The 126085-nt window shown below is 57.5% G+C and overlaps 1 protein-coding gene, 1 long non-coding RNA gene and 1 pseudogene across 2 annotated transcripts; 2 read left to right on the top strand and 1 right to left on the bottom strand.

Moving 5' to 3' along the window:
- Positions 1–11361: 11361 nt before the first annotated feature.
- LOC112135148 (large ribosomal subunit protein uL18-like) lies at positions 11362–13126 on the top strand (annotated as a pseudogene).
- A 9627-nt stretch (positions 13127–22753) lies between these two features.
- On the bottom strand, positions 22754–84030 carry ADGRA1 (adhesion G protein-coupled receptor A1). Its single transcript, XM_054523092.1, is given in 19 exon segments — positions 22754–25181; positions 26067–26165; positions 52841–52986; positions 56715–56838; positions 59241–59368; positions 60560–60687; positions 63077–63286; positions 63289–63340; positions 67929–68089; positions 69024–69036; positions 72355–72579; positions 74537–74648; positions 74723–74879; positions 75428–75694; positions 76742–76841; positions 80933–81303; positions 82027–82167; position 82577; positions 82921–84030. Coding segments are annotated over 19 exon segments (3840 nt in total). The 5' UTR covers positions 83143–84030; the 3' UTR covers positions 22754–23998.
- Positions 70685–72971, top strand: LOC129048404 (uncharacterized). Its single transcript, XR_008510738.1, has 3 exons — positions 70685–70890; positions 71725–71839; positions 71991–72971. It is a non-coding gene; the product is annotated as an uncharacterized LOC129048404 (long non-coding RNA).
- Positions 84031–126085: the final 42055 nt, after the last annotated feature.

Raw genomic sequence — 126085 nt, 5'->3', positions numbered from 1 at the left:
GTGTGTATGTGTGTGTATTTATGTGTGTGTGTGTATGTGTGTGTATGTGTGTCTGTGTGTGTGTATTTATGTGTGTGTGTATTTGTGTATTTGTGTATTTGTGTGTGTATGTGTGTGTATGTGTGTATTTGTGTGTGTATTTGTGTGTGTGTATGTGTGTGTATGTGTGTGTATTTATGTGTGTGTGTGTGTGTGTATTTGTGTATTTGTGTATTTGTGTGTGTGCATTTTTCCTCAGTGTCTCTGAGATTCAACCATGCTGTCATGGGTAGTAATTTATTGATTATTGTTACTGAATTGTATTAAATTACATCAATACCCCACAGTGGAGGTTCTCTTTCCCCACTGGTGGGCACTCGGGTGGCTTCTAGATTTGGGGCCTTAGGAACGAAGCTACGGGGGCATCTTTTCTTCACGTGCCTGTGTTTCTGTTGGGCCTATCTTTAGAGTGGAGTTGCCGGGTCTTACGTTATGCATGTATGAAGTTCCTGTTTTCCCTGCACTGGCGATGGCCGGGCACGGGCTGGGTGTTGGGAAGGTGCCCTTCACTCTCCGTTTTGCCAGCCTTGCTTCTGCTGGGTCGAGTGTGCCCAGGTGTGAGTCTGTTTCTAGACTCTATCCTTTCCCATCGGTCTTTCTGTCAGTTCTGCAACAGCCGCAGAAGTCTCCACACAGAGCCCACCCTTGCCTCTTCCCCCACCTCCTTCTTCTTCAAGAAGGTCCTGACTGCCCGTGGTCCTCTGCATTTTCGGACCCACCTGGAAGCAGCATGTCATGTGCCCTGCAGTATGGCTGGGGTCGCACTGACCCTGCACAGCTTCCTCACCTGTGAACATGCATCTCCTTCCACATGTTCAGATTATCGTCCTGTTCTCCCAGTGATATTTTGTAGTTTTCTGTGAAAAGGCCGTATGCATCTTGTATCATGTTTAGCATGAATATCTGATATTTTGTGGTGCTACTATAGATTCTATCTTTGCAAAACACGTATTTTCTGTTTAGTGCTGGCCTATAAAGTTGGTTTTTGTATAATGACCTTGTATCTGGCAACTTTGCTAAACCTGCTTATTAATTCTGATCTTCGCATTGCTTTGGATTTTCTATGTAAGCAACCATATCATCTGAGAATAATGTCAGGCTGACTTCTTCATTACTAATCCTTCTCATGTTTCTTTCTTCCTCCTCCTCACTGTCCCTGCCAGGGCCTCCTGAACAACAGGGAAAAGCAGGTGTAGCGATCATCCACTCTGCTGAGTTCCCAGTGGGAGGGAAGGCCAGCTTTCCATTTCACCATTAAGTGTAATTTTGCTTCAGGTGTTTGTAACTCCCTTTAGCAGATTAATTAAGTCTCCTTCTTTTGCTAATTTGCCAAGTGTTCTATTAAATCACAAATAGGCGCTGAATTTTATCAAATGTGTTTTCTGCATCTACTAAGATGATTATGTGACTTTCATATTCTGATAATGTGTTAGATTACATGGGTAAATGTTTGATGTTGAACTAATTTTGCATTCCTTCCATCTATCTGATTGTGATATAGGGTCTTTACTCAATATGCTGGATTTGGTTGACTAATATTTTGTGTAAGAACTTTTGCATTTATTTTCATCGGCCAGTGATGTGTCTTTCTTATAATGTCCCTGTTAGCTGTAAGTATCAAGGTTATGCTTCTTCCTGAAATAATTGGGATGTGTTCTTCTTTTTATGTTCTCTGAAAGACTTCGAGTTCTAGTAAAACTACTGTTATTTTTTCCTTAAATGTCTGGTGGAATTCTCTGGTGAGGCCATCACTGGATCTAAAGGCATTTGTTTTTAAATACGAAGGTTTCAAATTATGAATTCAATTATTTAATACTTATACAACTATTAAGATGCTTTCAGGCCAGGCACAGTGGCTCACACCTATAATCTCAGCATTTTGGGAGGCTGAGGCAGGAGGATCATTTGAGGCTAGGAGTTCAAGACCAGCCTGGCCAACATAGTGAGACCCCATCTCTAAAAAAAAATCTTTCACATTTCCTAGGAATTTCTCTCTTTTCCAAGTTATTGGCATCAACTTGCAGGTATTATCTATTTGCTCTTTACCTTTTAATGTCTGTAGGGTCTGAAGGAATAGCCCCCCAATTCCTGACATTTGTTACTTGTGCCTTCTTTCTTTTTTCTGGATTGGATTTGCCAGGACTATATTGATTTTATGAACCCTTTTAAAGGATATATATTTTTAATTTTGTTAATTTCTGTTCTTATTTTTTCTTTCTTTCTTTTTTTTTTTTTTTTTTTTTTTGCAGACTGAGTCTCGCTCTGTTGCCTAGGCTGGAGTGCAGTGGCGTGATCTCGGCTCACTGCAACCTCTGCCTCCCAGGTTCAAGCGATTCTCCTGCCTCAGTCTCCCGAGTAGCTGGGACTACAGGTGCACACCGCCACGCCCGGTTAATTTTTTTGTATTTTTAGTAAAGACAGGGTTTTACCGTGTTGCCAGGCTGGTTTTGAACTCCTGAGCTCAGGCTATCTGCCTGCCTTGGCCTCCCAAAGTGCTAGGATTATAGATGTGAGCCACCATGCCTGGACTCTGTTCTTATCTTTATGATTTCATTCCTCTAGTTTTGGTTAATTTGTTATTATTTTTCTAAATTCTTGAGATGATTGTATAACTCACTGATTTTCACCCTTTTCTTTTCTTTCTTTTTTTTTTGAGACAGAGACTCAACTCACTCTGTCACTTAGGCTGGAGTGCAGTGGCGTATCTTGGCTCACTGCAGCCTCCGCCTCCCGAATTCAAGTGATCCTTCCACCTCAGCCTCCCGAGTAGCTGGGGTTACAGGCATGTGCCGCCATGCCTGGCTAATTTTTGTATTTTTAGTAGAAACCAGGTTTCGCCATATTGCCCAGGCTGATCTTGAACTCCTGACCTCGTGATCCACCTGCCTCAGCCTCCCAAAGTGCTGGGATGACAGGCGTGAGCCACTGCGCCCGGCCTAAATCTACCATTTGTTAAGTGTTTTCTGTTCTCCACTTGTTCTCTGCTCCCTTTTCTTTCTGACTTATTTTGTATTGGTTATTATTGTATTGTTTCATTTCTATTCTATATTAGTTGGAAGTTTGTAGACCTGCTGGAATCCATGGCTTGTGTTTTTAATCAGTTTGGGAAAGTTTTCACCATTCTGTCATTAGATGCTGTTTCAGTGTTTCCTCCTGTTCTCTTTCTCTTGGCCCCCGGCTTGTCCCAGCATTCGTGGACTCCGGTGACGCACGCGTGATAGATCCGCCTAGCCTGTCCCCGCATTCGTGGACTCCAGGGACGCACGCGTGATAGATCCGCCTAGCCTGTCCCCGCATTCGTGGACTCCAGGGACGCACGCGTGATAGATCCGCCCAGCTCGTCCCGGCATTCGTGGACTCCGGTGACGCACGCATGATAGATCCGCCTAGCCTGTCCCCGCATTCGTGGACTCCAGGGACGCACGCGTGATAGATCCGCCTAGCCTGTCCCCGCATTCGTGGACTCCAGGGACGCACGCGTGATAGATCTGCCTAGCCTGTCCCCGCATTCGTGGACTCCAGGGACGCACGCGTGATAGATCTGCCTAGCTTGTCCCTGCATTCGTGGACTCCAGTGATGCACGCGTGATAGATCCACCCATTTTGTGTCTGAATGCATGGACTCCAGGGACGCACGTGTGCTAGATCCGCCCAGCTCGTCCCCGCATTCGTGGACTCCAGGGACACACGTGTGATGGATCTGCGTGCACTACACTGTGTGTCTTTTGCCCTCTATTCTGTAGTTTATCTTTTAGCTTTATTCTGGATGTTTTCAGACGGTCCATCTTCCAGTTCACAAACTCTCTTTATGTCTAATCTACCATTAAACCCATTCGTTGTATTTTTTCCATTATTTCTTTTTCAGGCCTTTTATTTATTTTAAAATTTTAATGGTTTCTGATTCTCTGCCAAAATTCTCAACCTTAGTTTCTATGTCTGTCAACTCTCAAACATCAAAAGGATCAGAATCCAGTTTAAAAGAGTATATTCAAGCTCGAAGCTGAAAATAGCCATCCGGATAACACAGACTCCAAAGAAATGGGGTCAGTGCTCTGAAGCTGAAAAGTTAAGGTCTCCTTTATATATGCAGAAAACAGAGAAATTTAAAAGGGTTACAACATTTTTCATACAAGGCTGGCTTGTGAGTGATAGCAATTTGATTAGTTATACTTTGTTTTCTGTTTTCCATTTCAAAGAACATATTTAGCATTCAGCCTTACACTGTGTGGTAGTCATGAGGTCTTGTGTCAGTCCGGGAAGAAAGGGGAGTTAATCTCTAATGAAGATCAGCAGGGAAGAGGGAGGGTCTTCCCGACGCCTTAAGTTTTCTACATTTTACAAAACAATGTCGGTCAAGGAAAGGCTGATCTGCATTCAGGGAACAAAGGTTGCAGCTGCCTGTCCTCTGAGTCAGGTCCCGTCATCGATTCCTTAAGGCTCAAAATCGTGCGAAGTTCCAGGGACTTTGGTTTTGAGTGACTGATTTCTGTGTGTTATTAGCATGGTGGGTAAGCGCAGGTCACCTTCACAAGCCTGTCTGAGAACTCCGTGAGCTGCGGCCCCACGTGTCTCTTCTGTTGTCTGCTGTTTCTTACCTCCCTGAGCTGCGGCCCCATGCATCTCTCCTATTATGTCTACCTCATTAAATGTCTACCCCATTAAAAAGTAGACAAAGGACATGAACAGAAACTTCTCAAAAGAAGACATACATGCAGCCATGTGTGTTTCTTACCTCCCTGAGCTGCGGCCCCACACGCCTCCTGTTTCTCGCTGACTTTTATGGGTGTGATCTTTTCTCTTTGAGTGCCTGGTTATTTTAAATTGTGTGCTGGCTACTGTGTTTGCAAAAGTATTCTTGGAAATTACTTGAGGCCTAGGGTTACTTTATCTTCCTCCAGAGAGAGTTTTAGTTTGCTCCTTTGGCACTATTTTTTTTTTTTTTTTTTTTTTTTTTTGAGACGGCGTCTTGCTCTGTTGCCCAGGCTGGGGTGCAGTGGCGCAATCTCAGCTCACTGCAACCTCCGCCTCCCAGGTTCAAGTGATTCTCTTGCCTCAGCCTCCTGGGTAGCTGGGATTACAGGTGTGCGCCACCACACCCAGCTAATGCCCCTTGCCCCAGGAATTTGTCCCTCTTTTCTTTATTTGTGGTATTTTATGAAACACACTTGGTTTTGTTGGGGTGTGTGGGATGGGGATCCATGACCCCAGGAAGGTTCTGAGTGATGGGAGTGTCTTCTGTTATTCATGAGGAGCCCTGTGATAACTTTAGGGTTATGGCAATGAGGTGGACAGGTGGGGTCCCTGGAGAGGCCCCAGGATGGGGGTCCTCAGAGAGACCAGCAATGATAGGATCCAGGTGGGAACTTTCTGCTTCGCCCACTGCCCTCTGGGGGAGGGGTCTGGAGACCACACTCCAGAAAACCCCGAGCAACAAGATCCGATGAGCTTCGGGGTTTGAACCTGGGAGATTCCAGGAGGGAGGCATGGCCGGAGAGGAGGCTCTGGGTTCCGGGGGCGCCTCGGCCGCCACCCTTCATTGGGCTGCATTGAGCCTGGGAGGTTCCAGGAGGGAGGCACGGCCAGAGAGGAGGCTCTGGGCTCTGAGGGCGCCTCGGCCGCCACTCTTCATCGGGCTGCACATCTCTGTGGACCCAAAGGAGGAAGTTGAGGCACAAAACACAACTTTAGAGTTCACTTCAGCAGAGCTGGGAGCAGCCAGCCGGGACACCCTTCCTGGTTGCCTTGGCTGTGAGCTCCATTCAGCCTTTGTTGTAAGCAGGTTTTTATTTATTTATTTTTTAACTCTTATTTTAGGTTTGGGGTAACATGTGAAGGTTTATTACACAGGTAAACATGTGTCATGGGGGTTGGTGGTGCAGGTTATTTCATCACCCAGGTACTGAGCCCCAACGGTTACCTTTTCTGCCCCTCTCCCTCCTCCCACCTCCACTCAAGGAGACCCCAGTGTCTGTGGTTCCCTTCTTTGTGTTCATAAGTTCTCATCATTTTGCTCCCACTTATAAGTGAGAACATGCAGTATCTGGTGTTTTGTTCCTGTGTTAGTTTGCTAAGAATAATAGCCTCCAGCTCCACCCATTTTCCCTCAAAAGACATGATCTCCTTGTCACGGCTGCACAGTATTCCATGGTACGTATGTATCACATTTTCTTTATCCACTCTGCCATTGATGGGCATTTAGGTTGATTCCATGTCTTTGCTATTGTGAACAGTGCCGCGATGAACATTCGTGTGATTGTCTTGATGGCAGAATGATTTCTATTCCTCTGGATCTATACCCAGTAATGGGATGGCTGGTCAGATGGTAGTTCTGCTTTTAGCTCGTTAAGGAATCTCCATACTGCTTTCTGCAATGGTTGAACTAATTTACACTCCCACCAACAGTGTATAAGTGTTTCCTTTTCTCCGCAACTTCACCAGCATCTGTTATTTTTTGACGTTTTAATTACAGCCATTCTGACTAGTGTGAGATGGTATCTCACCGTGGTTTTTACTTGCATTTCTCTAACGGTCAGTGGTATTGGGCTTTTTTTCATACGCTTGTTGGCTGCATGTGTGTCTTCTTTTGAGAAGTTTCTGTTCATGTCCTTTGTCTACTTTTTAATGGGGTTGTTTTTCTCTCGTAAATTTGTTTCAGTTCCTTGTAGATGCTGGGTATTAGACCTTTGTCAGATGCATAGTTTGCAAATATTGTATCCCATTCTGTAGGTTGTCTGTTCACTCTGTTGATAGTCCCTTTTGCTGTGCAGAAGCCTTCAGTTTAATTAGGTCCCACTTGTCAAGTTTTGCTTTTGTTGTGATTACTTTTGGTGTCTTTGTCATGAAATCGTTGCCTGTTCCTATGTCCAGGATGGTATTACCTAGGTTGTCTTCCAGGGTTTTTATAGTTTTGGGTTTTACATTTAAGTCTTTAATCCATCTTGAGTTGAATTTTTGTATATGGTATAAGAAAGGGTTCCAGGTTCAGTCTTCTGCAAATGGCTAGCCGGCTATCCCAGCACCATTTATTGATATGGAGTCTTTTTTCCATTGTTTGTTTTTGTCAGCTTTGTTGAAGATCAGATGGTTGTAGATGTGTGGTCTTATGTCTGAGATCTCTATGCTGTTCTGTTGGTCTATGTGCCTGTTTTTGTACCAGTACCATGCTGTTTTGGTTACTGTAGATTTGCAGTATCATTTGAAGTTGGACAATATGATGCTTCCAGCTTTGTTCTTTTTGCTCATGATTGCCTTGGCTATTTGGGCTCTTTTTTGGTTCCATATGAATTTTAAAATAGTTTTTTTTCTAGTTCTGTGAAGAATGTCATTGGTAGTTTGATAGGAATAGCATTGAATATGTAAGTTGCTCTGGGGAATATGGCCGTTTTGACGATATTGATTCTTCCTATCCACAAATATGGGATGTTTTTCCATTTGTTTGTATCTTCTCTGATTTCTTTGAGCAGTGTTTTATAATTCTCATTGTAGAGATCTTTCACCTCCCCGGTTAGCTCTATTCCTAGATGTTTTATTCTTTTTGTGGCAATTGTGAATGGGATTGCCTTTCTGATTTGGCTCTTGATTTGGCTGTTGTTGGTGTATAGAAATGCTAGTGATTTTTGTACATTTATTTTGTATACTGCAACTTTGCTGAAGTTGTTTATCAGCTGGAGGAACTTTGGGGCCAACTATGAGGTTTTCTAGATATAGAATCATGTTGTCTGCAAACAGAGATTGTTTGACTTCTTCTCTTCTCTTCCTATTTGGGTACCCTGTATTTCTTTCTCTTGCCTGATTGCTTTGGCTAGGACTTCCAATACTAAGTTATAGAAGTGGTGAGAGAGGGCATCCTTATCTTGTGCCGGTTTTCAAGGGGAATGCTTCCAGCTTTTGCCCATTCAGCATGATGTTGGCAGTGGGTTTGTCATAGCATGGCTGTTATTATTTTGGGGTATGTTCCTTCAATACCGAGTTTATTGAGCGTTTTTAACATGAAGAGGTATTGGATTTTATGGAAACCCTTTTCTGCATCTAGTGAGAAAATCATGTGGTTTTTGTCTTTTGTCCTGTTTATGTGACAAATCACACTTATTGATTTGTATATGTTGAACCAACCTTGCATCCCAGAGATGAAGTTTTCTTTTTTTATTGTATCTCTGCCAGATTTTGGTGTTGAGATGATGCTGGCCTCATAGAATGAGCTGGGGAGGAATTCCTCCTCCTCAATTGTTTGGAATAGTTTCTGTAGGAATTGTACAGGCTCTTCTTTGCACATCTGGTAGAATTCAGCTGTGAATCCATCGGGTCCTGAAGTTTTTTTGGTTGGTAGGCCATTTATTACTGATTCAATTTAAGAGCTCATTATTTGTCTGTTCAGGGAATCAATTTCTTCTTGATTCAGTCCTGGGAGGGTGTATGGGTACAGGAATTTATTCATCTCTTCTAGCTTTTCTAGTTTGTGTGTGTAGAGGTGTTCATAGTAGTTTCTGATGGCTGCTTTTATTTGTGTGGGTCAGTGCTAACATTCCCTTTATCATCTGTAATTAGGTTTATTTGGATCTTCTCTCTTTTCTTCTTTATTAGTCTAGCTAGTGGCCTATTTTATTATTTTTTAAAAAACAACTCCTGGATTTATTGATCCTTTGAATGGTTTTATGTGTCTCAATTTCCTTCAGTTCAGCTCGATTTTTGTTATTTCTCATCTAGCTTTGGGGTTGATTTGTTCTTGCTTCTCTAATTCTTTCAGTTGTGAATTTAGGTTGTTAATTGGAGATCTTTCTGACTTTTTAATATGGGCATTTAGTGCTATGAATTTCCCTCTTAACACTGCCTTAGCTGTGTCCCAGAGATTCTGGTGTGTTGTATCTTTGTTCTCCTTATTTTCAAATAACTTCTTGATTTCTGCCTTAATTTTACCCAAAAGTCATTCAGGGGCATGTTGTTTAATTTCCACGTAATTGCATAGTTTTGAGTGATTTTCATAGTCTTGACTTTTATTTTTATTGTGCTGTGGTTTGAGAGTATGTTTTGTGTGATTTTGGTTCTTTTATGTTTATTGAGAATTGGTTTATGTCCAATTATGTGATTTTTGAGTATGTGCCACGTGGCAATGAGAAGAATGTATATTCTGTTGTTTTGGGTGGAGAGTTCTATAAATAGGTCTATTAGATCCATTTAGTCCAATCTTGAGTTTAGGTCCTGAATATCCTTGTTAATTTTCTGCCTCAATGACCTGTCTAACATTGCCAGTGGAGTGTTGAAGTCTCCCGCTAGTATTGTGTGGGAGCCTATGTCTCCTCGTAGGTCTCTAAGAACTTGTTTTATGAATCTGGGAGCTCCTGTGTTGGGTGCATACATATTTAGGAGTTAGGTCTTCTTGTTAAATTGAACTTTCTACCATATAATGCCTTTTTTTGTCTTTTTTGATCTTTGTTAGTTTGAAATGTTTTGTCTGAAGTTTGGATTCCTACCCCTGCTTTTTTGCTTTCCATTTGCTTGGTAGATTTTCCTCCGTCCCTTTATTTTGAGCCTATGAGTATCATTACGTGTGAGATGGGTCTCTTGAAGACAGCATAGTACTACTGGGTCTTGCTTTTGTATCCAGCTTGCCACTCTGTGCCTTTTAAGTGGGGCATTTAGCCCATTTGCATTCAAGGTCAGTGTTGATCTGTGTGGATTTGATCCTGTCCCTGTGCTGTTAGCTGCTTATTATGCTGGCATGTTTGTGTGGTTGCTTCATGGTGTCACTAGTCTGTGTATTTAAGTGCATTTTTGTATTAGCTGGTCTTTCGTTTCTGTATTTAGTGCTCCTTTCAAGATCTCTTTTAGGCAGGCCTGGTGGTGATGAATTCCCTCAGCATTTCCTTATCTGAAAAGGATCTTATTTCTCCTTTACTTAGGAAGATTAGTTTGGCTGAATATCGAATTCTTGGTTGAAGCTTTTTTTCTTTAGGAATGTTGAATATAGGTCCCCAATCTCTTCTTGCTTGTAGGGTTTCAGCTGAGAGGTCTGCTGTTAGGCTGATGGGGTTCCCTTTGTAGGTGACCTGCCCTTTCTCTCTAGCTGCCTTTAACATTCTTTCTTTCATATTGACCTTGGAAAATCTGACGATTATGTCAGACATTTTGGGGATGATCTTTTTGTGTAGAATCTTGCAGGGGTTCTCCGTAGTTTCTGAATTTGACTGTTGGCCTCTCTAGCAAGGTTGGGGAAGTTTTCATGAACAAGACCCTGAGATATGTTTTCCAAGTTGTTTGCTTTCTCCCCTTCCCTTGCAGGATGCTAGTGATTCATAGGTTTGGCCTCTTTACATAATTCCATACTTCTTGAAGTTTTTTTCATTCTTTTTTCTTTATTTTTGTCTGTCTTATTTCAGAGAACCAGTCTTCAAGTTCTGAGATTCTTACCTCAGTTTGGTTGATTCTGCAGTTAATATTTGTGGTTGCATTGTGAAATTCTTTTTTTAAGAATTTTTTTTGAGAAGGATTCTCACTCTGTCACCCAGGCTGGAGTGCAGTGTCATGATCTCGGCTCACTGCAACCTTAACCTCCTGGGTTCAAGCAATTCTCCTGCCTCAGCCTCCAGAGTAGCTGGGATTACAGCTACTTGCCACCATGCCCAGCTAAGTTTTGTATTTTTAGTAGATACGGGGTTTCACCATGTTGGCCAGCCTGCTCTCGAACTCCTGACCTCAGGTGATCCACCCGTTTCGGCCTCCCAAAGTGCTGGGATTACAAGCGTGAGCCACTGCGCCCGGCCTGAAATTCTTGTATTGTGTTTACTCAGCCATGCTGGGATTACAGGTGTGAGCCACCGCATCTGACCCGAAATTCTTGTATTGTGTGACTCGGCTCTGCTGGGATTACAGGTGTGAGCCACCATGCCTGGCCTGAAATTCTTGTATTGTGTGACTCAGCTCTGCTGGGATTACAGGCGTGAGCCACTGCGCCCAGCTGAAATTCTTGTATTGTGTGACTCAGCTCTGTCAGATCCATGAGGTTGTTTTTCATGCCAGCTATTTCGTCCTTCAGCTCCTGTATCACTTTATTGTGATTCTTATTTTTCTTGAGTTGGGTTTTGCTGTCCTCCTGAGTCTCGACGACCTTTGCTCCTAGCTGTATTCTGAATTCTATTTCTGTCACTCCAGGCAGTTCATCAGCCTGGTTAAGAACTCTTCTTGGAGAGCTGGTGTGGCTGTTTGGAGGACACACAGCACTCTGGCCAGTTGAGTTACTGGACTTCTTGCATTGGTTCTTACAAGCAGATTTTTAAAAGCGAAAAAGGGGACAAGGGGCCGGTCTCTGTAGAGCCGCAGATGCAGGTCTCTGTTCCGCAGGATGGGGTTTGTTAAAGTTATGACGAATAAGGCCTACTTTAAGAGATACCAAGTGAAATTTAGAAGACGACGAGAGGGTAAAACTGATTACTATGCTCGGAAACACTTGGTGATTCAGGATAAAAATAAATACAACACACCCAAATACAGGATGATAGTTCGTGTAACAAACAGAGATATCATTTGTCAGATCACTTATGCCCGGATAGAGGGGGTATGATAGTCTGTGCAGCGTATGCACATGAACTGCCAAAATACGGTGTGAAGGTTGGCCTGATAAATTATGCCGCAGCGTATTGTCCTGGCTGCTGCTGGCCCACAGGCTTCTCAATAGGTCTAGCCTGGACAAGATCTAAGAGGGCGAAGTGGAGGTGACTGGTGATGAATACAATGTGGAAAGCATTGATGGTCGGCCAGGTGCCTTTACCTGCTATATGGATGCAGGCCTTGCCAAAACTACTACTGGCAATAAAGTTTTTGGTGCCCTGAATGGAGCTGTGGATGGAGGCTGGTCTATCCCTCACAGTACCAAACAATTCCCTGGTTATGATTCTGAAAACAAGGAATTTAATGCAGAAGTACACGGAAGTGCATCATGGGCCAGAATGTTGCAGATGACATGTGCTACTTAATGCAAGAAGATGAAGATGCTTACAAGAAACAGTTCTCTCAATACGTAAAGAACAGCGTAAACTCCAGACATGGTGGGGTGTAGGGACCAGCCCCACAGTGTCGGTGGGTTTGTCTCCCCATGTGCAGAGACGAGAGATTGTAGAAATAAAGACACAAGACAAAGAGATAAAAAAAAGACAGCTGGGCCTGGGGGACCACTACCACCAAGACGCAGAGATCGGTAGTGGCCCCGACTGCCAGGCTGCGCTGTTATTTATTGGATACAAGACAAAGGGGCAGGGTAAGGAGTGTGAGTCATCTCCAGTGATAGGTAAAGTCACGTGAGTCACGTGTCCACCGGACAGGGGGCCCTTCCCTGTTAGGTAGCCGAGGCGGAGAGAGAGAGGACAGCTTACGTCATTATTTCTTCTATGCTCTTTTCAGAAATATCAAAGACTTTAATACTTTCACTAATTTTGCTACTGCTATCTAGAGGGCGGAGCCAGGTGTACAGAGTGGAATGTGAGAGCAGACCAGGAGCATGACCACTGCACTGACGCTACCACTAAACCATGGTCTGCTTGGCAACAGCGTCTTCCCAGATGCTGGTGTTACCGCTAGACCAAGGAGCCCTCTGGTGGCCGTGTCCGGGCATGACAGAAGGCTCACACTCTTGTCTTCTGGTCACTTCTCACTATGTCCCCTCAGCTCCTATCTCTGTACGGCCTGGTTTTTCCTAGGTTATGATTGTAGAGCGAGAATTATTATAATATTGGAATAAAGAATAATTGCTACAAACTAATGATTAGTGATACATATATAATCATATCTATGATCTAGATCTAGTATAACTATTCTTATTTTATATATTTTATTACACTGGAACAGCTCGTGCCCTCGGTCTCTTGCCTCAGCACCTGGATGGCTTGCCACCCACAGTGGGGGAGAGAGATAAGAAAGCTCATGCTGCTCTACAAGAGAATCCAGGCTATGAGAAGAAGCCCAAGAAAGAAGTTCGAAAGAAGAGGCAGAACCGTCCCAAAATGTCCTTTGCTCAGAAGAAAGTTCGGGTAGCTCAAAGAGGGCAAGCTTCCTCGGAGCTCAGGAGCGGCTGAGAGCTCAACCGAACAATTACCTATGAGGATTTTTCAGATCAAGACAATAAACCTACAGACAGGAAAAAAAAAAAAAAAAGGACGAGGAGTGACCCACACCAGCTGTTTGTCAGGAGTCCCCACTGTTCACAGGGCGGCCGTTGACTGGTGATTAGCTGTGCGCTGTTGAACTCTGGGGTCTGAGTGACGGCCTGGCGTGGGGCATGTCAGGTTCATTCATTGCTACTTGGTGTCGGTTGGTCTCTAAGGCAGGGAGGGCTGCCGCTCTTATTCCAGGGCCTCTCTGGGCTGATAACTTAAAGGGACCCACATTCCTCAGATAAAAGCTGCTTTCTCATCTGTATCTTTTATAATATCCTTTAGAATAAACGGGTAAATGTACATAAGCACTTCCCTGAGTTCTGCAAGCAAATTAATCGATCCCTGAGTTCTGCGAGCAAATTAATCGAACCCAAGGACGGGATCATGGGAACCCCACTTTGCAGCCAGTCAGAAGGGAGCATCTGGGTGGGCTGGACCTGTGATCGGGACCTGGGGTGGGACAGCTTCCCCTGTGGGGCCGGGCACCATCGCTGGGTAGATGCTGTAGAGGCTGAACGGAATTATAGGACACCCAGCTGGTGCCCCTGGAGACACACACGTCCGGCCACAGAAGCCTTCTGTGTCGAGTGAGTGCAGAGAAGAAAACGGCTTGTTGTTCCTCTTGCTCTATTCATGGAAGAAGATTTCATAAAGGGCCTTACCAGGTGACGGGGGAGGTGGCCGTCAGGCTGTGAGGCGAAGGGTGACGTGAAGAGGGGGCCGTGTCTGAAGGGCAGGGCCAGGGCGAGACCTTCCTGGCCCTTAGACTGAGCCATTATAAACGACTGTTTATCTTTAAAACAAAATTCCAGAATAAACTCAAACTGAATCGAAACGAGATGTGTCTAGTTCATCGGCCATGCCGTTTGCAAACGCATAAACAGCAAAACCGATCTTATACTGTAGTTTTCTGTAAATAAAATTCAAAAAGCCCATCACCTTTCTGGATGAATGGTCATTTCTTGGAAAATAACGGAACGCTCCTTTTCATTCAATTAAATAGGATATGTTTCTCAGAAAAAGATGAAAAGACCTGAGAAGTAGGTACGTACTTAATGCGCTCATGTTTTCTCTTCTGCCTGTCGGCTGGCGCGCCGATCACAGGCAAGGGGCCGTGCTCAGCACCTGGACGCTCTGGCCCCGCCCCCAGGGCAGCAGCAGAAACCAGGGGCTGCTCGGTGTGTGCCTCTTCGGGTGCAGGTCCTGGCCTGGACGGGGTGTCTGTGGAGGCAGGACTTTCCGGGAGTGGGGTGCACAGTCAGAACAAGGCCACGGGGCTCCAGGACGCTGCGTAGTGCTGTGGGCCCTTGGGGCGAGGGTGGCTGCTCAGTGAGGCTGAGGCCTCGGGGGCGTCAGGTCCCCGGATCCCAGCACCGGTGAGGGTGTCCCGGCCTCTAGGACGCCCTCCAGTCCCACATTTCCTCTGTGCCTCAATGGCTTCTCCAAAAACCAGCTCAGAGCAGGAGGTCTCCTCCTGGCTGATGCCCGGACGCCATCTGCAGAGTAGGGTCAGGGTCCCGGAGCCCACTGATGCCCTGACATGCTTATGAGCAGCTGAAGGGGACCCTTCATAGGGCTCGATGCTCACAGGTCCCAACTCCACCCCTACCCAGTGTGGGGATTTGAGCCCCGTCCTCATCTGAACACTGCAGAGGGGGCCAAAACACACGTGAGAGAACCCGGGAGGCCCCAGGACAGACCCACCCCGGGTCACCGGGCCCCCTGTACATTCCCTTAGAGCCCGGCTGGGTTGCTCCCAGGGCTCAGCCCCTGCGGGTGGCTCCTGGGCCTGGGAGGGGGACAGTACAGGACTGTGCGAGTCCTTGTTGCCCACTGACCACAGGCGCCGTCTCCCGACCTAACTCCCCCTGGGGCCTGGGCCTCACTGGGTGCTCTCGGCCACAGGCCCTTCCCTGGCAGCCTTGCTTTCATACTCACAGGGGAGGCTGCTTGCCTCGCCCCTGCCACACCTCCCACAGGGGCTGCCGTCCTTCCCTGATGCTGTGGCCTGACGGGGTGGGAGGCTGGTGTCCCTGGTGCTCTCCAGGAGCTCCAGCTGTGGACGCTGTGATAGTTCACCCCTCCTTCCAGGAGGGCCGCAGGCTGAGGCTGAGACACACGGTTTCCCTTGAGGCGTTTCCAGCTGTGGCCTGGCCTCCGCTGCCTCCCAGAGGCCCCCGGGGGAGGCACAAATGCCGCTGATGTCAGAGGGCAGCGTCATGGATCTGGCCCCAGAAGTTTCTGCGTGGGGCCTGCCTGCCCTTCTCCCCTGTGACCTGGGGAGGCCCCAGCCTTGCAGGGGAGGGTCACTGCCCCTGCACAGCGCTAAGGCGGGAGGCATGCGGAAGGAGAGGGATGGTGGCTTAGAGACCCGGCGTGTGAGTGGCGTGGAGCCCACCGTGGTTCCAGAGGCCCCTGGGTCAGCACCTCCAGAGCAGGCCTGAGGCCCTGGACACTCAAGAGAGTCACAAGGTTCTTATTTCTGCTTCCCGTGGATGACCGTCCTGCCCGTGAAATCCAGCCAAGCCTGAGGCTGCTCCCAGTACATCCAGGAGGCTGACAAGATGCAGCTGGGCCCTCTCCTCCGGCCCTGCCCTCTGCTCTGAAGGTTGACGCTACTCAGCCAGGCCCAGGCACCTGGCCCCTCCCCAACGTCACCCTGCTTCTTGCTGGGTGTGTGTGAAATCGATTTTAAGCCTTAAGGAGGTGTAAGTGACGCACAGTAAGCTAGAGTGGTTAATGTGCAGCCCCACAGGCTGGGGCCTGTGGCTACACTGTGAGGCCATTGCTAGCGTCATGCAGTGCCATGTCCACCTGTCTGCCATGCCCTTGCAGCCGGCTTGGCCCTCTCTCCCCCGGTTTGCCTGTGGGCCGGGGGTCCTGTGAAGGAGTGTGAGTGGGCATGGGCTCACAGCTCTGGAGGGTCAGAGGTGTCAGGGACGTGCTGGAGCCTCATCTCACTCTGGAGACCAGGCCGGATGGAGAAGTGGGTGCAGGCCAGGGTGGTGGGGCAGGGGCAGGGGCAGGGGCAGGGACAGGGGCAGGTCAGGGCAGGGGCAGGTCAGGGCAGGGGCAGGGGCAGGGGCAGGGCAGGGGCAGGGGCAGGGCAGGGGCAGGGGCAGGGACAGGGCAGGGGCAGGTCAGAGGCAGGGGCAGGGGCAGGGCAGGGGCAGGGCAGGGGCAGGGCAGGGGCAGGGACAGGGGCAGGTCAGGGCAAGGGCAGGTCAGGGCAGGGGCAGGGGCAGGGCAGGGTCAGGGCAGGGGCAGGGCAGGGTCAGGGCAGGGGCAGGGGCAGGGGCAGGGACGGGGCAGGGCAGGGGCAGGGCAGGGGCAGGGACAGGGCAGGGGCAGGGCAGGGACGACCCATTCGGGGCTCCTGAGGTCAGTGTCCAGACTGCGAGTCCAGCCTCAGGGTCCAGCGGGCAATTAGCTGTGCAAGTTCCCTTCCCAGGCGCTGGGACCTGCCCCCAGGGTCACCCTTGGAGAAGGAGGAGAAATTCCCTGCAGCCCTTACTCCCCAGAGTGCCCTGAGGAGAACTGCGGAGCTGAGGCAGCTTGAGGAGGAGGCAGGTGGGCCCCGCAGAAGGCCCAGAGCAGCTCGAGATGCAGGGGCAGCTGCCTGTGGGGCTGTCCCAACCTGGGCGGCCCTTCCTCGCATCCTCGGAAGGCACCGCCTGGAGCTAAGGCCCCGCTGTGGCTTCCCAGCTGCCTGCTGAGGTTCGCTGCCGCCTCTTCCTTCCTCCCCAGTTGACCAATGAGCCCACCTTGGTCAAAAAAGCAAGTCTGGGTGAGAATCCCACCACTGACTGACTATCCTGCTGCCCCCCCACAGAGCCCTGGGGACCAGCTGCCCCCACAGGGACCCAGAGACCAGCCACCCCCACAGGGACCCAGAGACCAGCCCCCTACAGGGACCCAGAGACCAGACCCCCCCATAGGGACTCAGAGACCAGCCCCCTACAGGGACCCAGACACCAGACCCCCACACAGGGACCCAGAGACCAGACCCCCCCAACAGGGACCCAGAGACCAGACCCCCCCTACAGGGACCCGGAGACCAGACCCCCCCAGGGACGCAGAGACCAGCCGTCCCCACAACAGGAACCCAGAGACTTGCCCCCCTCCAACAAAGACCCAGAGACCAGACCCCCCAACAAGGACCCGGAGACCAGACCCCCCCAACAGGGACCCAGAGACCAGACCCCTCGCAACAGGGACCTGGAGACCAGCTCCCCTGCAACAGGGACCCAGAGACCAGACCCCTCCAACAGGGACCTGGAGACTAGACCCCCCCAACAGGGACCCGGAGACCAGACCCCCCCCAGGGACGCAGAGACCAGCCGCCCCCACAACAGGAACCCAGAGACTTGCCCCCGTCCAACAAAGACCCAGAGACCAGACCCCCCAACAGGGACCCGGAGACCAGACCCCCCCCAACAGGGACCCGGAGACCAGCTCCCCACCAACAGGGACCCGGAGACCAGACCCCCCCAACAGGGACCCGGAGACCAGCTCCCCCATGGTACCAGCCCAGGCTGTCTCACACCCAGGGACCCAGTGGCCCCGAATGAAGTCTGCCATGTTTTAACAAGCATCATTGAACCACGTTTCCTTTGACACTGCTCACCGGCAGGTCATCGGCCCCACCCCCACCGAGGCACCGAAGCCACAGGTGCTGCAGTGGAGACAGGAGTCTTTACCCCGGCAGCTCAGCCCATGCCAGCGTCCCGCACTCCCTTGGAGGCACAGACCCCGGAACTCATTTTAAACAGTGTTTACCAGGAGACACAGACCACAGATACACAGCCCACGTGACACAGGACCTAGTACTCAATTCAGACGACTCAGACCACGAGAACTCAGCCTCCCAAACACACAGAAGAACACACAGGCGCAGCTCCAGCGCACTGCATGCAAACGCACCACCACCGCCACCACCTGGGCACACAGAGGGTGAAATTTCAGCCCACACCAGGGGCACCAAGAAAGTAGCCCGGAAAATGTGTCCTCATCCTACAGCAGCACAGACTGCTACTGTCACCTCGAGTATTTTACCCAGCAACACAGCCTCACTATGAATCCAATACGAGCATTAACCCTAACAGGGACGCACTACGTGCCAGAGTCCCTCACTCCATGAAGATGTGGGCCACGAGTACTCTCCGAACCAGGGCAGAGACATCCATAGGTACTGACCCAGGCAATCCACAGGTACTAACCCAGGCAATCCGCAGGTACTGACCCAGGCAATCCGCAGGTACTGACCCAGGCAATCCGCAGGTACTGACCCAGGCAGTCCGCAGGTGCTGACCCAGGCAGTCCGCAGGTGCTGACCCAGGCAGTCCGCAGGTGCTGACCCAGGCTGTCCGCAGGTGCTGACCCAGGCAGTCCGCAGGTGCTGACCCAGGCTATCCATAGGTGCTAACCCAGGCTGTCCCTCACCAGGGTACTCACTCCACTAGGACCTAGACCAAGGGTACCCTCTGAACCATGACAGAGACACGAGCACTAAACCAGACAATCCCACACCAGGGGTACTCACCCCTCTAGGGCTTGGACTTGGAGTAACCTCTGAACCAGGGCGCAGACACGGGTACTCACCCGCTATGTCCCTGGCCGATGTCAGCCCTGCACCACTCTGTGGCTTGTTCAGTGACCCTGTCTGGGAGAGGCTGGGGGCGGCTGGCAGGGAGGGACTTGAGCTCTGGGTGCCTCTGCTGCTGGTTCTGACCTGCAGGCCTCCCTAAAGGGCTATGTTGGGTGTGGTTGGAGTTGTGAGTATGGAGCAAGGAGTCTGCTGCAATTACAGGGGAAGTTGTTGATATTTATGTAGAGAAAAGAAGTAATTAGAATGAGTTTAAGAGTGTCCTCTTAACAGTGGTTTTCCCAGTACCCATGTCCTGGGATGGGAGTGGGAAGGAAAGGCAGGCCCTGGCAGCCCCAGTCATTTCCTGGGACACAGGACAGAGGTGTGAGGTCCAAGTCCGCGCCCACTTGGGCCTGAGCGGCGCTGCTTGTCCTCTGGAAGTCGGCTGCCTGCAGATCTGTGGCCGGGGGGATGCAGCCTGGGGTCCGGGGTCCTGGGTCCTTGCAGGACTGTCTGTGGGCAGCCACGTCTGTGCTCAGGCACTAGCCCTGCAGCCCCCAGGAGGCCTGGACAGCCAGTGTTGGGTGGTGGGAGCTGCCCTGGTGGGCCCCAGCTCACCCAGCAGCCCTTCCTCCAGGCCCAGAGGGGCCAGCATGGCGGGCATGAATGGCTTGTCTTGCTGCTGAGCCCACTTGCAGCCTGACCTGTCTCACTGGGAAACACTGGTGTTCTACCCGTGACCCGAGGGACAGGCCTCTCACATGTGCCAGGCCCTCCTATGCGCCTCCTGCTCCGCCTGCCCTGAACGACCACAGCACTCAGATGCCTGCTCAGACTTGGCCCCAGGGACCCTCCAAACTGGCTTCTCTGTCCTTGTCCCCAGTAGCCTCCCCAGATGCCCACCAGGCCCCGCCTCCACCCCACCGTTGACCTGGCCTCACAGCACTTTGTCTGTCCTCACAGGGTGCTCACCCTTTCCCTCCCCCTACCCCATCCCCTGCCTCCCTGGGCACACGATGCCCCTGCAGACACAGGGCCGGCCTCCATCTGCCCGAGGTACCCCCACCCCACCCACCTCAAAGGCTACAGAACAGTCCTTGGCCTTGAATACGACAGGCAGAATTTCCACCTGAAGGTGCCTGTGCAGTAAAGGCTCTGTGGAAGCCTCTGGGCCCAGGTACAAACCCTGGCAGTGCCGTGGAAGGGAAGTGTGATGCGGTGAGACACAGAGGAGCAGGATCCACGTGAGACACGGAGGAGCAGGATCCACGTAAGACACGAAGGAGCAGGGTCCACGTGAGACACGGAGGAGCAGGATCCACATAAGACACGAAGGAGCAGGGTCCACGTGAGACACAGAGGAGCAGGATCCACGTGAGACATGGAGGAGCAGGATCCACGTAAGACACGAAGGAGCAGGTTCCACGTGAGACACGGAGGAGCAGGTTCCACGTGAGACACAGAGGAGCAGGATCCACATAAGACACGAAGGAGCAGGGTCCACGTGAGACACGGAGGAGCAGGTTCCACGTGAGACACGGAGGAGCAGGGTCCACGGTCCCCGCACAGTGAACACACCCACTGCTCCAGCTCAGGCCAATGCTGATCCCGACAGCGTCCCCCAAGAAATGCAAGCACCAAGGGTCAGGGAGCAAGTGGCAGGACCGGTCAGGCACCATCTGGGCACTGGGTAGGTGTGGAAGTGCCCGTTGCAGCCAGTCTCTGCACATGGGGTGCATTCACCACATCAGTGCAGGGCCCCGAGCTCCTTCCAGGGTCCCCAGACAGGCTTCCTGCAGCTGCTGTCACTGATGGGCAACCCTGCAGCCTAGCGTGTGGCTGCTGAGCTGACCTTCTGCTAAGGCCCTCCCAGGGGCCCAGTGCTCCCATCCGGCCTGCATCCCTCCTCAGTCCCGGTCAGGCAGGTGGAACGTGCGGGCCCCAACCCAGCCCCTTCCCCGCAGAACCTGTGGGGGCTCCTCAGCTGCCCAAAGCCCCTGCAGGGGTGGCTCATTCAGAGACAGAGCAGGCCGACCAGATCTGAGCCCTGTCCGGGGCCTTTGTGGGAGACGCAGCAGACACCACTGTGTGTCTCCCAGGACTGGAGGCCTCCTCAGCTAGGACCACTCCAGAGAAGAACTGTCAGGGTCTAGAGGCACAGGCGGCTTCTGTTTCCTAGTCCTTTAAGCTGACTAAAGTCATCACAGTGTTGCTGTGTGGTAGGTTACACACCCGCACAGAGGCAGGGTGGAGGGGCCGCCTCACGCTGTTCCTCTGAAGAGCATGCATACACATGCACACTTACCCTCAAGCACACGGTGCACACAACTCCCACAGAGGGACCTACACACCACACAGGCACACACTCTCACACACTCACACGTCGACACCCACACAACCCACATGCCACTCACAAACACACAGGCACACAGGCATACTTGCACAGGCCGGCATGCACCCACGCTCCATCACATCCGACACGCAGGCACACGGACTCACAAACACATAGGCACATAGGCATACTTGCACAGGCCGGCATGCACGCACGCTCCATCGCATCTGACATGCAGGCACACAGGCTTACTCACACAGGCCAGCATACACCTACGCTCCATCGCATCCAACATGCAGGCACACAGGCAAGCACACTCACACAGGCCGGCATGCATGCATGCACGCTCCATCGCATCCGACACGCAGGCACACAGGCAAGCCCACTCACACAGGCCGGCATGCATGCATGCTCCATCGCATCCGACACGCAGGCACACAGGCAAGCACACTCACACAGGCCAGCGTGCATGCACGCTCCATCGCATCCAACACGCAGGCACACAGGCAAGCACACTCGCACAGGCCGGCATGCATGCACGCTCCATCGCATCCGACACGCAGGTACACAGGCAAGCACACTCGCACAGGCTGGCATGCATGCATGCTCCATCGCATCCAACATGCAGGCACACAAGCACACTTGCACAGGCTGGCATGCACCCATGCTCTGTCGCATGCGACACACAGATACACAGGCACACACAAGGAAGGAAGTGGCACAAAAGTCAGATGCGGAACGCAGGGTTTGGCTCTGGCTCCATGGTCTGGTGGAAGCTGACTCTGAGCCAGGAGCCCCTCGGGGTGGTTGGGCTGTGGATGTTTATGCTCCAAAACGTTACGTGCAAATGGATATGGCCCAACACTAGTCCCAAGTGGACTCACGAGGCTCAGTCAGTATAGAAACACACAGAGGTTTAATGTTCAATGTTGACTTTCTTTGGTTGAATGGTGGGACACCTCTCTGCTCAGCCAGGGGCACTGAGGGCAGGAAGTTCATGAGGGGCTGGAGGGGCCAGGGAGAGCAGCCTCGCCCCGGGATCCAGGACACAGATGGGGGCCACACACTCAGGTGCCCCTCTACCCCCATCGAGGGCGAGAAAAACACACGGGGATGCTATTAACCAGCCTCACAAAGAACAAACAATGCCAAGACTGTATTTTTTGTGTGGACGGTTCTGCACCTACAGTGTGTACACAGCACAGCGTGGGGATTCGGGTTCACATCAGCTATGGAAGCAGGTGAGAAGATGAGGCTCCTCATACTCAGATACTGAGTGCCAGTCTCCAGAGAGCCCTTCCACCGAGCAGGCGCTGGGAACACTCCCCGACACCCCTCTTCTTGGAGGTGCACATTAGGGAGTCTCTGCTCCTGGTGAGATCTCCCGACCGGATAGCAGAGCGCACCGATGAGTCTGCTGACATTGACGTTTGCAGGGTGAAACAATCTCCAATGAAAACCCGGTGCGTGGGTGGCTGGAAAACACACTACTACGTGTGTGCGCACATGTGCATCGCAGGTGCGAGTGTGTGTTAAGTATGTGTGAACATGTGTTTGTGTGTGTATGTGTGTGATATGCACGTGTTTGTGTGTGTGTATGTGTGTGATATGCACATGTGTTTGGGTGTGTGTGCATGTGTGTGTGATATGCACGTTTGTGTGCGTGTGTGTGCCTGTGTGTATGTGTGTGATATGCACGTTTGTGTGTGTGCGTGTGTATGTGTGATATGCATGTGTTTGTGTGCGTGCGTGTGTATGTGTGATATGCACGTGTTTGTGTGCATGTGTGTGTATGTGTGTGATATGCACGTGTTTGTGTGTGTGTGTGTGTATGTGTGTATGTGTGGGTGCACACGTGTCACAGACGAGGAAGGGGGAGGGAGGGAAAGCTGTGCACAGTTTCACACCCATGACTCTCTGGACTCCCTCCCACCTAGGGACGGGCCACTTGCTTTCACAGAAGGCTTGTTGTCATCCACATCTGTCCTTTGAGTCAGGGCTTGGTGCCCAGATGTTCATGGAGATGAGAAAAAGGGAAAGGGATTTTTTGTCCATGAGGATGTCCCATCTGTCAGCCCCTTTTCTTTTTGGAATAAACCTTGTTGCTAAGTGCCTATACTGCAGTGGAATCCAGTCCCAGTGATGGCTGGTTTTGGAAGTTGAGTCTTCATTAAAGGATGTCTGGGCATTTTCCCAAGGCTTGGACCCCTGAAAGCCCCCCATTGGCCCTCTGAGGCTAACAGCCATCCCCAAAGTGCAGAGCAGCCCCCAGCATCCGTGGTGCTCTCAGCCCTGCAGGGCTGGAGCTATGATAAGGACCGGGCTGACAGGGGACACTGAGTGGGCAGAGGTGTGCAGGGGCCCTGTGAAGCTGCGGCTCAGACACATGACAGCGGAGGGTCCCGAGGGTTCTGCCCAGAGCGAGAATGCTGGAGACAGACCTGCCGCCACCACCCCCGGAGTAGAACGCAAGACACACACATTGAACACTGGGAAAGGTCACGGCAACTCCCTCCTGCGATCTCGGCCCTTCACAGCCACACCAGGGGAAGCCAGGACTCCGTGGGTGGCAGGGCATCTCGGGCAGGGCCATGCTGGGGTCTGAGTGCGTCCTTTGATGGAATCCCCTGCTCTGCCTCTGGGGTGCCCCAGGACTGGAGACCACAGGACAGAAACCGGATGACCGTGTTTGGGGACCAGCACGTGGAACTGGGATAAGGGGAGTGGGCGTGGCCCAGAGCGTTTCCCCGCTGAGGTCTTTCACAAGGAAGGGGGCAGGGGGTGTGAACTGCTTCTGAAAGGTGGAGTCACTTTGGTGCTCCCAGTGACCTCATGTGGCAGATGGGCTCCCCACTCTGCTCTGAAGCTCCTCCAGGAACATCGTGTCCTCTGCCCCGTCTACACAGTAGTTTCGTTTTTCCAGGGTCCCGTTCGGATGTTGCCGGTCCCATCGGTGCCAAACGGCAGGCCTTCTAGCAAGTTACCCTTGGGCAGCCCGTTCTGGCTGGGGCCACCAAAGGGCAGGGACTGTGTCCTCCGCAGCATCTCCAAGTGGCCGGGCCCAAGCGCTGCCTCCCTGCCCTGCTGCATGGGGCAGCTGTAGAGGGCAGGGCTCCCATCGCTGCCCTCTGGCTGGCTGACCATGGGGAAGGGGTCGCCCTGGGCGCAGCAGGCCAGCGTGTGCGTCTCTGCCGGGCCATCCAGAGAGCTGGGGGGGCTGTCTGTGCGTGAGCTGCGGGGACTGCCGTCCAGGCTAGAGGGGATGTGGTAGGCGTACTCGGGCTCCTCTGCCGGGTGCCGGCTAAAGTAGGGCGGCTGAGTTCTGCCCTGAAGGCACCCGTGCAGGTGGGGGTCGTGCCCGAAGGCACCCTCCTCCTGCAGGTGCACGTGCGCCTCGTCCGCCGTCAGTGGCTCGCAGTGCATCTTGGCGCAGCACGGGGTGGCCGGCGACAGGCAACTGGCGTGGCCCTGCGCAGCCTGCAGGTTGGTCATCTTGCAGGGGCCCGGTGGGTGCGCGAAGCCCCGTGGCTGGCCCAGTCCCGGCGAGTGCAGGCAGGCGGCGCGGCCCAGCGCGGCCCCGTTGGCGTCAAGCGCGGGATGGGCGTCCTTGCGGGGCGGGCAGCATGCCCACCAGCACTGCCACACGTCCTCGCGCTTGGCGCAGTGGTGGATGAGCACGAAGAGTCCCAGGGTCACGCAGAAAGCACCATACAGGCAGCTGAAGACCATGTCCAGGAAGTGGCCCTGCGACACCGCCAGCGCCCCGAAGGCCCACGTGGCCGTGAACAGGAACAGTGTGAAGGCGGCTGCGCGCAGCTGTGCCTGGAATGAGTGCTCGTTCTGCAGCACTGAGGCGCCGGGGGCATCGCGTGCGGGTGGGGTGCCTGGCCGGATCCCACGGCCGCCCTCGGGCGTCGCCAGCCGCCGCTGCTCCTCGGGCTGTGTGCGCAGCTCGTACCTGCGCCCCGGGTGGCGCCGCAGCTGCACGTAGGTGCCCAGGAAGTACGCGCAGGTGACCAGAGCGATGATGGCGGCTGGGCCGTAGAAGGCGCCCAGGCTGGGCTCCCAGGCCATCCAGCAGCTGTGGGGAGACGCACGTCAGTGTCAGCGGGGCCAGCACGGCCAGGACTCAGGACTCCTTCTGCAGAGCAAAGGGCCCTGCACCCACCCGGACTAGCGAGTGGCTTTGCACAGCTACGGCTCGGGGGCCTTGGGCGTTTCTAGAGTCGCTGAGAGTGTGGATGGGAACCGGGCCCTATTGGCCCTACCAGCTTGGGAGGTGGGGGAGCCAGGAAAGTGTCCCAGGTGGGGGTGGAGGCGGAGCCGGGCAGGGGGCAGGTGCAGGGTGGGTCTGGGTGGCAGGGGCAGGAAGCACAGAGCTGGGTGGGTGGGGCTGGTGTGGGGTGGGTGGGGCCAGGAAGAGGTGGAGTGGGCTGGGCGGGGCTGAGAAGAGGGCAGAGCTGGATGGATGGGGCCAGGCAGAGGGTGGCGCCGGGTGGGCGTGGCCAGTGTGGGGTGGGCGGGGCCAGGCGGAGGTGGAGCTGGGTGGGCGGGGCCTGGCAGAGGGCAGATGGGCGGGCCATCCTGGGGCCGCGAATCAGGGGTTCCAGCCTGGCTCTGGGCACTGATGGCTGGACGGCCGTTCCTACTCATGGGGTTTCCCTTCTCAGCTGAGCTCTGTGCTGCTGCCGAATCGCTATTTGTCCCCAGGCCCCTCCCATAGAAGGCAAACCAGGCCTGCCTTGTCCAAAGGCAAAGATTAGGTTGGAGTCCCTGGGAGAGGAGGGGGCGCTGCACACTCCTCGGGGCTGCGAGCTGGGAGGGGCGCAGCTCTGGGCGAGCCCCAGGTCCAGGCCCAGGCCTTGCTGCTTCGTCCTGGGCTTCCCCACCACAGGTGCCTGGGAGGGACCTCGGGCAGAGCCCACCCGCTGCTCCCAGCTCTCGGTTCTGGGTGCCCGGTACTCACTACGCCGTGTCCTCGTCCTCTGTCCCATAATTCCTGATGTTCGTGGCAGCCGTGACCCCACAGATGATAAAGGGGACCCCTCCGCTGACGAGGTAAAACCTGCCGGAGAGGAAGGCGTTGACCCCCTTGCAGACGCCGCCTGCATCCTCCGGGGTCAGCGCTGTCCCTCCCCCACTCCGCGGGGCAAGGGAGAGCAGCGGGTGCGGGCGGAGCAGGAGGAGACCAAGAACTCCGAACCCCGACCCCCGACCACTGACCGAGCAGCCAGTGCCGGCCTCGCCTAGCCTCCCGCGGGCCTCTGCGCCTGGAGAGGGCCCTGGCCAGGTGCTGGCACGGGTGGGCCCCGGGAGAGCTCCGTTGGCTGTGGACTTCTCTGCAACTGCAGGTGGGACTACTTCCCCGAGCGGCGTGGGGTCACACAGGGAGCTGTGCGTCCCACCGGGTCCCCAGGTCATGCCCCCTCCCCGCGGGTAGTGCGTGGCCAGTGACCAGCAGTGCCCCGTTTTAAACAGTTTTAAGGCCCCGCTCAGCCTCAGGGGAAGAAGCTCGGAGGGCCGAAGTCTCTGCTCCTTGTCAGACCGAGGAACCCCACCTTGGAGGGGCAGAGTCTCATCCTGACAGGCACGGCCCAAGCCCAGGGCAGGGGCTGACCTTCCCCTCTGCAGGGCCTGGCAACGGTGCTGAGGGTGCCCAGGGGTCCACGCGGGATGCTGCGTGTCCCGGACCGGGTGCACTTGCTCACCGCCTCCAGCCCCCACCCAGACCCATGAGACAACCCCTGGCTGCCAGCCCTACGGAGCATGGGTGACCTAGGGGCCAGCTCAGAGACCATCCCCCATGGGTACTGTCTCCCCAGCTGCTGCGAACACCTGGGTCAGCCACAGACCCCTGCCCCACACGTTCAGTGGGCTCCAAGTTGCAGCGGTGGGAGAAGGTGGCCTGCATCTGGTAGTTCTCTGGGACGCCCTAGGAAACCTGTGCTTCCCAGACTCTATATCCCAAGAAGATATCCTTCAGGAATAAAGATGAAATAAAGACACTTTCTGATAAAAATAAAACTAACAGCATTTGCCATGTATCGACCTGTATTTCAGGACATGTTAGATGAAAGTCTTCAGGGTGGAGGGGGGGACCCTCCTGCAGGCACCGCACCTGTGGAAAATCCTAACCAGACCTGCACGGTGGGCCTTGGGCCGAGGGTCCGTGCTGCAGACTTCAACAGAACAGCAGGGAGCCCCCGGGCTGCTTGGGGGGACTTGGACTGTGCGGAAGGAAGGAGGAACACCAGAAACGCTGAAGGATAAATAGAAAAGATTTGCCTCCCCCTTCTTAATTTCCTCCCTCTTTCAATGACTGTTTAAAGAGAGAACTTTAGCACTGCCTTGTGGAGGGCACTGGGGATGGTGCTCTGCCCAGCATCTGTAGGAGGAAAGGTAGGAGGCAGGAAACGGTCCTATATAGTCACAAGTTTTCTGTAAATAATGTTACATGAAGAGAACAATTTTACTCTACATAGGTTGTGGAAAGGTTGTGGATTTTAATCCATTAGAGCAACCATAAGAGACTAGGTAAAAACTAGGCAGGGCACGGTGGCTCACGCCTGTAATCCCAGCACTTTGGGAGGCTGAGGTGGGCGGATCACGAGGTCAGGAGACCGAGACCATCCTGGCTAACACAGTGAAACCCCATCTTTACTAAAAAATACAAAAAAAATTAGCTAGGCGCGGTGGCGGGAGCCTGTAGTCCCAGCTACTCGGGAGGCTGAGGCAGGAGAATGGCGTGAACCCGGGAGGTGGAGCTTGCAGTGAGCCGAGATCGCGCCACTGCACTCCAGCCTGGGCGACAGAGCGAGACTCCGTCTTAAACAAACAAACAAACAGAAACATTAAAACAAATTTTTAAAAAATATTAAAATAATCCAAAAGAAGGAAGTAAAGGAGAAATGGAAGAATTCCAAAGAGCAAAACAATCACTTGAAGTGGTAAAAACGGAAAACAAAGAGTAAAATGTAGACTAAATCCAACCAGATCAAAATTCCAATTAATTTTAACAAGCTAAAAGCTCCGATCCAAAGGCAGAGGTTGTCAGAATAGATAGTAAGCTCCTGGAACATGGTGACTAGAATAGAAACACTTTGAATATAAGACATAAGTAGGTTGAAAGTAACTGGATGGAAAAAGCCATGCAGTGCCAACTGTGAGATTAAGAGAGCTACAGCGGCTACATGGATGCCTGGCAAAGTGGAGGATAAGACAGTGAGATAGAGGGGCCCAGGGGATGCAGAAGTGTCCAGGACGGACCCACGGCGCACGGTTGCGCTGCAGGACGGACCCACGGCGCACGGTTGCGGTGCAGGACGGACCCACGGCGCACGGTTGCGCTGCAGGACGGACCCACGGCGCACGGTTGCGCTGCAGGACGGACCCACGGCGCACGGTTGCGGTGCAGGACGGACCCACGGCGCACGGTTGCGGTGCAGGACGGACCCACGGCGCACGGTTGCGGTGCAGGACGGACCCACGGCGCACGGTTGCGGTGCAGGACGGACCCACGGCGCACGGTTGCGGTGCAGGACGGACCCACGGCGCACGGTTGCGGTGCAGGACGGACCCACGGCGCACGGTTGCGCTGCAGGACGGACCCACGGCGCACGGTTGCGGTGCAGGACGGACCCACGGCGCACGGTTGCGGTGCAGGACGGACCCACGGCGCACGGTTGCGGTGCAGGACGGACCCACGGCGCACGGTTGCGGTGCAGGACGGACCCACGGCGCACGGTTGCGGTGCAGGACGGACCCACGGCGCACGGTTGCGGTGCAGGACGGACCCACGGCGCACGGTTGCGGTGCAGGACGGACCCACGGCGCACGGTTGCGGTGCAGGACGGACCCACGGCGCACGGTTGCGCTGCAGGACGGACCCACGGCGCATCACCGGCTCCGGGCTCCTTCCCGGTGAGAAGTGCAGGTCGGCCGGCAGAGGGCGCTGGAGGCCGCAGCTTTTCTCGCCGCCGCCGCTGGGCAGTCACCGCCGTGGACGTGCAGGCGTGGGGCCGTGGGGGAGGGGGCTCCGCTGGGTCCAGCATCCACCATCCACCGCCTGACGTGGGCCCCTTGCAACAGCCTCGGCCCACCTGTGTCCGGGGAGTTGTTCCCGCCCGTCTGGCAGCTGGGAACACCCTCTCCTATGGCTCCGAGCCCCAGCCAGGGTAGGGGTCCAGCTTGTCCTCCTCCTCTGGGTGCTGACGAGTCTGTCACTCAAGCGTCATCTTCTGTTAGGTCGAATCCCGTCTAAACCCCAGGCAGACTCTGGGCGTCGGGGAATGCCCACCCCACCCCTCTGTGCCCAGGTGCCCAGCGTCGGGGCAGCGGCTCGCACGCCAGGGCCACTCACTGGGACAACTCCGGGTTACGTGATTTCCAGGGGTCAGGCCAACCACTGCCTTTAGGTGAAGGTTTCTAGAAAGGGAGGGCGGATCTGAATCTTGGTGAAATCCTAACAGCTTCCCCTTGGGAGGTGTGAACCCGACCCAGAGGTGTCCAGAGGAGCAAAGCGGGAGCTGACTCATGGCAGAGCACATTGCTCAGAGCCTGGGGAAGGTGGCCTGGCCAGGGAGGGTGCAGAGCCGGGAAGGGTGCAGAGCTGGGGAGGGTGCAGAGCCGGGGAGGGTGCAGAGCCGGGGAGGGTGCAGAGCCCAAGAGGGTGGCCTGGCCGGGGAGGGTGCAGAGCCTGGGACCAGCCCTGAGTGCACCGCCGCGTGACTCAGGGCAAGGTGAGGGAGGAGCAGCCATCAGTGCCTGGGCAGGTAGATGAGCATCGCACAGGAGAACAAGGGCTCGGTCCTATGTCGGCTGAGTAACACCCCCAGACACCCACGTTCTCTTCCCTGAAACCAGTGAAGGTTTCACCTCACGCGTTAAGAGGGACCTTGCACATGTGGTTAAGTGAGTGATGGTGAAGGGCGGAGACTGCCCTGGGTTGTTTGGCTGTACTGACATTACCAGAGTCCTCTTAAGAGGGAGGGCAGAGATCCCAGTGGAGAGAAGACACAGGGCTGCTGGCTTTCAGGGTGGAGGAGGCCCCAAGCCCAGGAGTGACAGTGGCCGAGGCAGCCCCAGAAGGTGCCGGGGGGAGGGAGGCGGCCCTGCCCACACGTCGACGTCGGCCCAGCAGGGCCCATTTCGGACCTTACGGCCTCTCGACTATTGGATGATCCCCCTGAGTTGCTTTAGGCCACTGAGCTTTCGCCGTGGCCACAGCAGCCACGGGAAGGCGGTGCGGCCCCAGCTGTGCGGTGAACCCCAGCTACACACAGTTACAGGACAGACATGCTGCTGCTCACAGGGGGTGGTGACTGGGGAGCCTTGTGGAGGAGACACGATGTGGATGTGGCGTGAGGACGGGTGCCTTAACGCATCCCTAGAAGCACGAGGCACCCCAGAATCACAGACTTTGGGTTCCAAAGCTGACTCAGCGAAAGGAAAAGTCTCTGCCACTTGGGCTGGTGTGAGGAACAAACACAGGCTCCCGCCCGTCAGTAAGGATGGGCGGCCCAGAAGAGAGCGGAAGAGACCTGCACACGCTTCACCGAGGAGAGGAGAGGACGGCGCAGCCAGCAACGCTCACAGATGGGCGCAGAGGGATGGGTGCTGAGAGACGGGCGCAGAGAGACGGGCGCAGAGGGATGCACGGGGCCCCTGCCAGGGATAGGCTTGTGAAGACTTAGCGGGGTTAGAGCTGAGCCCCGCATGGGTGGGACCAGCCTGCAGACCACCTGAGCCCTCGGAGACCAACGTGCCACAGTCGGCAGGAGGGATAAAGGGATAAAGCCCCGTGGTCTCGCCAGAAGCAGGTCCCGTGCAGCCATGGACATGGGGAGCCCCAGCTACCGACAGTTACAGGACGGGCCTTAAAGAAACACGTGCAGGGAAAGAAATCAGAGAAATCTGCTATGAAACCAGGTGAGACAACAACCCCAGGCACACACAGCTCGAAGCCAGTGCAGCCTCGGGGTGCGTGTGCCTGGGGATGCGTGTGCCTGGCTGGCGAACCGGGAGGAAAGACAAGGAGGCCCCAGGGCCAGGCCAGGGAGGCACGGCCGGGGGTGGGGCTGGCCCCGAGGTTCCCGCTTCTGCCCTGCGGGTGGTAACCACCATTTCCTGGCGGTGCTGGTGCGTCCGGCCAAGACAGCAGGTTCCTGGGCGGTGCTGGTGCGTCCAGCCAAGGCAGCAGGTTCCTGGGCGGTGCTGGTGCGTCCGGCCAAGACAGCAGGTTCCTGGGCGGTGCTGGTGTGCCTGACATCTTCCTAAGTGTTCCACTGCACACTCAAAAATGATTAAATTTAGAAAGTATTTTTAAAAGGAAAGGAAAGAAAAGAAGAAAGAGACAAGAAACAGGCCTGTGGTGTGGGTGGAGCTTCGCAGTGGAGGGGGCACCTGCAGCTGACCCTGCCCAGCCCCTCGCCCATTAGCCCCTCGGCCCCATGCCCAGCCTGAGTGCTGCCGGCTCCGTGATCCCTCCTGGCATACTCGCCCGCTGCTGGTTGGAGCTGATGGTCGGAATCAACGCACGCTGGGACATGGGGAAACGGGGCGAGGACGCAGACTGCAGGTGTGGTCCCACCACGGCTCTGTTCCCGCCATGGCTGATGCTGCACACCTCTCCCCGGGTGCAGTGGCACCGTCACAGCCTGAGCGAAAAGGTCCCGGACCCAGGTGCCACCCAGGGCAGCCCTTCTGAGACCAACACTGTGTCCTTGGGCTCAGGTGAGCAGCACTGCCTCTGCCTCCATGCTGCGCCTCTCCTTATACCACACGCATGCTCACACGTGCACACACGTATGCTTGCATGACACTTCCACGTGTACATGCCCCCCACTCTCACAGACTGGAACACGTATACCACATGCACACTGGCACACACACACTCACACACACTGGCACACACCACACACACACTGGCACACACACTGGCACACACTGGCACACACACACACTGGCACACACACACTCACACACACTGGCACACACACACACTGGCGCACACCACACACACACAGGCACACACTGGCACACACACACTCACACAGGCGCACACACACACACACACACAGGCACACACCACACACACACTGGCGCACACACACACTGGCACACACTGGCACACACACTGGCACACACTGGCACCCACACACACACTGGCACACACACACACTGGCACACACACACACACTGGCACACACCACACACACACAGGCACACACACACTGGCACACACACTCACACACTGGCAGACACCACACACACACACTGGCGCGCACACACACTCACACTGGCGTGCACACACACTCACACACTGGCACACACCACACACACACACACACTGGCACACACACTCACACTCACACACACTGGCACACACCACACACACAGGCACACACACACTCACACACACTGGCACACATATACCACATGCACACTGGCACACACACTCACACACACTGGCACACATATACCACATGCACACTGGCACACACACACACAGGCACACATATACCACATGCACACAGGCACACACACTCACACACACAGGCACACACATTCACACACGCACAGGCACACACATACAGACAGGCATGCACACTCACACAAGCACACTCACACACACACTGGCACACTGGACATGCACACACATGCACACACACACACTGGCACACAGCACACACATGCACACACGCACACCAGCACACTCCTCACGCACATGCACACACATGCACACACGCACCTTGGCACACTCCTCATGCACATGCACACATGCACACTGGCACACTCCACACACATGCACACACGCACACCAGCACACTCCACACGCACAGGCACTCACATGTGCACACATGCATACTGGCACACACCACACACATGCACACACGCACACCGGCACACTCCACACGCACAGGCACTCACATGTGCACACATGCACACTGGCACACACCACACACATGCACACACGCACACCGGCACACTCCACACGCACAGGCACTCACATGTGCACACATGCACACTGGCACACACCACACACATGCACACACACACACTGGCACACTCCACACACACAGGCACTCACACGTGCACAGGTGCACCTGGGCTTTGCAGGTCTTGCGTTTTTCACGGGTGGAGGCTGTGGGAACCCCGGGTCGAGCAAGTCCATCAGTGCCATTTTTCCAACAGCATGTGTTCATTTTATGTCTCCGTGTCATACTTTGGTAATTCTGTAAATATTTCAAACTTTACCACGATTATTATGGGGAGCTGTGATCAGTGATCTTTGGGGTTTCCATGGTAGTTGTCTTGGGCACCACAAACCACGCCCGTATAAGACGGTGAACTTAGTGGGTAAATGTCCCGTGTGATCTGGTGGCTCCACGGGTTGGCTGTTCCCCATCTCCCTCCTATTCCCCGAGCCACAGAAATACTGAAATTAGGCCAATTAATAACCCTACAATGGCCTCTAAGTGTTCAAATGAAAGGAACAGTTGGACGGCTCTTGCTTTATTTATAAAACTAGAAATATTTACACTTAGTGAGGAAGGCATGTCGAAAGCAGAGATAGGCCAAAAGCTCGGCCTCTTGTGACAAACAGCCACATTGTGAATGCAAAGGAGAAATTATTGAAGAAAATTAAAAGTGCTCCTCCAGCAAACGCATGAATGATAAGAAAGTGAAACAGCCTCATGGCCGATGTGGAGAAAGTTTTAATGGTCTGGATGGAAGATCAAACCAGACACAACTTTCCCTCAAGCCAAAGCCTAATCCAGAGCAAGACCCTAACTCTCTAACCCTATGATGGCTGAGAGAGGTCGGCAGAAAAACGCTCCAAGTTAGCAGAAGTTGGTTCATGAAGTTTAAGGACAGAAACCGTCTTCATAACGTAAAAGTGCAGGTGAAGCAGCAAGTGCTGATGGAGAAGCTGCAGCAAGTTCTCCAGAAGATCTGGCCAAGATAGCGACGAGGGAGGTTGCACTAAACAAGAGATTTTTTTTTCTTTTTTTTGAGACGGAGTCTCGCTCTGTCACCCAGGCTGGAGTGTAGTGGCGTGATCTTGGCTCACTGCAAACTCCACCTCCCAGGTTCAAGTGATTCTCCTGCCTCAGCCTCCTGAGTAGCTAGGATTACAGGCGCCTGCCACCACGCTCAGCTAATTTTTTGTATTTTTTGTATGAGACTGGGTTTAGCCGTCTTGGCCAGGCTCATCTTGAACTCCTGACCTCAGGTAATCTGCCCTCCTCGGCCTCCCAAAGTGCTGGGATTACAGGCATGAGCCACTGCGCTTGGCCTAAATAAGAGATTTGCAACGCAGATGAAATAGCCTTCTATTGGAAGAAGATGCCAGCTAGGACTTGCATGGCTAGAGAGAAGTCAATGCCTGGCTTCCAAGCTTCCAAGCACAGGCTGACTCTCTTGCTAGGGGTTAATGCAGCCGGGAAATTTGAGTTGAAGCCAATCCTCATTCACCATTCTGAAAATCCCAGGGCCTTTAAGAATGATGCTCAATCTACTCTGCCTGTGCTCCGTAAGTGGACAACAAAGCCTGGTGACAGCACATCTGTTGACAGCATGGTTTGCTGAATATTTAAAGCACACTGTTGAGACCTACTGCTCAGAAAGATTCTTTTCAAAATATTGCTGCTAGTTGACAATGCTCTTGGCCACCCAAGAATTAGAAGTGGAGCCTGAAGACGGCACTGAATTGCTACAGTCTCATGGTAAAATGTAACCAGGGAGGAGTTGCTTCTTATGGATGAGCAAAAAAGTGGTTTCTTGGGATGCAATCTGCTCCTGGTGAAGATGCCGTGGACATTACTGAAATGACAACAAAGGATTGAGACTATTTCATACACTGAGTTGTATGAACAAGCCATGGCAGAGTTTGAGAGGATGACTCCAGTTTTGAAAGAAGTTCCACTGTGGGTGAAATGCACCAAACAGCACTGCGTGCTACAGAGAACTCTTTTGTGAAAGGAAAAGTCAATCAATGTGGCAAATGTCATTGTTGTCTTATTTTAAGAAATTGCCACAGCCACCCCAGCCTTCAGCCACCACCATCCTGGTCAGCCCCAGCGGCCACCCACATCGAGGTGAGACCCTCCACCCGCAGGAAGATTATGACTTGCTGAAGTCACTAGCATTTTTTTTTTTTTTTTAAGCAATAAAGGACCAGTGGCTGTATGGTCTGCAGAGGCCTCAGGTCATGGTCATGGCCTCCTCTGCCACACCCATCTCAGTTTGCACTTTAGCTGAAGCCCTCACCTGTGCTGTGACTTCAGCTGTGCTCCATGTGGGGTGCTTTGCGGGTGTGCATGCAAGTGTGATGTGAGTGTGTGAGTGCATGTGTGTGTGCAGTGTGCAATGCAAGAGTGTATGTGTGTGGTGAGTGTGAGTGCATGTACGTGCCTGAGTGTGCACGTGTGCAGTGCAAGTGTGTGTGTGTGGTGCGCGTGTGTGTGATGTAAGTGCATGAGTGTATGTGCACATGTGTGCAATGCATGTGTGGTGTGTGAGTGCATGTGTGTGTAAGTGTATGAGTGTGTGAGTGCATGTGTGTGTGATGTGTGTGTGCACACTGAAGAGGTGGTACACGTTCAGGTCCAGACCACTGCAATAAAGGGAGTCACACAAATTTTTTGGTTTCCCAGTGCACATGATATGGTTTGGCTCTGTGTCCCCACCCAAATCTCATCTCAGATTGTAATCCCATAATCCCTAGGTGTTGAGGGCAGGACCTGGTGGGAGGTGACTGGATCAGGGGGCGGCTTCCCTCATGCTGTTCTCATGATATTGAGTGAGTCCTCATGAGACTGAAGGTTTTATAGGAGGCTCTTCCCCCTTCACTCTTCCCTTCTCTCTCCTGCCTCCTTGTGAAGAAGGTGCTGCTTCTCCTTCTCCTTCTGCCATGACTGTAAGTTTCCTGAGGCCTCCCAGCCATGTGGAACTGTGAGTCAATTAAACCTCTTTCCTTTATAAATTACCCACTCTTGGGTATTTCTTTATAGCAGTGTGAAAATGGACTAATACAGCACATAAAAGTTGTATTCGCACTCTACTGTAGTCAACTAAGTGTGTGATAGCGTTATGTCTAAAGAAACAACGTACATACCTTAACTTAAAAATCCTGTGGGCACCATGACCTGAGGCCTCCGTGGACCATACAGCCACTGGTCCTCAAGGGGTTTTGCTCTCTAATGAAAAGGCGGTTTGGGAAACGAGGCAGGAAGAGGCTGGTAGGGCCTCAGTTCCTGAAGACGGTGAGACCAGAGAATCATCTGGAAGCCGGTGCCAGTGCTGACTGGGGGCAGTGGTGTCAGTTTGGGGACACGTCCAGCTCCCCACAGGGCTCACCTGGCTGGCCTGACCAGCTGGCTCATTCCCTCCCAGCCTCCACTGTCAAACACAGCTTTGCCAGTCAACTGGCCACAGCCCCAGTCCCGGACAGGGGGACGACCAGCACGTGGGCAAAGGGGCGGGGCGGGGATGATTGCTGTCTGGCCACTGGCTGGAGCTGGCAACTAGGGTGACAGGGGAGCTGGGCCTGGCAGGGACTCCTCCCAGGATCCCAGAATGAAGTCACCAGATTGCAAGCCGCCTAGCAGCCAGTCTCATGTCTTTAAGTCACTGCTGGCTGCCCTTGTTATTTCAACCACTGAGGCCACGTGTGCAGAACCCAGAAATACATGGGACTCGGCTGAGGTCAGGGACACAGTCAATCCCCTTCTCCAGGCCCATTCCAGATGCTGAGCTGACAACTGGCAGCCTCCTCTTGGCCGTCTACGGCCTGAGCGCCAAGAGTAGGACCAAGGAGCACCAGCCCTGAGCAGGTGCCTGGGCTAGTGAGAGCCTGATCCTGGGGCCTCCTGGCCCAGGCAGTCTCCCGGGCTCTGCCCTGCCCATGTCCACAGTGCACGGGACCTCCCAGGGGGCAGGTCTGGTGTGGCCACACTGAGCACTTGGCCTCTGTGGGGCTCCAGGCTGGATGCACCATCAGTAGGCTGTTCCGTGGGTGTTTGCTGGGCACCCCAGGCACTCACTCAGGCCAGGTTTTCGGCGGGTGCCTGCTCTGTATGCACAGGTCTCGGGTCTCGGGCCCAGGCAGTGGGCAGGGGTGGGCTCCGGGTGCTGCCTCTGTGCCTTGGACTGTGTCCCTCTGTCCACTCACAGGAGGGCGGCCAGCAGTCCTCGCTCTGGACCAGACAGCATGTGGCTCACAGCTCCTGCCGGGCACTGACTCCTCACTCAGGGTGCTCTGACACTGGTGACCAGCTGGCTTATACCTTCCCCTTCCCCCTTCTGACTGTGCCTCCATGAGAGCACCTGGGACCGAGCCCTGGACCCCACTACAGAGAGCGTGACTGACCGAGGCCACCTTCCACAAGCTGCTCCAGTGACTGGATGGGGACAGCGATGGTGAGAAGCATCCCCATAACCCTCTACCCTCCCTGCCCTCTGTCCCGAACTGGGGGTCAGACCTGCACCTGTCTGCTGACACTATCCTGGCGTTCCTCATTCGCCTTGGGTTCCCAGAGGAGCCTCTGCTCGAGGGGCCTGCCCACCCCTTGCCTGACTCGGAACTGACCAGAGCGGAGGGGTCTAATGGGAAGGAGAGGATGGAGGAAAGAAAGAGGCACAGCCAACAGGAAGGAAGCCTGGGGCTCCATCAGCTCCGCCAGGCACACAGGCGGCGTCCCCACCACTGAGGAAGGGGGGCCCTCCTTGGGCTGCCCCATGTTTCTGGTTGAGTGTCTGAGTCTCTTCATCGTGAGAGGCGCTGCCACACTTGGAGGGAGAGGACGCCTGTGGGCGGGTTGGGTGTGCTGGGGGGCAGCTGGTGGGCGGCCTTGGGTGTGGTCTGGGTGGGAGAAGGGTTTGGGCAGGGCCCGGGGACGTCCCCCAGACAGGGACTGAGGGAGCTGGAGTAGCCATGGTGGCCCTGAAGGGACCGTGGGTGGTGGCGGGGGGTGGGGGGTGGCACTGACACAGCCTGGACCATGTAGGAGCTAAGAGCTTTGGGATCCAGGGACTGTGAAGGCGAAGGCACAGGCCCTGCAGATCAGCTCGGCTCCCAGGAGCATTTTCACCACATTTCGTTACTGTGTCTTTCACCCAATCCACACTCGCCCCGTATGGCCTCATGCTGGGCAGCGGCCCAGGGTAGGGGGGCAAAGGGCCTGGGCTCCACAAGGAGTGCCCCTGCAGAGCGGCGTGAGTGGGCCAGGCATGCGTCTAGCCGTGGGCTTGGCCTGGAGCCGATGGAAAGTAGGGAGGAGAGAGGAGGAGTGAGGGGAGGGAGAGGGGAATGGGGAGGGAGAGGGAAATGGGGAGGGAGAGGGGAATGGGGAGGGAGAGGGGAATGGGGAGGGAAAAGAGGGAGGGAGACGGGGAGGGGTGAGGGGGAGGGATAAGGTAGGGAGAGGGTCTTGCTGGGTGGATGCTGGAGCAAAGCGCCAGCTCTCCCCTGGGGCAGGGTCTCTGGAAGGCAGGGAGGGGTTGGGGGCTGTAGTACACCAGGACCTGGCAGTGGTGTCTCAGGGCTGGGTCTGATGTGTGGCCCTGGTGGCTCAGAGGACAAGGGAACGTGGCCCTCTTGAGGACAGTGAGGGTTGGAGGCTTGCAGCTCTTGTGTCAAGGGTCCCAGCAGTGGGTGGTTCAAGGGGCCCGGGAGGGGTGACAACGCCATGAGCCGACCCTCGGCTGTGCTGAGTCCCCACAGTGCCCGCGGGGTCCTGGCCTCCCTCTTAGGGAGGCACCTGTGATTACTCATTTCCCCCCAAGTCTTCAAGGAGGCGGCTGGCTAGCACTGCGCACTGTTCTGCCAAGCATGGGCCAGGCCTGGGGGCTGCCCTTCTTAGGGTAACCCCGATCCACCATGTCCTTTGGGGTCAGGTCTCTAGGCTGAGTCCAGCTGTGGCCTCGTGAGGACCGTTCTTTGGCCAGATCCAGGGCCCGGCTTTCGCAGGTGCAGAGGCCTTATCGGTTTCCCTTTACTCTGGGGTTCCCCTCTCCCTGCGCCTGCCCGTGCCTGCTGCTGACCGCTGGTCAGAGCCTGTGTGCCATTGCCCTGCTGGAGGTGATGTGGATGCCCCCTGCCTGCGCCACCCCCGCCCAGGGGAAGGCCGAGGGGTGAGGAGGGCTCAGGGGCTGGGGGTGGACTCGGGACAGCCCCACTAAGGCAATGGGTGAGGCCCAGGTGCACCACTCAAGTCTGACCACTGGGCCCTTCCGGGACCCTCTTGACGAAGCTCCCCAGGCTCCTAGCCACCTCTCCACTGGAAGCATGTCCCCAGGACAGTGGTGCTGCCCCACCAGCCAGTCGCACTCATGGAGGTTGTGGCCCCCAGGGGCCTTCGATGTGACGAGGTCATTTGTCACAGGAAAGACGGTGGATTCCAGGTGTGGACCCGAGGCTGGCACCGCCCAGGGAATAGAAGGAGCCAAGGAAACTGCAGCCTCAGGGAGCTGCCTGGACGGGCGGTGCAGGGCCGGGCAGCAGATAACTCAGGAGATGGCCCCGGCACCTTCACCGCCCTGGGACATGGGACCCATCTGTGAGATCGTGATCCCTGGCCCACTGAGCATTCTTTGAGTTAACTGTGACTTCTGAATTCCGAGAAATCAGGTTGAGAATTCCTGCTAGGATCCAAGAGCTATTTATGTCCATTTGCCTAAGTATCTCCGGAAAGTCACAGGTGAGCCTTGGAAGTGCATCCTGGGCTCCTCTGCATTCGATAACCTCTGAGGGTGGATGCAGGAGGATGCCGCAGGCGTTGGGAGGAAGGTAGGTTGGCAAGATAGGAGTTAGGTGGAGAAGGACAGGGCCACTGTCCCGGGCACCAGCTGTGTCCTGCAGATGGCACCACGACGCCCAGCTCCAGACATGAGCTGAGGACGCTTCGTGACTGACAAGATGCTTTGAACACCATAGCACCACTGCTCCGGTCTGCTTGCAGTGGGTGCCCACGGATGTGTCTGCAGGATCACTTGTGCTGTGAATAGCGCCTGTGTTCCAGGGTGAGGTCTGTGTCCCAGGACGTCAGGCCACATGTGGCCTCGAGGGGCCATCCCTAGACCCAGGCATCAGTGGTGGTGTGTCCTGCTCTGCCCTTGAAGCTCCAGTGCCCTCTGCTCCTGCTCAGGGGAGCTAAGTGTGCGGGCACTGGGCTTGGTGCTGTTCCCAGGGGTGGAGAAGGGGTTGTACCAGGTGGCCCCTCCTCCTATCCTCAGCCAGCGCTGCTGTCAGCAGACAACAGGACCGGGCGGGAGGTGGAGGTACTCATGGTGTATAGAGTCAGGGGACCGCCAAAGTGTGAGATGCCAGGTCCTGGTGGCTGGGCCAGGGCTCTGGGTAAGTCCCTGTGCCTCTGGGCCCTTGGTTTCTCCATCTGTAAAGCTCAGGGCTAGGCTAGAGGGCCAACGGGAAGGCCCAGGCCCTTCCTGGCCTGACGTCCAAGGGTCCACAGGGACGTGGGGAAGGGAGGGGAGGTTGCTTCACAGATCTCAGAGCTGCTCCCTTCCAGGGTTTTCCCCGCACAAAGCTCCCTCGGCTCCCTCCCACCCACCCCCATCCTTGCCCTCTCCCAGTGAAACCACATTCTTGGAAGTGGCAGGCGCCAGGTCGCTCGCTGGCCTGTGACCTCTGCCCACCCTTAGGCAGCTCATCCTGAGGACTGGCCTCAGGCACACATTCCAGATGGAACAGGAGGGAGTGGACACCTCCTTCTGGCCATTCCCAGGGCCCCAGTGCCCAAGGGCCCCATCCCAGTGGGGTCCAAGCCAGGCCCAGTGCGTGGCCACGGGCAGGTCCCAAGCCCAAGGCAGTCTCCAGAGTTTGCCCTGTGGCCTAGAAAGGGTTCCCGGCTGAAGGAGCCCCAGGAAATCACTCATCCATGGGGTGGGGACAAGCATTCCTCAGCGCCTGGCCAGCACTGGGGAGGCTGTGAGGCAGGTGAAGGTGGGAGCAGGTGTCCTCGGCAAGCCGGGCCGTGACACGGAATCTAAGTGTCGTGGTGCCATTGGACTTCCAAACTGAAACATGGCCCACAGACCGCAAATAGCAGACACAGCCTGCAGACCCCAAATAACCGACACAGCTCACAGACCTCAAATAACCGACACGGCTTACAGACCCCAAATAACCGACACGGCCCGCAGACCCCAAATAACCGACACAGCTTACAGACCTCAAATAACCGACACGGCTTACAGACCTCAAATAACCAACACAGCTTACAGGCCCCAAATAACTGACACAGCTTACAGACCCCAAATAACCGACACAGCTTACAGACCCCAAATAACCGACACAGCCTGCAGACCCCAAATAACCGACACAGCTCACAGACCTCAAATAACCGACACAGCCCACAGACCTCAAATAACCGACACAGCCCACAGACCTCAAATAACCGACACGGCCCGCAGACCTCAAATAACCGACACAGCTTACAGACCCCAAATAACCGACACAGCTTACAGACCCCAAATAACCGACACAGCCTGCAGACCCCAAATAACCGACACAGCTCACAGACCTCAAATAACCGACACGGCCCACAGACCTCAAATAACCGACACGGCCCGCAGACCTCAAATAACCGACACAGCTTACAGACCCCAAATAACCGACACAGCTTACAGACCCCAAATAACCGACACAGCCTGCAGACCCCAAATAACCGACACAGCTTACAGACCCCAAATAACCGACACAGCCTGCAGACCCCAAATAACCGACACAGCTCACAGACCTCAAATAACCAACACAGCCCACAGACCTCAAATAACCGACACGGCCCACAGACCTCAAATAACCGACACAGCTTACAGACCCCAAATAACCGACATGGCCCACAGACCCCAAATAACCAACACAGCTTGGTGCACTTGATCAGAAAGGGCGGCCGGACTGCAAAATTAGGATGTCATTATTTATGGCTAAATGGGGAATCAGCCCCCGAGCACCTATGAAATCACAAAAGGTCTGCTTGTTTCTGGAGTGTCTTCCTTTTGGCTGGCAAAGGGAGCAGAAAATGTGGAAAGTTCTGTCTACTTAGAGGCCCTTCCTCAAAGTGGGCTGGCCAGCAGGATTAGGAGGGAGGTGCTCATGGCAGGCAGGTGGTCTGGAGGGATTAGGAGGGAGGTGCCCAGGGGGGCAGGTGGTCTGGAGGGATTAGGAGGGAGGTGCCCATGGCGGGCAGGTGGTCTGGAGGGATTAGGAGGGAGGTGCTCATGGCAGGCAGGTGGTCTGGAGGGATTAGGAGGGAGGTGCTCATGGCAGGCAGGTGGTCTGGAGGGATTAGGAGGGAGGTGCTCATGGCGGGCAGGTGGTCTGGAGGGATTAGGAGGGAGGTGCCCAGGGGGGCAGGTGGTCTGGAGGGATTAGGAGGGAGGTGCTCATGGCGGGCAGGTGGTCTGGAGGGATTAGGAGGGAGGTGCTCAGGGGGGCAGGTGGTCTGGAGGGATTAGGAGGGAGGTGCCCATGGCAGGCAGGTGGTCTGGAGGGATTAGGAGGGAGGTGCCCAGGGGGGCAGGTGGTCTGGAGGGATTAGGAGGGAGGTGCTCATGGCGGGCAGGTGGTCTGGAGGGATTAGGAGGGAGGTGCTCATGGCGGGCAGGTGGTCTGGAGGGATTAGGAGGGAGGTGCCCAGGGGGGCAGGTGGTCTGGAGGGATTAGGAGGGAGGTGCCCAGGGGGGCAGGTGGTCTGGAGGGATTAGGAGGGAGGTGCCCATGGCAGGCAGGTGGTCTGGAGGGATTAGGAGGGAGGTGCTCATGGCGGGCAGGTGGTCTGGAGGGATTAGGAGGGAGGTGCCCAGGGGGGCAGGTGGTCTGGAGGGATTAGGAGGGAGGTGCTCATGGCGGGCAGGTGGTCTGGAGGGATTAGGAGGGAGGTGCTCATGGCAGGCAGGTGGTCTGGAGGGATTAGGAGGGAGGTGCTCATGGCGGGCAGGTGGTCTGGAGGGATTAGGAGGGAGGTGCTCATGGCGGGCAGGTGGTCTGGAGGGATTAGGAGGGAGGTGCCCATGGCAGGCAGGTGGTCTGGAGGGATTAGGAGGGAGGTGCTCATGGCAGGCAGGTGGTCTGGAGGGATTAGGAGGGAGGTGCTCATGGCAGGCAGGTGGTCTGGAGGGATTAGGAGGGAGGTGCTCATGGCAGGCAGGTGGTCTGGAGGGATTAGGAGGGAGGTGCTCATGGCGGGCAGGTGGTCTGGAGGGATTAGGAGGGAGGTGCCCATGGCAGGCAGGTGGTCTGGAGGGATTAGGAGGGAGGTGCTCATGGCAGGCAGGTGGTCTGGAGGGATTAGGAGGGAGGTGCTCATGGCAGGCAGGTGGTCTGGAGGGATTAGGAGGGAGGTGCCCAGGGGGGCAGGTGGTCTGGAGGGATTAGGAGGGAGGTGCCCAGGGGGGCAGGTGGTCTGGAGGGATTAGGAGGGAGGTGCCCATGGCAGGCAGGTGGTCTGGAGGGATTAGGAGGGAGGTGCTCATGGCGGGCAGGTGGTCTGGAGGGATTAGGAGGGAGGTGCTCATGGCAGGCAGGTGGTCTGGAGGGATTAGGAGGGAGGTGCTCAGGGGGGCAGGTGGTCTGGAGGGATTAGGAGGGAGGTGCTCATGGCGGGCAGGTGGTCTGGAGGGATTAGGAGGGAGGTGCTCATGGCAGGCAGGTGGTCTGGAGGGATTAGGAGGGAGGTGCTCATGGCGGGCAGGTGGTCTGGAGGGATTAGGAGGGAGGCACCCATGGCGGGCAGGTGGTCTGGAGGGATTAGGAGGGAGGTGCTCATGGCGGGCAGGTGGTCTGGAGGGATTAGGAGGGAGGTGCCCATGGCAGGCAGGTGGTCTGGAGGGATTAGGAGGGAGGTGCCCATGGCGGGCAGGTGGTCTGGAGGGATTAGGAGGGAGGTGCCCATGGCGGGCAGGTGGTCTGGAGGGATTAGGAGGGAGGTGCCCATGGCAGGCAGGTGGTCTGGAGGGATTAGGAGGGAGGTGCTCATGGCAGGCAGGTGGTCTGGAGGGATTAGGAGGGAGGTGCTCATGGCGGGCAGGTGGTCTGGAGGGATTAGGAGGGAGGCACCCATGGCGGGCAGGTGGTCTGGAGGGATTAGGAGGGAGGTGCTCATGGCGGGCAGGTGGTCTGGAGGGATTAGGAGGGAGGTGCCCAGGGGGGCAGGTGGTCTGGAGGGATTAGGAGGGAGGTGCCCAGGGGGGCAGGTGGTCTGGAGGGATTAGGAGGGAGGTGCTCATGGCAGGCAGGTGGTCTGGAGGGATTAGGAGGGAGGTGCTCATGGCAGGCAGGTGGTCTAGAGGGATTAGCAGAGGAGGCACCCATGGCGGGCAGGTTGTCTGGTGGGATTAGGAGGGAGCTGCCCCTGGTGGGCAGGTGGCCCAGCCTACCCAGAACCTCCCCAGTTCAGCCACATTTCCACTTAACAGATTCAGAAACAACCCTTCAGTGGGCTGTGCTCACATTGGAGCAGGTGCTTGGGGACCCGGGATCACTGAATTATCCAGTAGCACCTGTGTCCAGGGCCCCATGCAGACATCACTGTGCCGCAAAGGGATTGGGCAGGAAACTAAAGACAAGGAAGGGGAAGAGGCTGAATAGAGGTCAAAACAGAATGCTGGAAAATAAATCTGGATTGTGAGATCTGGGTATAGAGGAAGCAGGCTAATCGTTCAGACATGGGTGTCAGGCCACTGGCTTCTGTTTTGTGTAGAAAGTGTCAGCTCAGGGTGCATAATATTTGCCCTTATTCTTTTTCTTTCAGTATTTCTTTATATTTCTTACCGAATCTCTCTCTCTCAGCCTTTCTTTCTTCTCACTCATATAGTTAGAAATGGCAGATCCTAGAAGCTTCTCTCTGAACGTTCGACCCTGTGCAGCCCTGTGTTGCTCTGCAGAAGGGCCAGCTCCGGGGTGTGGCAGGTGCCTGGGTCAGTGGCTTTCAGCACATTCCCCATGTCACTGCCTGATAAGGCTGCTCTATGTGCAGGCACGCAGGATGTGGCACTACAGCAGCCTGGGCTGTTTGCATGAACCTTATGACTGATGGCAGCACCTGCCTTCCCGCCGGAGTGTGAGGCTCTGTAGCTGTGGCCAGCGGAGCTGGCAGAGCACACAGGAGTGACCCGACCCAGCAAGAATCCGGAGCTTGAGCCTGAGCGGCCTCCTGGGCAGAAGTGCGGGGCACACTTTGCTGCATTTTGCTGCTGGAGGAAGGAGCAGGTTCCATGTGGATCCTCCCCACCTGCTGTCTCCCAGGACAGGAGAACTTTGGAGACGGCACCTGGAGTCTCGGACTCTGCCAGATGTCTTTTCCCTCGTTGGCCCTGTGGTGTATCCTTCTGTGGAGACAAACCACACCCAGGAACGCCGCCGCTGCTGAGTCCTGAGTGTATCTTCCAGCCCCTCCCTGAGTGTATCTTTCTGTGGAGACATACCACACCCAGGAACGCCACTACCGCTGAGTCCTGAGTGTATCTTCCAGCCCCTCCCTGAGTGTATCTTTCTGTGGAGACATACCACACCCAGGAACGCCACTACCGCTGAGTCCCGAGTCCTTCCAGCCCCGCCCTGAGTGTGTCTTTCTGTGGAGACAAACCACACCCAGGAACGCCACCGCCGCTGAGTCCCGAGTCCTTCCAGCCCCGCCCTGAGTGTATCTTTCTGTGGAGACAAACCACACCCAGGAACGCCACCGCCGCTGAGTCCCGAGTCCTTCCAGCCCCGCCCTGAGTGTGTGGAGGCCGTGGGGCCTGACACTGCATGACGGGCAGTGTGCTGCTCACTCATGCGTCAGAACAAAGTATGAAACTGATTGCTTTCCATCGACACATCCAGCCCAGCTGAGCCTGGAGGCCGATTTCACACATATTTACTACATCCCTGCCGTTTGTCTCTTTCTGGTTTCAACATTTAATCAGGAGGGGCTGGATGCCACGCCTGGAGAATATGAAGCAGGAGGGACCTTCCCGTCATTGTCATCGAGGGGAGGAGAGGTCAGGGGACAGTTGCTCTGCAGGAGGAGGTGGTTAAGAGGAAGCTGAGGTGCAGGGAGGAGGCTGAAGTGGAGACGGGAGGTACCCATCCCCCTGGGGGACCGACCCTCAGTGCTCAAAGGGCAGGTGAGGCCAGGAAAGGGCAGACAGGAAGGCTCTAAGCCAGAGCTGAACAGCAATGCGGGGTCTGGGGAGTGGTTGTGGGGGCAAGAAGTCAGGCTTCCAGCTGGGGAGAAGAAGTATCCAGGTGGTGTGGAGGTGGCAGAGCAGGAGGCTGAGAAAGGGACCTGGAGGCCTGCTGGGGTCAGGGCAGTCCACAGAGCAGGAGAGATGAGGTCCAGGGAGCGGGGGCTGGGAGAGGAGGGAGGGACAGGACAGGTGGGGAAGACTCCTGGGCCTGGAGGTGTGGCCTGATCTGGGAAAGGGAGTAGAGAGTTTGGCACAATGTCTAGCACCCAGACACAAATGCTGGGACAGCAGTGCCGCTGCTGAGCTGCAAAGACATTGGGGGGGCAGAGCTGGTTCCATGGAGGATATGAGGGGCGGGGGTGGAGATGGGGCCGAGTGGAGCTGGTTCCCTTGTGGGACTGAGGGAGGGGTGGAGCTGGGGCTGAGTGGAGCTGGGGCCATGGAGGACATGAGGGGAGGGGTGGAGCTGGGGCCACGTGCACACAGTATTGAGCTGTCTTGGGATATCTGAGGGAGGCATCAGGAGGCTGTGGCAAATGTGTGTAGTGGTCAGGACTGGTGTGCAGACTGCAAATGGTGTTTTGGGGACTGGCAACAGAGTCTTGCTACAGAGTATGTTGGTCGAAGGTGAGGGTGCCTGAATCCAAGGAGGCACCACTGTGAGGGCTTGGGTGGCTGAGCCAGTGCCTCTGTGGGCCTGGGGGGTCCTGTGTCCAACACCCCTGTCTCCTCCCTGCCAATCCTCTTCCTTCTTCCCTTCTGGTGTCCCTCCCTGCTTCCTTCTCCATGGAGTCACCCTAGCCCCATTTAGCAGTGCCAAGAGTCCATGGACTCCTCGGTTGAGGCTGCATCTGTCCTTCTCCTAAACTCTCCCCTACAAGGCTGAGGGTGACATCTCTGTTGGCCGAAGGCTCACGCCAGGTTCTGTGTGGTTTCTCACCCACAGGAGGCCCCGAGGCAGAGCTCTGGGGCCAGGGACCAGGGACCAGATTCACACACAACTTACAACCATGCCTGCACTGAAGACACCAGCAGGGCAGCAGGTCCTGCACACTCCCAGGTGTGCTCGGGGAGGTCTGTGTGATGCCCAGTCCAGGCCTAACCTTGAGGCACTCCCTGGTGCCCACACCCACTCCACTCCTCACACGTGAAGAAAGGGAAGAAGGCTGGCCTGGCCAGAGCAGGCCACACAGCAGGATGTGCAGGGTCACCCACTCCCTCACACCCCTCTGCTGTACCCAAATCACAGAAAAGAAATGAAAAAATGTTTTTCATCATTGTAACGAAGATCTCCTCGCAGAAACAAGCCACCCAAAACCACACTGCATTGATCAAGTGGGGACTCCATTCAGCTTGACACTGAAAGTTGCAGCACAATTTTAGACAGGGTGGTTTTTTCCCTGGCTATCTAGAGATCTGTGAGAATTAAACAGCATATTTTTAAACAACCAATGGGCCAGAGAAGAAATCACAAGGAAAAGTAGAAATGACTATGCGGAGATAAATGAAACAAAAAAACCCACGAGACAGCTCAGGGATGCAGGAAAAGCAGCACTCAGAGGAAAATTCATAGCCGTGAACATCCACATAAGAAAAATGAGCTCAAGTCAACCACCTGATTTTATACCATATGAAACCTGAAAAGAGAAGAGCAAGCTAAATCCAATGCTAACAGAAGAAAGGAAGTAATAAAGACCAGAGCGGAGATATAATAATATATATATAATAAAATAGACAACAGAAAAATAAAGACCATCAATGAAACTCAAACTGGCGCTTTAAACAGATCAAGAAAATTGGCAAACCTTTAGCTAGACTGACAAAGAAAAAAAAGAGAGACTCATGTTGTATTGGAAGTTGTAGCCAGCACAATTAGGCAAGAAAAAGAAAGAAAGCCCTCCAGGCTGGAAGGGAAGAAGTAGAATTATCCTTATGTACAGATGGCGTAATAATTATATATACAGGAAATACTAAAGAATTAACAAAACACCAACTAGAGCCAATAAAGGAACTCAGCAAAGCTGCAGGACACAAGGTTGGCGCACAGAAATCAGTTGTGTTTTGTTCACAAGCAAATGAGCAATTCAAAAGGAAAGCTTAGGAAAGAATCCCATTTATAATAACATCAAAAGAATAAAATCCTTGGGAAAAAATTCAACCAAGGAGGTGCAAGATGTGTGCACTGGAGACGGCAAAGCTTTGCTGGAAGAAATTAAAGAGCTAAATAAAAGGAAAGACGTCCTGTGCTCACGAATTGGAAGACGTGGTGCTGTTAAAATGGTGACGCTTCTTAATGTGGCTTCAGATGCAATCGTGACTCCAGTGGCACTCGGAGCTGGCGTGGCCCCAGATAAACACTGCCCAGGAGCCCGTGATGGGTGCTCGGAGCTGGCGTGGCCCCAGATAAACACTGCCCAGGAGCCCGTGATGGGCGCTCGGAGCTGGCGTGGCCCCAGATAAACACTGCCCAGGAGCCCGTGATGGGCGCTCGGAGCTGGCGTGGCCCCAGATAAACACTGCCCAGGAGCCCGTGATGGGCGCTCTGAGCTGGCGTGGCCCCAGATGAACACTGCCCAGGAGCCCGTGATGGGCACTCTGAGCTGCGGGGGTGCGACTGTGCAGAGACATGACCTGCCGCTTTATCTGTGAGTGTCTTTCCCCCAGGAAGCATGCTGCACACTCCGTGTGACATCCATCTGCTCGCCCAGGCCTCACCTCGACAGGATCTGGGATGGGTGTCTGCTGCGGTACCCCCGATGCGGGGAAGCCAGCATCTCATGGCTGGTGCCCTTCCTGGGGGCTTTCCAGTCCCCTGCGCCCTGAGGCCAGGCTGTGCCCGTCCTGTGCACCCTCCTTGGCCCAGTGCCGCTGTGCTGGGGACGCTCACAGGGATCCGTGTGGGTGGATGGAGATGACCAGATCCTGGCACGGCAGGGGCTGAAGAGAGCAGAAGGACCCATCCTGGTGGGGTTGCTGGGCAGGGTCCCAGGCAGGACCGCAGCTTGGGCCTGGAAAAGGGTCTCTAAGGGTTCCCAGGAGCTGGAGCCTGTGTGTGACTCATTCAGTCAGCAGGGGCCTCACCGGCTGCGATGCTGCTGGAATTTGGAGAAAACGCTGTGTGAATGGAGGGGAGTGATGGGCCTGGGACTAAAGCAGGGAAGCTTCAGCCAGCGGGGGCTCCGGCACCCCCCAGATCCAAGGCGCCCCCCTCGGGCTCCAGTCCTGCCGCCCTTGCTCTGGTGTGGGCTCCAGGCCACACACCCATCAGGGTGTGGATCCTTGTCAGGCCACTGCCCCTCCACAGGCCCAGGGCGGTTCTGAGGGCCTGGCTGTGCAGTGCCTCCTAACTGGGGTGGCAGAGGGTGCCCCCAAATCTCTCCACACAGGCCCACATGCATGGGGGGCTCATCCTGGGACCAAGGGGAGATGAAACCAGGTGAATCCCCATTTAGAAAATGGCAGAATCTGGTGCAGAGTCCAGGCTTGGGTTGTCCTAGTAACAAGGGCCACACTCCTGCTTGAGGGGAGAGGTGGACGGCGGCTGTGACCTTGGCCCCTGCAGCTGGAGCGTTCATGCCGCAGAGGCTGTTGGCTTCTCGCTGCTGGGCCTCCCTGGACTGGCCCCTCCGTTCCTTGACCTCACCCTGACCAGAGGGCAGGTTCCTGCCCATGGAGTCCAACCCCTGCAGAGTTGGGGGTCTTGGGGGGTGTCCGCCCCCTCTGCCCACCAGGCTGTCTTGTGGAGAGGGGAGGTCTCACGCCGAGGTGGGGCATCCCCCATGTTCACACAGAAAGGGACTCAGGCATGTGAAATGCTCATGGACACCAGCGCGGCAACATTTTACGTGGCTGTATCTTCCCTGGACTCCGAAGAGCAGGAAGCAGAGCAGAGCTGTGGGCCTTCAGGATGGTGAGGGCTTTCTCAAAACGTCGGCGACTCCAGGAGCGTCCTCTGAGTTCACGCAGCTGCTTCTCGGGGACGGCCGTTTTCTCGTTATTTCTTGTTAAACACTTGCAGAGCTGGGCCGGGGACGGGGGCTTACACACGGCTCCTTCATGCACGGCGGCTGAGACTCGGCCACTGCCCATGTGGGTGGGAACTGGCCACGCTGCCCCGTCCTGGTGGAGGGTCGGGCAGGAAGTGGTGTGGGCATTCTTTTCAGAGGGCAGGATGGGAACGGCCAGAGAGGATGTGGGCAATGTGCTGCCCGGAGAGGCGTCCGCGCCCTTCCCTCCCAGACCACGAGATTCTTGGAACTCAGGAACTAAATTTCTGTTGGTGTTGATAACGTGTGGGCCATGTAGAGTTCTGGGAATGGGGCTGGGGATGCAGGGCCGCTGGGAAGGGCCTCTCTGATGAGGAGGTTTCCTGGTGGAGGAGGGGGAGGTGAGCAGAGGCTCTGGGCCAGGGCCTGGAGGGCAGACTGTGAGCACCTTCGGGGTGTGGGGAGAAAGGCCCCGCTCCAGCCTGCTGATCTCCCTGAGGAGGTGCAGCCCAGTCTCCCAGCACAGTCCCCCAGCAGCCCCAGGCCCAGCCACGGAGAGGGCAGGCCCTCGGCGAAGCCCAAGCTAACACCGCCCACCATTCCCGAGTCTGCACCTGCCTCAGGGGTGCACAGGCTGAGCCCTGGCCAGGCACCCGGGGGGGCGGCTGGGGAGACTGAGTGACCAGGCAGGCCAGGAACCAAGGAACGCGGCTGGAACACGGCACCGTGTGGACACCCCCTGCCACAATGTCAAGACCTTTCTTACACAGGAAGGGGGCCCAGAGGGTAGGGGGTGGAGGATGGGGGTCTCCAGGCAGCCCCAGGAGGAAGCAGTCGCCTCGGCACCGTGGCCGCAAGCAGGGCCTTGCCGTCGCTGGGTCCACTGGTCAGTGCCGAGCCCCGGGCCCGCTGGCCCCCCAGCACCTGGACAGACGCACGGCTCTGTGGCGCGCATTGGCAGACACCGGATGGAAGAGCGCCAGGGTGTTCCACGGCTGCCAGCCTTCAAAACCAGGCAGCTCTTTCATCAATTACAGATGAGGAAATGCATTTTGAGAGTGATTTATACACCCAGGGGACCTGGGGCCTCCCTGGCAGGAGAGGCAAGATAATGAAACCCTACCTCCCCAGCCCCCACCAGCGGCAGAAGCACCACCCAGCCCTGGTTGCTAAGTGGCAACGTGTCTGCGTGGATCTGAAAATCAAACAGTGTCAGAAAATGCTCCGGGTGCAAATGAGCGCTGTTTACTGGAACAACACAGGATGTGGCTGTATCTGCCTTGAAATGAATTCTTCAGATGGTTTTGGACGGGACAGTGCCAGGTAGCCCTTCCGTGGAAGCGGGTGTCCGTGCGCCAGCACCGGGTCACATCCCACACGCAACCGGACGAGTGTCCTCCAAGATCCCCTGGGCCGGCCGGCCGGCCACAGAGCAGCCTCTGGCGGGGGTGCCTCACACAGGGCGCTGCTCTGGGCAAACCAGAAGTGCCCAAGGCAGGCACTCGGGGAGCCTCAGGGAACCCCAGAGGATGGGCCAGTAGGCACCCAAGGCCTCGAGGCCACGCTCCGGGCCTGGCTTTCGCCCACTGAGTGTTTGGGATTCAGTCTCAGTTCAGAAAAGGAAACGCCAATGGCTCTGGAACTCCCTGGCGAGCTCCGGCCCGAGTCACGGCTGTGGCCAGACCCCCATCTAAAGCAGCTGTCCCGGCTCCCTGACCCGGCTTTTTCCTGCTGGTGCAGAGGAGCTTCTGCCACCTCCCAGACGTGGACGCCCGGGTTTCCCTGGCTCTGGCCTGAGGGAGACAGGGAGGGAGGTTTGCGCCATCATGGGCTGTTCCCACCCCACTAGGCAGGACCGTGGTTCCCACCAAGGCAACGGTGCATTCCCAGCCTGAGGACGGATGGGGACCAAGAGCTGGTGCAGGCCGCTGGGGCTGGGGGGAGGGCGAGTGTCCCATCCCAGCAACTGGGCCTCACACAGCAGAGACACTGGGGGACCACACCTGCCTCCTGGCCTGAAGGGCCCAGGCCAGGGCCATCTTGAAATGAGTGCCTGAGTGTGTGAGGTTTTCCACCCAGCAACAGTCAGCTGCCTGATGTTACAGAGACCATGAAGCCGAAGCCAAAACCACTCAGAGCCCGTTTCCCTGGTGTGGCTGCCCTGCGGGGCATAGAGGGTCTCACGCCAGCAACTCTGTAGCACAGGAGGCTTGTCCAGCCCCCAACACACGCCAGCCCCAGACCAGCCCCAGAGCAGCCGGGCTCCAGCTGCAGATGTGGAGGGCAGGGCACCACCTGCCTCAGACTCCACCGGGGACCCTCCACCTTCAGGACCCCCTCTGCCCCACCCCCAGTGACCGGCGCCCCTCCCCTCCAGCACACTACCCCACCCCCAGATCTTTCGCCCGCTCTCCACCCTCCCTGGGAACACTGACCCTCCCCCATGGACCGGATCGTCCTCAGGCCCCTGGTGGCCTGGCGAGGAGGTTTGCCAAGACCCAGAAGGTGCATGCAGTGTCCAGGGCCCAGGTGGCAGGGCCTCGCGCCCACGTGCACTCAGTACCTGAGCAGGGGCTGCCTGGGGTACGGCGGCTGGTCTGCGTCCAGGCACAGAGGGGCCTTCTTGGTCACCTGCTTGTAGATGTTCCTGGCGGTCACTCCTATCCACAGCATGGTGGACAGCGTGGAATAATGCAGCACGATACCCACCTGCGGGGGAGCAGCGGTGAGCCAGGCCCTCGGCAGGCACCCACCCCCCAGAGCCCAGCAGCCTCAGCCCGGGCTTGCGTTTTCAAGAATGAGAGCGGCAGGCGGCCAGAAGCGTCTGTATCCCAGGGCAGACGGCGGCCGCCTCACAGCCGCCCGGAACTCACAGGGAGACGCTGAGCTGCAGAGACCCTTGAACGGCTCAGCTTTGCTCCCCTTCTGCACAGAGACGGGAGCAGGGAGTCTGTGGGGACCCATGGGCCTGTGCGTGCACACCCTGCTGCGTGCACACCCCACTGCGGTCCCTGTGGCCCAGGCACGGATGCTGTGAGCTGCAGACTGACGTCCCCTGAGCTCAGACCTGGACAGGTGTCCAGCAAGGGAGAGGAGGTGAAGTCCTCAGTGGGGTCACGCCAGGATGCTCTTACTGGGGTAGGATGAGCCCCCCACGGGGACGGCATTCATGTCACCCTGCAGGTCGCCGTTCCTCATTGCTATGGAAACTTCCTGCGTTAGCTGATTACGAGGGCCACACTGCTACCTTTGGAGTAATAACCTGACATTTTGAAATGACAGGTAAAATACTGCTATAATTGGAAAGGACATAAATGTTTAAGGAATACAGAGATTCGCCGCATAAAGCTAACGTCGCACCATTATGATGATTTATCAAATCCAGAGCTCAATTTTCACTCATGAGGAGGCTCTGCAGCAATTGATGAGGATACTGTGGCGTGGGCTGGAAAGATCGGAGGGCTGCGTTTGCGGTTTCAGATGAGCTCCCTGTGCGCCGCTGGGGGCAGGAGACACAGCAGGCCCCGGGGGGCTCCACCCTTTCTCCCAGGCTGGCCACTGAGTGTGGGGTCGTGTCCCATCCCAGTGCCTGGTGGAGACAGGGAGGCCTGGAAACCATGGGGCACTGCGTGGAGGAGTGGGGCAGAGGCGGCCCCCACAGCCCAGCCTCGGGTTCTTTCTTTTCAGGAAGCAGCCGTGGGGCTGTCATTGTCACCGCCCAGGGCGCTGGGGAGGATGGCAGAGCTGGCCCTGCCCGTTGTCTGTCTGGGCTAAGCCTCACCCATGCCGTGTGCATTTGGGGACCACAAGAAGGTGTACGTGGCAGAGCTCTGAGTCCTGGACACCGACTTCAGGCTGGACAGATGGAGAGGCTGCAGGGAAGCCACCAGCGTCCCACGGTGCTGCACGGCCGCCCCACCCCGCCGGACCCAGGGCCAGCGCCTGTCTCTGTTGACTGTGTCACTTAGCACGCGAATGGGGCTCACGGCCATCTCTTTGTTGCCATAGCAACTGTCCGTCCTCTCCAGCCATCCAGAGCCTGGGACCAGGTTTCACTCAGTGCTGAGCTGTGGCCCCCGGTGGGCGGGGCAGGCAGGAAGGTGGGTGTGACAAGGGTGGGCAGGCCGGGGGCAGGCGGGAAGGCGGATTGGCCACCACTGGCCCACGTGCAGACAGGTCGGGCTCCAAGTCTAGTTTTTACCAGACCCTCAGGTCTCCTTCCTCCAGCTGCGGTGGCTGAATTCCCCTCCTCACCCGGAGGCAGCGAATGCGGAACCGGCCTGGCCTCAGCGTTAGATCGATGAGAGAGCTTCTGTTCATGTCGCAGAGCACAGGGGAGCAGACAGTTCATCAGGGAGCTCGGAGAACGTCGCCTTGTGGGCTCCCCGAGTGGCTCTGGAGCTGCAGCCACTGCGGCCCCTGCCTCTGCTTCCCGAGCCTGGCGTCACGCGTCCGGCAGGCACCTCCCAACCCCGGCTGCTTCCACGGTTCATTTTCCACACTTGCGTCCTGTCCTGGAACGCAGCTCCACAGTGAGACCATGTGGGTTTGTCTCTGGCAGTGCCCTAGTGCCCACAGCATGGCCTGGCACCTTGTGGGCCCTCAGCACGTTTGCTGAGTGAGCGAGTGAGTGGATCGTGCTCCCTGGGAGATCAGGACAGCGTCTGGAGATAGGATCCAATCTTTTCCGCTCATTTCCTCCTGAGGGCTGTCGCCTTAACAAGATCTCCTCCAAGATTGCAACCCTCTGGAACCTTCCAGACCTGCCAGCCACAGCCCCAACACTCCAGCATCCGCCCTGAGTTGTCACTGCAGGCCTGGGCCCCGGGAGCTCCGTCCAGGCAAGCAGTGGCCGGTGTTCCCGAAGGCGCGGGCAGGGTTTGCTGAAGGCCCTTGGGGGGGCCCCACCCGCGGATCCAGCAGGCTTCATCCCAGTGTGGGGCGTGCTTGGTGGCAAAGTGCAGACGTGACGGTGACAGCCTCTCGCAGGCACTTACGGGCGGGACGTCAATGGCGTTTCCTGGGCACTTGCTGTGGTTGTTTCCAGCTTACCAGAGGAATGATTAAGGAGGCAGGAGGTACGTCCGACCTCAGCCGCCTTCAGGTGCGTGCCAGCAACTCCTCTGTCGGGGCCATGCTGGGCCCAGGCCCAGGCCCAGGCGGGGGGCATGGCCTCCTGGCAGTCTGGCATGATGTGTGGTCACACACAGACACAACGTCTCCTCTGCGTGCCGGACGCCAGGGCCCTGTGTTTGTGTGAGCCCCTGCCCGGCCCGTCCCAGCCTGGCACATGGAAGTGTAGTGCTGGGAAGGAAGGAAGCCCGTGGCCGCAGCAGGCAAGTGTGGGAGCCTGAGGGGAAGTCTGGCAGGTTCTGTGCACTCAGCTCAGATTCTCCCCAGACACCCCTGTGGAGCAAGCCCTGCGTGAGTCTCCACCACTGCTGTCTGCAGGTGCGTGTCAGTGCCAGGTACCATAGGAGGGTCCCAGAAACTACAGGGCGGATCCCTGGCAAGTTGCCCTGCAGGCCATGGCAGCCCCCTGGCTGTGTCCGGGCCTGGAGGTAACTGTACTGGGCTGTGTGGCTGCTGAAGTGGGGCGGCCACTGGGACCGGGCTAGGTGTGTGGGGAGGAGCTGCCCCGGAGCTGTGGCTACAGAGGCTCTGGGCAGGTCCTCTTGTTGGCCATGAGCCACAGCCCAAAGTGGATGAGGACGAGGCTTAGTTTTGATGTAAGGGTGTCTACCATGAGCTCTGCCAGGAACTGAGTGTGATGTACACGTCCCCCCTTTTAAACCAAGGTCAGGCTGGGTCCCCAGATGGGAGGAGCCTTCTGTGTGTCGTTCTTTTCAATGCTCGGTGCTCTCCAGCTCTCCCTGCAGTGGGGGAGGAGGGTTCCCCGAGTGACATTTCTGTTTGGCTTCCAGGGGTGGGGGTGTCCGTGCAGAGGACGAGCTTGCCCTTCTGGTGACTCAGGCAGCAGCATCTGCAGGTTCCTCCCTGGACCAGAGCATGTGCCCCTCCTCGAACTGCCCCCACCACTTTCTCCGGGAGGGGCGAGCTGTGTCCCCCCAGCACTTTCTCCGGGAGGGTGGGCTGTGTCCCCCCCACCACTTTCTCCGGGAGGGGCGGGCTGTGTCCCCCCAACCACTTTCTCCAGGAGGGGTGGGCTGTGTCCCTGCTCCCGGGCAGCGCACACTTTGGGGACGGTAAGTGTCAGGTTAGCGCCGGCCTGGAGGGGGCTGTGCCGTGGAATCAACCCTGGGGTCAAACGTGGAGCACGTGGCTTGCATGGCGTGAAGCCGAGACACCGGCCTGCCGGGGCCCGACCCCCTTCCCAGGAAATAGCTGAGCAAACGCTGGAATATTATTTAGTAAACAAGATGACGCTCACGCACTTCCCCTCTGGTAGGAGCCAACGAGGGTGCCCCGGCACTCACCGCCTGGCACAGGATGGGGTACTTGGTGCGATTGATGCCGCCGGCGAACACGGTGAATGTCAGGGCCGCGTGGAAGCAGAAATTCAGGAGCGTGTGCCGGCCCTTGCGGCTGATGCGGATGGCGCTGTGGGACGGGAAAGGAGGGTTTCACATGAGCGGTGGCTCTGCAAGGGGAGGCGTGGAAGGGAGCCCCCTGGGGCGCAGGCTCTGTCCCTGGGAAGTCCGGGCTGTCCATGGGGTCGGGGCAGCTGTCCGAGGACCCGGCCAGGGTAGAGCAGACGGGTCGTCTGAGTCTGCCCTGAGTGGCGGCCACTGGCAAGTTCTGCCTTACGTCACCCTGGCACACTGAGGCGGGGAGGGGTTTGCAGAAGCTTGAACAACCTCATCACTTGGCGAATGAAGACACTGAGGCCCTGAGACTCCAGGACTTGGCCACACACCGTCTCAGAGATAGAGGCCGCACCGCCTGGGTCCCAGCATGGGGTGCCCCTCTGAGCAGGTGTCTGGCACGTCAGGAAGAGACCGTGATTAGACTGGCTCAGCGTGACCCCGGCTATAGCCTGGGGCGGAGCCGGCCATGCCCGCCTGTGGCTGTGACCACCACGTCCGGGGCCCGACGGGCGGCCACTGTGACTCTGGCCACGGCCTCGCCTCAGCCTCTCCCCGTAATCACAGCTACTCTGGTCTAAACGGATTTTATCCGCCCCCCCGAGTTGGTAGGACGGCACCAACCACCAAGCTGATGATACTTGGAAGCAGGGCCTCTGGGCAGAGCTGTCGTGATGGGATCAGGGACCTGGAGAAAGAGGCCCCGAGAGCACCTCACCCTCCACAGAAAGGGGCACAGTCAGGGACACAGGTGGGGACACAGGCAGGGACACAGGCGGGGACACAGGCAGGGGCACAGGCAGGGACACAGGCGGGGACACAGGCGGGGACACAGGCGGGGACACAGGGGGGGACACAGGCGGGGGCACAGGCGGGGACACGGGGGGGACACAGGCGGGGGCACAGGTGGGGACACGGGGGGGACACAGGCGGGGGCACAGGTGGGGACACGGGGGGGACACAGGCGGGGGCACAGGCGGGGGCACAGGCGGGGACACAGGCAGGGACACGGGGGGGACACAGGCGGGGGCACAGGCGGGGACACGGGGGGGACACAGGCGGGGGCACAGGCAGGGGCACAGGCAGGGACACGGGGGGACACAGGCGGGGACACAGGCGGGGACACAGGCGGGGACACAGGCAGGGGCACAGTCGGGGACACAGGCGGGGACACAGGCGGGGACACAGGTGGGGACACAAGCAGGGACACAGGCGGGGACACAGGCGGGGGCACAGGCGGGGGCACAGGCGGGGACACAGGCAGGGACACGGGGGGACACAGGCGGGGACACAGGCGGGGACACAGGCAGGGGCACAGTCAGGGACACAGGCGGGGGCACAGGCGGGGGCACAGGCGGGGACACAGGCAGGGACACGGGGGGACACAGGCGGGGACACAGGCGGGGACACAGGCAGGGGCACAGTCAGGGACACAGGCGGGGGCACAGGCGGGGACACAGGCGGGGGCACAGGCGGGGACACAGGCGGGGACACAGGCAGGGACACGGGGGGACACAGGCGGGGACACAGGCGGGGACACAGGCAGGGGCACAGTCAGGGACACAGGCGGGGGCACAGGCGGGGGCACAGGCAAGGACACATGCGGGGGCGCAGGCGGGGACACATGCGGGGGCACAGGCAGGGGCACAGGCAGGGACACAGGCAGGGACACAGGCAGTGGGCGCCATCCGTGAGCCTGGAGCTGGCCCTCTGCAGACACTCCAGACACAGCGTCATGGGTGCCTTGATCTGGGACCTCGGCCTCCAGAACTGAGAAGTCAGTTTCCACCGTCGATAAACCATCAAGGCCCCCGTGTTCTGCTGCAGCAGCCCAAACAGACTAAGATGACAGTTTCAGACCCGCCCAAGCCTCTTCCTGTGATCACAGCCTTGTGTGCGCCCGAGTCTCTGATGAGACTGTGGCCCTGGGCGCATCCAAGCTCTGTCTGTGACCGAGGCGCCCTTAGCTTCAGACACACCTGAACCCCCGCCCATGACTGGCTGTGGGTGTGCCCACCCTGACTGCAGCCGGACCCCCTCATGTTCTCGGTGCCTCTCCGAGGCTCTGCAGGCCATAGTGACCGCCCAGGGGAACCTGAGCTTCTCAGCGTGCCTGGACTGACACCGCACCCATTTCTGGAAGAACTTATTTCGCATGAGGACACGGGGGATGCCGTCGAGAAGACCCTGACGGAGGCCTGAGTGGACGGGCGCGGCTTCCCCAAGCTCCATCCACCCTTCGGCTGTGTGATGGGCACCAGGCTGCTGAGTGGGTCTGAGCTGGCTGGCGACCCGAGTTGTACCTTCAAGGACCTTGCTACATGAGGGGGCAGTGACATTGCCCTCCAGTGACTTGCCTTTGAAGGTAAGAGCAGGTTTCTTGGGCACAGGGGGCGCCCTTGCCCGTACCAGGCTCACCTCTGGTGCACGATGTAGGTGACGACGGAGGCCAGGAGGCAGAGCAGCATGACGGCCGTGCACGCGTACACCACGGGGTGCAGGAACTCCCCTGGGTAGCGGGGCAGGGAGAGCACCGTCTTCAGATCCTGAGGATAAAGCAAAGGAGACGTGTGTGACTGGCTGGTGGGTCTGTGTGGGCGGCGCCGTCGCCTGAGTCTACCCTTGGGGCTCGGCCTCCCCTGCAGCCGCTCCAGGCATTTTCGTGTGGGGTCTCAGGGAAGGGGGGCTGCCTGGGGCGGTACAGTCAGGCTGCGTCTGTGGATGCTCAGGGAGTGCACGGGAGGGGCCCCACGTGGCCATGGAGCGCTGTTTGTCCTCGCCCTCCACCGGCTCTCCTGGCCAAAGGCATCCTTGTGTGGCTCTGAGGCCGGCTCCTGGGGCCGTGTTTCGGTCGACTGATGCCTGCCTCCAGCCTCCTCTCTTCCCGCAGCCTGCAGGTGGCTGGGTGGGGTCTGGGTGGGCCTTACAGAGAGGCAGGGAAACCACGGGATGGCCCCAGCTGCACCGGGAGCCCCACACTCATCGAAACCCTGCTTGTCAGCATCTCCCGGGAGGATTCTGTATGAGCTTCTGTGAGAGGTGGAGAAAGAGTGGAGACCGTTTAGCACAAACAGACCTGGACCGGAGGCCGCTAACTCCACCTGCTTCTCTGCCCAAGAAAAGGGTTCAGGGTCAGAGTTCAAAGGGGAATATGTGTTCTCTGTGGCAGAGTAGACTGGGGAAAAATCGCCCCGGCTGGAAAGGTTTGGAGCTGACGGGGCTTCATCTTTTCTTCATCAGGTGAGCGAGGTGAGCTCACCAGGGAAGCACAGAGGGGTGCACAGGCTGGGGAGGGGGCTTCAGGGGCATCCGCCCAGAAACATGCGTGCACAGGCCAGGGAGGGGGCCTCGGGCCACCAGCCCGCACTCAGCTCTGTCTCAGGCTTCCAGCCTCCAGACTGTGGGAAACATGTCTGTGCTTCAGGGCCCCACTGTGTGGGGTTTAGTTATGAACCTCAGGCAGGCGAGCAGGGTGGGTGCCATGTTCCGGTAAGAACCCTGTGGGTGGGTGCCAGCAGGGGTGAGGGCTGCAGCCGCCTGGCCCCTCCCCAGCCCCCTGGTGATCGCTGCACCTGTGCCAGGCTCCGGCCGCTCTGACTACGCCGTGGGTGCTGCCCCGGGCGTTGGGGCAGGAGGAGGCAGCCGGCGGGGCCTCTGGAATGGCACCGGCTGAGTGAGGCGGGAAGTGGAGAGGGACCCTCCTGTGCCTGAAGGGCCGTGGGCGGAAGCAGCGTCACCTGTGTTGGGACACAGGCAGCCAGCGGGCCCGAGAGCTCCTGCTTCCCTCCTGAGGCCACACGTCTTGTCTGTCCAGCCAAGATGAGGCCCTGGCTGGCTAGAGAGTGTCCACCATGGGCAGAGGGCGCTCCGGGGAGCCAAGGGACTGGCTGACAGTCAAAGCCCAAAATAGGGCCCCTGCCCCAGGGTTCGAGCAGCACTGGCCAGGCTGGCACCGGAGGGGCCCTGCATCCCAGGACGAGGAGCCTGGACCTGTGCGAGGGCGAAGGTGCCTGGGAGAGGAGCGGGTGTCGGTGTGGAGCCGCAGAGCTGGAGTGACAGCAGACACTTTGCTTTCCGGGGAGTGTTTAGAATCTGCCCATTTCTTCCTGGACACCAGGACCCCACAAAGAGACAGCGCCCTGTGGTTCAGGCTTGGCTGTGAGGCCCACCCTGGACAGAGGCCCCTGAGGGTTTTCGGGGGGCTCAGGGCCCAGGAGAGCCCCACCCTCACTCTGCCCCTCTGTAAAGAGGTGAGCTGGGCGGGCCTCTGTCCAGATTCTCCTGAGTGCCCCAGAGCCCGAAGCGTCAGTTGCCTCCTGCAACAGTTGTGGGGTGAGTGTCCGGTCCGAGCTCCAGCTGGGGCTCCTGCTTCCCCCAGAGAGCAACCCAGGGACAGCCCAGCCAACTGTGGATGCTCTCGCACGTCCCTCCTTGGTGTTCTGGCTGCTGGAGCGCTTGCCACCAGGAGACGATGCATGGGGGCCCTGGCGTGACTCGGGCGGTGCCGGGCTGGTTGTCCCACGTTTGCTGGTTTAGTAGGCGCCCACTTCCTGCCATGTGCAAACAGCTCCAAAGTCACGGAAAAGCATGTTTTCCCGGCCAAATCCCGACATCAGGTTATCCAGTGAGTTATCTGCTGCTGGGAGGTGGAGAATGCCCCATGTGGGTAGAAGAACTGAAGGTTTAACGGGGCGTGAGCGACGCCCCAGATTCTTGTCCCCAGGATTCTTCCACGAGAGTCAACGGCTTTTCCTCCGTGACATTGACCCAGGGTCCAAAATAAACCTGAACACTCTACACAGTTCCGACGAGCCGCTCTTGCAAACCCAGATCCGTGAGAGAAGCCAAGAGAGTGGGGTCCACTCTGTGTCCAGCCCTCTCCGAGTCTATCGGAGCATTTCCTCGGTGAGTCGCCTGGAACAAAGACTTCGTTCTCATCTGTTGTGTTGAAGAGCCTGGGTGGTCTGCCCCGGGCCCTCACGTGTCCTCCCACGGCCTTCCTGGGCTGCTGTGGCCGCCACGCACCCTCCTGAAGCATCAGACTCCTGCTCAGCTGCAGGGGCGGGGGCGAGGGGCGGTGCTACAGTGGGCGGAGGCGCAGATGGCAGCCAGGAAAGTGCGTGCCCTGATGTCTGGTGCCCGCGAGCCGCGTCCTGTCCCGCTGCCTCCATCCTCAGGGCCAGAAGGAGACTTAGCCTCCCGTCTGTGGCTTTTAGTCACAAACACAAACCCCTTCGTGTTAAGCCCAATCAGAGCTGCTTTTCATGCAAGAGGCAAACGTCTCAGGTCGTGAGCGCAAGGTGCAGGCTGCACTGGGAGGAGGCCGCCCAAGCTCCAGTGACAGCGAGGGCCACGCCGCCTTGTGTGGGGCTTCTCGTCTGAAGGCCAAGCTGTGAGGCTTCACACGGACTGAGGCGGCAAGGGCAGGTGTGGACGCTCGGAGCTGCCGCGTGAGCTGGAGGCCTGGGCCATGGTCCTCACCTGTGCAATGATCCGTGGGTCAACAAGATGTTTTATAAGAAACAGATGTGTGATTTAGTTTGGTTTCTTTTTTTTTTCTTGTCTCCAAATTACAGTTATCAACAGTGCCTTTCTACATTTTCAGAGGTGACATTTAAAATTCAAAGTGGGTCATGCGCAGTGGAGACGTGTGTTGTCTTTTAAAGTTTGCACATGCACGGATTCCTCTTTGCAAGTGTTCCCCAGGCCTGCTGGTCAGATCTGTGGCTGAACAGAGCCTGGCTGACAGGGGTGGGCCGGCAAGTCATAAGCAGAATTCCCGGACCCTTGGCTCGCAATGCAGCCAGGCTCCTGGGGGGTGAAGAACACGGTTCCGAGGACCCAAGGGGGCTGGGAAGGGGCAGATGAAGGTGACCCTGACCTTCTTGGCCCAGATGAAATGGCCGAATGCCAGCTTGGTTCTGTGCCCGCAGGATGGCCCGGGTTGCTCTAGAAGCCGCCCAGAGATGTCTCTGCTTCCCTGGGGAAGGCGGGCATCCATCTCCCATCCGCCGGCCTCGGAGCCAACAGTCCCGCCAGCGTGAGCCCGGCATGCGTGGGACTCATGCTCCGGCTTATTTGTGTCTCCTCTTTCTTGAGTCCTAACTTCCTCCTCTGTTTTCCCTCATTTTAAGTGGAGGTCTCCTCTTTGGTGTGTTCTGCAAATCAAGTGGGTCAGGGTGTTAAAGACAAAAAGGAGGAAAGATGAGAAGAAAGCAGTCAGTCAAGTTATGTGTGAATTTTCTGATCAAAACTTAACCTTTCTGCAGCAGCGAGAGGTGGGAAAGTGACCTCTTCAAACCTGGGGAATGCCAGCTGCCTGAAGGAATCTTCCTCCCTGCGGGTGAGGTGTTCGGGGCCAGGTCTGCAGCTCCGACTGGCTGAGGAACCTTCTTTCCTGCACAGTGAGGTGTCCAGAGCCAGGTCTGCAGCTCCGACTGACTGAGGAACCTTCCTCCCTGCGCGTGAGGTGTCTGGGGCCAGGTCTGCAGCTCCAACTGGCTGAAGAACCTTCTTTCCTGCACGGTGAGGTGTCCGGGGCCAGGTCCACAGCTCCGACTGGCTGAGGAAGGAACACGTATCCTCCCAGGTGCTTCCTTTCCTTCCTCCCTTCCTTCCTTCCTTCCCTCCCTCCTTCCTTCCTTCCTTCCCTCCCTCCTTCCTTCCTTCCTCCCTCCCTCCCTCCCTGCCTCTTTCTCCTTCTTCATTCAGGTGCTTCTTCCTGGTTCTTCCTGTTTCTCTTTCTTGTTTTTTCTGGTTCTCCCTGTTTTACTTCCTGGTTCTGTGCCAATGAACACTGAATTCCTGAGAGCCTGATGTATTCCCTCGTCTGCCTTTTAAATAATAATTGCATCTACTGATCTGTCAACTTTTCATGGATGTGTTCCAGGGGAAAGGCGGAAGGTAGAGGAGAAGAATTTATTCCTCCAGAGCACAGATGACCCGTAGTCGGCATGATGTTTGTAAGGTGTGTCATGATTTTCTTCTTGGAGGAGTAGATGGGCTAGTGAAGTTTTGAAGAGATTTCAAAAAAAAGTGTTAAAATATCATAGATGCTTTCTTTCTAGACTGGTAGTTACTTGTTTAAAGTTCTTAATTTTCGGGAATATGTGAGGTGGGATGACAAGCTCTCCATCTGTGAGATGAAGGAAGTAGACTGTAGCCATTTTTAGTCATTTAGATATTAGACTAAAAAGCAACCAGCTGAAAAGAACTCAGTACAGCTCTGACATGTTCGTAAGCGCGACCGACCATCCTTACGCCCTGTGAGAGGCCCTGCGTCCCGGGCCCCTGCCGCCTTCTGAATGCCCATTCCTGGCAGAGGCCAAGGGGTGAAATTTGAGCAGAGATAAACCCACTGCGTGTGGGCTCACATACTTCCTACCAACTCAGAGCTCCGAGTCTCCCACAACCTGCCTTTGGGCCAGGACCTGATCCTGGTTCTCTTCAGGGCAGACTTCGCACGGGTCCGGCCTTGGGGAGCAGCTGCAGGCTCCTCCTCACTCTCGGCTTCCGAGACTCCCCTTCCTGGGGGCACCGCCAGGAGGCTGGCCTTGACCTTGGGCCCGTCACCCTCAGGCTGGAAGTCTTCACCCTTCGGCTACCCGCCTCATCTCCTTGGAGGTTTCGAAGGCACTCTGTCCTTTCGGAAGCTGGGGAAGGAAGTGTTAGACCTAAGGAGCTCCCTACACACACCAGGTCTCTGGGGTCCCCCAGCCCAAGCTTGTCCTCTCACTCAATCTGGGCATTGAGAACCTTCAGGATGCAGCTAACAGCGCCTCTGATGACCAAGAGTCAGCCCTGAATTGAGAGCTGGAAGGGGCTTGGTCAAGTCCCCTTTGAGAGCCTCTACCCTACTCACAGAAAGCTGGCAGCTCACAGGTGACCACACAGAAACTCAGATGCTCACCGGGCAGCAGTGCCATCGGCACAGGGCCTGAACCCTGAAGGGAGGATGAGCTCATGCTCCCAGCTGCACCTAAATATTGCAATTGTGGAATGAAAGTAGCCACAAAGGGCCAGACAACATCTTCACACCACACCCTGTCCCACAGCAACCACACTGTACCAGCCACACCGCCCATCCCACAGCAACCACACTACACCAGCCCACACCACCACAAACCACACACACTATACCAGCCATATTGCCCATCCCACAGCAACCACACAGCAGCCCACACCACCCTATCCACAAAAACCACACTACACCAGCCACACCACCCAACCCCACAACCACCCTACACCAGCCCACACCACCACAAACCACAAAAACCACCTTACACCAGCCCACACCACCACAAACCACAAAAACCACCTTACACCAGCCCACACCACCACAAACCACAGCAACCACACTACACCAGCCACACTGCCCATCCCACAGCAACCACACACCAGCCCACACCACCCTATCTCACAAAAACCACACTGCACCAGCGACACCACCCAACCCTACAACCACCCTACACCAGCCCACACCACCACAAACCACAGCAACCACCTTACACCAGCTACACCACACACCACACATCAGTCATGCCAATCTTATTATTCTGTTTACTTTCTGACCACAAACAGTGTTACTAGGAGAGCGAGAGCCTGTGCCGAGTGTGGGGTGCCTCAGTGAGGCCACCAGACTCAGATCCTCTGAGAGAAATGGTCACAGGGAAAGCAAAAGCTCTGCAGCTTTATCTAATTCCGAAGACTGACAGTCGGCAGGGGGCCTGAACCCTGAAGGGAGGATGAGCTCATGCTCCCAGCTGCACCTAAATATTGCAATTGTGGAATGAAAGTAGCCACAAAGGGCCAGAAGACATCTTCACACCACACCCTGTCCCATAGCAACCACACTGCACCAGCCACACTGCCCATCCCACAGCAACCACACTGCACCAGCCACACCATCCAACCCCGCAGGCGTTGCCCCATAGGTGCCACACCCAGGGAAGCCCCAGGCCTCCCAGTTGGCAGGATCTGTGGCTTTTCAGCCTCAAATTCAGGCCCTCGAGAACAACTGTTCTCCGAGTTAAGTGTGAGGACTGCAAGTTACAGGGTGCGAAGTGACACCTATTTCATTTCGGAGCCTGCTGGAACTCAAGTCCTGATAGCACCCCTCGTGGAGACAGGCAAGTTCACATTTGCTTTTGCTCGTTAACAGTGGTGACAGAGACAGCTTGCAGAAGGAGGTGCCCCAGCTTTAACCACTGGACACGTGGCCTGCAGGTCCTCCAGAGGGGAGCAAACTGTCCATCCTGTAGAGCACCATGGGCCGACAAACCAGCCTTTTGAGAGGACAGCCTGGCCCAGCCAACCTGCTGGACAGCAGCTCAGAATCCAGGGCTGACTCATGCCTTTGTGCCTGGCCAGGAGCGATGCCACCAAAGAATCTGACCTGTGACCTGTGCCCTATGCCCTTACACTTGGGAGCTCAGCAGGCAGCTTGCCCCTGGCAGGGGTCAGGAGCCCCCCAGAGCGCCGCAGTGGGGCAGGCAGAGTCAGGGCCACCCTGCCCTGGCCACGGCCTCCAGGCTTGCTTCTCAAGACCCCACGGCCATGGGGTGAGCCTGCTCAGGGATCTACGCTGTGAACCTGGAGACACATGCAGAAAAATGCTGCACCAGATTGATGCAGCACAGGAGGGCAACTCCATACACTTTCAGAGGTTCTCTCAGGTGCAAATGTTACTTGTTGTGAATAAAAACAGTGAGCTGCTGAAATGCCACACTCTCCAGGCAGATCGGGCTCAGCGAGCTTTCACAGTCTTGGGTGAGCAGGAGCTCTGGGCTGCCAGGCAGGCTGGGACCAGGTGGCCCCGGGCCGAGCAGGTTGTAGCAGGAAGCTCCACCAGGAGCCCGGAGCTGAGAGGAGAGTGCACGAACGGGCTCAGCCTGCGAGGGTTGGTGCCCTTCTTGAATTGGGGAGGCCCCTGCACAGTTGTTCGCAGAAGGGCCAAGGGTTAGAGAGGAGGAGGTGAGGAAGGGGATGAGAGGGACCCCTGGGCTGCGGCAGCACCCCCACCTTCAGAAGCCCTTCTCCGTTCACTGTCCTCTGTCAATGACAGTTTTCCATTTTGCAAATAACAGCCTGAATTTGAGGCTGAAAAGCCACAGATCCTGCCAAGTGGGAGGCCTGGGGCTGCGCTGGGTGTGGTACCTGCGGGGCAACAGCGATGGTTCCTGAGGCTGGTGGGAGCCCGGGGGCGGGTGGGAGCCCGGGGGCGGGCAGGAGCCCTGGGGCCAGCCTGCTGCCCCCTGAGGTGCTGCCGGTGCTGGAGACGCAACCTTGTCAGGCGTCTGAAAGGTAAGTGCGGAGACCTCAGCCAGCCTCAGAGGGGAAGCAACCACTGGAAGACAATACTGAATTTTGGCAAAGGCATCTCTCTTGCTTGGACATTTCGAACGGAACAAGAAGAAAATGAACAAGTGACTCAGACCGATGGCTCCTTACGCAGCGGACACGGGGTCTGCTCCGAAGCACGCGAGCCGGCGTCTGTGGCGCCGCACATTCTGGGGGCCATTGGCATTCTCTGCACGTGCCCTGGGTCCTCACCGCCTGCCAGCTGTCCCTTACCAGCACACACAAGGCATTGTTCACTCAGCTGTCAGCCCTTCCGGAACCCAGACCTTCAGCAACTGCAGCAAAAGCTTGCTGGTGCCTCAGGGAGGGACCCACGATGGGCCCGGCTTGCCGATCCAGCCAGCTGCCAGCCACGAGCCCCTTCCCGCTGAAACACCCTTCCCGTGCCTGCCGTGTGCGCGGCCGCCTTCTCTCCGCCACAGCCTCCACTGCTGAAACCCACCTACGTCTGTCCGCACTGCCTTTCATCAACTTTCTGATGGGAAGGGGCTGGCAGGGTGGCGTGGGGGAGGCCGGTGACCAGGGTGGAGGGGCTTGGGGTGGCAGGGACCCCAGCCCAGGCACAGACCAGGTTTTCACAGGGCACGGATGCCAGCGCTGCGGGAGGGACGTCGCCTCCATTGATTAAATGATTCGACATTGCCATATGCCTGCAACTCATTAGTATGATCAGCACCCAGCACGCCGGGAGCAGAGGCGCCCAGACACGCGGCCTGTCCCCGGCCCCCACTCCATAGAGCCTCCCGCCCTGGCACCGAGCCCGGAAGCCCGGTCACCAGCTCGCCATTCCACAACTTTTCCAGCCTGGGAGTCCCCGAACCGGTGGCCGCCCCCCCGCAGCGGCCTAGCCCCCAGCTGCAGGACCCCCGGGACCCCCGTACTCACCATGAGCGCTGCAAAGTTACGAAGCGTAAGCGCCGCTGGAGGAGGCGTCCAGGGGGAGGCGATCAGGTCGCGCCCTGCTCCCCGCCAGCCTCCATGGCCTCCGGAAGGTCAAAGTCCCAGATGGCGGCCAGGAGGTCGCACTCCCGGGCCCCTGGCCTCAGGGTGACCGCGGCGGGGCGGGCGCAGTCCCGGAGCTGCTCCCATCTGCGAAGACAGCGGCGGTCAGCGGGGCGGGCGGAGGGCAGCTCGCAGCCCCGACCCCGCCAGGGAGCAGCCGCGGCCCCTGTCGCTCCCTCCCCTCCGCGGGCGGCCTCGGGGCTGCGCCTGGGGCTGGCGGAGGCGGTGCCGATGGGACCGGTGGGGGGCTCGGACCGAACGCGCCAGCGGCAGATGCGTCTCCTTCTCCATATTTAAAAATCAATCTGCGCCCCACTCCCGGCTCCGGAGCCAAACTCAACCATCTCGGGCTGCACAAAGCCAGAGGCGCGCCGGGGCGTTTGCACCGGGAACCGGCACCGAGTGACCCGCCCGCCCCAGCCCGGCCGCGGCGCCTGCTCTGGCTGGATGTGGCTCGAGCTCTGGGCCGAGCGCGCGGGGCGGGGGCCCTGGATTATCCGCGGCGCCTCCCGCCACAGCGGAGCCGAAAGTTACTCGGAGCCGCTTTCTTCGCGGCCGGCGTCACCCCGGGGCGGGAGCTTTTCTGCCGAGCCGCGGCCCCGCGCGTCCCTCCCGCCGCCCAGACCCGCGCGTCCTTCCCACCTGCTGTGGCCGAAGCGGCTGCCGGGGCGGCCGGGCCGCGCTCCCGGAGACAGACGCGCTGCGCTCCCCCCGCCGGGGACCCGCTCTCCATTCGCGAGGGCAGCGGCCGAGCTGGGAGCGAGTTATCAACAGATTGCGGGGCTGCGGCGCCGGCCGGTGAGTCACAGCCCCGCGCACGAGCGGCCCGGCCCGGCCAGCAGCGCCGCCGCCTCTGTGCGCACCTCCCGCGGCGACAGCGGGGACCCGGGGCCGGAGGCAGGCGCGTAACCATGGGGACCTGGGCGGGCGATGGCGGCGGGCGGGCTCCTGCCGCAGGGTGGGGATGGCTCTTCCAGCCGGGCGGCCGCCGTCACACTGCAGAGCGCATTTAAAGAGACACCTCGCTCCGCGCTCGCTCCCCAGCACCAGACCCTCGCCCGAAAACGCCGCCGGGCGGACTGCACGACCCTGTGTTATTCCCAAAGGCAATCTCCATCCGTGGAGAAGCTGCAGGAACAGAAATATACACAAGAAAATGGATTTGGAAGGAATTTTCCATCCTTTATTAACATTCTCAAGTCCAGATATGCCAGAACCGAGGTGCACCTGTCGTGAACCCGTCTGAGTGTGAGTCAGCAGGGCAGCCGCAGCCGGTGTAGACAGACAGGGCCTGTGGCTGTGCAGAAAGCATCCCTGTCCCCCTACCCCAACCCTCCTGCATCCTGGGCCACAGAGCCGGGCATCCAGAGCCAAGGCGAGTGTGGAGGCCAGGGCGCCAGGGGCGGCGCAGCCCAGCCTCCCACCACAGCGAGGTTTGGGCTTTGCACACAGCCCACAGGTCCCTATCCTGCCCCCAGGGGCCTCCTACCCGACAAGGTGGGTCCAAGTCCACTCCAGTTTTTGTCACAAGCTCAGTTTTCTGGGGCACGTGCTGGCCTGGTGGCAGCCTCAGCAAGAGTCTCAGGAACTGCCCTGGGTGACCCCACACCCCTCCACCTGTTCCCCCTTTGGCCCTGGGTGACCCCACGCCCCTCCACCTGTTCCCCCTTTGGCCCTGGGTGACCCCACGCCCCTCCACCTGTTCCCCCTTTGGCCCTGGGTGACCCCACGCCCCTCCACCTGTTCCCCCTTTGGCCCTGGGTGACCCCACGCCCCTCCACCTGTTCCCCCTTTGGCCCTGGGTGACCCCACGCCCCTCCACCTGTTCCCCCTTTGGCCCTGGGTGACCCCACGCCCCTCCACCTGTTCCCCCTTTGGCCCTGGGTGAACCCACGCCCCTCCACCTGTTCCCCCTTTGGCCCTGGGTGACCCCACGCCCCTCCACCTGTTTCCTCCTTTGGCCCTGGGTGACCCCACACCCCTCCACCTGTTCCCCCTTTGGCCCTGGGTGACCCCACACCCCTCCACCTGTTCCCCCTTTGGCCATGGGTGACCCCACACCCCTCCACCTGTTCCCCCTTTGGCCCTGGGTGACCCCACACCCCTCCACCTGTTCCCCCTTTGGCCCTGGGTGACCCCACGCCCCTCCACCTGTTCCCCCTTTGGCCCTGGGTGACCCCACGCCCCTCCACCTGTTCCCCCTTTGGCCTCCATCCTTGCGTGGCTGCTTCTGCCCCAGGTTCTCTGACACTGGCACCTGTTCAGGGGTCCCCAGGCCCTGCTGCCATGGATTTTGAGGGGCCTGAAGGACGTCCTGTTGGGAGGTTGTCATGAAGATGCAGGGGTGACAGCGTTCCGCTTCCCCGGCCCCTCCGGTGTTCCTGGAGCCCTTCTGTGGGGACACTGTGATGGGCCCTGAACTCCAGCTGAGGGACACAGGGTCCAGGCAGGCAACAGTCTAGTTCCCAGCTGGAGATGCTCCAGGCACCCCAGGACCTGGCCGCCCTGACTCCCTGGACACCGTTCCCCTTGGAGCCTCGGAGCCCCCTGGTGTCCCCTGGGTGATGGTCCTGGACAAGAGGGCTGGGAAGGGATGGGCAGCAAGGGGAGGATTCTGTCCCAGATGTCCCCAGGCCAGGGGTCCCCATGGGCTCTGCCCTGACGTCTTACTCCTGCACCCAGCAGCTCCCACCACAGACTGCCCCAGGTGAGGGTACCATGCTGAGCACAGATCAACCTGTCTCTCCCGGGGGGCTCCTGGCACATCACAGTGGGGGCCCAGAGGAGGCCCCGGCTGGTGGGGGGGCCCTGGCTTGTCTCTGTCCCTGCACAGGGACTGGAGCCCTGCCCTGAGTCCCATGGGGGCTTTGCGGGGGACCTTCTCGAAGGTGCTGTGGAGGCAGAGGCAGATGGTGGAGCCAGCCAGGCTCTGGGAGGCCCTAGAGAAGCTCCCACTGCCTGCCTCAGTCCTAGCTGGTTTTGGGCCCTGGGCTGGGCCCCCACAGGCTCCAAAGGGAAAGGTTGTCCAAGGGAAAGCCCTGGAGGCCACTGGTATCTGGGCAGGACACACAGAAGGTTACCAGGTGCTGTGGGGGCCCTGGGGTCTGGCACTTGAGGCAGACAGGTCCACTGGCTTGCGAACGTCCTCCTGCCTCTGCACGTGGTGGTCAGGACCCGGGAGGGCTGCCCCCCCCATTCCACACCTAGTGCTAACCTGGGTGAAGGAGAGAGATCCCAGGGGGAACTGGCACTGCCACGTGTTCCAGAGCTGCCCTCGGGCAGAGTCTGTGGGGCTCAGCCTTGTGAGGGGTGGGGGCACCGGGCGTCTCCTGCTCACTCACAGCTGCCCCCCAGGGCCCCTCCCCCGCTGCTCTGTGAGCCCCTCCCTGGAGCTGCCCTCGGAGGGCACCTGCTTCAGGCCTCATCTTCAGGGTGGTGCTGGGGACCGGGCACTGTCTCCTGAACAGTCCCACATGGTGGCCTGGGCGGCACGCCTGTGGGATGGGGAAACCGAGGCACAGACAGTCACGTGCTCTTCCAGTTGCTGGTTAGACCCCACTTGCGGTTGTGTGTTCCAGAAGCCTCCGGGCGCCGTGCGGCAGGATGAGGAGCTGCCCCCTGGAGGATCACGCAGGCCTCTGGGCGGCATTCAGCAGGTGAGCCGGCGGCCGTCTGCCCTGCAGCCCGGGGACGTCAGCACTTGCCCTGCCCGCAGAGGTCACTGCCCCCGGCCCCCGGCCCCCGGCCCCCGGCCCCTGGCCCTCTTCTCGCTGTTCATCAGCAAAGCCTCTGCTTTCTGGACTGCAGGGTTGGCCGCGGCACCCGCTGACCACAGGGCCCACCTTTCCAGTCCTGGCCGGAGGGAAGCATCTCATCCATGTTGCAGGCGCACGGGTTAGGGTGCTGCCTGCCTCCCTGACTCTGACCTCCCCAAGAGAGGAAAACAAAAGAAAAAAAGATAGAAAAGACCAGGAAATGGAAATAAGACAAAGAAGAATGAAATTTAAAAATCCAAACAAACCCAAACACGCTATTTCAAAACGGAAGTCCAAGAAGAGTCTTGTGGTGAGAAAGACCGAATTCCCAGCCAGGAAAACGCCCCATGCTTGCCCCTCGGAGGCAGGTGCTCCCCACGGCAGAGTCTATCTAGGTGTTTATTAAGGTGTCTCACCACGTATCGCCCGGATTCGCCAGAGATGCAGAGCCGGAGGATACGTTCCTGTTTAAGTTGATACATAGTTATATAGGTGAAGAGCTTTACGACGAGGAAGCGGCTCACGCGGCCGTGAGGGACCCAGGCAGGAGCTGCTGCTGCTGCCCCAGGTGCGATTCCTTCCTCCTCAGGGAGGCTCAGCTCCCCGCTGCAGCCAGGCGGGCCCAGGCAGGCCTCCTTGTCCTACAGCACAGACGGCCAAGTGCTGGTCATGGCCACTGCATCTACACCACCCCTTTCTCAGCAGCAACTCCGTGAGTGCTCGATGGGAAACTGCGGACAGCAGCCTTGCCAAGCGGACGCCCAGGGCTGACCACCGCAGCCCCTCCAGCCACCTTCCCCATCAGGGCAGCCTCCTGCTGGCTTTGGCACTGCAGGCAGCACACCAGCGAGGGGTGGGGCTGTGTGCCACGAAGCGTCATCCGTGGACGTGCCACGAAGTGTTATTCTTCTTTTGACTTTTTCTGATGGTTTAAAACTGTAAGAACACGCAGCTCACAGTCTGCGCGGAAGCAGGCGTGTGGCTCCTGCCTCACTGTGGGAGGAAAGATGTTCTCAGAAGAAACGGCCGGGTTTGCGGAGGGGTTTGTGGAGGGCCGGGCAGTCTGAATGCAGCCCAGCTGGCCTTGGTGGAGGTGGGGCTGGCACAGGGGGGTGGGGCAGTTCTTCCTGATGCAAATCCTAACGCCTTCAACACTGACCTTCCAAAGAAACAGCTGCTGGACACCACCTGACAGCAACAAGAGCTCCACTTCTGAGGCGCGCGACTCTCGAGGGCTTTGTTGTTTATTTGGCACCCGAGGCCTAGGCTCACAGGATCTCGGGTGTACGGGACCCCCCCAGCCCTTCCCACTGCTCTGCGATTCTGCCTCCTTTCCGGAAAGGTCAGTTTGGGGTTCCATTCTGGGACGGGCCAGGCCGCCACCTGGCCTCATTAACCAGGGAGGCCACTGGGACCTCCTCTGAAACGCTGGGGCCATGGCCAAAGCCTTGCCTCCCGCCAGGAGCATTCGGCCCTCTTAGTAATGGATGTGGGCTTCCTCCCTCTGAGGGGACGTCATGGTGGACACGAGATGTGGGGCGCCCGTGGGTGACCGCCTGCTCCTGCCACAGTCCCACCTTGGGGCCTGAGCTGCGGCTCCTGCCTCTGTAGGGAAGAAACGATGGGGGGTGGGGGTGGGATGGGGGTGGGGGTGGGCCTGCCCCTACCCAGAGAGACTGGGCCGTGTTGCCAGCAAGGCCTCAGCCAGGGGACCACGTTTGTCTGCATCTTGTGGCTGTTTGTGGGAGAACAGGAAACAGTCCCAGAGATGACGCTGCCTCATGCAGGTTAACAGAGTTGGAGGTCAGGCCGATGCCTGAGGCTCCGGATGGTGATGGGTGCCTTCCCTCGCCGGGATGAGCCCCCAGCCCCGTCTTCCCTCGCCAGGGGTGAGCCCCTCCCCAGCCCCGAGTTTGGAGGGGCCGTGGCTGCCAGGGACTCGCGTGAGGAGCTTGCTGTAAATACTGAGCTCTGGAGCAACAATGGCCTCACGCCACTGGCATCTGGGGCAGGACCTGCCTCTTTTTGGAACAATTTCGAGATCTTTGTGTTTGTTCGTTTCCAGCCATTTGGTGGAGACTCTGAGAGCCTGAACTTAGAAGCCCGCTGAGAGGGGAAATGGCGGCCTCCGGGGGGTGGGCAGCCTGGCCGTGGAGCGCGCGGGACTCAGGGCCACCGTCCTCCCGAGACAGCGGCAGCAGTCGCCACTCACCGAGCGGAATTAAAAACGGCTCTCTGGTTGCCACGGCAACCAGCCGTCTCCCCTCCAGCGTCAGTTTGAATTTGGGCAGACCATTCCTAGCCAAGATTCAAGCCAACAGATTCGTGCTTACCCTGAGGTGAAGCCTCGTTTGAGAACCAAATAATAAAATTAACAAACCTAAAATCTTCTCACTGCTGCTGCCTCTTTAATAAGCACTCAGCAGAGCCCCCGAGAGGACACAGGGCCAGCACAGTCTCCCTCCTCTGAGGCGGGAGGCCCCGGGGAACTTCGCGTGGCTCCCACTGACCACCACGTGTGGCTAACAGGCCCTTTGGCGCTTGTGGGCCCCCCACAGAATGAGCCCCTTGGGTGGGTTTTACGTTGGAAGGCCTCACCGCACAGGGCCTGCGTCCGGGGTGCCTCGGCCAGGCCTCTGCGTCCGGCACAAGGCCCTGGCACATGCATCCAGGCTTGCGTGGGGACGGCACAGGGTTCTGTCGGCCTGTACTGTGGGGCGGACTCTGCGGGTCAGGGGTCCGGCTGTGTGAGGGGTGTGCTCTGTGTCAGCGTCCTACGCCCACCGCAGGCCAAGGCAGTGGGTCTCGTAGGCCTCTACCCGCTGGGCCTCAGATACCTTCTTCTCCTTGGAAAAGGCATAAAGGCCTCCCCTCCCCAAGCCGCGAACCTCGGTTTTGCTGAAGGCTTGTGGAGGGTATTGAAAGAAGGCAGGAGTAGGCTCTGAGTGGGTGTTCACGGGAAGAGAGGCCCTATGCAGAGCCCCGATCCTACAAGGTCCTGGGGTCCCCGGTGTGGCCTGGGGCCCCCACAGCTCCTGTTGGCTCCTGCCGGTGGCCACGGAGGAGCCACGTGGCCTCCTCTCTCACTGAGCCCACCCAGGACCCAGGCAGAGAGCACCTGGGGCAGTCTGGGATCAGGTGGGGAGGGCTGGATGGGTGTGGGATTCTGCTCATTCTGCAGGCCAGGGAGCCAGGCAGGTGTCGGGGGCGGGGGCTGTGAGGGGCAGGTGTGCACTTGGCTGTTGGGGCAATGGCTATGCTGCGGCTTTGCTCACACACTGGGGGTGACATGCCCTCACGCGTTCTCCCCGCGGCCCCATCCCAGACATGGCTTTCTGACGTCCTCAGCTGCACATTGATGGATAAATCGTCTGCAGCCCAGGAGCTCCACCGGCCTCTGTCTGGACACTTGAGTGGGGGAAGGGAGCAGATGTGACCAGGCCGCAGCAGTTGGGAACCCACAGTGTCCCCGCCAGCCAGTGGCTGCGCCCGGCACAAAATCCTCGCATAGACCTGCATCCGAGCACAGCCCCCGCTGCCGGCTGCCTGGTGCCTGGGTCTGGTTGTAGCTCCTGGTGCTGCCAAGGAAGCTCTGGCTCCAGGGGGTCCTGCCAGAGGGTATGTTGATAATGAGAACATGGCTTCTGTGGGTGGACGACCTCGGGGAGCCCACAAGCACGCAGCCTGCCCTCCTGGTGTTCTCCACCCCCGACGGCCCTGGACTCACAAGGGCAGCCCTGGTGAGGCCCGAGCCCTCTACAAGGAGTCGGGGTTCAGCAGACCAAGGAGGGCCTCCCATCAGTGCACCCCAAGCACTGTGGCTGTTCCAGGCAGGCTCACGAGTGTTCGATGTGAGTCTCTGTCCAACCCTCCCAGGGCTGACACGCGGCCTGGGCACCAAGCCACAGATGTGGGGCGAGGACACTTCTTATAAACTCTGCCACAGAAACCCTCACAGGCAGCCCGGAATTGTAATGAGGACTCATCACAGGGAACCACAGAGCCGGCTGCCGACCTTAACAGTGACACGCATGGGCTCCTGCCCCTTAACGTCCATGAATTCAGACAGTGAAGCCCACGGCCACCAGACGCCATCTTCGCCAAGATGCGGGAGCACGCTGAGACCCCCCGATTCCATGCAAGTGATTCCTTCCGGACTCGGAAGTTAATGTGGGTCCTCGGGAAGGTTTGAAAACATGGAGCTTTTACATTCAGGTCTGCGGCTCCAGCTTCCCTGTGTCAGAGCGGCGCTGCCTGCACAGCTGGCTCCCAGGTCTACCCTGATCCCAACGTGGGATAAAGGCTGAAACAGAAACAGCCAAATGTCCAGATGGTTTTACATTTTTGGGACTATTCCGGTTTCCAGACTTGAATAATCAGCCACACGACCTGGTTTTCACAAAAGCCTCCATCCTGGGGGTCAGGAGCCGCCTCTTGGAGCCTGGTGGTCCCTCCAGGGCCGAGTCCATCTTTGGGGTCTTCCCAGGAGTGGGGGTGGCTCTGGGGCCTTTCTTGGCCCGGTCCCTGCTCTGTCAGGGCTGGGATGCCACCCCCATCTGTCCAGCCATCCCCGGGCCGTGGTCACAGGAGGGACGGGGACCCAGCCCCCACCGCGCCCCTCGGGGTCCTGCTTAGGCAAGAGGGCGGGTCCAGTGAGGAGGAAGCAAGTGGCCCCACAATCCTGTCTCCTTACCACCAAGGAGGGACCAAGCACGCGTTCCCTCCCGACCACACCGTCGCCTGCCTCCGGCTCATCCACGGGGCCTCACTGTCCTGACATTCATGAAGCCTTCCCTGCCTTACCCACAGCCCTGAAGCATCTTCGAGGGTCAGCCCAGGTGCCGTCCCTGGGGCATCTGGCCTGGAGGACGCTGAACAGGCCCATGGTGCAGCCAGCCCCTCCCTGGGGACCAGAGCCCGCAGCGGCTTGGGAGCTGTCCCTGGAGCTGCCCGGAATAGGCCTGGTCCCTGAGGTCCTGCCCACCCACTCGCCCAGCCTTTGTCCAGCTCAAGCCCCGGCCCTTCCGTGGGACCCGCTCCGTCTGACCACACCTGCCGCCTGGTGCTGCCCGGCCCTGCCTGGGTCAGCTGCGCTCCCCTCCATGGCTGGCCCAGCTGCCTCAGCCTGGTTCCTGCCAAGGCTTCTGGCAACCGGGCCAAAGCAATTTTACCAAATTAGATGTGGTCGGAAGCAAGTCGTTCCACCTGGCAATTTTGTTAAAATAATTATTGTTTGAAAATTAATATTCCCGAGTGGCTGGTTTTTCTAGGATTGGCAATTTTGGCACACGGTGGGGCAGTTTCTCACACACCTCAGGGCAGTTTTTCACACACTGTGGGGCAGTTTTTCAGTTCTTTATATCTTCAGACATTGCTTTCTCTCCCTTCAAAATATCTTTGAGCCTAAAAATAATCTTTTTATTTAAAAATTTATAATAATCTTTGAGCCAGTGATTCCTGCTTTGAGCTGTTGGTAAGAGCTGAAGCCCAGAACAAGCTAATACCTGAAGTGTGGGCAGGGACTTATGCCCTCCGTGGGGACCGCTCCCCTCGTTGTGGAAGGGAGAGAAGCCAGGGGCTCGCAGAGCCATGGACAGATGGTTGCAGTGCGTGCCCGGAGCCTCGAGAGCATTCGTCAGAGCCTCACAAGCCCCTGTCCCCAAACAAGACTCCCGTACAAGCAGCGAGTGGACCTTCCTGGACTGGGCTGGGTGGGGGATACACTACCGGGAGGCCCTGCCCTCAGGAATCGCCCTGGGGGGTGATAAGCACTTGAACCGACTGCATCTGTGGGTAGCGGCTGGTGCCACAGAGACCGGGAGACCGGGTCAGGGGCCCTGAGGGCTGGTGTTGAGCACGGTGGCTCCATCTGGGCTGGGCAGGTGGCCACGGCAGCACAGGCATCCTCCCTGGAAGACGCGGAAACTTTGGGAACCACATCATCACCCAGGAGGCAGGGGAACCCGCAGAGCCTGAGACACAGGCACCGGCACACGCGGCCGCAGAGCCCGGCACCCTCGAGGTGGGGGAACCCGCAGAGCCTGAGACACAGGCACCAGCACACGCGGCCGCAGAGCCCGGCACCCTCGAGGTGGGGGAACCCGCAGAGCCTGAGACACGGGCACCAGCACACGCGGCCGCAGAGCCCGGCACCCTCGAGGTGGGGGAACCCGCAGAGCCTGAGACACGGGCACCAGCACACGCGGCCGCAGAGCCCGGCACCCTCGGCTCCTAAAGGCGCCGCCCGGGAGCAAACACCCTGCTGACAAGTGGTTGGTTTCAGGTGGATCACATCCTCTCCAGAAGCTGGCATGTTTATGTATTTTGGAAGTCTATGAAAGCTAAAATCCTCATTAATTTCAAAATAGAGTTCACAAACTCCAAATATTTGACCAGTGCGTCCATATGCTCAGCCATCTTCACAGCCAGAGCAGCTGGTGTGAGACTCGGAGGACAAGGCGTGAGGCAGAGGCAGAGCCGGAGGTGAAGGCTGGTCCACAGTGCCTGGTTTCACATGCCCTGCAAGGGCTGTGGGCATGAGGACCCGGAGGGGTGAGCGAGGGACGGGGCTGAGAGGGCGTGAGGTGTCCCCGTGTCCCTCGGAGGTGGTGGATCCTGCTCAGATCCTGCCCCCGGCCCACAGCCCACACACCCAGCATTGCTGTGTCCTCCTCCTGGATCCTGTGCCCCGCTGTGCCTGCATCTGCAGGATCCACGCTGTGGGTGGTCTGCTCCTGCCTGCCCCTCACCTGCGCCATGCCCTGAGGGTGCCCGGGGGGGGGGGGGAAGAAGGGTCCAAGGCTGCCCAGCACATCAGGAATGGTGTCCAGGCCAGGCCCAGACCTCTGTCCTGTGACGCTGGGGTAGTGAGGGGTGGGCACAGCCCTCGATGGAGAAAAGGCTGCATCTTCCCGTGTGGGCCACCCCCAGAGGACCCTGCCTGTGGCCCCACAGATGCCAGGGGGCCCCCACTGGGGCATGAGGAGCCAGCATTGCACTCACCTCATCACACAGCACAACCCTGTCACTCCTAAACTATGGATAAAACAAGCCTTCCTCATCCGCAGGTTAAAAAAAGATTCCTGACACAGCAATTTTCTCCAAATGCAATTTGGACTCAGCCAGATCCACTAAGCCGGCCTTTCAAGTTGACTTTAAAATTCCTCCCCCAAATCTCTGCCCTCCGTTTTCACTCCTCAAAGAGTCAGTAGGTTTAGCAGTATCTCCCCATGCTGGTCGTGCCATGCCCAGGACACCCCGAGGGCCACAGGACCCAGGTAGCGGGTGTGTGGCCAGCAAGAAGGACACAAGGACCAGGCCCCAGCCTCCTGCCAGCCCTGCTGCCTGTGGGCCGCCCCAGCCCCAGCTGCTTCCTGGACCAGACCCGAGCGTCCACGCCTCCCAGGGCAAGGCTGCAGAGAAACACGCTCGCTGCCTCTAAAGCCCACAGCCCCCTGCAAGGAGCCCAGTCTCCTGGGCACGATGGTGATGCCCAGCTGGATCAGGAAGAGTGCGTCGGGGCCAGGGGCCAGCAGCACCAGAAATCCGGACCACTGCTGCTGACATCATCTCGGGAGGACTCTGGAGCAACTGACCACGTGGGATCGTGCAGGCATCTATAGGGACCATGGACCAGGCGGGCCTGTGCAGGCGTCTAGAGGGACCACAAACCACGGGGGCCTGTGCAGGCGTCTACAGGGACCACGGACCACAGGGGATCATGCAGGCATCTACAGGGACCGCGGACCACGGGGGCCTGTGCAGGGGTCTATAGGGACCACTGAAAGAAAAAGAGATGAGGGGATTGGCCTTCTGATCCCTGCTGGGTCAATGGACATGGCAACAGCCATTGTGAGAAGACAGACTCCACCACCTCTGAGTGGTCAGTACCTCAGACACAGCCACAAACTTGTAAGACACACAGGGGCTGGGTGTGGCGGCTCATGCTGTAATTCCAGCACTTTGGGAGGCTGAGGTAAGAGGACCTTTAGACCTCAGGAGTTCGAGACTTTAGAGCTCAGGAGTTCGAGACCAGCCTGGGCAACATGGCGAAACCCCATCTCCACCACAAATACAAAAATTAGCTGAGTGTGGTGGTGTGTTCCTGCAATCCCAGCTACTCAGGAGGCTGAAGTGGGAGGATCACCTGAGCCTGGGAGGTTGAGGCTGTGGTGAGCTGAGATCACGCGACTGCACTCCAGCCAGGGCAACAGAGTGAGACCTGGTCTCTTAAAAAAGGAAAAAAAAAAAAAGACAAGGGGCCACAAGACCCTGTAAACAACACCGTGGGCACCAACCCTGAGTCCACAGGGGGAACTTCAGCAGGAGGATGCCAGCCGGCGTTTCTTCAGCAGAGAGTATTTGGGGAGACAAAGGTGGCTGGCGGAGGCCGGCAGGCCCAGACGGACGGCGGGACATCAGCCAGCCACTACCTGGGGCCTGTGCTGGTCCTGATTTTACAAAGAAACTGTACAAAGTGTAAGAAAACCCAGAAAATGGGAACCTAGGCTTAATACTTGATCAAACAGAGGAATTTTATTGCTAATTTTTGAAGCAATCACAGCCATTATCTTTTAGCAATGCATACTGGATATTTAGTCAGCAATAAAATGTTGGAGATTTGCTTCAAAATCATCTATGTGAGGACAGGGAGGCGTCAGCGAGATGAGGATGGCTGTGAGGACGGTAGCGTCACCGCCTCATGACACTCTTTCTGCCACTTTACTCACACACCATGCACGCGTTTGCACACACGTCACCCTTTACTCAGGACTAGCAGGGAGACCTGTGTACAAATGCCTGCACGGGGTGTGGGTAAAGGCCCCGCCATTGATCTCGGTGACTCCTCTGTAACTGGGACCTCCAGGGAGACCTGGGCTCTGGCACCCACTTGTCCTTGAGGCCGTAAGGCCACCTGGGGCCACTGGGCCAGCGTTGCAGCATCAGTCCAGATCCCAGAAGGCAATGGGGGCTCCTGCTGCCCGGGGTCCTCACCAGCCTGGAGCCTCCGGCCGTGGGCCCACCGACCAAGCTCACGGCCTGGCCCCGGGGGCTCGTGGACCCCCAGCAGCCCTGGGGACCCAGCTCCAGCGTTTCCTCACAGACGAGCATGGCAGCTCCGGGACTTGGCTTGGGTGCGCTGGGCGGTGGGGTGCCGGGTGGGTGAGAGGATTGCAAGACGGAGGTAAAAATAACACTGTTCCCAGAAGCAATTTCCCCAAACGAGTCGGCGGCCTCTGGTTATTTGTTGCCTAGGAAAGTCGGGAACAAATAAAGACGCCCTGTTTTCTGAGCAGCTGCCTTCCCATCTGCACGGCCGCTGGGCTCCCCTCTGAGCAGGTCAATAAATCCAGGTCCCAAGAACCCTGAGGGGCACCCAGGACGGTGCCGGTGCCGTGCCGGAAGGGGTGGGAACAGTTAAGTGGGTCGCGCCCACTTAACTTTAAAGACTGTGTTACAGGAGAAACAGACTGAGATAGATGATATTAAATTGGAAATGAAATTAAAAAGCTTGATATGTGAATTCTGTGAATGCGCCACTTACAGTTCTTCAGTTATCAGCGAGGTAGTCACCCGTGCCAGCTCGGCACTTGGCATCCAAACTGGGGCACGCCAGTGATGGGGCAAACCAGGCAGGGCCAGGCAGCCCCCCGGGCAGGACAGACCCTGTGGCCCCTGCCTGCACCCGCCCTCCAGCCGGACTTCCTGTGGTGAGTGCAGGTCCGTCAGCATCTGTGGCAGCTCCAGGCCTCCCAGTCACAGCCTCGGGCTCCCCGGGGGATACGCCGCTTTTGTGTGGCCGGGCTCCGCCCTGAGCCGACTCTTCCTCCAGTGAAGAGGCTCCCGGGTGTCCTTGGTCACTAGGACCCGCAGGCCCTTCCCCGGGCAGATGTCCCACCTGTGGGCAGCTTTCTGGAGTCCAGGCTTCTGCCCCTTCCTCAGCAGGAATCTCCGGCATCCCCCTTCCAGGCTATGGCCTGGGAGGACGTTCTCGGGCCCACGGTGCTGTCTGGGCCACACTCTCCCCACGGCTGCCCCAGTCTCCTGGAAGGGCCTCATCTGCAGGACCCCGGCGCCACCAGCCTCACCTGAGTCCCTGCCTGGATGGTGTTGCCACCAGCAGGCACCCACTTGGGTGGAGACAGGAAGCCCAGGAAGAGCCTGTCTCTGCAAATAGCCACTTCTCAAGACCCACACCCGTGAGGGCTCGCCCTCGGCCATCCTCCCACCTGAGGTGCCCGGAGGCATGTGACGTCTGGCAGGGGCGTCTGCTGCCCAGAGAGCAGCTGTGGAGCCCCTCCTTCTCCAGGGCTGGGGCCAGGCCTGGGTCGCCCTGCCCTGCGTTCCACCCCACGGCTTCCCTAGGCCCCCAGGGCTGCCCTCCCTCTGCCAGTGATCCAGAGCCCCCTTACACCCCCAGCTGGGAGGCCACATCCTGGGGAAGGAGTGTGTGGCTGGACACTCTCAGCCACAGCCAGCCAGTGACCCTGAGCAATAGCAGTAGCCAGGCTAAGGAATCTGCTGTGCCTGGCCCCTGGGGTGAGAGTCAGTTGGTTCATTTTAAAGTCACTGGTTCATAACATCTACTGAGGGCTCAGGGTGTGTGAGGCTGGGGGGCCAGAGGCGACTGAGTCTGACCCTGGGGGAGCAACAGAACAGTGGGGAGGCCCGAGGGGGAGAGAAAGGGAGGGAGGGAGGGAGGGAAGGAGGGAGAGAGGGAGACAGGGAGGGAGAGAGAAAAGGAGGGAGGGAGAGAGAAAGGGAGGGAGGGAGAGAGGGAGGGAGGGAGAGAGGGAGGGAGGGAGAGAGGGAGGGAGAGCAGGAGCGACAGGGGTCAACTCTGTGCTGGAAGCTCCCCAGCTCCCATGTTCTCTCCTCCCTGGCTGGGAGGCTTCTTGGTGTGAGTTAACCTCGGAAGGGCCTCTGCACGCAGGCTTTGGGGCTTGGGTCCTGGGGGAAGCTGCCACAGATCCCAGCAGCACTTTTGCTCTGGGAAAGCTGATGTTGATGAGGGCCTCGGCGGGCCTGTACGTCCGTCTGCCCCGGGTGTGGCCCCCAGCGGTCCGGCCCCGGCTGGCCGGCGACTGTGGCGTCCGGCCCCCTCAGCAGTGCGCACCGTGCGCCATCTGTGCCTGGCAGTGATGAACGTTGCCCGGAGAAGCACATCCGGATTTCAGCCGTGAGTGGTTCCCGTGGGCTTGCATCTGCCTGGCAGGTGCCCCTTCCTGGGTCCGCTGCACCCCCGAGAGGCTGGGGTGTCTCCACTCAGATCCGAGATGGCAGAGGAATGGAGGAGCTGATCTCTGACATTGCTCCTTGGGCCTCCTAATAGGTGACCGGCCTGTGCGGATGGGCGAAGTCCCACCGAGGCTGTGAGCCGGGTGGGCGGCCCCTGAGGAGAGACAGGCACAGAAATAGCTGTGCCTCAAGTCACCACGGACAGGCGCTCGCCTGAGGCAAAGGAAGGGAGGAGCAAGCAGGCAGGTTTCCTGGAGGAGGTGGCTTTGAAAGATGAATAGGAAACAAGTGGAGAAGAGAGAAGTCGTGGGAAGGGCCCAGGGCAGAGTGACGAGGAACGCCAGCGAGTCCGTGAGTGGTGAGGGCCTCAGGGCCAGCTCCTCCGAGCCTCAAAGGCCAGCGGGCAGAGATAGAGAGAGAAATGAGGTCAGAAGAGCTTCTGGTCGGGCGCAGGGCCTCACACCTGTGATCCCGGAGCCGTGGGAGGCAGAGGTGGGAGGATCACTTGAGTCCAGGAGTTCTAGGCCAGCCTGGGCAACATAGCAAGATGCAATGTTTACATAATAAAAGATAGAAAGATTCGCCAGGCGTGGTCGTGCCTACCTCTATCAGCAGCTACTCAGGAGGCTGATGTAGGAGGATCTCTTGAGCCCAGGAGGTTGAGGCTCCAGTAAGCTGTGATCGCCCCATTGCACTCAGCCTGGGGGAGAGGGTGAGATCCTGTCTCTAGAAGAGGAAAAGCTGTGCTCCCAAAGATTCCCCAGTGCAGGGCGAGCTGCTGATGGAGAAGAGCCTGGAGCCAGGGAGGTCAAACATCCCAGGGCGTGGCTTCACCTCTGCCCCCTGACTCTGCAACCCAGGGCCTCCCGACTCTGCACCCCACAGCCCCCTGACTCTGCACCCCAGGGCCCCCCAACTCTGCACCCCACAGCCCCCTGACTCTGCACCCTACGGCCCCCTGACTCTGCACCTTATGGCCTCCTGACTTTGCACCCCAGGGCCCCCGATTCTGCACCCCAGGGCCCCCTGACTCTGCACCCTACGGCCCCCTGCCCTCCCACGCCTGCCCTGGGCAGAGGCGGGCGAGGTTCCTCACACTGCTCCAGGAAAACGTGGACGTCCTCTGTAAACACAACAGAACGCCAAGTACGTCTCCCAGTGCTTCTAGAAAAACGTCGGCCGACTTCCCACCCCTTCCTTCGCTCCTTTGAGGTCACACATGGGACAGGGTTGGTGTGAGCACCTCAGAGGCCTGCCTGAGACCTGCTGACGGCCCCCCAGCCTCCCCGCCAGCTTCCCAGCTGTGGGTCCCAGGGTCCGAGGCCTCCCACAGCAGCCGGCAGGAGCTGGAACCAGGCCCGGGGCGGCCGATCCGTGGGGGTTGGGCCAGCGAAGAGCAGGATCGGGTTTCTCCAAAGGTCTTTGTGCGCCGTGACCACACTGAGTGCTTGGGGCCAGCCTCACTCAGACATAAGTGAATGTGTTTATTGGTTCTGGACTGAAACAGATGAAAAGCCACCGAGGGTTTTGCAGTAATTAAAACCCAGCCACGCCGGCCGCAGGTGCTGTTTGAGAGGCGGCACCCACAGAGAGGAGCTCTCTCCTGTCTCCCCACAGAGCCCAAATCTGCTTCTGCACGAGTGACAGGAGGCTACAATCGCCGAGTTAATTAAAAGAATAAAGTGATGACAACCCCAGGGGCTGCAGAGAACGCAGGGAAATGGCAGATTTGGGACTCAGGGCCCAGGCTCAGCTGCACAGTTGGGGCCACAGGCTGGGATTTGGCCCCCACACACCCAGGGGGAGGCTTCTCTGAGCACTGGAGCTGCCCGGAGCACAGGGCGTGCCGGGAGCCTGGGCAGATGGTGGGGCCAACCCTCGGCTCAGGGCCAGTCCTGGTGGCAGCCGACAGGGACCTCACACTAGCGTGGTCTGAACAGGGTCAGCACTTGCCGGCCGCCTTCGGGTGATGTGGGGCAGACCCCTGGGTGGCTGTTCCCAGGACAGAGAGAGCTGACAACCCAAGCCTCTGCCCCGACGGCTTGATGCCGCTGCCTCCCTCCACCCAACCATCTGTCGCTGAGCGAGCCTGGCCCAGGGTCACAGCCAGCACTTGATGAGTGGAGGCGGCTGCGGGTGGGAGCAGGGGGCTCCAGGAGCAGGCTTTCTAGCACACATGACACGTGTCTGCTGCTGTGGCCAGCACAGTGCTGGGGATGGGGGTGGGTCAGGCAGGCAGGGGCTCACAGCTCCACTCTTCACTGTCCTGGGAGGAAGGTCCAGCACCTCCCAGGTGGTCCCACTGCAGCACATCCCGAGCTAGGACGGGGAGAAGCGGCCCAGTCCCCACCCCCTGGCCGGCACCGGGCCACAGCGCCCTGAAGTGTGGGGCAGAGACTCCCGCTGTGTGTCCACGCGCCCATGCATCCATGCGTCCATGCGTCTGCCTGTCTGTGTGTGTCTGTCTTTCACGCACACCCACGCTGACCGGCTCCTGCAGGCTGTGGGAACCGCAGGCATTTCCAGACTGTTCTGTCACTGCCTTTTGCATCCTTATTCAGTAATGGCCATTTTTAGAAACAGCACTAAACCTTTCATTTCTTTACATAAAACCAGAATAATTTTCACAAAGTAGTTGAGGAAGTCCCAGACATGTTTGTTTTGTTAAACTAATTTGTATATTTATGATACTTAACCTCATTTAAGAGAAAGTTACTGAGAAAACATTTGTTCTCACAGTTTTCTCCTCCCTTTCTCAGTGGTTTCCATGAAGCGAGCTGCCCTGGGGTCTGAACCCGGCATCTGCGCCTGCACAGTGTAGCCTTCTGAGCCCAGCTGCTGCCGCAGAGTCCCCCCGTCTAGAGTCAGGCCTGCACTCTGATCCAGGAGGAGGGAATGGAAAACCCTCCTCCAGCCCCTCTGCTTCTTTGTTACTTATCAGCTAATGTTTCTTTGCGGGGAGCTTAAAACATAATTTTGTTCCTAATATTTCATCCAGTTCTGGAATTTCTATAGAATAATTTCTTTATGATGTGGATCCGTAAACGTCCGCCCCATGTGTCAGTATTCACAGACATAATGAATTCCGGGGAAAAATAAATGCTTAAGGCTAGACTGCTGTTCCTTGGAACCAGCCTTCCTCTTTTTCTTTTTTTTTAAATTTTATTATTATTATACTTTAAGTTTTAGGGTACATGTGCACAATGTGCAGGTTTGTTACATATGTATACATGTGCCATGTTGGTGCTGCACCCATTAACTCGTCATTGAGCATCCTGTGTTCCTTTCCCTCTGTTGCCCTGTCCATTCTCCAGCCATCTGTTTGTTCATTCTTCCTCCTCTTGTCCATGCCTGCCAACCACCATCCACCTATCCCTGCACCCACCCATCCACCCACTCATCCATCCATCCCCCACCTACCCCTCCACCCCTCCACCCATCCACCCATCTACCTTCCACCCCTCCACCCATCCACCCACTCATTCATCCAACATCCATCCATCCATCCATCCCCCACCTACCCCTCCACCCCTCCACCATCCATCCTCCACCCATCCACCATCCACCCAGCCACCCACTCATTCATCCACCCATCCACCCATCCACCCACTCATCCATCCACCATCCACCCATCCACCCACTCATCCATGCACCCATCCACCCTCCACCCACTCATCCATCCACCCATCCACTCATTCATTCATCCACCCATCCACCCTCCACCCACTCATCCATCCACCCATCCACCCATCCACCCTCCATCTATCCACCATCTATCCACCCATCCATCTATCCACCCATCCACCCTCCCCCATCCACCCATCCACCCACTCATCCATCCACCCATCCACCTATCCACCCTCCATCCATCCACCATCTATCCACCCATCCATCTATCCACCCATCCATCCATCCACCCATCCACCCACTCATCCATCCATCCACCCATCCACCCATCCACCCATCCACCCATCCACCCACCCATCCACCCACTCATCCATCCATCCTCCATCCATCCCCCACCTACCCCTCCACCCATCCACCATCCATCCAGCATCCATCCATCCATCCATCCACCCACCCATCCACCCACTCATCCACCCACTCATCCATCCATCCATCCATCCACCCATCCATGCATCCACCCACCCATCCACTCACTCGTCCATCCATCCTCCATCCATCCCCCACCCACCCCTCCACCCATCCACCATCCATCCACCATGCATCCATCCATCCATCCATCCACCCATCCACAATCTACCCAGCCATCCACCATCCATCCACCATCCATCCATCCACCCATCCACCCATCCACCCATCCACCCACCCATCCACCCACTCATCCATCTATCCTCCATCCATCCCCCACCTACCCCTCCACCCATCCACCATCCATCCACCATCCATCCATCCATCCATCCATTCATCCACCCTCCATCCATCCATCATCCATCCATCCATCCATCCACCCACCCACCCACCCATCTATCCATCTTTCCATCCCCCACCCACCCGTATGTCTTCATTTCCCATCTACCCACCTGCCCACCTGCCCTTTTACAAGGATCCTCTCCCTGTGGACAGGGCAAACATGCAGAGCTGCAGCTGGGAGGGGGAAGAGCAGAGGAGTGGCCAGCCCGAGGAGGGAGGGTCCCTGAAGCCTGGGAGTCAGGGTACAGATTGGCAGGAGACAGGGTGAAAAGGCAAGTGGGGCTGGGTACACGATGTAACAACAGAAAGAAAATCACTAAGAATCTAGACGCTAAACAGCTTGTCCTACCATCTTGACCTACTTGACATACGCTGAGCCCTGCACACAGTGAAACGCCACCTTCTCGAGTGCGTGTGTGTGTTCACCCAGCGGAACGCCGCCTTCTAGAGTGTGTGTGTGTGTTCCCCAGCAGAACGCCGCCTTCTCGAGTGGGTGTGTGTGTTCGCCCAGCGGAACGCCGCCTTCTAGAGTGTGTGTGTATGTTCACCCAGCAGAACGCCGCCTTCTCGAGTGGGTGTGTGTGTTCGCCCAGCAGAACGCCGCCTTCTCGAGTGGGTGTGTGTGTTCGCCCAGCAGAACGCCACCTTCTCGAGTGGGTGTGTGTGTTCGCCCAGCGGAACGCCGCCTTCTCAAGTGGGTGTGTGTGATCGCCCAGTGGAACGCCGCCTTCTAGAGTACGTGTGTGTGTGTTCGCCCAGCAGAAGGCCGCCTTCTCGAGTGCGTCTGTGTGTTCGCCCAGTGGAACGCCGCCTTCTCGAATGCATGTGTGTGTTCGCCCAGTGGAACGCTGCCTTCTCGAGTGGGTGTGTGTGTTCGCCCAGTGGAACACCGCCTTCTCGAGTGCATGTGTGTGTTCGCCCAGTGGAACGCTGCCTTCTCGAGTGGGTGTGTGTGTTCGCCCAGCAGAACACCGCTTTCTGGAGTGCATGTGTGTGTTCGCCCAGCGGAATGCCACCTTCTTGACTGGGTGTGTGTTCACCCAGCAGAATGCCACCTTCTCGAGTGGGTGTGTGTGTTCACCCAGTGGAACGTTGCCTTCTCGAGTGCGTGTGTGTGTTCACCCAGCTGGAACGCCACCTTCTCGAGTGAGTGTGTGTGCTCGCCCAGTGGCAGGTCACCCTCTCGAGTGTGTGTGTGTTTGCCCAGCTGGAGCACCGCCTTCTTGAGTGGGTGTGTGTGTTCGCCCAGCTGGAGTGCCACCTTCTCGAGTGCGTGTATGTGTTCACCCAGCAGAACATCACCTTCTTGAGTGGATGTATGTATTCCCCCAGCGGAACGTCGCCTTCTCGAGTGGGTGTGTTTGTTTGCCCAGTGGAATGCCACCTTCTTGACTAGGTGTGTGTGTTTGCCCAGCGGAATGCCACCTTCTCAAGTGTGTGTGTGTGTTTGCACAGCGGAACATCGCCTTCTCGAGTGGGTGTGCGTGTTCACCCAGCTGGAACCCTGCCTTCTGGAAGGCGTGTGTGTGTTCGCCCAGTGGAACACCGCCTTCTCGAGTGTGTGTGTGGGTTCGCCCAGCAGAACGCTGCCTTCTGGAGTGGGTGTGTGTGTTCGCCCAGCGGAACACCACCTTCTCGAGTGCATGTGTGGGTTCTCCCAGCGGAACGCTGCCTTCTCTAGTGAGTGTGTGTGTTCGCCCAGCAGAACACCGCTTTCTGGAGTGCGTGTGTGTGTTCGCCAGCGGAATGCCGCCTTCTCGAGTGGGTGTGTGTGTTCACCCAGCGGAACGCTGCCTTCTTGAGTGTGTGTGTGTGTTTGCCCAGTGGAATGCCGCCTTCTCGAGTGCGTGTATGTGTTCACCCAGCGGAACACTGCCTTCTTGAGTGTGTGTGTGTTCGCCCAGCTGGAGCGCCGCCTTCTGGAGTGCGTGTGTGTGTTTGCCCAGCGGAATGTCGCATTCTCAAGTGGGTGTGTGTGTTAGCCCAGTGGAACGTTGCCTTCTCAAGTGCATGTGTGTGTTCAGCCAGCAGAACGCCGCCTTCTCAAGTGCGTGTGTGTGTTCGCCCAGCAGAATGTCGCCTTCTCGAGTGTGTGTGTGTATTTGTCCAGCTGGAGCGCCGCCTTCTCGAGTGGGTGTGTGTGTTTGCCCAGCTGGAGTGCTGCCTTCTCGAGTGGGTGTGTGTGTTCGCCCAGCTGGAGTGCCGCCTTCTCGAGTGGGTGTGTGTGTTCGCCCAGTGGAACTTCGCCTTCTCAAGTGCGTGTGTGTTCGCCCAGCTGGAGTGCCGCCTTCTCGAGTGGGTGTGTGTGTTCGCCCAGTGGAACTTCGCCTTCTCGAGTGGGTGTGTGTGTTCGCCCAGCTGGAGTGCCGCCTTCTCGAGTGGGTGTGTGTGTTCGCCCAGTGGAACGTCGCCTTCTCGAGTGGGTGTGTGTGTTTGCCCAGTGGAACGTCACCTTCTCGAGTGGGTGTGTGTGTTTGCCCAGCTGGAGTGCCGCCTTCTCGAGTGTGTGTGTTTGTTCGCCCAGCGGAACACCGCCTTCTCGAGTGGGTGTATGTGTTCGCCCAGCGGAACGCCGCCTTCTCGAGTGTGTGTGTGTGTGTGTGTGTGTGTGTGTGTGTTCGCCCAGTGGAACGCTGCCTTCTCGAGTGGGTGTGTGTGTTTGCCCAGTGGAACGTCGCCTTCTCGAGTGTGTGTGTTTGCTCGCCCAGCGGAACACCGCCTTCTTGAGTGTGTGTGTGTGTTCGCCCAGCGGAACGCTGCCTTCTCGAGTGGGTGTGTGTGTTCGCCCAGCTGGAGCACCACACTGCATGAGCCAGCCCACAGCCTCCAAAATCACTGGGCACCATGTCTGACTCGGTAGAACTAATTTGAAGCCAATGAAAAAGATAACTCCAAACATTTAGAAATCAAGCAATACACTTTGAAATGGGTAAAAGAAGAAATTAGATAGAAAACATTTTGAATTAAACAATAATGAACATCATAGCGATAGACATTTGGGGTCTGTAGTTAAAGCGGCACTCAAACGGAAGCATACACCCCTCGGCACACGCGAGAAGGGAAGAAAGGTGGGAAACTGGGGACCAGCCTCCCATCTCAAGGAGCTCGAAAAACAGCGAGTTGAAGCCAAAGGAAGTAGCAAAGGGAACAGGACGGAAAACGTGAAGCAGAAAATTGCTAAAGCCAAACCCTGTTTCATTGGAAACACTTTCAAAATGCACAAAGGTCACTGTAGGACAATCGAGAAAAAGAAAAAGCGTGTGTGGACCTCAGAAACGAAAGAAGGTCCCTATAGGGCGATGGAGAAAAAGAAAAAACGTGTGTGGATCTCAGAAACGAAAGAAGAGCAAACTGGCCATCTCAGACATGAAAGGGTCACGAAACCATGGATGCAGCTGACATGGAAAGGCGACGCGAGGATCCTGGATAAGGAGCCGTTTTGTGAGGTTAGCTTGGGAAATTCCGACAGCATAGACACATTCTTTGAAAGATATGACTTATCCACCCCAGAAGGAACAGACGTGTAAACTGTCCTGTAAGTTTAATGAAATTAAATCCGCAAAGAAAAATCTTCCCGTAAAGAACACTGTGCAGCCAGACGACGTGATTCCTCTGCACCTGCAGCCTCCAGACCGTGGCTTTCTGCAAGGAAAGGCCCTGGGCACAAGTGCAGGCAGGGGCTCTGTCCCTGCACATCCAGGCAAGGTGCTTCCAGGCGGGCCTGTGGCTCTTGTACCCGCAGAGCTCCTCTGCCCAAGCCCCGTCCTACCCAGGCCCGAGACTCGGTGAACACCCTGAGATACGGGAGGGATCCCGCTTGCTTCCAAGACGACCTTAGAAAGAGGATGAGAGGCGCCTTCTACTTGCAAACACTGAGACTTCCTCTAACGCAGCAGATATGTGCTGCTGACGGAAGGGACAGGAAACAGCCGGGAATTGACCCGCACACACAGTGGGATTGGGGAATCCCACAGGGGCACACACAGGGGCCTGCAACCCAGGGCCCTGGACCCACACCGAGTCCTGTGGAAAAAGGGCTGAGCCCCACTCCACACCACCCTGGCACTGGCCTGAGGCGCTTGCAGATCTAATGGGAAAGACAAGAGAGAAGCTTCTGGGGAAACCGAGAGACAAGTCATCTTTGAGGACTCGCAAAGACAAAGATTTTTAAAAAGAAGGCATAAAAAGAACTGTTTGTAACAGAAAAACATCAGGAATATTGGACTTCATTAAAATTAGGAATTTTTGATTATTAAAAGACACCATGATGAGTTACAAAGTACGCTGTGGCTTTGGGAAAGGTTGTCTGCAGGGTGTGTTGCCATGTGCGTCCAGATCCAGAAAGCCTGGAGAACTCTAACTCGAGAGAAAGATGACGGATGATCCAGGTAAAACGGCAGCTGAGTCTACAGGTTCTTCCCAGGAGCGGACGGCGGCAGCCAGCAGGCACGTGACACGTTACTTAACATGTTGAGTCACTGAGGAAACGTGGAATGAAAGCGCAATGGTGCCGCCAACACCCTCCCGCACGCAGCTAAAATGGAAAGGACCGACGCGCCCCCCACGCGGGTGCGGAGCCCCCGGAACTGGCTATTTTCGTGCGGTGTATGCTGGGACACCCATTTTGGAAAACAGCGTTTGGTGGTGTCTACTGGTGCTAAGCTATGTATATCCCATGACCCGAATTCTAATCCTGGGAAATCACCCAAGAAAAATGAGTATGTATGTCTACTAAGGAAAGGGACATGAATGTTCTTATCAGTATTTTTCCTAAAAGCCAACATTTGGAAGTGACCTGAATGTCCAGTGTTGGAATGAATGCTCTGGGGCATATCCACGTGGGGAGTGCCACATAGCAATGGAAAAGGGGCCGCCACAGGGATGGGTTCCACCCCCAGGAGGGCCTGCGACACAGGACCCATTCATGTGACACTCCAGGGTGACCCTGGGCAGGCCCAGGTCTGACGCTTCTGCCTGTAGGCCAGGTGGCTAAAAATGGGGAGCGTGAAGTCTCAGCCACCTGCACGCCGAAGATGCAGTTCTGCTGCTCATGAGTCCAGCCCAGCAGCCACGGCTGTGGGAAAACCCTCCCCAAATCAGGGTCTGGCCCGCCCCTCCAAATGGGCTCCTGGATGAGGACGGGTGCCTGGAAGCTGGAAGAGAAACAGCGTGAGGCAGAGAGAGGCTCAGTGGCCCTGCCAAGCCGCCCACAGGCCACTCTGGCCACTGGGGCCACCTTGCTGTCTGTGAGGAGGGGGTGAGGCTAGCAGGCGGGCCCCTCGACTTTCAGCAGGAAACCCCATCTCTGCAGCTGGCACCCGGGTGGAGGCGAGGGTCCCGCCGCCGCGGATTCAGCAGGAAACCGCGTCTCTGCGGCCGGCACCCGGGTGGAGGTGAGGGTCACGATGGAGGCCTCGGATTCAGGATTCAGCGCGAAGGGGAGCGTGGCCCACCTCGAGCCACGGAACATTCTTGGACAGAACTTTTGTTGGTGCCCTAAATCTAAACAGCTAAATAGGAATATTTTTTAAGCACCAGCATATTTAACCTTTAGAGATGATTGAGTTCTTAATGGGGTTCAGCTGTGAGGCTGGACTCTGACGTGGGCTTTGTTTCTGAGAGCCTCTGTCTTCCCCTGTGCACGGAGCAGCTGCCCCAACATGGAGCATCACCTGTGCACTCACTGCACGCCAGGCAGGGCGGCTGGTCAAGGGGCCTGAGCCTGAGAGGAGCGTGGAGCCTGGAGCACCTGCAGGGCCCTCACCTGGCTTAGGAGGGCACAGAGCAAGGAAGCGTGGGTGCCTGTGGGTGGCCCCCGCCGGGAGGGCACAGGACTGACAGGGGAGGCTGGTGTCGTGAGACTTGAGGAGGGGAAAGGCCTGACCCAACCGTGGAGACCTGGGGTGCTGGCTGGGGGGCTTGAGATTGACCTGGCTAGCAACTGGGGGCCATTAGGGGCAGCTGAGAAGGGGCGGCAGGCTCAGCTTTGTGCTGGGAGTCCCAGGGACGGGGCCACACATGGCGTGCCCAGCAAGAGGCAGGCGGTGTGACTCAATCAGCCATGGACCACCCTGTTAGTGTGCCCAGAGGTCGAGGACCTTGGCCTGTGTTGCAGACCTGGCCAGCCGGCCACAGGTGGGCCCACCCTCAGAGAAGGAGCAGGCCCTCCCCAGCCTGCAGCAGGCTGGTCTGGGCTCCAGATTATCTGCACTCTCTCCGCGCCTGTGGGCTCCCCAGCGAGGGTCCCTGCCCAGCCCTCGCCCCTATGGCCCTTGGGGAGGCCAGTGATGGGCAGATCGGGAGCTGCAGCCGTCCCTGGGGCTCATGGGGAGGGTTTCCCTGAGGCGGTGGCGTCGGGGTCCTGCTTGCCCACCCTCCTGACCCGCGGCCTTGCTGGGCCTCTGGAACGGCCAGTTTGGTGCCAGCTGTGGAGCTTTCTTTCGTCTGGAAGTCACCAGAACCATCCGCTGCCGAGCCCACCTGCCGTCTGCGCGAAGGTGTTGCATGGGGAGTCTCCGAAGAGGCCGTGCAAGTCTCCCTGTGCTGGGCCCAACTGGGGCGGGGCGGGTGTGAACCTGCTGGAAGTTACTGCCGGGTGTCTCCTGGCTCCCAATCCCAATTTCCTGCTTGGAGGGCACCGCAGGCTGTCAGGCTGGGGAGGGGTCCTCCTGCCACCCAGGCTGGTCGGTCACCTGCCCACGTAGACGGCGACCAGGAGACTGGGGCGGAGGAAAGACCTTGAAGCCCCAGCTCGTGTACATTAGGGGGTTTCTTTACTGCACTGTATAGCGTGAAAGACGGAAAGTGAATGTGGTGTGTTCGTTTCTCTGGAAGTGAGCTGGCACAGCGGGCAGGTGACTTTGGAAGACCTCTGTTTCCCTGCACATGAAATCGAGCAGGTCCCCGGCCCCAGCCACACACATAGAGCCGGATTGTTCCTTCAGGATGAGGGGCAAAGATCTGGGCAGAGGCCGCGTGTGTGGGCAGCAGCCACCAGATGGGTGGACTGGATGCCCCCAGACCCGTGTCCCTCAGGGAGGACCCTGAGACCCAGGCTGAGTGGGGGGTGGGCAGCTGCCAAATTCGGGCGGAGTCCCCCCACCCTGCCCCCTTGGCATCTGGGGGTGCTCAACACGGTAAGGACACAGGGGGAGGCGTGGAGCCCTGGCTACAATCTGGGAGTCCAGTCCCTCTGGACAGAAAGCCCAGCTCCCTCCACTTTCCCCAGGTAATTTAAAATCACTGTGTTCACCTGGGGCTGAGAGAGTTCTGTATCTTAGGGAAAGGTAAATCCCACTTTAAATTCCACTAAGCATTTGGGAAGAAATAAAAAGACATGGAAATGGAGGCCAGGCGTGGTGGCTCACGCCTGTAACCCCAGCAGTTTGGGAGGCCAAGGTGGGTGGACACTTGAGTCCAGGAGCTCGAGACCAGCCTGGACGGCATAGCGGGTCCCCATCTCTACAAAACATGAAAGATTATACTCAGGAGGCTGAGGCAGGTGGATCGCTTGAGCCTGGGAGGTCGAGGCTGCAGTGAGCTGAGATTGCGACACTGCACTCCAGCCTGGGCCACAGAACAAGACCCTGACTCAAGAAAAGGAAAAAGAAATGGAAATAAAGGTAACGGGTGCTGCTGACTCCAGACAAGACTTGGGACGTCCCACGGTGACGACACAAAGTGACAGGAGCAGGAGTGGCCCCTCTGTGTAAAGGGCTGGTGAAGAGGCCGCGGGTGAGGCTGGATGACATTTTGAGTTCAATCTGCAATTTAATCGATGATATTAACAGATCCATCATATGCGAGGGAGGAGGGCTGACCACACACATCAAAGTCCTCCACCTCCCACCCCCCAAAAGGCTGGTGATGGGGTGACGGTGTCAGTCAAGGCTGCAGCCCCCATGCCCTGAGGAGGCCGGGAGGGGCACCCCGGGAGTGCCAGCTTCAGCAGTGTCCAGCCTCTGATGGCAAAACACAGAAAAGGTGCATGGAAAACACAGGAGCTTGGGGGGCAAAAGGAAGCTCCTTCCCCAAGCAAGCAAAACCTACAGAAGCCAAACCCTTCATAAGAGCACGAGGGTTGGATGATGTTAGAACCACAAGCCAAAACCAAGATGTGAGCAGGAAAGAGAAGTCAGAGAAAGAAGGAGCTCTCTGAAATCAAAAATTAAACTGTGGGAGTGAGAAACGTCCTGTGGAGGGGCTGGGAGGAAGTCCCAGGAAATTCCCAGAAAGGAGAGGGTGAGGCCGCTGCAGGGCTGACCCAGGGGCCACCACCCAGGCAAGCGAAGGAACGGAGGGGAGGGAGGGAGTGAGGATGGGAACTTCCACACCCGAGGGCACGGGGAGCCCCCCCTCCAACCCATGAAAACCACCAACCCACAGGCACTGGCACAACGGGCAGAGGAGACTCCAGAGGAGGCAAGGGAGCACCTGCAGGGCCCTCACCTGCCCGGTCCCTCACCTGCAGGGCCCTCACCTGCCCGGTCCCTCACCTGCACATACCCTCACCTGCCTGGTCCCTCACTTGCACATACCCTCACCTGCCTGGTCCCTCACTTGCACATACCCTCACCTGCGGGGCCCCTCACCTGCACCCACACTTACCAGCATAACCCTCACCTGCAGGGCCTTCACCTGCCTGGTCCCTCACCTGTAGGGCCTTCACCTGCCTGGTCCCTCACCTGCACGTACCTTCACCTGCGGGGCCCCTCACCTGCACCCACACTTACCAGCAGAATCCTTACCTGCAGGGCCCTCACCTGCCTGCTCCCTCACCTGCACATACCCTCACTGGCCCTGGGGCCACAGGCACCAGAGCCTGGCTTCTTATCTAGGGGCATGAGGTTCTGAGAACCAATCCATTAAGTTTGTGGCAGAACGAGGACTGTGTGACTTGTAAGGACACAGAAAATGTATCTCCTGATACACCATTTCTCAGAAAGTGCCTCGGGTAATTCCTGATGAATAGGACTAAAAGTCGCTCTTCCCGGGCCCTGGATAAACAAAGTCGAAATCAAGGCACAGCCCACAGGTGGGAGCTGGGGAGGAGCCTGTGGAGCACAGAGGGGGATTTGCACTCACTCAGCCTTGCCCTGTTCTCCCGGAAGTGCACACCTGCCCTGCCCTCGTTCCTGTGAAGGGCACGGGTTGGGGTGAAATCACCTGCTCCCTCCTCTGCTCAATGCTCCAGGCTGGAAGGGGCAGTGGGGCCCCTGTGCTGGTCACCTGATGCTCGGCCCCTCCTGCATCCGAACTGCACCTCTGCCCGCCGGTCGCTGCTGACCTCAGCCCTTCAAAGCTGTCCTCCAGTTGGTCTGGGGCTGCCTCATCCTGCCGGGGTTCCTCCTCCCACCCTCCTCGCCTGCCTCTGCACCTGCCACAGGGTATCACCACCTGCGGGTGAAGCCAGTCTCCTGGGAGGGAGGCCCTGGGCTGACGGGTTGTCCACCGGTGCAGGCGCACGGGCTGGGCTCATACAGGCCCCAGGAGTCTGTGGCGATGCCCTGGAGTCCCCGCAGCCTGGCACTGTCTGGATATCCATGACGGCCACTCCTCTCCTCGGGCCTGAGCCTGCCCCACCCCGGAAGGGCTGCCCCCGGGTCCCCTGTGGCTGGGCATCCAGACCCACTCTCCCCTCCATGTCTGATGTGCCCCTGCCCCCAGGCACGTGCAGGAAGAAGCACGGAACGCGGCTGGCACCCGCCCTGAGGCCCGGGCTCTGTTCCCCTCTTCTCTTTTCCTAAAGAGCTGCAAGGGAGCCTGTGACCCGTGGCCACGTGGCTGCCCCCTTGGACCTGTGGCCGCTGGGTGATGGATTCCTGACTGGCCAGAGGTTTCTTGGCCATGTGGCCTGGACAGCTGCCCCTCCCTTCATCTCAGGCCTCAGAGTCTCCAAGTGACGTGCAAAGGCAGTGGAAAATTATTTTGGACAAGGTTTTTACCAAGGTCAATATCATTTATTTTATTCCTTCTAAATTAGCCCTTTCAGCTGAAAACCTTTTGCAAGGACGTCCTAGACAGATGGAGACAGATGATGTTCTCACCCTCCACCCACTGCAGGCTTCTCTCCCATCCTCTTTTCCCATGTCCTGGGCTCCAGCACAGGTGCTGGGGCCTGGTGTGGACGATGAGCTTGTGGACGGCCCGTGTGCGGGCAGTAGGTCCCCATGACATAGCCTTCTCTGTGGGGGCCATTCTCATGACCTTGGGTTCTCAGCCTGCGGCCTCCAGTCCCCCAGCTCCCCAGCTGTGAGGCCACGCCCAGGCCATCTCTGAGAGAGTCTGCCAGTCTGATGGCCGGTGCTTATCAGGGGGGCTCTGAGGGGCCAGAGCTCACCGGGTAGCCTGCAGCCTCAGGACTGTGCCCCGGGGGCCAGCGTCCATTCTGCTTTCGGAAGCTCCCAGGACCCTTACATCTAACAAAAAGCCTCATGTGTGGCTTTGGCCCACGCAGTGGGGGAGGCCAGAGAGCCTCCTCGTGGCTCAATGTGGAGACCACAGCCCCTCTCAGCTCCGACAGCACCCGCACCCACAGGTCCTGTGTGGCCAGCTCACCTCCCAAGCTGGACGCAAACCCTCTACTCACCACTGTTCCCAGACCCCTCTCACCCCACTCTCCAGAACCCCATCCACTCCCCTCCCTCTGAGAGGGCCTGGACCTGCCTGCACGGGGCCAGCCTTGGCCACAGCAGCTGAGCCTGCCCAGCCATGGAGGATGCCGTCCTGGGTTCTTTGTCTCTCCTTTAGCCTCCTGGCTGAATTACAGAGGCCGGACGGTGCCCTCAGCCCTCAGGAAGCCACATTGTGGCAGCTCTCAGCTCCACATTCCTGCAGGGGCCTCTTGTTTCCTCAGTGAGGTCATTCAGGAGCGGCAGGTACTCTCCCAGGGGGTCTCACTGCACAAAAAGCAGTTTCCATGAGGATTTTACAGAGATGCACAACAAATGCCATCCCCCACATGCCAGCACAGGAGACCACAGCCTGTCCTGGGGGCACTTAGAAACCAGGGAGACCCTGGCCGTGTGCGGTGGCTCACGCCTGTAATCCCAGCACTTTGGGGGGCCGAGGCAGGTGGATCACCTGAGGTCAGGAGTTTGAGACCAGCCTGGCCAACATGGTGAAACCCCGTCTCTACTAAAAATATAAAAAATTAGCTGGGTGTGGTGATGGGCACCTGTTATCCCAGCTACTTGGGAGGCTGAGGCAGGAGAATTGCTTGAACCCAGGAGACGGAGGTTGCAGGGAGCTGAGATCACACAATTGCACTCCATCCTGAGCAACAGAGCAAGACTTCAAACAAATGAACAAACACAAAAACAAAAAAACAAAAAAGAAAAGAAAAGAAAAAACAGAAACCAGGGGGATCCAGGAAGTCACAGCCAGGGCCCAGGGCAGAGGGGAGGTTTCCTGCTTCTCCCCTGCCCTGCTAACCCCCCAACCCCGGGAGGCTTCCTCAGGAAGCTACACCTGCTGCACACACGGCGGTCAGATCTGAAGGTCTGAAAAGGACTCCAGTGCTCAGCTGTGTGGCTGTTGCTTGGGAACACGGGACCAAGGTCACCTCTCTGTGGACTTGTCCAGGTGCTAGAAGCCAGGTGAGCAGCAGAAACCTTTCTCCTCACAGACGCTCAGCGCGCCCTCTCTGCGGCGTCGGGAATGAATCAGACTCTTGTGTCATTAATGTGGCCGTGGGTGTGTGGCTGTGGGAAGCTCCATCTGAGACCCCATCTGTCCATCCAAAACCACATCTGTCTATTCAAGATGCTGTCTCCCCATCTGACACCACATCTTTCTGAAAACCCATCCGATCATCTCACCCCATTTGTACATATATGACCCCACGTGTCCCTCTGAGATTCCATCTGCCTACCTGAGACCCCATCAAGCCACGAGTGACCACATCTATGCATCAAAGACTCCAACTGCTCATCTGAAGCCTCAGCAGCCATTCCTGGTCCTCTCTGTCCACCTGAGATCCCGTCTGTTCATCTGAGATGCCCATTTGAGACCCCATCTGTCTGTCCAAGAACCCATCTGCCCATGTGACCCCCCCATCTGTCATCTATGACTTCATCTGTTTATCTGAGATACCATCTGTTCATCTGAGGCCCCATTTGTCATCTGTGACCCCCATCTGCCCATTCATAACCCCATATACCAAAGCGAGAGCCCACTGTTCACCCGTGATCCCATCTGCCCATCAGTGACCCAGTCGGCCCACTTGACACTCGTCTGTTCATCTGAGACCCCATCGGTCTGAGAACTCATATGTCCATCCCACTCCATCTGTTCATCTGAGACTGACCACTGAGATCCCATCAGCTCATCTGTGACCCCATCTGTTCATCTGAGATTCCATCAACTCATCTGAGATCTCATCAGTTCATCTGTGATCTCATCAGCTCATCCGTGTCCCCATCTGCCCATGTAAGATCCCATCAGCTCCTCCGTGTCCCCATCTGCCCGTCTGAGATCCCATCAGCTCATCCATGTCCCCATCTGCCCGTCTGAGATCCCATCAGCTCATCCGTGTTCCCATCTGTTCATCTGAGATCCCATCAGCTCATCCCTGTCCCCATCTGCCCATCTGAGATCCCATCAGCTCATCCGTGTCCCCATCTGCCCATCTGAGATCCCATCAGCTCATCCATGTCCCCATCTGCCCATCTGAGATCCCATCAGCTCATCCGTGTCCCCATCTGTTCATCTGAGATCCCATCAGCTCATCCATGTCACCATCTCTTCATCTGAGATCCCATCAGCTCATCCGTGTCTCTATCTGTTCCTCTGAGATCCCATCAGCTCATCCGTGTCCCCATCTGCCCATCTGAGATCCCATCAGCTCATCCATGTCCCCATCTGCCTGGCTGAGATCCCATCAGCTCATCCGTGTCCCCATCTGTTCATCTGAGATCCCATCAGCTCATCCGTGTCCCCATCTGTTCATCAGAGATCCTATCTGCTCCTCTGTGACCCCATTTGCCCATCTGAGATCCCATAAGCTCATCCATGTCCCCATCTGCCTGGCTGAGATCCCATCAGCTCATCCGTGTCCCCATCTGTTCATCTGAGATCCCATCAGCTCATCCGTGTCCCCATCTGTTCATCAGAGATCCCATCTGCTCCTCTGTGACCCCATCTGCCCATCTGAGATCCCATCAGCTCATCCGTGACTCTATCTGTTCATCTGAGATTCCATCAGCTCATCCGTGACTCTATCTGTTCGTCTGAGATCCCATCAGTTCATCTGTGACCCTATCTGTTCATCTGAGATCCCATCTGCCTATCTGAGATCTCATCAGCTCATCCATGACCCCATCTGCACATCTGCACATCCTATCAGCTCATCTCTGACCCCATTTGCTCATCTTAGACACTATCTGCCCATCTGAGATCTCATTAGTTCATCCATGATCTCATCTGTTTATTTGAGACCCCATCCACCCATCTGAGAGCCCATCTGCTCCCCTGCGCTGGGGCAAATATCCCCAAGGCTGGATGCTCGAGTCAGGTCCCAAGTATGAGCTGCCTGCCCTGATCCATCTGCCTGTGCAAGGCCCTGGGGTTCATGGCTGGGCCCAGGTCTGCTCATGGGTCATGAGGTCATGGCTGGATCCTGTGTGGGGTCATGGGGTCATGACGGGCTGGGACCACGGCCCAGGGTAACACCTGTCTCTGACACAACATGCTTCAAACAGTTAGAAGGAGGCAGCCAGGTGACCTCAAGGCTGGGTAATACCTCAAGTTTCTTGGGGGTCTCTGAAGGTGGGAGGGGCTGTCAGCCATGTAGATTCCTGGGGCCCTTCCTTGGCAGCTGCTTCTGCAAGGCTGGGGTGGGGCCTAGAATGTGTGCTGCAAACGGGCCCCTGGTGGCTCCAGGCAGGCTCTTGGCCTGGCTCATTAGGTGCTGGGTGGCTCCAGGCAGGGTCTTGGTCTGGCTCATTAGGTGCTGGGTGGCTCCAGGCAGGGTCTTGGTCTGGCTCATTAGGTGCTGGGTGGCTCCAGGCAGGGTCTTGGCCTGGCTTGTTAGGTGCTGGGCTGGGGTTCAAAGCAGAGGCAGAAACCAGACCCTCTAACCTGAGGGCTGAAGGCGCATCTGGCTCTGCCCACCACATCTCAGGACAGTAAATGGCCCCACGCTGCTGGGGGCTTCCCACCTGAGTGGGGAGGAGCTGGGTGCTGATGAGGCCCCCAAGGCAGCCAGAATGGCAGGCCCAGGACACTGGCCTCGGATGCTCCCGGGGGAGCGGTGTGAATATCACACGGATTCTCCGTGATGTGGGACCCCTGAGAGCTGCCTTGCCCACTGGGAGCCTGATGTGTAAATGCACAGCCCCAGGCTGGCCGGGAGAGAACCCCGGCTCCCGTCTGACACCCCCGAGGCACAGCACCAGCGGCTGGGCCCGCCTGCTCCAGCAACCGGGGCTCTCAGGCAGCGGGTTGGGGGCAGAGCGCGTGATATGGTTTGGCTCTGTGTCCCCACCCAAACCTCACCTGGAATTGTATTATAATAATCCACACGTGTCAAAGGAGAACCCAGGTGGAGGTCATTGAATTGTGGGGACGGTCTCCCCCATGCTGTTCTCACCATGGTGAGTGAGTCTCATGAGAGCTGATGGTTTTATAAGCATCTGGCATTTCCCCGGCTGGTTCTCGTTCTGTCTCCTGCCGCCCTGTGAAGAGGCACTTACTGCCATGACTGAATTTCCTGAGGCCTCCCCAGCCCTGCAGAACTGTGAGTCAATTAAACCTCTCTCCTTTATAAATTACCCAGTCTTGGGTATTTCTTATAGCAGTGTGAGAATGGACGAATACGGCGTGTGTCCTGGTTGGGGCAGGGTGGTCTCGGTGTGAGGACGGACGAATACAGCTTGTGTCCTGGTTGGGGCAGGGTGGTCTCGGTGTGAGGACGGACGAATACAACGTGTGTCCTGGTTGGGGCAGGGTGGTCTCGGTGTGAGGACGGATGAATACAGCACGTGTCCTGGTTGGGCCTCCAACAAGGAGGCCTCCTCAGGGAGCTGCTGGGCCTGTGTCTGTAGCCTGGGGGAGTCAGTGCTCTGTCCTGGGAAGCCCGGAGGTTAGATTTTAGTCGCAGGTCCTGCCACACGGGAACACACTTTAGGGCTGAGCAGGGCTCTCATCAGCTTTCCTCTTTTCCTCTGAAAACTGTGATGGAGAAAGTGATTTCAAATAACCTGGAATAATCTTGCTCTAATTTAGCATGCACTGTTAGGCTGGCAATTTCTTAAGAGGAAAATGATTTGGTTCCATGTGAAATCCGCATTTAAATGAAGAGATAACTTACTCTGACCTCGGTGTTGGAGTCAGCACAGCCAGGCGGCCAACCTCCCAGCAGGACCCGCATCCCCACCCATCCTTGTTTCCAGGCCTGCTGGACTTCCGTGGTCAGTGTTGATGCGGGGCCACCGCTGTGAGACCCGAGAGAACAAACGAACGTGGAAGGGGCTTGGTGTTCTGTGCCCTAGAACAGAGCCACGGAGCTGCTGAGCCTGTAGAATGGAGCCACGGAGCTGCTAAGCCTGGTCCTAGAGGCAGTGCGGGGATCCAGACACCAGTGCCCAGGACCGCACATCAAGACAGGAATTCAGACACCAGTGCCTGGGACCCCACATCAGGACAGGAATCCTGACATCAGCGCCCGGGACCCCACATCAGTGCAGGGATTCAGACACCAGCGCCTGGGACGCCCACATCAGGGCAGGAATCCTGACACCAGCGCCTGGGACCCCCACATCAGTGCGGGGATTCAGACACCAGTGCCTGGGACCCCACATCAGGACAGGAATCCTGACACGGAGCTGCTGGGCCTGTAAAACAGAGCCATGGAGCTGCTGAGCCTGTAGAATGGAGCCACGGAGCTGCTAAGCCTGGTCCTAGAGGCAGTGCGGGGATCCAGACGCCAGTGCCCAGGACCGCACATCAAGACAGGAATTCAGACACCAGCGCCTGGGACCCCACATCAGGACAGGAATCCTGACACCAGCGCCTGGGACCCCCACATCAGGACAGGAATCCTGACACCAGTGCCCGGGACCCCACATCAGTGCAGGAATTTAGACACCAGCACCGGGACCCCAGCTGAATTGCCGTCCAGCCTGATAAAATCATCTGGGAGTGGCCTGCAACCTGGCAAGTCTGCTGCCTTTCCAGCTCCAAGCATCTGCCCCCAGCCCTCCTCCTCATTAGAAAGCATTGGGTGGCAGAAAGTCCTAGCCTGGCAGCTGGCTCCAGGCTGGGGAGGGAACTTGCAGCCCGGCCCCACCTGTCCTGCAGAGCGGCTCTCGGTGGGGACCTCCCTCACCCAGAGCCACTCCCCTCCCTGTCTTGGGGGCCAGGCCCTCGGTCCGGCCAACAGCCCTGGCCCCACAGCAAGCATGTTGTGTCCTTGTAAATCTGTCCATCAAATTTTTGTTCTCTGGGGACTTAGACCAGATTGAACTGGGAGTGCCAGCCCCTCTTCCTGTCCACCTGAGGCTCACAGCTGCCTGCTGGTGGGGAGATGGGGGCTTAGGGCCCTTTGCGCAGATGGGAACTCCCTCATTTCATGTGGTGGGGGATGGGCAGCTCTGTTGACAGAGGCCCTGAGAGCCGGTCGGGAGAGCTGACTGCCCTGCCCGTGCCCTGAGGCTGTGCCCGCTGGTGCTAGGAGGGGTCCTGCCCCATCCACGATCTTTCCGAGCCATCACGGCCCCGGAAGCTGGGCTGAACGGGTCTCCAGGAAGGGCCAGGGAGGGCGGCTAAGCCTCTGCAGCATGGCCGGCCTTTGGGACCACCCGACCACCCAGGGCCGGTTTCCTGGAGCTGGGGCTCAGCCACCCTCCCTGGCCCTGCTGGCTTGGGGAGATCGTGGATGGGGCCAGGCCTCTCCCAGCGCCAACGGGCACTGAGCTGGGAAGTGCAGCCTCGGGAGGCGGGCCCATGGTGGGGTCCTCGCTTCCTGGTCTGCTGAGGGCCCTCCTAACCGCACACGGCCCCTCTGGGGCTTGCAGAGTCTACACCGAGGGGTCCCTCGGGAGAGGAACCCAGAGCTGGAGAAGAGAGTCAGGCCCAGACCCTGGAACCAGTGCTGCTGGTAGGTCCGCAAGGCGGTGGAGGCAGAGACTCAAGGAGGGACCTGCAGCAGGGGCCCCACCCCTGCTGTGGGGCAAGGTCCCTGCCAGGCTGGGCCGGCCTGAGGTGCCTCAGAAGGGCCTTTGTGCCAGGCACTGTCCACTGTGTTGGAGGAGCTGGGCCGCTCCATGGCTGTGGCCGACAAGACCCTCGCCATCAGTCAAGGGAAGAAGGACGTGAACAAGTCTCTCCAGGGTACATCGAGGGTAACACACTGGCTTCTCCTTTCCCCTCGGCCCCCAGGGAGCTCAGGGGTGAATGAAGGCCCAGTCAGTCCCTGGGTTAGCTGGTTTGCCTATTGATTCAGAAGGATGAACAGGGCTGACGGGCAGTGGGCAGAGCCCGTAACTTCACAACGACGTGTGTTTGCACAGCAGAGCCGTTTAAATGAGCATCTGCTCCACGCCTCCCGGGAAGGGGCTGGACACTGGCATTCCTGGCGCAGAGGAAACCAACAGGCTCTGGATCTGCTTTCGGAGGTGGACACGCAGGTTCTCACGCTGGGTGGAACTCGGGAGAGAGGAGAGAGAATGCTCCTCTTTTCTGCTGCAGTCCCGTGTGAGTCCAGCCCCTGGGTTACAGGAGACGGGCTTCAGCGCGTTGTGATGAGGGCCTGGGGGCTTGGCTCCATGGCTGCTGCTCCCTGCCTGGGTGGGTTGTGGGTCCCAGGTGGGGTGGGGGTCCCGGGTGGGGTGCAGGGTCAGGGCTGCGGAGCTGTGGAAAGCCCAGAGTCTGTGGAGCAAGCTCCGGGGTGGGGGTGTCTGTCACAGGCCTGGCCCCGTCTCCTTCCTGTGTGACCCCCACTCTGTGGATGCCCCTTGCTCCTCTGGACCCCACTGTCCCCTCTCTGCTCACACATTTGACACCGGGGGTCCTGTCCTCTCTCACCCCATGCCCTGCGCCCAGGAGCATCCAGCTGAGGGAGGTGGGCAGCGGCGTCCTCCCCTCCTCTGCCTGCTGTTCCGGGAAAGCAACTTGGGAAGGGCTTGTTTCTTGTCCGTCAGAACTGGAGGAAACCACCACATCAATGGATGATGAGAAAGGACAAATAGACATGTTCGGGAGTATTTAAGCTGCTGTGAAGACAGGAATGTGAACGGCAGAGCTTTTGCGTTTTCAGGACACAGGGAGGCTCCGTGTCCTTGGTGGGGTCGGTGGGGGTGAGGTCCAAGCCCACGTGTCCCACGGCTTCCTCCTGCTGCCTCCACCCTCTGGGCCGCAGAGCTGCACCTGCAGGTGGGACCTGCAATCCGGAGCCTGGGCCCCTGTGGAGGCCGGGGCCTCTCTGCTGCCAGCTCTGCGCCAGCGGCACTTCTATGGGGGGCACAGGTCGTGGGGTGCAGGGTGGGGTTCCCAGCAGCTGCCAAGAGCACTTCAGATGCCTGCACTCTGCGCCCGGGTCACGGGACAGGAGCCGAGTCCCTGCTGCCTCTGAGCTGAATCAGGAACCGTCTCAGCTCAGGCTTCCTGGTGTGCAGTCGACATTCGGAAGTTAGAGAAGAAAGTTCCCGCTCTGGCCCTGGTGAGCTCCTTCCTCTCCCTGTCCACACATGAGTGGCCTGTTAATCATTTGCCCGATGTTAGAAACAACTGAACAGAGGCAGTGGCTGGGTCAGGGAGGGACAAGGCAGGAACAGGCCCCCGGGTCTGTGCTCCCCGCTGCGGGTTCAAACGCATCTCACAGCTGGAGCTGACGCTTCCGTCCTGTGGGCAAAAGGCCTCACTGAGCGACGCAGGCCACACCGGGAAGATGTCGCTGCCTGCGGGTGGCGTGACGTCACTGACAGATGGCCCCGTCGATAAATATCAACATCAGCATCACAGTCTCTAGAGTCGGTTCTGCGCTGACAGGCGGCGAGCCACGGTGTGCTCAGAGGCTGCTGCCTGCACAGCTGCACCCTGAGAAGCCCGAGACATAGCTGACGGGGCCTACGCGCAGGCAGGAGCCGGGCACACGCACGGATGGAGCTGTGCTGCCTGCGTCGTTGGCCGGTGACAGTGGAGGGGGCGGCTGAAGTGCGCGGTCGGCCTCCGCAGGGAGAGGATGTTACTTCGGGTGCAGGAGGCCGCGTGCTGGTTGTGCATCAGAATCTGAGAGCCTCGCACGGGGCGGGGGGGTGGGTGCCGGGCCCTGCAGTCCTGGAGCTGTGGCCAGGCGTCCAGACCCTGGTCCTGACAGTGGGCAGTGGGGGCCCGAGGGCCGGGTGTGCACTGGGCAGGCCCTATCCCGAAGGACTCCAGATGTGGACCACGTCAGAGCCGAGGTGGGGGCTGACCAGAGCTGGCTGTGGGAAGGCAGCATCACAAGGTGGCTTCTGAGGCCCTGAGTAGAAAATAATCAAAATTCAGAACTGACAGAGACCTGGAGCGATGCACACAGGCCTCAGCGGGTCACGCTTCCCTGTGCTCCTGCGTGGGGAGGCTTCCGGAAACCGGTGACTGGAGGGGACACCTGCGGGGGCACCGGGAAAGGATGCCTGGGGGGACGCCTGGGAGGACACATCGGGGGGACACTGAGATTCTTGGGTGGTGACGCCTGCTCCCCAAGAACTGCCCAACTCTGCCCAGGGTGCCCTGGTCAAATCCTTTGGGATCGAGCTCTGAAGGAGAAAACCACCTCTGTGCTTTTGACACAGAACTAGTTGCATCGTTCTTAAATCTGTGACTCCTTGATCCAACCAAACCCTCGCTTTGGGGCCTTCCCAGCAACTGGTCTCTGAGGGGAGCCGAGCCCTCCAGACATCTTCCCCAGGGAACAACAGAAGCTCCAGTTTGCTGGAGCTGCCCCCTTCCTGGTGATGGATTCCTGAGCCAGCCCCAGATCAGCCTCGTGCAGTGGCCCCTGCACTCCATTAGCCTGGGCACTGAACAATAATGCGTGGAAGGGTTTTTAAAAAATTAATTTCAAGCTTCATTCCTTGATTTGGACTTAATTTGCTAAAGCAGTTTTCATTTGAAGATGCTCTCCTTCCATGAAAAAAGCAAAACCAAAAAAAAAAGAGCTAATTTATCTCTGACATGAATACAGTTTTGAAGAGTCCAGTGACTCAGCTGGGAGATGGGACAGGGCGGGAGGTGCAGGAGGAGCCTCTGAGTCCCCGATTGGGATGCACCTCATAGGCCACCGTGCCGGGGACCTCGACGCATGGATCTGTCTTCACTTCAATGGTAAATTTAATTAGTGCACATTTAGCCGCAGTTTGGGAGCAGATTCAATTAAGTGCTCCGCCAGTTCTGAAGCGGCCTCATGCTGCTGAGAGTACCAGGCATGGAGTCAGAATCAGGTGAAGGAGCTGTTTTCCTCGTCGGGGGCCCAGGACCACCAGCACGGGGGCTACGCTACCGGCGGGGGAGAGCAGACGCCCCTGTTCCAAGGTCTGAGAGCCTTTGGTAATGGAGCAGCTCATGGAAGGGACTTGCTGTCAGAACCACCTGAGCAGCCCTGAGAAACACTCAACCCTAGCTGGCCCTCAGGCGGCGGTCATCAGAGTTTGAATTTCACTCCTCAAGGTAACGCCCAAGCAGACAGCTCCAGGAAGTCAGGAGGGCAGAACCCGGGTGGCCGTGCTCAGCACCAAGGCTGGAGACCACGCATGGGCGACTGCGCCTGCCTGGCGGGAATCTTTCAGGAGACTCCTGCTTAAAAGAACAGCGAATGCCCCACTGTGCCCTGCGGCTTTTTCTTCCTTTTACTTTTGAAGCTTAACACATCCCTGCAGAGTGATGTAGAATGCCCTGGCATGTACGATTGCTCCAGGAAGCAAACACCTGCCAGGTACCAAGTCCCTTGGGGCTGTCCTCGGGTGGGGTACAGCGAGGCGCTTTCATGTGGAGCCTGTGGGGACTTTCTGTCTTGGGGAGGAGAGGAGTCACATGCACACCCGCTGTACACATTCACACGTGCACACACACATGCACACACATGCACACACATGCACACACATGCACACACATGCACGCACACACATGCACACTCACCTGCACGCACACACATGCACACACACATACACACTCACTTGTGATCATCTTGCTCCTCCCAGGGGGCAGCTGAATGTAGTTTCTGAGTGAGTGGATCTTGGGTGTCGGCTACCAGGGCCAGGCCTGGAGCTCTGGGTGAGCAGGACAGGGCTGCGTGCAGAGAGGAAGCTTTCATGTGTTTTCTGAGCAGCAGGAAGGTGGGTGTTACCACAGCTCAGGGCACCTCAGTGTCTCGGCGTGGACCAGCCCCGTGTCCTCAGTGTCTGGGCGTGGACCAGCCCCGTGTCCTCAGTGTCTGGGCGTGGACCAGCCCCGTGTCCTCAGTGTCTGGGCATGGACCAGCCCCGTGTCCTCAGTGTCTGGGCGTGGACCAGCCCCGTGTCCTCAGTGTCTGGGCGTGGACCCCCCCCCCCCCGTGTCCTCGGTGTCTCGGCGTGGACCAGCCCTGTGTCCTAGTCCACGGCTTGACTCCTTGTGTCATAGCTGATGTTTTATCCCCACATTTCTGAGGCCTTAAGAGGTTCATGTGTTCACCCTCAGGCCACTCAGAGAGCAAGGGACACAGGACACGATGAATCTTGATCTGATTCTGAGTCATCAGTCTGTGATGATTTCACAAATCCGGGACAGGACCACGGAGCGGGAGCAGACCAGGAGCTGGGGAGCAGTGACCTGACAGTCTGAGGGATGGCAAACCCTGACAGGGCCATGGGGCGGGGGCAGACCAGGAGCTGGGAAGCAGTGAGCCGGTGGCCTGAGGGACAACCAGATGCCCTGCGGTCAGAACGAGGTGCCCCTGCCTGGAGGACAAAGATATATGGGGGCGGGGAAGGCAAGATCCAGGGCCAGGCCCAATTGTGAGTTGTTCTGACAAATGGGCGTTTCCAGCCAGCACAGGGGAGGCGCCACCCTGCACAGCCAAGTGTGGCTGCCGTGGCCTGGTGAGATCAGACCCAGGGCAGCGCCTTTCCAGCCCCGTCTGGCTGCAGCCTCCCTCTGGGCCGGTGGGGACCTGACTGTCCAGCTGAGCTGCCCGTCCCGTCCCTGCTGCCCCCATTCCCCGCCGTCCTTCCACTGACCGCCCTGAAAGTTCAGTAGGAAAGGGGGGCCGGGCTTTCCCATCCTGGACCCCTCATGTGTGCAGCCTTGGCCTTGGGTGTGATGATAGCTCAGCTTCCTCCGGCCTCAGATTCTGAGGCTCTAAAGATGTCTCACGGCAAACTTTTAGAACATTGCCAGGAGAGAACATATCCTTTTCTCATTATGAAAAGTCAAAAAGTCACTGTTAAAGAATTTCATCCATTAAAAGTTTGCATTTGGATAAAATGAGCTTCTGTGTCTCATCTGGGCTTAGAGAAGCCGAGAGCTGGGAGCGGGAGCTCTTCCCTACCAAGGAGCTTGTGGCCGGAATACTCAGATGGGCTTTCTCTGGAAGAGGCGCCTGAGAAGGACAACTGGAGGTCGGCCCCTACGATGACTGACCCCAACTCCCAGGGGCCTCAGGACCAGGCTCCCCGTGTGCGCCCAGCTCCCACCTGGGATCAAGGTGGCTCCGGCCCGTTCATGCCTCCACCCGAGGCAGGGTGAGTCCCTGTGTTGTGCTGTGGTGGGCGGGGCAGGCATAAGGCCCCAGTCCCGGGGACAGGGTGGTGTTAGGATGCTGCTGTGGGGCTCAGCTTCAGGCCCCAGGGGAGGGGAGCTGGGGGGTGGGGAAGGGGGCTGCAGGGGGTACAGCTTGGAAGCAGGGGGCCTGGGGGTCTCCAGTCCCCACGTTCACAAGGAAGGTTACAGCCCCCACCGCCTGGCTGCCATCCCTGACCCCAGACTCCCTCAGGTCTTCCAGCTGCACCTCCCCAACCCACCCGCTGGCCAAGGAGACCTGAGGGCAGGTGGGGCAGCCTGGATAGCACCCGGGGGATGGTCAGCTGTGTTGGTCAACGCCCACGTAAGCGTGGGCCGTGGCTTCCCACCAGGTCCCTGAGTGGAGGAGTTTCTGCGACGCTACAACCTCATGCCTGCTTCTCGGGCCAAACCTGACCTTTCCCAGCCTCTCCAAGGTGTTTGGGCTCCAGGGTCACAGGGTCAGTGCGCATGACATGTGGCCCAGAACTCAGTGCAGTGTCCCGGCCCAGGGGGAGCTTCCAGGCACAGGGGCGTCCAGGCAGGAGGGTGTCCCGGCCCAGGGGGAGCTTCCAGGCACGGGGGTGTCCAGGCAGGAGAGTGTCCTGGCCCAGGGGGAGCTTCTAGGCATGGGGATGTCCAGGCAGGGAAGCTTCCAGGCAGGGGGGTGTCCAGGCAGGGAAGCTTTCAGGCAGGAGGGCATCCTGACATGGGGGCATCCAGGCAGGGGGGTGTCCAGGCACAGGGATGTCCATTTAAGGGGTGTCCAGGCAGGGGGGCATCCGTCCAGGCTGGTCTCAAGGATGCTGACGTCCAGGCTTTGTCCCCTGCCTGCCGCAGAGCTGGACCGCACACTTCCCCGTCCTGAACCCAGACGGAAGATTTCACTTTGACTCCAGAGGGCTCCAGTTGAGCTGGAGGTGTTTAGAGAGCTGCCAAAGCTCCCCCTCAAATTTCTCTCAGGGGTTCTAGGAGCTGCAAGGGACAACGATCTGTGTCAGCCGTGGAGCCGCCATCTCCCTCGCGACCCAGCTCCGGCCGCGGCCCGGGATTGATGACACGCTCAGTGAGAGGGAAAATTACATTTTCAGGATGTCTGCCAGGGCTCACTTTGATAAATGTTTAAAAATGTGCTAATATGCTCTATTTAGCCATCTTTATTACAGTCACTCTCAGGGAATCGGCTTAGTACCCTTCCTCCAGAGCGCAGCTCCACGCCCGCGATGCTTTTCTGGGCTCTGTCTGCACAAAAGGCCCGGTGTGTCGGTGGCACTGAGGTCTTTCATAGCTGAGCAGCCCACCTGCCCCCCAGGGGAACTTGGCTCCCACCAAGGTGGGAAAAGTCCCTTGTGAGCCTCCAGCCGCTCTGGGTAGAACTCAGAACCTGGCCCGCAAGGTGTGGCCAGCTGTTGGGCTGCGCTCAGGGTGCAGGTCACCCCACGTAAACTGGACGGCCCCACAGCAAGAGCCTCTGGGGCAATGTCACAGGAGACCTTGGAGGGCCAAGGGGATGCTGGTGTCATCCTCACCGAGGCTGACTGGATGCTGGCTCAGACACCACCAGGCAAAGAGGCAGTCAGGTCGGAGGAAACAGTGTTCTCATGTGACCCGGAGCTCCTGGTGCTTGTCCACGTGAATGTGGTGTGGCCTCGTCAGACAGGGCCACAGGCCACAGGGCCACGGACAACAGGGCCACCAACGGTGGGGAGCCTGGTGCAGACGGCAACATTTCCTTCTGTGTCTTCACAGCTCTGCCCCAAACATCTCACATAGGGAGTCTCAGGGCTCAGAGTCCCCATATGAGGACAGGCTGCATCGTGTGGGACACCCTGCCCGTCCCCACGGACCCTGCCCGTCCCCATGGACCCTGCCTGTCCCCACAGACCCCTGCCTTCGTGGACCCCAGCCATCCCGGACCCCTGCCTTCCCGGACCCCAGCCTTCCCAGACCCCAGTCATCCCGGACCCCTGCCTTCCCAGACCCCTGCCTTCCCGGACCCCAGCCTTCCCGGACCCCAGCCTTCCCGGACCCCTGCCTTCCCAGACCCTGCCTTCCCGGACCCTGCCTTCCCGGACCCCAGCCTTTCCGGACCCCAGCCTTCTCGGACCCCTGCCTTCCCGGACCCTGCCTTCCTGGACCCAGCCTTCCCGGACCCCTGCCTTCCCAGACCCAGCCTTCCCGGACCCCTGTCTTCCTGGACCCCAGCCTTCCCAGACCCTGCCTTCCTGGACCCCTGCCTTCCCAGACCCAGCCTTCCCGGACCCTGCATTCCTGGACCCTGCCTTCCCGGACCCTGCCTTCCCGGACTCCTGCCAGGTGCCCCTGCTAGAAAGCTGCCGGCCCTTGGGGAGTCGGAGGTGAGGGTTTCACAGGGTGCACGTGTCCAGGACCAGGCATGGTGGGTGGGGCGGGCTGCCGTGAAGGAGCCCCTCCAAGAAGGATGGGTCTAGGGTCCCCCCACCCCTGAAGGGAGCTGGACCCGGGGCTGAGGGTTGGCAATGCTGGCCCTGCTCCCTTTCTTGACCCCTGAGAAGGCCAGAGAGAATAGTCCAGGCCTGATCCTTTCTCCGCTGGTTTGTGAGGAAGTGAACCTCCTTTTTCTTTTGTTTTTCTTGAGACAGAGTCTCTGTCACCCAGGCTGGAGTGCAGTGGTGCCATCTCAGCTCACTGCAGTTTCTGGGCGTGAGGACTCCTCCCTCAACACCTTCCCTTGAAGCTGGGACCACAGGCGGGCACCACGATGCCAAGCTAATCTTTTTACTATTTCTAGAGATGGGGTCTCACTGTGTTGCCCAGGCTGGTCTCAACTCCTGGGCTCAAGTGATTCACCTGTCTCAGTCTCCCAAAGTGCCAGGATTACAGGTGTGAGCCACGGTGCCTGGCCTGGGCCTCCTTTCAGACCTGGGTTTGCCATGTCTCCTCCCCCAGTGGACGTCACAATGTCCACTTCTGGAGAAGAGTCCTGCCCCGCCCCCTTCCCCGCCTCACCCACAGCCCCCCGCCCCCTGCCCCCTGCCCCCACCCCGCCCCCTGCCCCGCCCACAGCCCCACCCCCTGCCCCGCCTCACCCTCAGCCCCCTGCACGGAGCCACCCGTGTCCTGGGTCCCTCTCGCCTCCACTCAGCAGCCTCATGGCCTCCTGCCCCTCCTGAGGGTGCCTCTGGCCTCACTGCATCCCACATCCTCGGGGACAGCTGGCTGGTGTCAGCTGTGTGAAGGCGGATGCGGTTTCCAGGCTGCTCAGGCCAGTTGGGAAGATGCTAAGTCCTGCAGCCACCTGGCCTGACTCGCCTTGAGCCGGCCTGCCCCAGGTTTTCTATGAGTGGCTGCCGTCATTACAGGTGGAATTCTTCCAGAAGGTGTGGGAATGCCAGAGCCGGGTGGGGGCAGCCACCTCTGGGCTTGAGCCCTCGGCCAGAAAGGGCACAGCCCCTGGGCAGAGGACACCAGCTGCTTCCCACAAACGCTGACGACCGACTCTGAAGGCAGGGACCTTCAGAGGGACATGGCCTGCTTCCTCCCCAAGTCTCAAGTCCAGCGGCTGCCCGGGGCAGGGTCCATGCACCTTGGGGCATCTGTGTCCCTGCAGCCCCCAGGCAGGACTGAGGCACCCGCTGAGGACACGGAAGCCGGCACCTGACCGGCTCCTCCAGTTCCAGCCCCAGAGGCTTCCGGCTGCGGCCGTGATCAATCGCAATATGCAAATCGCTCATTTATGAAATCTCCTCACACCAGGGCAGCCTGACTCATTATTCAACACTCCAGTTGTGTGCACAGAATCCCCAATGACCCCGCAAGCCAAGGGCTTTTGATAACAGACCCCTGTTCCGGGCGGCGCCGTGTCTCTCCTGCCTCAGCGGGGCTTGGGGCTTCTGTGATCTCATCTCAACTCCACACAGACTTTGTTGAGTCCTGGGGTGTCGGAGGAGCCTGGGTCCTCCTGGCTGGGGAGGCCGTCGGGCAGACGAGCCCCGGGGGCAGCACGGAGGCGGATGAGGAAGCCCCTCTGCTCAGCAGCCTCTGCACACGGTGTTCCAGCGTCCACACGGAATGGTGAGGGGCCTCACAGCTGCTCCACAGATGGGACTCTTAGCCCATTCCCCAGTCCCAGGCCTGGGCAGTGCTGGCCCTGGGGAGCTCCCCTGAGGCCTGTTCCAATCTCAGGGCTGCAGAAGGGAGCCCCCAACCCACCTCACCCAGTCTCCAGGTCCCGGAGATCTGCAGAGTCTCAAAGCCACGGGGCTCTACCCCTCAGACTGTCCTGCAAACGGCTCAGCCTCTCTCCACCTCCACCCAGTGATGAGAACAGGCTCCTGTAAGGAAAACAGTGGGGCTCAGGGGAGCATGCACATGCACCGAGCAGGTTCAGAGACTCCACGTCCGGCAGAGCAGCCTCCTGGCCCAGCTCCAGCCTCCCCCCGGCGGCTCCTGGTCCCCCGGACAGGCTGCAGGGAACGGCTGCTCCTCTGGGTCAGAGGGGCTTCCGGGGACCAGGCGGGCAGAGGGGGCCATGCTCTTCTCTTTCCCACTTCTGCTGACCCCGGGGCTGTGGGGTTGGAGGGACACCAGTGTCTCCAAGTGGCTGGCACAAAGTCATGACAGGGTCATAGATCACTGTGGGAAGCGGGAAGGTGAGAGAAGCGTGGGGCCACATCCGCAGCTGCAGAGGGTCCCAGCCTCGGCGGGGAGCACAGCTCCAGCCCACAGCCTCCCCGACACCCCCAGCGGCAGGTTCCCTTACAAGGACACTCGTGCCTGGATTAGGGCTGCTCCCACAACCCAGGATGATCTTGCCTCAAAAGACCCTTTTTCCAAACCCGAGTGCTTCTGGGGTTAAGATGGAGACACGTCTTTTTGGGGATGGTTACTCAATGTGCTACACTCTTTAGTCCCAGGGACCCACTGCTCAGACCCAGGAGAGAGGTGGACCCAGGAGGGAGGTGGAAGAAGTTGGTGCAGTGAGCGGGGCGGGGATGCTGCAGCCAGGAGCAGACAGGAGGACGAGGTCTGTGTGAAGGGCCCTCCTCGTGAGCACTGGGCCTGGGAGCTGGGGCTGCAAGAGAAGCAGGATCCAGCATGGGAACAAGCCTCTCTCTGGAGACCCCAAATGTGGGCTTCACACCGGAGACGGTGTGAGGCTCTGGGAGATGGTGGACCGGCTGCGTGCAGGGCTGGCCTCCAGGGAAACACATCCGGACTCAAGGCAGCTGAGAGAACCGCCGGTGTTTCAGGGGAGGCGTCGGGGACACAGCCGTGGTCCATGGGGCTCACACCTGAGATCCAGACTCCAGGGACTTCTTTTCAGACCTTCCCAGTCTCGGCAGAGTCAGGCAGCTGCGACAGGCTGCAGCTTTCTGCATTCCCCGTAAGGGAAGGATCCTTAAACAGTGAGCCTGTGTGTGGGGGCAGAGTCAGTGCCGACGAGGCAGGGTGGACCCCACACTCCCGGATCCTGTGACGACTGAGTGAACGTGCAGAGGCCTGGAGCCAGCGCAGCCCTCCCACTCCCCAAACAGACGGGTTCAACGTGCCTGGCATAATTTACTTTGTTACATTTTCACTATTTATCTGGAATTTATTTTGGAGCCAAGGACATGAGGATTTTCTCAGGAAAGGAAAACAGTCTAGTTTGCGTTACCTCAAGTTTTTTTCTACTAACTTTCCTAATTTTGGAGTGGGGCGTATAGACTTAATTCCGTAATGTTGTCTTCTATATCAATGTAATTTAAAGTATTATATCCTGGCAGAAATGGAAAGTGTATCATAAAAGGTTTTCCTAAGGCTGACAAAAAAAAAAAAAAAAAAAGGCAAATTCTGTAAAATATTGAAAGCGGTTTATTCTGAGCCAATAGATTGACTGACCGTGGCCTGAGCTACAGTCTCAAGAAGTCTTGGGAATGTGTCCAAGGCGGGTGCGTCACAGCTTGGTTTTATACCTTTCAGGGAGACGGAAGTTACAGGCAAAGACGTCAGTTAGTCCATGGAAGGTTCAGGTGGGACACGGGGGCTTGCATCAGGATTCAAAGATTTTCTGGTTGGCAGTTTGTTGAAAGAGTTAAGCTTCGTCTGAGAACTTAAAAAGTCAGGAGACAGAAAAGCTTGGCTTGGGATAAAGTGGGCTGTAGACACCAAGGTTCTTGTCAAGTAGCTGAGGCCTCCAGGTAGGAAACAGCCTTCAGAGAGAACGGAGGGTGGAAGTCTCTTTTCCAAGTTTAAAAGGTGTCGGGGACAGGCGCGGTGGCTCACGCCTGTAATCCCAGCACTTTGGAAGGCCGAGGCAGGTGGATCACGAGGTCAGGAGATCGAGACCATCCTGGCTAACACGGTGAAACCTCGTCCCTACTAAAAAAAACACACACAAAAAATTAGCCGGGCATGGTGGTGGGCGCCTGCAGTCCCAGCTACTCAGGAGACTGAGGCAGGAGAATCGTGTGAACCCGGGAGGCGGAGTTTGCAGTGAGCCGAGATCGAGCCACTGCGCTGCAGCCTGGGCGACAGAGCAAGACTCCGTCTCAAAAAAAAAAAAAAATTAATTTAAATAAATAAATAAATAAAAGGTGTCAGACTCCTAGTTAATCCTCTGTAGGTCTGGGAAAGACCTAGAAAGGGAAGGAGACCCTCTAAGATGCAATACTCCCCCACAGCAGACAAGCCCATTTCTAAACGCGTCAAAGGCATACGTTGTGGCGAGTACCATGTGCACGTCCTCAGGGCCTGCCGTCTGCCGTCCGTGTGGGAGGCTGCACCAGAGTCAGGCTGGGAGTCTGTCTGTCCGTCCTAACATCTCTATTGTAACATCAATGCTGGTTGGTGGTGCCCGGACGCCAAAGGGGAGGGGGTGTAACGAGAGGTGTCCGCCGCTTCTCACCATGGCCGGGAACCCCGTGTCTCAGGTTCTCTTGGCCATGAAGGGGGATCCGTCCAGTTAGTGGGGGGCTTAGGGTTTTATTTTTGCTTTACACTAAAATACTCTGAAACTGCACCTACTTGCAACTAAATCAATTAAAAATTCATTAGCTTCTATTTGAAACGCTTACATTTTAAAGCTCTCAGACTGGGCGGTAGATCTCTGTCCTCATCTACATATACTTTAAACATTAATGTGTTTCTAAAAACAATGGGTTTTCTCTGCAAACCAAAAATATGTTTATTCATTTAAAAATTTATATCCTAAATAATTTTTAAAACATTCTTAGTGGACGTTAGCTGTCCTTTCTTGCAAAGGGAAGGTTTGTTAAATTAGCATATTCATTTAGTGCAGGCTGATTGACGTCCAGGGACTCCAGGCATATCTGAGGCTGTTTACGGTCTGTGGATCTCTTTTACAAACATCAGCATCTCATTAGAGCTAAAAAAAAAAAAAAAAATACCCTCTGGGAAGGCATTTGGGCAGGTGTTACCACTATCTTGCTTTCTGGAGGAGGAGAGACCTTAGCCTGCCAGGCTCACAGGGTGGTAGAGTGAAGGCTCAGCCCCCTCTGCCCACCCCTGGGGGAGGCCGCTCAGGATCCAGTGGGGAGCCAGAGCCCCGGGAGGGTACCTGAGCCCCTTGGTTCCTATAGCAGGGATGATTTATTGCTTTCAGTCCGTCGTCTCATTGCATGATATTTCTCTTTTAATAGTAATGACTTAATTGTGTTTGTAAAATATGATACATGGTCCTTATCAAGAAAAAGTCGTTTCCCAGAAAATTACCAAGAAAGTAAAAACTTATCTAAAATCTAACCACACAATCAGATTCTTCTTTGTACATACTCATAGCTCGAAAGAAAGAAGAATTTATTTCAGAAAATTGGAATAATATACTATTTCAACAAAGCATTACAAATGAATTTTACTTGAAATTGTTGATGAAAAGAGTAAAACTCTGTAAAATATTTGAAGAGATTTATTCTGAGCCAAATATGAGTGACCATGGCCCGTGACACTGCCCCCAGGAGGTCCTGAGAACCTGCGCCCCAGGTGGTCAGGCACAGCCTGGTTTTATACATTTTAGGGAAGCATGAGACATCAATCAAATACATTTAAGAGATACATTGGTTTGGTCCAGAAAGATAGGACCACTCAAACAGGCTGGGGGGGTGGCTTCCAGGCTATAGACCGTCTTCAAGCTGAGGAGCAAGGAAGCCAGTCCGAGTCCCAAAACCTCAAAAGCAGGGAAGACAACAGTGCAGCCTTCAGTCTGTGGCCAAAGGCCCGAGAGTCCAAAAGCTGAAGAAGTTGGAGTCTGATGTTCGAGGGCAGGAAGCATCCAGCACGGGAGGAAGATGGAGACCAGAAGACTCAGCAAGTCTGCTCTTTCCAACTCCTACCTGCTTTATTCTAGCCATGCTGGCAGCTGATTAGATGGTGCCCACCCAGACTGAGGGTGGGTCTGCCTCTCCCAGTCCACTGACTCAAATGTTCATCTCCTTTGGCAACATCCTCACAGACGCACCCAGGAATAATACTTTGCATCCTTCAATCCAATCAAGTTGACACTCAATATTCACCATCAAAGTCCACCCCTTGTCTAATTGAATCCATACACATCTCCTGAAAACATATAGAATCTTCAAATAAAGACAATAATAAAGTCATAGTAATGGTTAATGTAACACAGCTATGCTTTGTACAACTGGAAGCTCACTAATACTTAACCTCAATGCTGTTACAGTTTACAACACTTCAGTGCGGATATGAAGTCAATAAACCTCATGTCACATGATAGAGGAAAAAGAAAGGAAATAAAATATTTTCATAGTACAAGTGTACATATGCACGAACATGTTCTTAACAAAATAAGGACTAAATACTCATGACAATTACAGTCCTCATTTCTGCAGCTGGTCACATGGTCGTAGCTGGTATTGATGACTGCCTTCTTCTACTGTCCATTCTGTATTCCCTTTGCCTTCAGCATCACCTCAGCGGGTCGTGGTTTTTTTCCTGGTGGAACGTCCCAAACCTTCAGTCCTGAGGGGTCTGGGTCACTTGTAGTCTTGCCTGGATTGGGCTGTTGTAGTTTCCCGTTGACCTTAATCACTGGGCATGGTAATACTAGGAGACGCCCTAATGGATCTCCTGTATTCCATGTATACTCTTCCTTAGCTTCGTTGTAGAGTAGTAGACTGATTTCACCTCGATAGACCAGGTCAATCACCCCAACAGTGTAACTCCCTTCTTAGCCTGTTGACATAAAGGTAGGAGGAGCCCAGAGTATCCAGGTGACAATCTTAACTTCCAGTTCAGTGGGATTGCTGTTTTGTCTCACGGTGGCAGCGTTCCTCCCTCTGGAACTAAGACCTCTAGGCCAGCAGAACGTAATGTTGCAGGAACAGGAAGCAAAACTTTTGCTGGTGGATCATTAGGGGTGATGGTGAGTGATGCCACTTCCACTTCCACCCCTTGATTCCCGGACCCGTGAATCCTGGCTATGGGAGAAACAGTATCATATATTGGACGCTGATTCAGAGCATCCACGGCCCTCTGGAGAACTTTGCCCCAGCCCTGCAAAGTATTGTCACCTAGTTGGTGTTGTAATTGTGACTTCAAAAGGCCATTCCACCATTCTGTCAACCCAGCTGCTTCAGGATGATGGGGAACATGGTAAGAGCAGTGAATTCCATGAGCATGAGCCCACTGCCACACTTCTTTAGCCATAAAGTCAGTGCCTTGGTCAGAGGCAATGCTGTGTGGAATACCGTGATGGTGGACAAGGCATTCTTTGAGTGCGTGGATGGTAGTCTTCACAGAAGCATTGCGTGCGGGACAGGCAAACCCATATCTAAAGTCAGTGTCTATTCCAGTGAGGACAAACCTCTGCCCTTTCCATGAGAACAGACTGAACTAGTTCATTCTCCTGCTGCTATTAATATAAAGAACTGCCAGAGACTGGGTAATTTATAAAGGAAAGAGGTTTGGCTGACAGTTCTGCATGGCTGGGAAGGCCTCAGGAAACTTACTGTCAATGAAAAGAATCAAACTCTGTAAAATATTTTAAGAGATTTCTTCTGAGCCAAATATGAGTGACCATGGCCCATGACACAGCCCCCAGGGGGTCCTGAGAACCTGCGTCCCAGGTGGCCAGGTACAGCCTGGTTTTATGCATTTTTAGGGAGGCATGAGACAGCAATCTAATACATTGAAGAAATACATTGGTTTGGTTCAGAAAGTTGGGACAACTCAAGCGGGGCTTCCAGGCTATTGGTGAATTTAAACATTTTCTGGATGACAATTGGTTGAGTTTATCTGAAGACCTGGGATCAATGGAAAGGAATGCTCAGGTTGAGATAAAGGATTGTGGGGACCAAGTTTTATTGTCCAGAGGAAGCTCTCCGATAGCAGACTTCAGAGAGAGAGCAGGTTGTACAATGTTTCTTATTAGGCCTAAAAGGGAGCCTGGCTCTTAGTTGATTATCTCCTGGATCTGCAAAGAAAGGAAACAAAGGGGAAGGGGATTCTCTACAGAATGAGGATTTTTCCCACAAGAGACGTTGGAGGGCAATTTCAAGGTATAGCAAGAAAATATATTTCAGGGTAAAACATTTCGATTTTTTCCCTTGTTATGCCAGAGTCAGATTAGAAAGTAAGTCACAATATACAGGGTTAAATGAAACCCATCTGATGAGAATTTACGGTTTGTAGGGCACGACTCCCCAGACTCCTTAGATAGGAATTTGGGCAACATGAGAACATCAGAGCTTCATCCTCATCACAATCATGGCTGAAGGGGAAGCAGCACCTTGTTCACAAGGCGGCAGCAGGGAGAAGTGTGAGCAGGGGAAATGCCAGGCGTGCAGATCTCATGAGAACTCACTCACTATCACGAGAACAGCGTGGGGAAACCGCCCCCACGATCCAGTCACCTTCCACAGGGTCCCTCCCGCAAAACGTGGGGATTATGGGAACTACAATTCAAGGTGAGATTTGAGAGGGAACACAGCCAAACCATATCAACATGCAAAGCACACAGTATGAGTGTTGGGTCCTACAGCCGTGATTCTGCTGGTGCTTAGCATGGAAGGGGCTCCCGGGCAACATCATGGTGCTGTGACTACCCAAATGTGAGGTTCATTCTGGCTCTGTCTTGGTTGGGTGGACTCTGGCAATAGTCAGTTTTCAAGAGCAGTTCTACAGCCCAGTTCCCTTGGATTCTCTACATGTATGATGGCAGCTCATGGGTGTGATTCCCTCAACCTGCCACATAAGAGAGGAGTTCAAGGGTGTGATTCTGTCATTCCCTCCACGTGGGAGAGGAGTTCACGGGTGTGATTCCCTCGGTATCTTCGTATATGAGAAATTCCTGCTGCTAGGATGCTGTCTCTATTGCCTAGGATTCCATTTTTGGCCATAGTTTCCTTATGCAGAATTCGCATGTTTCTGGGCCTTGGGATTCTGCGGGAAGCCTGTGGACAGGCATGCCTCTCCCCACATGTGACCTGCTTTTTCTGCCTGAGTACCCATAGGATGCTCTTTCCTCCCGCAATCTGGGAGCCTCGTGGGGAGAGGCCTCTGCTGGCCGTGCTGTCGCATCTGCCTGGGTGTTTCAGGACAGCGTTCATCGTCCATGGCTTTGTGTTTTCTGTCCTGGGTTTCTGTTCTTTCCCCGGGAGCACCTCTGTAGAGCCCCCATGTCCCTGCATCTCCTTCCACTGGGACTTTGACTTGGTGACTTGGTTCCATTGCTTTGCAGCTTCTTCAGGCCTCTGCCGCTTCCCCAGCTCTGCTTTTGCAGCCTAGGACCATCCACGAGGCTCTCCTCCCTGCCATGGGTGTGTTTTTCTCTCGTTCCTTCCTGAGCTCGGTGTTTCGGTTGGACCCCGGCTGCTCTTCCTGAGAGCTTTGTGGAGGGAGGTGCTGCGCTGTAGGGCTCGGCCACGTTCCCATCGGAGACTCTGGCGGATCCTCTCCAGCCTCACGGGCTCTGGGTGGGGATGGCCACTGGCTGAGGAGCTGGGGAGCTGCCTGCCCTGCCCGCCACCCTCTTTGCTGCAGTCTCTCTCCACGGTGGCTGCCTCCGTCTTCCTCCCAGGCTGGCCTGGGCCCAGGAACCCATTCAGCTCACAGGGTTCCCTCCAGGCCCTGTGGACCTCCCCTGCCCTCCTGCTTTCACCACACCTCGCTCTGACGCCTCCCCAGGACTCTGACGCTAGTGGGTTCTCAATCGGGGTTTGCAGCCCCGCCCTGCGGCTTGGCTGGCCTTCCTGTGTGGTCTTGAGAAGTCTGGGTTGCAGAGGGGGTACACGACCCTGATCAGCACCATCGATGCCTCCACTCCAGGGCCGCATCTCTGGGCAGAGCTGGCACTCCTGGCTGCCTGACCCCACACGCCTGGGCCTTGGTCGTGAGGCCTGGTGGCCACAGCAGACAGGGTCAGGTCTCAGACATGCAGGAGCTGAGTGGGGGGCTGCTGTCGAGGCCCCCAGGCTGCCCAAGGAGCATGGAGGGTGAGGCACCCACCCCCTTGGAAGAGAGGGGTTCTTAGTCCGTCTGTGTTGCTATAAAGGAATGCCTGAGGCTGGTAATTTATTAAAAAACAGCTTCCTTTGGCTCACAGCTCTGCAGGCTTCACAGGCTGCGTGGCCCCGGCACCTGTCTCTGGTGAGGCCTCAGGAAGCTTCCACTCTTGGTGGAAGGCGAATGTGAACCAGCATCTCATGGGGACGGAGAAAGGAAGAGAGAGGGGAGGGAGGTGCTGGGGCTCTGTTCAACAGGCAGCTCTCTGGGGAACTCAGAGCAAGAACTCACTGCCCCAGGGAGGGCACCAAGCCCCTCCTGAGGGATCCGCCCTGTGACCCATGCACTCCCACGAGGTCCCACCCCCAACACGGGGGATCACATTGCAGCACGAGGTTGGGAGGTCACACCACAGCAGAGAGTTCCCTGGGCTGGCATGACCGAGGCGCTGTGACCGGGCCCTGCTCTGTGCACACCTGCAGGTGTCTGCTCCCCGGGACACCCATGTCCACTTTCTCCCTTGATCCACAGTGACCCCGGGATAGCCACATTCCCAGGAGGAGGGAGAAGGGGGCAGGGAGAGGACAGTGTCCATCACAAAGAGGCCCCTCCTGGGCTGGCCTTCAGCGTGAGCTGCCTGGGGGACTCCAGCAGAGGCAGCCCCACTCCCCACTCCCCATGCCAGTGACACGGCCCTCCCGCCTCTGTGCTCCATGAGGCTGTGGGCTCGGGTGGGAGCTACTATAGAAACTCTGGGCTGTTCGGCAAAGACGCCCTCTGCGCCCAGGCCTCTGGAGCAGGCGCGCCCCACCTGTCTGGTGCCTCAGCACCTGGTGCCCAGTGATGGCCTCCGTGCCCCGGCTAGCTCCTGCCCCTCTGTTCCTTTCTAGGTGGCCGGTCAATGACCCCCACCACCCCACACGCCTCATGCCACCTGCACCCACAGACAGATCTCAAGTCCCAGGATGGAGCCCTTACAAGGGCTGGGGCCAGCTCCCCTGATCAGCTCAGGTGGGATGCCCCTGCCTTACCCCCAGGCTCCAGGCCAATTGACTGATTAATCTGACAGGCATTTGTGGGAGCCTCCATGAAACGACTGGGCTGGTGCTGGGACCACAGCGTCGACAAGTCAGGCTGGCCCCTGTCCTCGGAGCTCCTGCTGGGGGACCCAAGTGAGCACACAGTGTGGGAGACAGGATGGCCTCTCTTGGGGGAGGCCTTGAACTGAGCCCTGGGGAGTGGGGGAACGGCCATGCTGTACCCCTATACCAGGAGTGGGGGAGGCTCATTCCTGGCAGGAGGATGAGCCAGGACACAGGCCCAGGGCGAGAAAGAGCTGGGCTCAGAGAACTCGGAGCAGGGACATGTGGAAAGGCCGGGAGGATGGACAGCCAGCAGAAGCCGGAGCCAGGAGACTCGTGGGGTCCCACAGGAGACGGATCTGGCCCAGTGCAGCCCCGTTCAGTAGGAAGAGGCCTGAAGAGCCAGATCTGGCCCAGTGTGGCCCCGTTCAGCAGGGAGAGGCCTGAAAGAGCTGGTCCCTCTTCTGGCGATGAGTGTCTGCGGTTGCTGAGAGTCCCATCACCCTGTCCACTTATGGGGATGCCGGGCCTGAGCTCTGCAGGGCTGGAGAGGAACAAGGCTGGGCAGGTGCCTCTGGCCAGGTGGGCAAGTCGGCCAGTGGCTGGGCCCCTCGGAGGGGACGTGGAGCGCAGCTCCCCTCTCCCATCTCACCCTAAACGGCAATCCCGGCTGGGGATCCACCTCACTGCAAGAGAAGAGCCTCCTGCATCTCCAGCCGCCAGTACAGTTCCTGCAGTTCCCAGGGAGCGGGAGCTTGGAAGAAAAATTGCCCTCATTCCCACAGCTTGCTAATCACGCTGGAAGACACATGGAGAGCAGAACACGGGCTCTGGATGAAGAAGGACAATGAAAACTTTAAACAAGTGAAAGAGTAGCAAACTCCCGGCCTGCGTCCCCAGCGGAGGAGGAACCGGCAGAAGCACCTCGCACCTCTTGATGAGCAGACGCCGGGGACAGCGTTGTTTGCGACACGTGGGAACGTGCTTTAAAAGCAGGTCAAAGACGACATGTGTGTCAGGTGCCTACATGCCACCCGAGGCCCGGTCTTCTCATCCACCATCAATTATAAAGGCTACCTGGGCCTCCAGCGCGGCCTCCGTGGCGTGGAGCATTCTCTAGCTGCAATCCCAGGAAGCAGCACCTGTCTTTCCGATGTTCCTTCCCGTCTTCCATCTGCTGCGAGATCAGACCTCAGAGCCCCGCGGAGCTCGGCCAGCGGCAGGTGCGTCCTCAAAGGCAGCTCGGAGCCGGCTTCCTGGCCAGCAGTGGGCGGGCTCGTTGAGCTGCATTCTTGATTTCCTGCCTTCAACACCAGAGGAACCAGTGGGCTTTTGATACGTGGTTCACAAATAAAACGGAGCAGACTTTGTGAGGGCCAGCGCATAATGAGGGATGCATCCGCCTTTCCTTTGACGGTTGCACAGTGACAGGCGCCCTTGGCTTTTGTTGGAAAGTGCAGACTTTTTTTTAAACAAACCTTTTGCTGTTAGAGAACGAGAACGGCATGTACTGGTGCTAGCTGCGAGTGGTCCCGGAGTTTCTGTGTAAGACTATTTTGTTGTTCTCGAGGCCAGCTCAAATGATGTGCTTCTAAAGTTGAGTTTCTGTGTAAGAATATTTTGTTGCTCTCGAGGCCAGCTCAAATGATGTGCTTCTAAAGTTGTATTTTTAACTGGAACATCCAATCCTAGCGACTGGGGTCCAGGCCTGGGAGGCAGGGTCCCTCCGGCGGATGAGTGACGTCTTTGTGTTGAATGAGAAAAGATGAATTGAAGTCCAGCTTCCAAAGCTTCTTGCGCATCTCCCAACCTGCCCGCGCCTGGTGGGTTGAGGGTGTGTCTGTCTGTGAAGAGCCCTCGGACACCCAGGGGTTCGGTGCGACCAGGCCGGAGCCGGGCTCGAGGACCACCCATGGGTTCTGCAATGGAACTAGGACGTCCTGAAACTCAGGTGGCTCTGAGGTGCCTGCCCCTGTGGACGAGGAGCTCCCATGTCACTGAGAGACCCCGGCACACAGGACCCTGGCACCTCCCCCGTGGTGGGCGTGGCCTTCCGTGTCCCAGAGGAACAGGGGGAACCTGTGGTTTGGGTTTCCCGGCGCATTGTTGGGTGTCCTGGAGGAACGGGGGAACCTGTGGTTTGGGTTTGCTGATGCGTTGTTGGGTTGCAACAATCTTTGTTCTTGCGACACTGCTCCAGCCCAGGCATGCGGTGAGGTGT

The sequence above is a fragment of the Pongo abelii genome, chromosome 8 (assembly GCF_028885655.2).
Source record: "Pongo abelii isolate AG06213 chromosome 8, NHGRI_mPonAbe1-v2.0_pri, whole genome shotgun sequence".
In the NCBI taxonomy this organism is placed as follows: Eukaryota; Metazoa; Chordata; class Mammalia; order Primates; family Hominidae; genus Pongo; species Pongo abelii.
The sequence above is the reverse complement of the archived record's forward strand: the minus strand, read 5'-3'. Positions and strand labels throughout refer to the sequence as shown.